This window comes from Poecile atricapillus, chromosome 1 (genome assembly GCF_030490865.1).
Source record: "Poecile atricapillus isolate bPoeAtr1 chromosome 1, bPoeAtr1.hap1, whole genome shotgun sequence".
NCBI lineage: Eukaryota > Metazoa > Chordata > Aves > Passeriformes > Paridae > Poecile > Poecile atricapillus.
In genome coordinates this window covers 164,460,981-164,605,159 of record NC_081249.1, presented here as the reverse complement: position 1 = coordinate 164,605,159, position 144,179 = coordinate 164,460,981, and the positions used below count along the sequence as shown (strand labels likewise).

Genomic DNA, 144,179 nt, shown 5'->3' with positions numbered 1-144,179 from the left:
CCTTTGCTTCCAATGTTGTACCACCACAGAACTTTTATCATTATGATGAAGGCTTGGTAAAATCAAACTTCCAGCAGAACTTCCAGCTTCTCTCCTAAAATTTCAGAATGTTTAGAATGGATCAGTTAATAAATTGTTGCTTGTACTCTCTGGCCACACAGCATGTCACAGTGAAGTAATGGTTAGCACACAATTAACACCCAGTTTTCCCTTTAACATTTCTCACGAGGCCAGACTTGCTAGCATTAGCTACAGTTAGCTCCACAAAGGATTTATATGCCCAAATTACCACAAAAGACCACAGCAGAAAGTCTGAGATGCTAAACACAGCTGCTGCCCAACCCTGGGGGTGCCTAGGGGAAGCTTCATCGTTATGGCCTCAGGGAGAGTCTGCACAAGGAGCTGCATTTTGTCTGAGCACCTGGCTCACACTGTGGGACATTTAGCTGCTGCTCCAGCTGTTTTCCCTGCAGGTGTTCCTGGAGCATACCTGATTGGGCTGGGGATAGAGTGGGCCTGGGAGGAGTAGGACCTCTCAGCTACCCTTCCTCCAAATGTGGCAGAATTTAGCACTTTGAACACATGCTACTAACACTGGTTTGCCTTGGATGTCAGACATCTCTTTTTCTACCTACTCCCAAAAGCTTAAAAAAAAAATCTCTACTCACTGAGGAGATGGTAAGAATAGGCTCTCATAAAAGTTATACAAAATTGAAGTGTTTATGGTGTGCAGATTATGGATATGCTGCTACCACCCTAGATCAAGGTTCCATTCATACCCCAATTAACAATTGTGGCCTTGTTTTAGAACCAGGTACCTGGGCAGATAAGTAGTGATGTTAGTACAGGGTAGGAAACATCCCTAACTAAATGCAAAATAAAATAAATTAAATCCCAGACATCTTCCAGAGTTGGATAGCTGGAATCAAACCACATGACTGGACAATTTCTGGAGGAAATAATGTATCTGCCATCTGGCTTTGTAACATGGCCCACTGCAATCACTCTTTCTTCAGTGCATGGTTTCATTGTACCATTCACACAAATTTTGGAACAAGAGATGACAATGTAACTGCTAGTCAGATTTTCTCTTCTCTTCTGCTATAATTATGGGTCTCTGTTCAGCTCCTTATTACTTAAGGAGTCTTTGGTTTTACATGACTATTAAATTAATCAAATTACTTTCCAATCTTCAGTTTCCCTACTTGTCGCCAGTGTGGGAAACTGTTCAATTACTTTTACAGTACAGAATTCTCTGAAGGTCTGATTATAGATTGGGTTCTCATAAGTGTGTTGCATCTATCACTTGAGGCTCAATCACTTCAATAACCAACAGGAAAATGAAGAATTTCGAATTTAAATGTCATTTTGATCCCAGTTCAACCAAGCACTGGGGAGCTGTGTATTCAACAGCAGGGGTTAAACAGCCTTGCAGGTTGGGCAACTGGGGTGAAAAGCCACGTGGCTGAATGTTCATGCCCCAGCATTCGCTGGTAACCTGCCTGCTCTGTACTAGATGAGCTGTGAAGGAATAACTGTGATGCTTATGTCATAGGAGAAAACCTGGGAATGGAGTCCCAGATGTCCTACCCAACTCTGCAACACTTCCCTTTGGATCAAAGAGGACAGACATATGTTTTCTTCTGAGAGGATGAGAAAATTTTTTTCTTTGGGTTTGTTTGTTTGTTTTTGTGAGTTTTTGTTCTGTTTTTGTTGTATGGTTGGTGGTTTTATGTGGGGTTTTGGGGTGTTTTTTGTTTGTTTGGGTTTTTTGTTTGGTTTTTGGGGTTTTTTTTTGGTGGGCTTGGGGTTTTATTTCTGTCATTAATACAAAGGTCTATAATTTTTTTTTCCCCAGGGAGCTCCTCACTCAACCTTGACAAGAGATGGTGTATCAGTATAGCATTATACTGATCAACTTGTATTTGCTGACTCCAATTCTTCAGATCATGGGTAAATGCTCTATAGAGAAAGACAACAATACTTTTTTTCCCTTTGCTATTCATTAATGGTATGAGTTACCATGGGTATAAAAACAGAACATTAATTGGCATGAAAACCTCTTTAAACATTTAATCTGTGTAATGACCTAGGTCAGTCAGTGATTTCATCCCTTGGGATCTCAGCTTGACCTTTCTTGTGAAATTCTGTCACCTCTAAGGATCAGTGTGCTTGGGAGCCTGTTTCTCCTATGGGGTCCACTGGTGCTTTAAAGATCACAGTAAAATGCAGAAAATATACAATTAACATACTTTATCCTGGGCCAGATCCTACAAGGACACCATATGCTCCCACAGCTTGCTGAGATTCTAATTTTTTAAAACTTTCAACAAAATCATATAACAGCTGCAAATTTAGGGGAAAAAAAAAGTCTTATAATTTGGACTCCACTGTGAGCCTTTTGCAGGTCTTGACTTTACTGGTCTGACTGAACTCCCCTGGTTGGATGAATCAAAGCATCCACATCAAAAAGAGAGAAGCCCTGGCACAGTGCCACTGCCAACGCAGTCAGATGTATTTGAGATTAACTGGTTGAGAGCAAAGTGCTCTGACTTCTGTTTGGTAACAGACAGCACATCAGTGAGGTGAAGGTCCTGCAGATCAAAGCAGGCCCTTCTGGAGGGCTTTTGGTTTTGTCCTGGCACTTCCCAAACTGCCAACATTAAAGTAGCAGCTGCTATGTGAAGAGTTTGTGCATGCCATGCTTCAACAATTAAGCACATTGATTCCTGAGTGAAATGGACTCTGCTATTGAGCCATGCAGTCTTTATTACACGGTTTCTTCCAGAAGAGGCTGCATTTCCTACTCTCTTCAGGTCTATTTATTAGTCTTAAGAATCTCAAAAAGTTTTCAAATTGTCAGGCAAAAGCACAAGAACACATTGGAATGGAGTAGGAGTTAATATATGCTCTCAACAATTATACTAATCTGGGAAGAAAATTTGTAATTGCTTTCAGGTCCATAAATATAGATTAAAAGCCCTTAATGCACAACTGCATTGCATAAATGCTGTTTACCACTGGTGCTTTACTTTTGTACATCTCAATACATCCTACAAAAGTGAGCTACTGCAAACATTTATAGAGGTGGGGAAGTGAATTACAGAGAAGTTACCTTTCCAAATCCCTGCTCAGAACCAGCATCATCCAAGCAAAGTCCAGCTTCATAAATCCATATTCATAATGGATGAAGTACTAATCACACATAGAAAAGCAGCCTAGTTGTGCTCCAAGCCACAGATGCTCCAGCTCAGTTTGAAGCTCACTCTACTGACTTCCCAAGCCTTAGATGCATTGGTGTGTTTGTGTGGGCAGGTGTGCTGGAAGGTGGGGGTTTGCACCTTCCCATTGCTCCTTCCTTCACCGTGGCTCTGGCTCCCACAGAGGCTTCTGGTGAGGTCCTGCTGAGATTCCTGCTGTTCTAAGTGAATAGATTCTTTTCCCCAGTGCTTGGAGTGTGGATAAGAATCCTCCCTTCTGCTGGCAGCAAGCTGTTCAGTCTGAGTGATCTTGACAAGCTGTTCTCAGTCACAAATATGCCTAAATAGAGACCCTTAGAAGAGGGTTCTAAAGATTATAAAATGAGACCTGGTGACTGATTATGTATTTGTTAGAAAAGAATTTTGAACATTTCTGCTTAAAGAACATCCAGTATTATTGGTATTGCAGGAAATAATTGCCCAGACAGGCCCAGTGGTTTGGATCAATGCAACAGCCATTACATCCCTGGGGACATTCTGTAATTATTCTATATTTAAACAGTGAATAGAGTCTCAACTCCCCATCATCCTGATCAAAGCTACCTGTATATAATGAGGTCACTCAAAATCTTCCTTCCCCCACCCTACGTGCTACCAGCAATCCTCGTCATGCCATTTCTCACAAGCCCAAGCACACCTGGCTCTCTTGTCATCCAGCAACAGGATACAGCTGCTGCACTGTGGCCTCTCAAGGGAACCCACAAGGAGCTGGTACTCTCACATCCTTCACCAGTGCTACACCATCCAGCCTGTGCAACCAGCTCCTGCTGCCTCCCACACTGCACCTCACTCTACCAATGTAGACACTGCCCTATGTCACAGGCCAGCTCCATTCCTTGTCTCACACAACACAAGCCTTTGGCACACTGAGGGTTCTCTGAGGAACTGGCTGTGCTGGTACAAGTGATGGATTTCTCCCTCCCTGCACTGACCCTTTCAGCATATGTCACCCTGCTTGTGTCTCAACACAGAGAGCACAGCAGAAGAGGCCATAATGCTGCTGCTGCCATCAGCCTTTCACCTCTCAGGACAGAAGGAAAGAGTAAGAGGCAAAGCAAATACAGCTTTTGCTGTGCTTTACTGAGGAAGCTGTCACCAGTGTAGGGCATTTTGGTATATTCGCCTGAGGACAAGACTCCCTCTTTTTCAAATTGTCATAGAACAAATTGCCTGTACTAAACAAGGAATCATGGAGGCTTTTCTCTGAAGGGGAAGACTTGCTTCTTCCCAAGCACACATAGCTTTTACCTGCATCACCTAATTAACTTCCTGCAATCCAGTCTGCATTGCTTCAGAACCTGATATATCCCATATCCGACAAAGTCATTCCTGTTTCTATGTCATGCTTCAATTGCACCAGTTTGCAGGAAGTATTTTGATGTTAAATTTGATTTAAGCCATTATGTTTCATTTTTATTGAGACTCTTTTACTCACCATTCATTCAGCTGCTTCAGTGGCTTGTATGGTAGGTTTCCCATTGCCAAGGTGTCTGAGAACCTCAACACCAGTTTAAAAAACAGCGGGCTGACTGTCTTTTTACTGGACTTTTAGATTTGGGTTCTTTTTCCCTTTGAACTGAAGATTGATGAGAGGGAGGCTGGTTTTTTCTCTTGTTCGGTCTCAGCTGTTTATTTTTTCTTATCAGCATTACAAGGTACAAGGAGCTATGTGCACTATGATAGAAAAGAGGTAAAATGGCTAACAAAGATCTTCTTCAAGGTCTTTTATATGTCTATTTACCCAATTAACAGGTGCCAACTAAATTATTTTTCTTAGTGACCCAATGACCCAACACCTGTGTGCTGCACTGTGACATTCTCTACCCAATCACTTACTACTACCCAAAAACCCCTAGGAGAAGAACATGAAGAAGAAAGAAGAAGGACAAGACACAACACCCTAAATCCTCCATCTTGTCTTCTGCTCTCTAAACTACTTTTTCATCCAGTGATTTAAGAAACTTTCTAATCTACATTTATACTTTTCCTATCTAACTTTAACATTTGTTTTCATGTATCACCATGAAAACATGCACATGAATTTCATATTATATGAAATTCAGTGTTTCTTTGAATCCTAGAACTAAATATTAAAAACAAGGGCACACAGTCTGTATCTCAGCCTCCAACAGCTGATAAGCCCCAAATCCTGAGAGACTGGGCCAGATTTAACAGGGGATGATTTGTCTTTCAGCTGATAACTTCCAGCTGCTGATATTGGGAGGTTTAGTCCTCTGCATTGATAGCACAAGTGTCTCAGCCAGTCTCAGTCATTTTAGGTGATACAGAGATAACATCTAAACCAGCTGATCCCTGATGTGAAAGGGCCTGCCCCTGTTTATTGGTAATGTCAGGAAGGCTGTGTACTCTCTCTAATGCCACTGACAGCCCTTGACATCACTGAGAACAGAGTAGCGGCTGTGCGCCATTTTCTTCATCCATGGTATCAAGATTAGGAATCAAAATTAAGTGTGAGGGTTCTTGTGATAAAGCAGTATGTCTGGGAGCTGCCCAGAGGAGCATGCATGGTGCGTTCCTCAGAGGTCCTAAGTTAGCAAGTAGGTTGTGGGAGATCCTGGGATTGCTTTCTAATTATCCTGATGACAGTCCCTCTAAAGTCCCTCTCTGCTGAGGCAGAAACATTTCACTAGGCCGTAAAAAGCGTGAACAGCAGACAAGACTTAGGACATATTATGTATGAGCAGTGAAGTTATTTTAGTAGTTACAAACATTGTCAGACACAATAGATAACTGACATTTTCCAAAATTAGGGTATTTTTAAAAGTTGTCATTAGCCTCAGAACAAGGAACTGCAAAGCCAAATGAGATACTTCAGAGAACTTCACAAAGCTTTAATGTTAGCAATGAGCTATTAATGTTAGCTTCACACAGCAATTAATGTCAATTTCAGACAACTATATAAAAACTTTAGATTCTCAGAATGAATGTCCTGTAAGTACCCAGGGCTTGAGGACATATTACACAGGTGTAGTAAACACACAGCCCTTGGGCATGTGGACAACAACCAAGGGCTGCATGGCATGCAGCATCTTCAATAATGTGTGACCCACACTGCTGGCAGAACCTTCATCCAACAAGCTAAGAGCAGTGCAATGTCACAGCCTTGGAAAAGGTAGTGACATCCTTTTTGGGCAATGCTTATGGCAGTCTCCATTAAGTTTTTCTATATCCTGTGAGACTGTACTTAACACTAGCTATAAAGCATACAGGAGCATCAGCACCTAAACTGTCAGACACTCTTGAGGTGTTGCCAAGTGTTTCTGCTGATTCCTGTTCTCTTCACCAGCTGCTGTGATGGCTACACCAAAGCTGCAGCCCTACATGGGGCCATGATGTCAGCTTGAGGCTGTTCCTGCATAGCTTCCCGACCCCACCAAATGACCGAATCAATTAGATTGGAAAAGCCTCTGATATCATCAACCCACAACTGAACGCCACCACGTCAAACAGATGTGGTACTGAGTGGTATTGAGTGCCACATCCAGTCTTTCCTTAAACACTTCCACAGACAGTGACATCACTATCTCCCTGGGCACCCTGTTCCAATATCCTCCTAATGTGCAACCTAAACCTTTCCTGGCATAACTTAAGACTGTGTCCTCTTGCCCTGTCACTGGATGCCTGGCAAAAGAGACTGACCCCCACCTGGCTACACCCTCGTTTCAGGAAGATGTCACAGGACATGCACTCCAGAGCCTTTACCAGCTCTGTTACCCTTCTCTGGACTCAATCCAGCACCTCAATTTTCTTCTTGAATTGACGGCTTCAGAACTGGAAACAGTACTCAACGTTAGACCTCACCAAGTGCCAAGTACCAGGAAACAATCACTGTCCTGGTCCTGCTGGCCACACTATTGCTGACACAGGCCAGGATGCCATTGGCCTTCTTGGTCACCTGGGCACAGCTGGCTCATGTCCAGCTTTTGTCAGCCAGCATCCCCAGGTTCTTTTCCACAAGGCAACTTTCCAGCCGTTCTGCCCCAGCCTGTAGTACTGTGTGAGGTTGTTGTGACCCAGTGGCAGAAGCTGACACAGAACCTCATGCAATTAGTTTTGGCCCATCAATCCAACTTGTCCAGATCCCTTGGCAGACCCTTCCTACTCTCCAGAACAATACTCCCATCCAAATTAAACTTTTAAGACAAGGCTGAAAAATGTGTTGGGGCTGTGTGAGAGAAATTTGCAAACTGGTATTTGCATCTGTGTCTCCCCAACTGGCACTGAGTCCAGACAAGAGGTTGTCCTCTCTTCACGGGGCAACACTCACCATTTCATCCCCAAGAATCAATGCCAAAGAGGAAAAAAAAATGAATAGGGTGCCTGAAGTTCAGGATATGGGTATTATAAGTCACATAAACTTCTTAGCCCAAATGACTATTGATGTACAAATCTGCTGAACTGTATAAATACCTGCATCAATGTTTAACATTATTTGGCCCTCAATTGCCAGCTTAGTGCCAAAACACCAGTTTGTCACAAACTCTGGCTTCTTTCTTGCACCTCTTTTTCATAATTGTATTTAAAATACATAGAAAGAAGATGCTTTAAAACTGTTAACATTACTAATTTAAGCATCATTAATATTAAATTTGTTCATAATAACGAAATAGAGCAGAAACTAATCCTGATTTTGAAAAAAACTAGCTTCTTAACACCTTCAGCTGTGAAGGGAAAAACAATTCTTTCTGTTCTATAACTTTTGAAGGTGTTTTATTCAAAATCCAATTCAATCACAGTTACATCCAGGCATGCAGTTTCTGGCCCCCTCCCAGGAAGGACTGATATAATTGGGCTGCAGGGGAAGGATGTGCTCTTTCTTACATTTGATTCTTTCACTGGCTATCCCTAAGGTAGCAGTATAATTTTTTTTTCCTATGTCTTAGCTCAAAGATACTAAAGGTACCACAGGGAAAAATAATTTTATTGGATGAAAACCAAAAAAGTAGAGTGATTTACTGCCTCTGGACCTGCCTACTTGCCTTCCTTAAATTAACAGCTTCTCACCTGAAATCTCAATACTTCCTAGGGTAAAAACCATTCATCCTGTTTATTTACATCTAGCAGGATGCATAGTTCAGTTAGTAGGCTCAAAAGAAAATCATAAGTACTCTCTGCAGCTGGACAAAGGTTGCCCCAGGGCTCTCTGAAAGTCCTTCCTGTCTCTGTCCTTCTGAGTCACACAGCTGTGCCCGAGGCAGCTGGAAGGTGTCTGGCAGTGGCAGAGCAGACAGGGCAGTGTTCCCTGAGCCAGGAGAGTGAGTCTGCAATTCACTCGTTGTGTGGCCCTGGTCAAGTGCCTCTTGCCCTACCTCATTCATGGGCTGCCTGCTGGTGGGACATAGTGTTTGTGAGAAAGGGCTGGATGCAGCAGAATGAGCAAGGATGCTTCCTGAAACCAGGTCTGCCTTACCTGTCAGAGCTGGAGGTGTCTTTTCCATACCTCAGAGGTGTTCAGTAACCAAACACCAGTTCATGAAGTGAGACTGAGAACCTTCAATGTACTCTAGTCATTAAAGAGCACTGGACCTAAAATTGAGTTAAAAAATCCAAATAGCTTCTCAGAACTGCCAGAACACAGACAATTAACTTATTATTTTTTAGAAATCCTTACACTACTCACTTTAAGGCAGTCTTTCTAAGCTCTGTATTAAGCTACCTTATGATAAAAGTCATGATAAGAATGTCAACAGAAGATTTGACTTTCAAGTTCTTTGCTGTAAGCTCAGTTGATAAAATAGACCTGCTTTGGTATGCACAAGCAGTCAGTCACATTTTGGCTGTATTTGTTAGTGCTTTTATTAGTGTAACTGCATCTCATCTAGGCTGTCCTGTTTACATGTAAGCAAGAAAGTCTGGGATAATATTCTGTTCAGAGAAAATAACACTTATCCTTGGTGTAACTGAAATTATTATTAGGCAACCTGTGAGGAACTTGGGCAAGAGAACATATCTTTGTCCTGATATTCTTTGAATTTTCTTGAGACATATAAAAAACAAACCAGAGAAGGAGCATTACATTGTAAATCCCTCCTTTTTGTGCTTTGGAGTATCTTTCAAAGAAGAATATCTAATGCAAGTTTCATTTAAAAATACATACCTGAATATCTACTGGAGCTGCTAAGCCAAGAATAGAACTGTTAGAAATTCTAGGTTCTCTGGTCGTGATTTTTCCTTAATCAGATGCATTAGGCTACATTTTTTTATTTTATATGAGTATTGAGAGAGTTCAGTAGCCCCAACCAGAGTCCTTTCTTTGCAAATAAAAATCCAAACTTTCCACAAGCATTTAACAAAAGTTTTTATAAAGACAAGCAAAGAACAGGCGCACTTCTCAGCTCCAAGCAGATGAAGCATACCTGCATGGGTATGCTAGCCACAAATAGTAGCTAAGCAATGTAATTCCTCTCTTCATGAGGGACCCTTCTAGCTAAGGGAGAAGAGGTAGAAACCATACAGCTTTGCAAATTTCTGATGCCATCTTTCCACAATATTTTCTCAAGTAATCTAAGGAAAAGTGGCTCAAATTAGACTGCTTGAAAGTGAAACAGAACTGACTGAAAACTTAGAGACATGGTTCACTATCAAAATGTAGGAAAAGAGACTTGGTATAATTCCACATTTTCACCAGTGAAGAGGTCAGAGTTAATACACTGTGTAGTGTTCTGTATACTCTTAATGTTACATGCACAGTCCTTGTGCCATACAAACTTGGCAATTCAAAGCCATACTAGGATACTGTTATATAATCTCCTCTAATTTAAAGATGTTTGAGTAGGTTCTAAACCCCTAAGTTTAGGGAATCCAGTTACATAAAATATTAGCTGTTTTTGAAGCCATGGGGAGAAAAGTTAAGTTATTTTTTTTCCATTTTATCAGTAAGCTACTTGTGAGGCTTTGCAATCAATAACCTGACCTCATCATTCATCTAATTGCTGTAATCACTTCTTACACCTGATACACACATCTTATTGTATTGATAGAAAAGTATAAAATAGTGGTCTTAGAATTATTTCTGAAATGCAGGTCTGTTCTGTTTGAGCAACTGCTACCTTTACTCTCTGCAAGGCAGAAAGCCTCACGGTACTCTTTCCAGAGAACTTGGGATTAGGGAGACACAGCCTGACCCCTCTCAATGCTTCTGCCCTCAGGTTGTGGCTGCTTCTGCCATACACTCCTCAGAAATACTCTGTGACATCTGTAGCACTCCTCCCAGAGTTGCCCTAAACTGCAGAGCTCCTGATTGTGACTGGCAGCAAAGACAGTTTGGGAACCTGTGGTGTAAAATTAAGGAGTACAAGTCCAGAGTAACAGCCTACAACACTGATGATGCTCATTAACACTCCTCACTTATGATTTTGCCTACAGTAAACTATGACATACTGCAAACATGGGACTAAGTTTTAATGAACAAGAGCCAAAAACTCCCCCTTTCCGCATGTTAAAACTGGAAAGCTGAAGTGATAAGCAATGACTATACAGTTGCTGGGGCTCAGGGGAAACATATCACTGTATGTCATTCCCAAGGACTGGCACAGGAGCTTAAATTATTCTCATTTGACTTAACATTAGTCATCTGCCAATTTCATTACCCATGAACAAAACCTGGAACAGCGTGTCTTGTTGGAGTAGTAATAAAAGGACACTTTATAGCACAGAACAAATAATGCTGAACTGCAAATATTTTTACAAAGAACTTTTTAGACCAAGATCCAAAGCTGAGAAAACTTGCTTGAAAACAAATACTGATGGCAGACTGACCCACCACACCAGTGTTGCGAGTGACTGTGCCTGACACAACTTCCAAAGCTGTGATACCTTGGAGTGTCTCACACTTCAGTGTCAGCCCTTCAGCCCCTAGATTACCCACACAGTGTTTATGTGTGCACGCATTTCTGTACTTCTTGACAGTGCTCAAAAGCTACCTATTTTGGTTTTTTATTATTCCAGGGTAACACCAAACAGGACAAAAGAGGTTCTGTAGCAGGTTATACACAGATTGGTCCAAGAGCAATAAATACCTTCACATCCCTCTAAATGGGTCACCTGCACCCTTTTTTTTGTATGTGGAACAACATCCTACTATTAATGTATGGCTGTGCTATACAGCTTTGTAAAGAAAATTTTTAAGAAACTTTCAGCCTGAAGATTTTGCAGGGTCAAGTCCCATTAACCTCAGACTACATGTGACCCTGGGGCTGCTCCTCAGTACACTGTAGGCACTGTTCCCAGCCATAAAGGAGGATCCTTTTTTCTCTTCTCAAATACTGTGGTGGCATTTGTCATCAGGAAACCTGACCAGCGGGAAGTGTATAAACATCAAAATCAAGTTCCAGCTTTTCTTAGCTACTTGCAAGTTTACATCAATCAGTATGTTGAATATATATATATATATATATATATATATATATGAATATATTGAATCTAATGGTTTCATGCCCATCATGCTATTAATTTTAGGCTTAAGGTGGGACAGAACAGGAAGATGAAGAAAAGACTGTTTCAAAGCAATGAACCCATCCTTGGGATGAAGGGTGTGCATCTATTATACTATGAAAAGTCAGAAAGCAATAATTGAAATACACAGGACTGTCAGACACCTTCAAATTAAATTATTAATAATTTAGTTAGGGTTCATAAAACTTCGGTAGTTTTTTTATATGAAGGATGCCTTAGAAGAAGACAGTGAAATATCTTTGTTCTTTTTACTACTGCTGCTATAAATTATTAAGTAGTAACCATATGTCATCTTGTCTTTGTTACCAGCTTGGGAAAGTGTTTAGCTGAAGGGGATATAGGTGTTTACATAGGTGTAATAGAAAAATATTTATTAGAAATATCCTGGTTTTAGGAGCACAGGCCTTATTCTGCACTGTTTTTCTCCTACGTACTCTGTGTGGATGTTTAAAATGTTCCACTTAACCCAAGAAACTCTGATACAAGGTTTACACAGGACAAACTAAAACAGTAACATCCATCTGAATGTGACAATCTGATATTAGTGGGAAATATTCAAAGCAATATACACTGTACTGTTCCTGGAAATAAGCTACTTACTAAGTGAAAGACATTAAAGAGATAGGTCCCAGATATGCAAATTATTTCATAATTTCCGATTAATAGAATTCTGTCACTCTTCTCTAAGGCACCTTGCACTGGTTACTGCCAGACACAGATTTGATACACCATTCATCTGTCTTCCAATATTGTATTCTTCTCTCTCCATAAAGATAAAATAAAGTCCTAGTTGTTTATTCTGGAATTTTTTAGGGGGAGTGACTATATGAAATGAGAGACGGAGTTGGAGAATTTGTGGTTTTTAAGTTTCTGTTTCAAGATGCTCCCTACCACCTCTTTACTTCAAATGCATTAAAGTTATAATAGAAATAGTTTAAGTACACTTCAGGGAATAAAAAAACCCCAACAAACCTATTATCACAACCAAAGAATTTTCGCCATTAAAGGCACTGGAAACTGCATTTTAAGTAGAGCAGAAGAATATAGTGATAAAATTTTCCTATGCAAGTCTTGGCATTCTTTAAAATACAAAAAGGCGTTATTTTAAAAAAGAGACTGACATGACAACATATTTTGAAACCAGACATGCATCTGTTGGAGTTGGATAGGATCATCATGCCCAGGATGCCTTTATACAGCTTAATTGAGTAACAACAGAAGCACAGCTATGACAGGCACCAGCACTAACTGCACAGCCTGCCAGAAAACCTTAACATTAACTCTTGCATCTAGGGCATACCACAATGTTTACACTGAAATTGTCATTCAGTCTCACTTGGCTGAGTGGGAAGGGGGTTGCTACTGTGACCATAATCACAGAACTGCAGCCCTTTAAGCATGATTCCATCGTGTCCAGCAGTGAATGAAAGAAAAGACAAAACACAGACAAAATGTAAATCAGTTTTTTTCGTCTTTCAGTAACTAGCAGAAGAACAATTCACAAAGAAGTGGTGGTTGTGGAAGATCAGAAGCCTGAGATGTCCCATCTGTTGGAGCATCATCTGATTTCCAGAAGGCAGGCTACTCTAGGGTCAACACTTCTTTTATTTCAGCTGTATTAAATCTTAATATTTGTATAGAATATTTGAACAGTCACAATGCAACAGCTTGGCCTCTTAGGCAACTTAGCAGGTGAAATATCAGGTTTTCATATCCCATTTATGGGGAAAAAAGTGACTGTCTATGAAAAATGGGTTAGCAGCAATATACTCCTTGTGAAAAGGAAAAAAATGAATTTGCAATGTGAAGATAGACCTCTTTCAAGAACCATGTATTGCAACCATAGGAACTATAAACCACTGTCAAGGCTAGAAGTAAGAAATTTGGTGGGTTTATTACTTACTTGTAACCATTTAGTGAACATCTTATTTTTATAACTAAAACAAAATAGGTTTTTTTTCCCCTTGTCAATATACTGTTCTGTTAAACATACATTATCTGAGAAGATATTTAAGGGAATAAGTAAATATCATGCCCTAGATCACTGTGACACCGGGAGCTGGCTCTGAGCAGAGGCAGGATTAGGAAGAGCATTTCCAAACAGAAGGAGGTGTGTGGGCAGAGCACAAACACAGCAGCAGAAATGCTCAAGTGGGCAATGAAGCTGGTGGAGTTGAAGGCTATGAATTACAAACATCACCAGCACAACATAAATTAGAGGTGGGAACATGACATTCAAGTCTGGCTTAGCAGCATTAGTTCATAGACGGAAGGGATACAGAAAGGATTTGGAACATGTTGAGATAGCTGTTGAGATACAGCTGGACTAAAGGTCTGCTGCAGGTATGGTCTATAGTTGGCAAGGCCAGGGAAGGTTTGAAATGTTGGCACAAGTATGGAACAATTGAAGGAGATGAGATGGCACACCTCTTGATTGGAATAAACTGAAACTGAAGCAGTCACCTGCTATTGTTTCACCAGTTAGCAGAAAAAAGTGTCTTCAGCTGACATCACAGAAGAAATATTTTTGATCAGTAAATGAGACCTTCAAACTTGTAGTTCCAAGTTTCCTGGGTTAACCGTAGAAGTCTAGCACTCACCACCATAGCTCAGCTGCCTCTATATGAACACACATTTGAAGATCCAGTTACTTAATGGAACATCCGTAAGGAAGAAGCAGCAGTTTCCCTCTGAAGTGTTCATCTGAGGAGCGGAGAATGCAAATAAGTGATTTAGTAAGAGATTAATTTACCATCCTCCCCTTATGAGTTCCATTTTGTGTTTATTAGAGCCAAGGTGCTCTCTGAAGGGTTGTGTATTTTTCTCTAGACTCAGATAATTTTCCCCATGAAAATATTCAGTTGAGCCACTTGAGATTGATGAGAATTTTGAGTCTTTTCAGGAAGAGATGGAGCTGCTATAATTGGTGAACAGAAATTGCAGGGTCTTACTCTGATAAGCAAAGACAGTCCAGGCTGCTGGGGAGAAAAATAATTTCTGTAGCTGATTGGGTTCAATACAGCATTGAGTTTTCCTTGTTTCATGTTCAGAAAAGGTGGCCTGACAAGACCTAGGGATGTTAACCAGTCCCTGTCTTTGCCACAACAATTGCATTAGTACAATGATTAGCACAGAGCCACTTGCCTGTTTCAAGTTCTGATCCTAGGCAACATGACCTTTAATGTCTTAAAAGCGTTTTCCTATTCTCTCTCCACAACTCTACACCTACAGCCTTGCCTAGTATTACCACCCACAGCTCATATTCAGTGTGTCTGCTAGAAATGGAGTTTGATTTAATTTCCCTCAGATGGATCATTTTGTTGGACTGAATGATTCCCTACCAAATAGGACCACAGGTCAATCCAGAGAAACACCATTATGACGCAAATGCATGCATTACTGCCCATGGTTAAATTTGATTCCTCACTCCCTGAGAGGAGTGAGGTAAAGTGGTAAAGATCCAATATTCTCAGAATTCTGACATTCATTCATCAAGATAACACCTAGTGGCAACAAAAGATAAATGTCTTTATTAAAAACACCAGAGAACCACCTGCACTGTGATGCTTTTTAAAGCAGGTGCTAGTCTAAACACTCTTGCAAAACAGCAGAATAACTACAAATAACCTTTCAGCTTTGTGACATATTCTCAGAATATTAGAACTATTATAGATCAAAGCTATTTTAAAAAAATGAGTAGTCAAATTAGTGCTCTGTTAGGGATAATGGTGTACAAAAAGTGTCTGATTATACATATAATGGCCAGATGTCATTCTTTTAACATTCTTTTGGTATTGGAAACTGTATTTGAACTTGGTTTTATATTTTTGCTGCAATTGGAATTGCTCGACTTTGTTCTGTATTGCTAGAGCAGGAGCAAAGTTAACTCTATTGCTGTAGCAAAAGGTAAATCTCAGATGACTGTGACATGCGTGGTGACTAGCACAAAATGGGTGGACATGGATTTTTTTAAAAGCTTACAGGTAAGTGACACTATCATCACTTTTCCTGCTACGGATACTTCTGTTTCTTCTATCTTCAGGACTTGAAATTACAAAGTAATTTTAAGTACTTTTACCATCAAGGTTGTCTGCTACCAAATCATTAAGAGGTAAAGAATTCTCAAAGCTGGGAAGAGAGATACATAGCAGTAAAATCAGTGGATGAGTGAAAAAAAAGATTATGCAGAGTGAACATATTAAAATTTTTTTAGAGTGTATATAAAGTACACATATACATGCAAGATATACAATCATGAAATTTTCAAATGTAGTTCAGTTGAATATGTCTCTGACACATATCTCAACTATTCCTCTTGCACGGTCTGGTCCACAAGCTTATACTGGAGATTTCAGTTCAGCCTCATTTCCTAGAATATGAGAAACCTTATGTAGTGCTGCTGTTTAATCTATTTAGTATTATTCTCTTAAGATTTGGCTACCATCCCAGGAAGAGCACATAGATAAGGGAAACATTTGCAAAATAAAGGTGAAACCTTGGAGGAGTTAATTCTAATGAACTAAACAGGACTATTTTCTGCAGGAATCTTAGAAAATCCAGTTGCATAAATTCAAGGAGCTTTAACATATAGAAATTGTTTTTACTTTAGATATGACAACCACTTGCAAATAAATCCACTGCTAGTTGTTAATTAGCTGTCTGGACAACAATAGCAATGAAAACACAACCCATAAACACATTATCAGATTGCCTGTACATAGGGCAATTTCATAGGCAGAATCCCCAGGCACTTTGTGTTTTGGTTCTTGGCTCACAATAAAACCAAATCTTTATTCTGGTGTTTTCCCTACTGCAGTCATTCCTGAACCTTCTTACCCACACATGCTCCAGATTGCCTCAGTATTGTTCCTTTTATAGTTACTTTCTTCCAGAGGGCAAACAAAAATATTCATAGTTTTGAACAGTGTGCATATAGACTTGCCAAGATGTGCACTCCAAAGTGGCATAGACATTAACTGGCAGCTCCAAAGAAAAGTGCTAAACTTTTGTCTAAGGCAAAAGACTTGAGGAAAAATCCCATAACTCAAAATAACTTCTTCTTGTAGCTGTTCCCAGAGGAGACAGAATAAAGTATTCTCTATTTTCAGCAAATAAAGAATGGAAAGGAGAAACATGTTACCTTATTCTTTTTGAGGTCATTTGTCCCATCTCAAATTCCATTTAAACGGGCTACAAGAACCCTAGTGTAATAATCAGGGAGAAATGGAACCTTCAATCATCTCCAATTCAATCAAACATTTTAATTTGGAAGCAGAAGACTGAAGTACAGGAATATATGGAAACTCATTCTGCTCCTGGATATTAGATAACTAATTCATAAGGGTGCCACATCTGCTATATGCAGTAGGAAAAGGGAGCATCATAAAGGGAGAGGAAACTGCTAGCGTATCAAGTAGCAAATTTCCATGAATGTCCTTAGATTTCTATCAATCTGCATATGTAGACTTCCTCTGAGCACAGCTTCTGATATTCAGATCAAAAATAATGGTCAAGAGAGGTAAATGAGACTACTTGCATTTATTTTCAGCAGCAAGTGGTTTTAAATTATTGGTGTCACAGACATGCTATGAAAACCTCTGAGACAATCAGAAGTAACAGGAAGTAATCAGTAAATTGGGGGAGTCTAAAAAGTAAAAGAGGGGACAACTTTAGCAGGGAGTGTGTGAAAGCACAATTCTCCTCTCAGATGCTCTCAGTGTTGGTATAAAAGGCATCTTATCAAAAATTAGTTTAATCTGACTGCCCCTTGGAGTAGGAATAAGGCTTTCAGGCATGATTAGAGTAACCATACCAATTAGAAAACACATAAACTGAACAAAAAACATCCAAAATTTGCCTCACTACTTCATTAGGACTTTACTAATAAACACTAAGAGAAATCAGTCACCCAATAAATGTCAGAAGCAACACTTTGAACTGAAAAAAATGGCAGAACTTGTGATTTTTGCATCTGAAGACAGATTCTTGGAACTCACAAACTGAAAAAAAAAACCCAGCAAAAGAAGTCGCTGACTACAGGAATATAGGTTAGAATGCAAACAAATGAAGAGTACAAAATCCATAGCATAGCCTCTTTTATTCTCTTCCATTCTCATGGCAGTGCACTGGCCTTGTCTTTTGATCTAATTGCTTGGACAGGCTTTCAATTCTGACCCTTTAGTTGACTGGAATGGATGAAGACCCAGCATCTGGAAGGCTGGATACTAAACTTGACTTCTGAACATACCAAAAGGAGTAAAAAGGCAGAGCATGAGTCTTCAAAACCTGTAGATTCCCAGAAGCTCTTCTATTTTCCTTGGCACTGATATAAAGGAAGGGCAATATCAGGCAGTAACAAGCCAGTGTCCTGTACTCAAAGCTTTTAACATCAAACGAGCCTCAGGGTAAAGTACAACACATTCCTAGCAGAGAACCTGGTGGTTGGTATTGATTGCACTGGAAATTAGGAATAGGGAGTAAAATTAAAATAATATTAAAGGTAATGACGTTTAGTGAGCCAAGAACAAGATTCATGCTGACATTTACATGTGTTTGTCCTGTAAATGGTAAGCTCTGTAAGCTTGGTAAGTACCTAACAGGCCTGCTGTATTATCAGTCCATCATGCCACAGACAGTGTGCTATAGTCAGGATTAAAATGGTGCTTTTTTTTTTTTTCACCTAACACAGAGTCCTTCACCACCCCAGCTATTTACTAAAATACATCACATAGAATTTTAGGCCCTAGAACAAGCTCTCTTTTGGTTAAAAAATTTGCCAAAAAGTACATGGAAGCATCCTTAACAGGCTTTTCTCCCATCAGTTTGCTTAATTTTCCATCCAAATAATTTTATTTTTTTGCTACTTATTAATTGGAGAAATGTTCTATACTATAATTTTTGTAAGATATAACCTAATGAAAGCAGATCATCATCCTATGACTGAGACACTAACCTGGGGTGTAGTAGACTACTCTTTAGAAGAACAAAAACTAAGTCTGATCGTTTGTCTGTTTACACAAAACTGATGCCAGCATTTTCTGGTAGGATTTATCTTATACTAAGCAGGAGGAGAGTAAATCCAGTTACAAAGAATCTGTAAAACAATCCCCAGATTATGCTCCAAGCACAACATTATCATTTACTGCCCATGTGGAACACAAGTTCTCCCCTCATTCACCACTGATAGCGTTTGTCAGGAGCACAAACTCAGACACAAGAATAGCTTTGGAATAAATAGAACTGGAGACATAAAAATTATCTTCATTTTAGTGACTGAGTTTCAGTGAACAGACGCATCTGCCTTTGGGCAGACAGCACACATGGAGCCTATGTGTGGGTGTGATGCCTCACATCAGAAGGGATGAGTGTCTCAATCAGCCATTTGCTGACACCATGGGAGGACTCAGACAAGCTCCTCACACACCCTAAAAAGGTGTTTGGAAGAAACCCCAATGCGTTTCCTAAAGTCTGCTGGATTGTAGTGTTGAGCAGGTGGTCATTTTGGTCATTGTTACCTGAAAAAAGACAATCCACACACATGATAACATCATTGCCTTTTATTGAATAGAAAACTATCAGTATCTTAATTTTTGAGTAATTTACAAACCATCTCTGGGCAAGAAAATAAAGAGATTGCATGTTATTAATACTCTCATAGCTTCTCTGTTTGGTTATGCTTTTATAGGGTCAGATTTTACACTTATGACTTTCAGTATGCTGCACCAATCTTTCTAAAATCTGCCTGATAACTCAATATTTCTCAATGAGAAAATGTTATCAAAGGAATAGGTAATTCAAGAAACAGTGGAAAAATCACTTTGAAATATTTGAATGTCATAAAATGTGAGTTTTGAGTGATATGTTGTCATAGTTGTCTGTCTTTGTGAAACATTAGCCTAATCTCTGATGCTGGTATCAATTCCCAATCTCTGCATAAAACAAATATCCATTAAATCAGAGTAAGATGATGGAAAACAAGATATAAATTCAAACTAAAAGATTCATACAGCTACAAATATTAATCATACTGGTATTAATTTCCTCTTTTAAATGCAAACGTTCTTCTACATTGTTCTACTACTATTCTAACTTCTGCAAGAATCAGAAATGTGGACACTCCAGAAAGCTTGTAGAGAGCAGGACATTATTTTAATGGGAAAGGGCTGGCCTAATATTTAGGCCTCCTAATGTGGCAAAGGCCAAATAATTCTTCAGTGTAAATCTCTAAATCTGCTAGTTTACCCACACCTCAGAAGTCTCTCTGCTTTACCCTTAAACAACTCACAGCATTTAGCAAGGCTGGAAACAACTGTGTCAATTTGCATCTGATTGCAACAAACCTGTTGCTTTTCTAAACATTCATCAGAAGAGTAGAAAACTTTTAATTGTGTGATATGATTGCAATATATAAACATATATTTTACTTTTTCAACAAATATTCTGTTATGGGATCAATACTGCTTTTAGCACAGATATATTCCTAAAGTAAATTTACTTTGCTCGTTTATTTGACCTCGTGTACCTCAGCTCTTTAGTAACATGGGAAAAATATTTGGGATAACTGTAGAGGCTTTGGTTATGAATCCTTAAGTCAAGTCAAGTCAAGTGCTAAAGAGAAAACCTTCTCATGCACTTTTTATTAAAAATTATGTATTGCAGGGAAGGGCAATCTTTTTTAACATTATCTGCCTGGAAGAATGAAAGTCAGCAGCATTATTTTATTACTTATTACTTCTATGGACATTAATTTTAAAAATTCTGCTGCATTTTTACATGATTATTGTACTGCTCTAACTAAACACAGTCTTAAAAGTGTATTTTTTCTTTTTATTTCCCTTTATTTGTTTTTTTAATTTATTTTTTACCCAGTTCAATCCTTTTTAATGTTTTCAGTGAAGATAAGTGGGTTTCAAGATTTATCTGTTCTGTTTCTTTCATTCTACACATGGTAATTTGGTCATTCTGCTGGACACCCTGACCCCTGAGTGAGACATGTGGACCTTACTTCTGTTGTACCAGTACAGGAGGGAATAGCTGCCCTCCTGGCCACCCACTGGAGTTCATGCTGAAGGACTGGTTTTTCTCAGTCATGCCCTCTGCCCCTTGCTTTTCTTCTTCTTTCCAGTCACAGTAAAAGCAAGACTCACAGCTATTTTCCTGTTTCAGATATGGAAATAGTCCTCACTTATTTTCCCATGTATGTGCCTTGGAAGCATTTAAGGATCTCGAATTTGAATGTTTGATGGCTTTTCCTTGGACTTTATTTTTTTTTCCCTTTGTAACTGACTTTTTGTCAAACTACTACAATAACAACCAGGATGACAACATATATTTGAGCTATACAGCATAATAACACATCTTTTTTATACAGTATAACTTGTTACTTCTTTTTCAGCTGTTTTGCACCCTGTGCAGATGTCATCATTCAGCTGCTTTTGGAGATACAGGCCATAGCTTCTTTATTTGCCTCTATAAATATCATTCATCTCATGCAATTTAATGTTTTCCCTTTAAAACAGAATATACTCAAGTAGTTTGTGGTATTACATTTACTAATACTACTGTTTCTGCAGTGTCTCAATGTTTTCTCTTGTTCTAAGAATGTGAAATATTGTTCTTTGTTCAAGTTTTCTACTGACCCTGAAATATTATGATAATCTCTCTTGAAATACTCTGATTCTAATTAGCTTAAAAACTATTTGTCCTGGCAGCTGGACTGAGTCAATTAGATTCCTTTCTGTTCAAAATACCTACTTGAGGCATCAGAGGTATTGTGATACCACTGTAACCATGAGGTTACAGTGTCCTGCTTAAAATTTTTGGTGGCCATGTGTTACCACTGAAGATGAATAGATCACACAGACATAGGTCGAGGTGTGTTGAAAAGAAGAGCAGAGTTTATTTTTCTTCCCAGGATTTACAGGATTTTGACCACGGCCAAGGATTGGATGGTCAGGATAACACTTTCTCACTGCACTGGCCATGAGAGATGCCCATCACAAGACGTGTAACAGAAAGAATGTACACATATCTATGTTTACAGTTACTGTCCTGGGAAAGTCCTTAGAAAACCATGTCAGCAAGCTCAGAAGCTGAGTTTTCAGGGCGACAGCCATGAGTTTGGAATGCAACTGTTTAGGGTCTTTGAGAGCATTTGAACCTCTTGGTTACTTCCAAACACATTAGATACAGGAGTAGAAATCAGAAATATACTCAATTTCTACAAATTTTGTGAAGACAAGTGCCTAGAAGAGAAGTGTGCCTGAGGAAAGGGCAGGACCAGCTGTCACCTGGCCTGTTAGCAGCCTGCCCAGCCACCACCAGCTGAGGATGTGCTGGCCAGGGTGTAGAGGGCAATGCAGGAGTCAGGCATTGAAAATGGGGAAAACAGGATATCACAGCAGGTTTGCTATGCTACAGAAAAGCTAACTATCTGAACGTTGGATATTGGATATCCAGTCTGGTATTTGATTAGGCTGTCATTGTGAATAGGAGGAAGGGGGATGGAGAACCTGCCCCAGGAACATGCAGGAGTCTCAGCACCCAAATTGCTGGCAGGACAGTGAAATCTCTGTCAGACTGGGCAAATGGCCCAAATCACAGTCTTTTCTGCTACCATGGTGGGTGGCTGCATGAGTACTTTGGGGTGTGGTGCCAGGGAAGCCACTGGACAAGTGGCTATCTGGCTGAAAGCCTGCTCTTTGGGAAAGTCAGGGCTGGATAACCGTGAAAACAAGTTGCAAGAGTGGGGAAAACCCTTGCAGCCCTCATGGATGGGCTGGGCATGCCTTGGAAGCCTCCAGGTGTGAAAGGGCCCAAGCTCTCTGTCCAGAGAGGGGAGCATGTGGTGGCTGCATTCCTTTTGAAGGAGGCACTTGGGGTGGCTTGGGTACATTCCCACTTTATGTGGAGCTGTGGTGTAACGGGACTGATCAAAGTCGGCTGCTGTTGGAAACAAAGCTGCTGTTCTAAGGTGACCAATAGAACTTGGCTGAAAATACCTCCATTTTCAAGTTGAAACACCTAAATTATCTAGATATTTTGGAAATTTTATTTGAGAGGAACCTAGTCTGTTTAAGACATTCAAGTCCTTTTCTTCCCTTCAAAAGAATACTCTGTTCCTGTAATAATAACTCAAACACTTTGATTATCATGCATTGTCCAGCTGCAGTTTACCACAACAATAGGATTGTTAGCGTTCAGGAACACATAATCACAGAATGATTATATGAAGGTGCTTTATTGAAGAGCTCTGGGTGTCAGGGGTACACATACCCAAATCTGACCCCACTTTGTTTTGAGCTGAACATACTTTTATACTCTATCGTTATATAATTTACATATTAATTATTAAACTTACATTGTTCTATTGTATACATTGATTCTATCCAAGCATGGATTTCTCGTGATCCCCCCTCAACCCCTAACATGTTGCTCATGATTCTTTAAAAAATAATGATATCTAATCACACCTAACAATTATATCATTTATCATATACTGACTACACAGGTGCAGTTTCACATGATCGTAGCAAGCATAAGGCCTAACATCTCCCAGGGCCTACTTTTAACACTTTTCCCAGGGCTAGCCAAGCCTAACTTTCTTTCTAACTCTCCAAATTTTCTATGATTTTAAAATATTTTACGATCAGGATTACTGTGCATTTACTTATGCATTTCTTAAAAAACAGGCCTAAAAATTCCCACTTTAGCATGCCATCAGAAAGGAGATCAGTGCTTGCCTTCTAAAAGTCCCAATGTGCATCCAGTCTTTGAGATCCAGTGTCACTTCCTAATGGTAGTAAGAAGATGAGGAGTATGTTTAGTCAAATCTCATCACTTTCCTTTCTGTGGTCCTGTTCTACATTGCCCTTGCGGTTATTATTATTATTAGCCTATATTTGCCTCCAGAGGCCTCATTTAGCTCTGTGCTGGAAATTGCTTCCTGCAGTTATTGCTGTTGCCAAACTGTTGTGATAAAACTCCTCTCATGAGCCCATTCAAAGTTTATAAAAATCAAGAGAGTGATGACTTTACTGTACTGACCTATTTCATACAAAGCTGATTTTTTATATTTAATATGTAACTCTCCAGGGTTCAGAGATGGAGGAGCATAACTTCCCTCCAGCATGCCTTAGTTCAGGCCAGCTTTCCTGCAAGAAGGATTTGCTTATGATGGGTACCTGATTGGAAAACAAAATACATTTAACACCTTCTTTTTTCTGCCAGAAGAGCATTTGCTTGGACCATAAGCCAAGATGCCTTAAATTAATAGATAATGAACTCCCTCACATTCAACACATTCCATCCACAAGGTTTGTTTGGGAATTGAAGCAATGAAGTTTCCATCACCTGTTGGTCACACGGCTCTATTCCTGCTGTTCTTAAGGAAATCAGTGCTTGAAAAAGACAGTGAACATCCTGACACATCAAGGGAAGAATGTTCTTGAAAAACCTTTTTGTCACACACACAAAAATAGTTATTTTGTGTTTCAGTATTTGTAGCCAGTAAGGTTAAATATGTCTAGCATAATCCCACTTCAAATAGGATTTGATGTATAACGCTAAATTAAAATAATATTTATGGAAAAATATTCCATGCTGATGTTTGACTTTCTTTTTTTAATGGACTTTAATCAGTAGAACGCAAATACATGCAGTGTTTTACATGTGTTGGGGGATAGGATTTTTCCTTTTGTTTCTTTCTTTCCTGGAATTTTTTCCCATCTGTTGCTAAGAGACAATAACTACCAATATTCAAGAGAGCAAAAGATGTGGCTAGGAGGAAGAGCAGGGGGAAGGTGGAGATGGTTACTTTCTTACCTGGGGGGTTTTCTCTTAGGAAGGGCAAAGATACTGTGAGATTTTGGCTGGGTGGTGGTGGGCTGAGCTTGGCTCCTTTACCTCTCTCGCTTTTGGCATTGGAGGAGGCACAGAGAGTCTGTGGTTGCTGCCCAGAGGATTCACTGCCATTGTGGAGCTTTTGTCATCTCATTGCTTCTCCTGCCATAGGTGAGCCTTTGTTCATTAGAGCAGCTGTTGAACTGGGACCTTACTAACACCCATTCTGACTGGAAGGGACCCTCACCATCCATTCTGGTGCCTCAGGGGAAACACCCGGGACCCCAGAGGATGTGTCTCCCTGGTTGCGCGTGACAGCTGCTATGGAGGAGCCTGGCTGCTGCTGCCAAGCCCCACTGCTTTCTGCTGCTGTCCTGGGCTTTTTCGCTGCACTCTAACACACACTGCCTGCCTGCCAGGACACTCCGTGGCTCTGCTACAGCTGCAGAGTTTCTGATGCATTTCCTTTGTTACTCTGGGGTCTGCTCACCCCGGCCACCTCTCTGCAGTTCCTGCTGCAGCCCCTCTCGCCAGCCAGCCCGCCAGCCATGGCCGCGTGAGGGAGGCCGAGCGTGCGCCACAGCGCCCCCTGCAGGCCCGGGGGAATCACCGCCCCCGCCCTGCCCGGCCCGGAGCCAGCAGCGCCCCTGCCGGCTGTGACCGGAACTGCACCCAAGGGGAAGCACCTGCGGCCAAGAGGAGGCTGCGCTCTGGTTTTGGTTTGGTTTGCTGTTGCTATGGTTGTTGTTGATTTTTTGCCTTGTTATGTACATGCACATACTAGTAAAGAACTGTTATTCTTTTCCTTTCATCTTTGCCTGAGAGCTTCTTAATTTCAAAGTTATAATAATTCAGAGGGAAGAGGGTCATGCTTTTCCATTTCAAGGGAGGTTCCTGCCTTTCTTGGCAGACACTTGTCTTTTAAACCAAGACAATGTGTAAAAGTCAACCCAAGTCATTCCATGTACTGCCAAAGTACTTCTGTATTTTTTAGATTGTATTCTTCCAGGTGACCTTTCTATTAGTTTCATCTATTTCTGTAGCTCTAGGAACACAACCATTTTATAATATGCAACTGTAAAAGAACAGAGCGGAATTTTATGTTGGAGACTTGGCAAATCAAGATTTACTTCTGTATAAATTTAAAATTTAACCATTTTCCATCAACTAATCCGTTGCAACTGATCAGCGTAAATTCCCTTGGGATCTGAAACCTAAATATTTTTTAGCTCATATCCAACAGCCTGGAATAAAAATATTGCAATTGCAGCTTACTTTCATTTACACTTTATGAAACTGACACGAAATCAGTGTAAAATTGATTGGGAAACAGTGTTCAGACAACAGTAGGTACAGACCAACAGTTTTGTTTCAAACAGGAAGAAAGTATTGACTGGGTTTTGCAAAAACACTGGGTCAGTATTTTTATTATTAACTTGGATGATGGAACACAGGACACAGTTTTAGGTGTGAAGATGATTTCAGGCAGTCAGGGTGGCAAAGATGCTGATTGACTAGGATTCAAACCAATATGGATACAGGAAAGAGATCTGAAAAAAAAACCCAGAAAAAATTCAATAACAATCCATGAAAGCTGGTACATCGGAATGATCACCTGCATAATTGGAGGCACTATAGTTTAGGTAACAGTTTGAAAAAAAAAGAATTTGGCATTGATATCATGTGAAAAAATAAAGATGAATCAACAGTATTTTAAACTAGCAAGCACCAGTCCAGAAACAGGATAGTTAGGTAAGATGAAGAAAATAATAGTGCTACTCCACGCTCTATTAACAATATATTTTCTCTGTCACTATATCTCATTTTGAGCACTGTATTTGAAAAGAAAAGTGATCAAGCAATGAAGCACAATCTGGAGCATGGTAGAGCAATGGTAGAAGATGTCACATAAGGAAGGGGATATTTCTAGCCTGAGATAGCAAAGACTGAGATGAGATATTGTAAAAAATACCGTCCTTTCAAAAAGGAATATTCTGTTCTCCATATTCAGCAAGGTTCAAATGCAAACAAATGTGCCTCAGCTGTAGCAAGGGAGAGTTAAATTAAGCGTCCGGGAAAATGTTTAAAATTAAGATGCTCTGCAATAGGTTTGCAATAGGTTGCCTGGGACAACTGTGAAATCTCTAACACTGGAAATTCATTAGAAGCATTACAAAATTCTCCATTTTCTTACCATTATGGGCTGTGGATTTGTGGATTCTAATTCTTGCTATTGCACAAACCTATGACACGGTGCAGAACAAGGACCAAATCTTCTGCAAATAGGGTGAAATATTTCTGTAGTTTTGGTTGTTCATGCACAGAGCCTTAAAGCCTTTGGCATCCAAAGAAGGTAAAAGAGCAAAAGGCAGGGATAGAACCATGAATAAAGAAGTTAAAATCCTGGTAGATTAAAGGGATCTTTTTTTTAAGAGATGCTAAAATATCACAACACTTGCTGTTTACACTTTGCATCTATGTTGCAATCTGAGGAGGTGTAAACTCAGTTTGACACCTTCTCAGCTGATGGGGCATTCAGAACTCTCTGTGCCTTGCTTGCTTTTCCTCCTGACTTGCTTTGTGTGGTATACATACCATGGTATATTTGGCCAACAGAAGAATTTCATGAACCAAGAAAAAAGATAAATGGAAAGAAAAAAAAGAGGAAGAAGGGTCCTGCAGGTGTGGACTGAGGCCAGAAAGCTGAGGGAAAGAACAAGCTGACACAAGCAGTCAGCACAGAACAAAACACCCTTGAAAAACTGCAGGAATTTTCATGGAGAATGTGTTATTTGTTGGACCCTTTTTTTCAGCTGAGGAAATGAATGACTACCAAACAATTCTTAGAGATAATAATCTGGGTACTTTCAATTTTAAATTGGTCTTCTTTAGAAGTAGATTATTATTTTATAGGCTAAAAAATGATTTCTGGGCAATAACTTATTGCAGAACACAGCACTGCATGAGTAGAATTAGCATTTGAACAGTTGGTGGTAAAAGCAAAGCAAAAGGCTAGTCACATTTCTTTGGATTATATTGTAAAGTGAAATTAATTCTTGTGCAAAATGCCAGATAAAGAATCCAGAAGCAAAGTCTCCATTGATTTCAGTAGAGCAGAATCCATTCCTGAGTGAGAATTCAGCCAAATCCAATGTGTAGAGCCAAAGCGTCATGGGTTGCTTTCCAAAAGAGTAATACCCCTGCTTAGGAGGCTAGGACAGATAGATTGACCTTTTCAGTCTCTGCCATCTCAAATAAGCCTGCCAACAATAATGATACCTAGAGATCAAAATACCCATCTGCTATTTTTGAGGCTGAGAAAAGCAGCTGTCTGGATGCTATTTACAAAGAAACATGCTTAACTTAGAGTTAAGTATCTGCCCAAATGCAAAGGTTCAGAGGAAGGCCTATCACTTTCTCTTGCTAGGGAGAACCAATAATGAAGTAATGTTCATTACTTCATGCAAGAAGGGCCCTGTCAGTACATTGTGAACAGAGTGCTGAAGAAACATCACCCAGAACATTACAAATATACACACTGAGATGGGCAAGAACTAGTAGGCCTGCTTTAGAAAAGGGTGACAGGATGGTGTTGCAATCCTTCTCCCCGATGGGACCCCTCTGTCCCACCCCCCGTGGTGCGAGCCTGCTCGTCTGAGGGCACAGGCGGCGGAGGGGGTCCTGCAGTGGATACAACACGGACTCAAAATATCTAGACACAGGAGGCTCAAACTTGCTGAAATAATCCCAGGTTTATTGTCTGTGTTCCATCTGGGGCAAGAGAGACCGAAATACTCTGGGTCTTATCTCTTATACCAGGGGGCAGGGGTGATTAGGGGATGCAGGGAAGTCACAGCCAATGGGAAGGGGGAAGGGAAAGAAGGTTTTTAGGTAGGAACTAACATTACACAAGCCAGAGGTGAGTTTTACCCTTGGGAGGTACCAAGATTTTTAGATGCACTACAACACCATGGCATCCAGAAGCATCTTCTGTAGTAAATTATTCTGTGCCTCTTTGAACTGATGGTTCTGGACAGCATTCCCTCTGTCTAGTTCTGGCCCTAGGCACAAAGTGCAGACCACAGGACACCCAGGGGTTAATGGCCAGCAATTGCTGCTACTGCAGCACTAAGGGCTCTTCTGGACACTACTCAGTGTCTCCCTAACCATTGCAGAGATGAGAACAATGGTGACTCCAGCCTTTTGAATGATAACAAACTTAGAAAAGCAACCACTGCTCAGACCATCAGCTCATTGCTTCATTTAAACAGATGACCAAATACAACTTTAAAGTTCTTTCATTTGAGCTGTGACTACTCACTAATAAGATGAAAACTCGTTGGTGAGCTGCAAAAATTAGTTTGATGTAAACTTGAGTTAGGATAAAGAAGAGGATTTCTGCAGCTCCAAGCAATACATGTAAAGGTTATGTAAGGTCATTTTCATTTTTCTTCATAAGCATCTTTTTCTTCTAAAGATATCAAAAGGTAAGGTTAAGTTTTCTAAGATAAGACAAACAGAAAACACTGACAGTGTTCTATGGCTTTAAAAGGGGGAATAGCTTTGAAATGGTATTTCGAAAGGTAACACTTATGAAAACTGATCCATCTTTCCCCTCTGGGAACTCCTACATGTACCTAATAGGAAATCCATTTGAGTCCAGAAATTGCACCCTTGCTTGGAAAAAGATGATTCTGCCTCTTATCAAACTTCCCCTTTATAGAAAATTACACAGGCTGTGGAAAATAATATTTCACATAAAACATATTTCACTATTTTGCCTCTCAAAATATTTTCAAATTTATGTATATTCTATTATCACAAATATTTCCAAATAATGAAAACTGAAGACACAGAGTGAAACTGTAGAAAACCAAAATAGAAGAGTGTATGTATTCCACAGGATTGTTCTTAGACTTACTTATGCTCTTAAAAGTCTGCAGTGATGTGATTTTTGTCTGGTTTGACATAAAGCAGCTCTATAAACACAGTCTATATCAACAAGCTTCTGACTACTTGGACATGAAGTGTCATTCTTTGTATTCACAGTTTCTCTTAAGTCTAATAAAAAATAAGACAATGTTGGTCCACCTTGATGAGCAATGGCTTTAATTTTCCTAGTGAAATGTGGCCTTTTAAGCAATAAGCAAAGTATTGTGTAGATATTGTTACCAATGGATATTTGGAAATTAAGGAGTAGGGAAGGGATTGTATTCTTATTTCCTGGATTAAGTAAAAATCTACTCTGAACATTCTCAAACAGACACATTGTACTTGTGTATTTGGCAGTATTTTCTGCCCAGAGGAAAGAAAACACTTGGTGATTCTCCACAGTTTGTACATTAAATTAGATAAAATAACTTTTGCTACTTCTTGAAGAATCTAAGAAAGCGCTGTGTTAGCCCAGTGTTAGTAGCCTGAATTAAAATGACAGAAGATTCCAACTGTATTGCTTGGAACTGCTAACCCTTCTCTAAGCTAAGGCTCACTGAGATTCTGTTCCCAGCATGGGGACATCAAGGGGTCACACAAAAGTTCCACTTCCACAGCTGTTGGAGAGGAGTCATCCAAACAACTTCATACCCTCCACCTCCAGAGAAACTTTAGTCAAACATAATGTTAATCAAGAAGCTCTTTTCCCAACCTGACCTCTTTCTCTTGAAAAATTCAGTCAAAGAAATGGAGCTGGTTTATTTTTTATGCCTAGCCCAACCTTTCCTTTGTTCTTCAGTTTGTAAATGTGTCAAATATAATTAAAACTGACAAAGGCCAAGATTAAATCAAACAAAATGTGAACACTCTTTGTGTTATTTGGTTGACGCAAAGCTCTCACCATAAAATGCTTTTAGATAAATTAATTCAGCTATTAGAGTGCTGCAGCACTGAAACTTTGCTCCAACTGTTTGAACTTTTCAGGGACACTGTCAGGTCATCTTAGATTCAAAACCTAATACATGGATGGGGTTCTGAAATCGGCTAAGGGAATCAAGTACCTGACTTCTACTGAATGTCGGTGTGTGGTGGGAAGTAAATTGACTTCCAGCAGGGATTAAATGCCTTTGCAGAGTCTATTCATGTCCTTGCAAAAGAGACCCATGTCCTTCATGGAGATAAATGAATGTAACTGTTTTCACACCCACCTACCAGCAAAGTGCCTGATTCACACATTTTACAAAACCTAAACTAGTAAGAAAACCCTAAGAGCTACCTCTGCTTTTATTTGATTGTATTTTGGTTAGCACTAGATATTTCCTCTCAATGTAAACTAATTATACACAATATATTATATTAAATAATGATATTATTAAGTTGCACAACTATGAGTTTAAATTTCAGCTGATTATTCCATTACAGTCTTTCATTTTCAGCCTGGCAGGCTGCAACCTGCAGTTTAACCCACTGATTTTAGTGGTACTCCTGGCCCTTTAAAGTGCAGATTCAGAATCTCAATGCATCCAAGATTTTCCTCCAAACATTCTTGCTTTAAAAACCTCACCCCCATATCTCAATAGCCACCATGAAAGTTCATGGCAGGCAACAGAGAAACTCAGTAGTTTTGAAAATATGTTTCTGTCTTGTTGATTGAGATCTTAGTGTTAAGCAATACAGCATTAAAATTTACACAGCTTTGAAAATAGATCCCTGGCTATCTCCTTAAATTCCTCATTGCTACTTTAAAAAGTAATGCGAGAAATGTGATGTTATCTGTATTTTTAGTGTAATTTACTTTTCACACTGGATGGGCATTTGTCACTCCCATGTTAAATTCTGATCTTTTTTGGTATGTGTACATTTGTATTTCCACTTGTTTTGTAAATTTAATACCTTGATACTACATTATGAACAGAACTTTTGGGGATTTCTCTCTTCAATGCCTTTAGAAAAACAACTGTAGTAGTACAATGGGACTGTATTCAGAAATTTCTCTCTCTGATCTTAAAAGTCTTATTTATCCACAGATATTCTCTAAGAATTCTACAGTCCCCTTGGCAAAGTCATTCAATGTTGAGTGTGGCTGCCGTAAGGGGAACTCAGTGACAAAGTCAGAGGTCTCTTAGGGACAGAATGACATCATGGTACAAGATGGCACAGGGACAGAATATACTGGTCCTTCATCTCTGTCAATTGACATCTGAATAGAGATGATTAGTGCAGCTATTCCCTTGTTATCTTCAGCAGATATAAAATCCAACCACAAAGCCAGTGATCTTGCACCTGACACCTGGGTCATGAAGAAGGCAGTGCTTGAGTGAGCAGAAGGTCAGGGCTGATCAATGAAAACAGAGCTAGCATACACCAAAGATCCCTCACAGCCTTGTCAAGTCTCTTTGATAAAGACTATTTATTAGTCCCTTGCTTTCATAACCATAGATGTTTTCAGACCTATTGAAAATAGCTGACAAAGATTCCTCTGTGGTGATGAGAAACCAAGGCTGGTTACCAGAAAGAATGGAACAGAGCAACACAACTGTCTCATGTCTTGAAACCATCTGAAGACCCTCTTAGTGATTGCTGAAGCAATGGGTTAAGTCCTATACTATTTCTGATAGCTGGCAGAGGAATACATCGGTAACAATGAGATCCTAGGGTTACAGGCAGTGAACAAAGGTGTTTCTGAATGAATTTGGAAAGAAGGCTTCAGAGCAGTACTTCTCTGTTTTTATAGCCAAGTATTTTTATTCAGTAAGATTGAGACATGGAAGGTCTTGGGATTAAAAGAAAAATAAAGAAAAAAAAAGTGCAACAGTGTAATGGATCTTGGTATTATAATTTTATCTGAAATAGTTCAGTGGCAATTTTTGCTAATACATAAGCTCCCCTCAAAAACAAATAAAACTGCTTTTCTCATAGAAGTTAGAGTTTGGAAGCTGATTCAGATTTTACATGGATGCAAATATGAAGGGATACTGTTAAGACTACTCCATTGCTTCACAGATGAGTTGACAAATTTCAGAATTTGGACTGATAACTTCAGCTTAAAGCTTTCCTTGTAACTAAGAATAGCAAGATTTGGCTTTAAATCAGGATTTTTACCCCTAATAATATCAAAAGAGCTTGCAATTTTTTCACTAGTTAGGTACATTTGTTGAATATCTGGGGTTAGCTTATTATATGAAAGGATTCCAAGCTTTTGTTTTCAAATTCAAATATTGATAAAATGAGTATAAAAATGTTATTCTACAATATTAGAAATGTAAGTAAAAGAACTTTAGGCCAGAATGAAGAAAAAGGCTATGATATGAATTCCTAATACAAATTAAACTGGAGAGGCTATCTGCACTGTTCTTTATGAGAGAACTATATAACGACGTTCTAAATTTCCTAATATTGAAGTATTCTGAAAAGCTTTCCACCTGTGAGAAAACATTTTGTCCTGATGCATACACTATTCTTTCCAGGGGATGGGGTCCTTTGTGACCAATTCTACTTATTTACACTGTAATATATTGTTTCACTTTAATGTGCTGTATGTTTAAAGGAGAATCAGGAATTCAGCCCAGTCGTCCTTACATTTTTGCTAGATTTTATGTTAATTTAATCCCTTATTTCTCTAGCTAACTAATACGAAGTATGATTTCACCGTCATTAAAGATCACTTCTTTTCCTGTTTTCATGATCTTCTTACTGTTATTATTCTTCTCATTGAAATTTCCTTTGTAGTCCTAATGAACACTCAGAGCATTTCATTGAGAAAAACAAGGAGGTAAAACATTTTCTATTTCCTTAATCAAGACCCTGTCATTATTATCACTGCAAGCCAGAGAAACAGATGAAGAATGACAGAGTTACATGAAAGAGAAAAAGGACACTGCCAAAGTGTTTCTGTGATCACAGTCATTTATAATAACACCCTGGATGCTGGCATGACAATCTAATTGCATACTAAAGCCTGTTGTGTAAACTTAAATTACTAGTTGCATTGCACAATGCTGATTCTTCAGTCACAATTGAGGCGAATATGAACAAAAATTTGGAAAGTCTTTGATTGCTATTGTGGAATAATTCGTACCACTCATCAGTAAGTCAACTTTCAATTTAATTTGACATTTTTGAAACAGAAAGCCACAGTGATTGATTCTAGAATAAAAAGTATCCTTGGAAAAGAATCCTATTTTGAAAATGAAGAAAAGGAAACAGAAGTAGGATAAATCTTTATTCTATCACTTCTGACAGTATCCTCTTATAGGAAAGACTAAATAAATTCTAAAGGCAAAATTCTCTCCCCATTCACATTACAATAGCTCCAGAACATACCTACCAACTTTCATACTATTTTCCATTAAATTAGATCTGCAGTATTATAAAGATTGATTCATTTTTTGGTCTCAGATAAGTCACTTCCAGGAAACAGGAATGAGAGTAAGACAGAAAGCTCCAAATAATCTCTGAATTAAGAATGTGTTTAGCAGACACGCTTGGTTTCTTCCCATCCCGCAGATTTCTTATCTTGAAATCTGTATGTCACATAATGGGGAAGAACAGGACATAGAAATTTTATCTGAAGGCTAAATTAAAATCCTCCTGCAGTAACCTGCTTGAGGAGCAGAATTATGGGAAAGAAGGAAGGCCAGGACTGGTACAATGCAAAAATATTAAGAGAAAGCCCCCTAAAAGTCAAGAGGTCTTCCATCAGGAGGTATGCTCTTCACATCATCCCACCCTCTGGTGGTGCTCTCTCCCTAGCTATTTCACTTGATTCCCCTTGTTTCAATACCTGGTTGAAATGGTTCACACTGTTTCACTGCTATTACTGTTACTATTTTATCTATCCACACTTGTCTCTGCCAGTCTGTTATTCATAATTGCTAGGGCTCCAACTCCACCAGAGAATCCATTTTGCTTCGAATTAGAGCTCATTTGCCTTGGATACCCATTAGCAGTTTCTGACAGCTGTTTTTGCATGATGGCCAGTGAGACTTTATTGGAGGCCAGAAAGTCTTTCATGGAGATCATCTCTCCTGACAGACGGCGTCCGTCTGTGTCACTCTCATTGACAACATCAGTCTCGATGGAGATGTTTCTCCGGCTGCGCACGTTTCCTGGCATTACCACATTCCTCCGTGAACGAAATAATCTTCTTTGGCATCTGTGGCAGCACTTGCAGGCCAACTTCTTTAATATCCAGTTTATGGACTGCTTGATGACAATAGAGATCACATTAAATAAGGAATAGATGCAGCACACCCCCATGAGTATGAAGACAAAGTTGCCAAAGCGGTAAAGGCCTTGGCTGTCATACCTGACGTTCTGGCTACTGACCAGATCACCAAAACCAATGGTGCTGAAGGCCACAAAGCAGAAGTAAAGTGAGTCAAAGTAACTCCACCCTTCAATCGGTGTGTACATTGCAGAGGCACAGCAGGAAATTATGAGGGATGCTACACATAAAATCAGCATAACATAGTACACAGAGGGCTTCCAGCCCGCCAGGCTGTCCACCTCAGACGTCCCCGAGCCGCGCCGGCTGTTGTGAGGGAGAACCCCTTTCCTCCTCAGCTGTCTTTCGTGGCAGGACTTCATGACATAAGCTATGACAGTGATCAAGCGCTCCAGGAACAGGTTAAAGAACAAAATGGTCCCTGCACATCCTATAAGGCCGTAAAATATCAGAAAAATTTTGCCTCCAACGGTGGCGGGGGTGGTCATACCAAACCCTGGAAGACAAAAAAAGAACAGTTGATAAAAATAAACCTGTAGGTACCATGTTAGGACTTCCGTCACGTGCAAAGCCGATGAATAGATAGCAAATCCTTGGGCTACAGCTTAGCTTTGATAAAAAATACATTCTCCTCAGATGTTACCCACTTGTGCTGGACTATGTCTGAGCTGTAAGGGCAAGGAACACATGCCAGCATTTCCTCCAGAATTAGAATGAAACAAAAAGCAGAACAAAACGCATGGACAGGAAAAGAGTTTAGAGGAGGTCTGAATTTTGGTCTGGTTGCTAGGTTCACTCTTTCTCTCTTTGTGCTTTGGATTGCTTCCAGGCTTTGAGGTTATCACAGCCACTTTCTTCTGTCTTATGCTTCTCTGGACCATAGCTCTGTCCCAGGGGTGGCTCTTGCCTTCCAGAGATCCATCTGCACCAAATCTTTGTAAGACACGGTGAAATTTCTCTGAGGCTCACTTGACTCCTGGTGTTAGTGTAGGTGGCACATCAGCACTCAGCACCCAGCACTCAGCACCCACTGTAGCCTGGCTGTGGAAGCCCAGGCTGGGAGCACACACCAGATGACATAGCCCCTGACAGGATCATCAGCCTCTCATGAGTGTCCCAGTAGGAATTAAAGATGCCCTGCATCTGACTCAGCTGTCTGTCAGTCATTATCAACCCCTTTTTAAATTACCATTGGTGAAGTTTTCTATTTCTCTATGTCCTACTCCACAGCTCAAGTCTGAATGTGGATCTTGTCAAAGTCTCCTCTGGTCTGATTGCCTGTCATGGGACCTCTCAGGCCAGAGGTGCTTCAGTCTACTCTCAAATATTTCCCATCCTAAAGCCTGAAAATAGTAATTTTGTTTTGGTTAAAGCTGTTGATAAGACAATCTTGCTTTAACAAGATACAACTAAAGAAAAAAAAGATGTCCAGGACATCATTGATCAAATTGGAGTAACACTCATGACAAATCGTTGCTGGTGTTTCATTAGGATTATGAAAGGACTACATAACTGACCTGACCAACTAAACAAAAATTTTTCTGTCCTGTTGACAGGACAGAAAAATCACTGGAGACAATGGATTTTTTTCTTTCTCTTTGTAACTATGAGATGCCAATTATGAAATAAAGACATTAGGCTCTGAGAAAGAAAGGTAAACATAGCCAGTATGATACACTTGTATTTCAAAGACAAGAGCATTGACCAGAGCAAAAAGACCATGTTTTGACCAGTGTCAAACTGCACCCCTCTTCCCTTCGCTGCTGATCTGCTGCCAGCACAGATTCCTCTCTCACTCCTGTGCTTCTGCCTCACAATGTGAAGTGTCAGCCCCCACCTTCACCCCTCCAGCTCGAGCCCCACTAACAACAGTTCCAAGCATGGGCTCTCCAAGGTCACTGCACTTTTGCCTGCATACACAATCAAAGATCAAGTGGTCCTACAGGAGGCTCCAGCCTCCTCATTAAATTTCTGTGTTAGAGAGCTGAACTGCAGCTCTGTGGTGTGGAAACAACACGACACGTGACAAACCACAGACAGAATGTTCTTCACTTCAAGAACTTGTTCCTGTGTTGTCTTTGGCATACAAATATTTTCTCTTGCTTTCTACCCTCCCTTTCTGTTCCATGATTTTATCCCTCTATAATTCCAGTTTTAATGCTTATTCTTGGTGCAGGCTGTCTTATATGCAAGTCATGACCTCCACCCTGTGGACAGATACCAAAAAAACAATGGACAAGAGGAATCTCTCAGCAGCTGGTGAGATCTGCCCAAAGAAGCTGGGGGGAGAGAAGTGAGGGGTTACCATGTCCCTGTCCTGCCCTTCTCCTTGAAGAAGGGAAGCAGCTGTATGGCGGGCAGAGATGGAAAGGTGGGGAGCCCCTGGCACAGGGTGAACAGCATTATGGACTGGTAGGCATCTCCTACAGCATAAAACGAATACTCTGGAAGAAGAAATGCAGTTAAGGCTCACACTCCCAAGGCAGTTTTATGCCTTTGGGCTGTTTCCCACAGGTCTCTCTCAGGATCCTGCCACTGACATCATGGCCAGAGCCTGAACTCCTCAGGTTGCTTCCTTAGCTGAGTGAATTTTGATGCTGGGTGTGTTCTGTCACCCACTAGCAAAGGTTTACAAAGACACTCAATAGGCATTTCAGGGAATCAAGGTTATCATGGTGTTACTCACCCACAGTGAACTGTGAATAAATGACTTGGTGAGAAATTAGAGCACCAATGTGACCCATATAGCACAACAGTGAAAGAGCAAGAAGTTACATTGTAGGCTGGGAAGCAAACACAGAATGAAATTATCAAATTGTATAAAAGAGGAAATAAAAGCAGTGGCTGAGACTTGGAGACTATTTGAAAATACAAAATTGCTACTTGTGATGAAGAAAAAAAGGAAAAGGACACAACTGCAGGAAAAAAATGCCACTGATTTTATGGTATGAGAAACTGAGAAAATGCTGATTAAGTTAAGTGAATTTTATTTTACAAGTTGGGTGACGTTTCTTGAAAGAACTGTTTCAAGTAGCAATTGAGATTATAGTTAATCAAGTGGAAATCAAATCACTCTGGATTGGGAAAATAGAATGTTTTTAAGGTACTAAAAAGTGTTTCAATAAATTTGTTAGACATGTCTGCAGATATGGCATTGGATTATCACCACTGATAGAAATGCATGACAAATACTAACTTTATCAGCCCAGCAATGAAGGCAGCATGCTTATAAATTTCAGGATGCTATTTTGAAATCAGTATAATACTGATTTGCCTGTGTCCCATGATCCATTGACTTTATAAATTAGTGTGATCTTTGTTAATATTCAGCTGAGCTGAGCAAGTACATTCCTTATACTTAAATTTTCCTCCAAATATTGTGTTGGTTTTTTTTTTTCACCTATTGCTTAAGCAAGAATTATGGGGTTTTTTTGTGAATATTCATGTTAATTCTGAATTTCTCTGTAGCAGATCTACTTTTTTGGAAGTTGGAGGAAATTTAAATTCAAAGTGGAGTCACCAAAACTTTTCTAAACACTGCACACCTCCTATGGAAAACAAATTTTTAGATTTTGTTTTGGCAGCAAAATTTTTATTATGAAGTCTGTACTGCAAAGCACTCTAAAGTTCACCTTTATGTTCAGGTTATATTGTGTGGATATTCCAAAAGTACACACTTATATTAAAAAAAAACCAACTAAAAAGGGAAATCACATAGACAGCATAATATAATCATGCTTCATTACTTCTTGAAGTAAGAACTCGGTATAAATGGAGAAAAGCGAGCAGCTGTAATTCTTATCAATAGCCAGTTTGATAAGAAGGACTGAGGTCCAACAGGAAGTTCTCCTAAAGCAAAATCCTCCAACAGCAAACAGTGAATAACATCAAGGAAATATTAATCTCAATCTAACAGTAAAAAGATTATATTGAAATCTAACCAGAGGAAAGAGGCATCAACTGCCTATTCCAGGCTAGTATTGGTAATTTCATCATTTCTGTTGCAAACTGCTCCAGTACTACCAACTGCTGTGTTTCTCATGGGTCAATACCCACATTCATCTCCCTCTGCCTGGTGACACATGGTTTGGCATTTTGTGTTTAATTCTGGATGTCCTAACATTAAGGTTACATTAATTAAAACTTCAGTTTTCATTATTGGTGCACCTGGTGCCATGAAAAAGTATGAGAAATACTTCAGCAGTCCTAATCCCTCATGAACGAAGCCTGGGGCGTCCCATATAGCATGTGTGTAGGGAGACTTGAACAGAGGTATAGATTTCACAGTTAATTTTAGATCACGCAGTTGGGTCTTTTTATTGTTCTGAAAACTATTTCTCTTTTCTGAGAAGCCTCATTTCCTTTCTGAATGTGTGCAGTTTACTGCTCCCGCCCCTCCCACAAAGAGGAAGTAGATAGAAAGAGGGGGCAACACTATAGCAACAATGAGTCATTGTGATGTTAGAAACATAAATATCAACAAAAAACAGCATTCCAGTTTAGCCTACAATGAAAGCTCTTTGTCATGCTCTGTCTGTATTCCTAATGTATTTTATATTTATTTCTTTTTCTCTGTCAGTTTGGTTCAGACACTCATTGGAGAAATTATGAATTTCCAGTGAAATAGACAATGGATAATAATTGAAGTTCATGATAGGTGTGAACCAAACTAGATAGGACAAAGACTTTCAATTGCAGTGAAAAAAAAAAAAATCAAGAAAATAGTAATTAGTAAAGAGAAATACAGGAAGTCTTAGATTCCTGCAAAGATGCTGACCCTCCCTTTTTCAGACACATTCTGTACTGAACTATCTACATAAGGATGTTTTGTACTTCTAAAAGAGACAGAAGAAACAACTCTTAACAGAAGCTGTACTTCAAAGACTTTGTTGAGAAAATGTCCTGTACTTTACACTGTTCCAACAGTGTGCAGGCTCCAATATTTTGGCAAAATTCACTTCTGCCATGATAACTCCTCTGGTGCTCTCTGAGAAGGATAAGTACTCCTAACAAAACTACTTCTGCTGGAGTAATTCTCACCTGTAGACACTCTTGTAGGAACAGCTACAGACTCTCAAATCTTGTCATGTTTCTGCCTTCATGACACTGCTATGTCAGCAAGCTTATAAAAGAGTCCTGTTGCAGAAAGGAAGGAGGACATCAAGTCCTTCTTTCCAAAAAGAAAAGAAAAAGACTCATTTCTGTGAAGACTTCCACTGTATGAGAGGACATATTGATGGATGGTGCTGTCACAACTACCTGACAGCAACAAACATGCACTTAGGTCCAATTTCTGGTATGAAAAAATACCTTTAGTGTTGCTGATTTTGCTAAGTCTACGCACAAAAGCACACACAGACACACACACACACACACACACACACACACGCATGCATGCAGACATCTCTGATTTCCCATCAGTGGAAGATCAGTATCTGAACTGTGTGGCTGTCTGGTGAGATCTACATCCATGCATGTGGTCTTAAACAACAATTTTAATATCTTGAGCTTGTTTCTTATGAGGGAGGGAGAATGAAACCTTCCTTTAATGCAACAATTATTTGACAAAATAATATTTTATTGGGACAGTCTAGGGTGTGGTATCATTTATTTAAATGTTAAGCATTTGTTAAAATGCTGTTTTCTTGTGGAGATGGCTAAGTGGTGGGGAAAGGCTCAGCCTGCCCAGGGAGGCAGGGATACATGGCTATACTAGCATTCCTTTGTGCTCTGTGCTCTTCTGTTTCTGGATTTGTCTGCCCAAGCAACCTCTGCACCTCCTGCTCAGCATCTCCAGCATTCCAGGGCTGTAAAACCTGGAAATGTCTCCAGGGCTATTTGAGCTGAGTCATAGCACACTGCTATGATGAGTGCTCAGCTGCTTGGTGACCTGGGACTTGCCCTGAGGGCTGCTGCTGCTGCTTCCATCTGTGCCAGTGTGCACCTGCTATGTCCTGCACAGGCAGGATGAGAGGGATGTAACCTTGTGCAGACCTCCTGGCAGAGTTCAGTCCATTCGAAAAGGACAAACACTGATGCTGGAACTAACGGTGTAGGATGTCTTGATGAAACAACACATATGAGATCTTTTTCCCTCTCTAACTTGTTTAGAGATTTGTCACGCACTCTTGACACTGTTTCAAGAAGACTGAAGGGCTGGTTAGAGATAATTATTTGAGAATGCATGGATGCCGTGCTCAGTCTGTGCCATCACTGGGACAGAAGACTTGTGTAAAAGAGTGGGCAAAACATTTCTTGCCCTCTGAGGAAAGGCTTCTGTAAACCCAACCCTGTGACAGAGATGTAGGTTAGTGTCACACCAAGTGTGTAAATGGGACTTCAGGGTTAGAAACAGCAAAACCTTGGGCTTTCACTGATTTGTTCCGGAAGGCATACGAAAAACTGGTTTTGTGTTAGTGTGTGAGGCAATGTCTCTATTTAACAAAGCAAAGTTGAGCTCACAGAGTCATTGTTAAACCCTGTCTGGAGAGCTGGATGCATGTTACTGCCCTTCTCTCATTTCACATATGGAAACTGCATGTTCTGCCTTGAACCGAAACCTACCTTAATAAAACCATCCAATGTTAAGGAATCTAAAGGACGTAAGTAGAAGGAATGTTAAAGGGACAACATTAAATGAACAATGTCATCAAAAAATCAGTTTTAATAGACATCTTGAGGGGTCTGTTGACACCTCTGTTATCATGCCTGTGTAGTCCTTAAAGAATACATGACTGTAATTTTCATTATTGCAAGATTTTCACATTGATGGAAACCTTGCCATTCTGTTTTATGTAATTAAGGTTATTTTTTTTTAAAGTTCACACCAGGTCTTCTATAAAAAATATACACAGCCTTATTAAAGCTACTGTGTGACCATAAATTCCATGTATAAATGTTTTATGCCTAACTTCAGGTTTCTGTTTATAATTTTATAATATATATTATATATATTATTTATAGTCTGTTTATAATTTTTATGTAGTTCTAGGTCTAGTGCCTTTCCATCATCTCTAGATAGATTTGTACCTCTGTACAGCTTTTGTGTTACTATAGGGACAGAACAAAGTTCATTTTTGAAACACCTTATTACTATTGTCAAACTAAATAACTTGTTGAACACTCAGTTAAAGGTTTTATTCAGCCTTAAAACATATAAACATTTATCTGGTTAAATAATATACATTGAATAGTAAGTATAGTTTTTTTATTTAATATTCAAACATATTTTCATTTTAGTATGTTATATGAAAAGGCACTTTTCATGTGCCTGGCTCTAAGACAACCTGAAATCCTGTGCTCAAATGTGCCTAACAGCTTCTGCCTTTATATGGGTACAGTAATACTGATGAGTGGTAGTTCTGTGGGCAAGATTTGTACACACACACACACACACACACACACATATATATACATATATATACATATATATACAAAACTGAAAAATATGCAAAATTACATCTGAGTCACATACATATACATATATAGAAATCTTCCTTTTTTAAAATATAAACATTTCTGTTGAATAGTCTACCTTACTAACAAATAGCAGTAACTTCAAACCATAATTAATTTTGGCAGGATAATAGTTTATATGAATCATGAATCTAATTAACACTGTTTCAAGAGTTTATTTGCAGTCATTCAGTCTGTGTAAACATAATAACCCTATCATGGAATAGGAATGAAGTATTGTGTACTCATCAAGCTATAAGTTCATCTACTCTAAAATTTTCCTTTTTAAATCATACAAAGCTGCAAATACTTCAAGAATTTTCAAAGCTTAGTTTAAAATTGCTTATTGTTACTTTATTGCTGGCATGCACAGCTTTTCTCTGGAATAATGCTTCAGCACGTCCTCTCATTTAGTGATAAAACTATGGGAAATAAGGCAAGCTTTTTGCCCCCCTCAGGGGAAAAAAACAAGTGGTGCCTGCTTGAATCCTCTTGGTAATCTGAGTTTGGGGACATACTGTTAGGCACATCTCAGTGGAGGGGATTTGGTAAAATTAAAGTTCTTCTCTGGCTTTATACACCAACAATTTTAAGAAACAATGTCACTTGTGATTCAACTAAAGCAAAAATGTCTCAGCTGTGAGTATTAAGCTCAAAGAAGTAAAGTAAAGAAAAAAAAAAAATCTGCTGTATTACAGAATGTAAGTAAGCTGGACACAGATAAGAACTTATTTTTGGTAAGCTGAAGAAACACTAAATGTTTGTGTGTGATTACATTTTTCCTAGCCAATTTCCAGCCTTATCTGGATGTCAGAGAGGAAGTTTGGTAACCATTGCTTTCAGAAACACCATGTGCCAAGAGCTTCAGCATTCCTATGTCCCAGGAAACAAAAACCTCACCCAGAAAATTAAGTTTGCCTGATGCTTGGATACATCAAACTTAAGGACAGATAAAAAGATCATGTCATAAAATACAGTACAGATACCACTTTAGTTTCTTGGAAACTGACAGAAAGTCACAAAAAAGCTAAGAATAAAAGGAAAAAAAAATCATAGTACTCATACAGGTGCCTCTACAAATATGAAGCAAAGCCTGTGAAGTCAAACCGTATAGAAAAGGCTGTTTGTATTGTGTGTCATAAGGATTTTGAACTATTCCATATATATTTCAAATAAAAGCAGAAGTTTTATATTAATATTGTAATTAAAATTAAAAAAAAAACCTAGCAGATCATGACAAACAACAGTATTAGAGATTACAGTGAATATTCATCACTGGACAACTGGTGATGGAGAAGTGACAGATCTGAGAGTGGTTGTGATGAGCATATGATGATAAACTTTGGTTTTATTAACTTCGAATTTCTTATCTGTTAATCTGTGTCTCAAAAGTCAGAAGTTTGAAGGGGGAAAAGGCTATTTCTCATTTTTTTTACATTTTGAAAGCAATCATTCTGGGGTGGGGGGCATTGATGGATGGACACTTAGTGAAAAAAATCAGAGTTTGTCAAGCAATCATAGAATTCCCCAGGAGTCTGTGTTGGAAGGGGCCTTCTAAGATCATCTCATCAAATCCCCCTTTCATGGGCAGGGACACTTTCTGCTAGAGCAGGTTGCTCAACCTGAATTATGCTGGGCTTCTCCAAAGACTATACTACTTACCAAAAAAACCAATTTTTGGCGCCAGGTGGAAAAATGAAACTTAAGATACCACAACAAAGGGAAAAAAAAGTCAAAGAGATGTGACAACAGTAGAAAGCACAGTAAATTTTGGCTCAGTGAAACGAGTAAGTCATTGCTGAAACCTTGTGCTGGCTTCTATCCACGCAACAGCAAGGTGTGTACCTTTGTTTTTGAAATGTCTGGCTTTTTCAAAATGTGAAAAGACTTGCTAAGCCCCTGGCTCATGGATGTCCTAAATCTACAGCATATGTCCCTTCCTGTGAGACCAGAGATGTTCTTTTAGTGACAGCTCTAGTGGCAAATGTCTTTAAGACAAGCATAAATCCAGTGATCAACTCTACTCACATGATTTTTACAGGTTCAAAGATTCATGTAAAACAGTACCCATTTGTAAAATATGACAGGGAGGTTCAACACTCTGCTACTCGAAATCCTCCACAATAAATTTGGCTTGCTGTCAAAGTGTTGTGCCATTGCAAATGTAAAAACACCCACAACACAATACCTATTTCAAGGGCTGAATCTCTTCTCACCTATCTGGGTGATGATCAGTCCTGCTCTCTGTGCATCAGGCATATTCAAAGTCTCAGCATTTGCCTTACCCACGCAAACAGTTAAACAAGGACAAGACAAGCCTGCAGAGGCGGGGAGAACTGAATGAGATTATAGCAAGATGTTAAGGAGTAGTTAAAAGCTACAGAGCTAGGCATTTTCTGATATAACTGAACAAGTGATGCACTATGGGCATCCCAAAATCAGACAGTGGCTAAGGTTGGAAGGGACCTCTGGAGACTGGCCAGTCCAGCCCCCTTGCTCAGCAGGGCCTCCCTTGCATGATAGGTGCCCAGTTGGATGGGAATTCATCTAGAGGATAACAGAGATCTCCAGCTTTCCAGTCAGATATTTATAGATTTGTGGAAATAAAAATCATACTTTAATGATGTCTGGAAACAGAAATGTCCATATATGAAAAGATAAAACTGCAGTGAATCCTTTCAGAGGTAAAATTTTGAAACGCTTTGTGAAACACTTCTGATTAAAGGTTAAATGGCCATAATAGCTTTTGACATCTTTATTTAAAGATCATTATTTAAATTATTTATTTATTTATTTCAATAAATCTTTCTTTACTTTATCTCTACTATATGAGATTTTTCTCTGCAAGAGGGTTAACTGAATTAACAGGTTGTTTTTTTTTTTTTGTGAGCAATCGCTGCACTGCTGTTGGAAGTATGGCCCATTCTAGAGGATCTCTCCTCTCTGCCCAGTGCTATTTCAACTATTGCAGCTACTATTTCCAACAAAATATTTAAGAGCCTCCAAAGAAAGTGAGCTCTTCTCTGATGACAATCCCTGAATGGAAATGATAAGGCTGAAAAATATAAGAGTAAAAACTTTGTGGGTGAAATGCCTTGTTGAACTTTGAAGAGGTTACATGTACTCTACTGTTAATGCTGATTAGTTAAATAATTAAATTTAATTAAAACTGTTTTTCACATACTGCTTGTGAAAATAGTGAAGCTGAGAAAGCTTTTACTAAATATGTTTATCCAAAAACATAGTAGTATCGCCTGTTTAATTCATTGAGTGTTCTTCCAGAGGAAGAAAGATGCACAATTTACTCCAAATACAATCTACTTGTAAATTTTAAAACCCTTGAAAAAATGATGAAGTAAAGTCCTGGCTCTTTCTAGGAGTTTTGAAGAACCTACCTGTACTAATAATAGGTTTAAAGGCTTCTAACATCATAGTTCAGAGTACTTATTCCTCAGCTGAACAGCACATTTTGCTTTGGAAAAGAAGCACATAAATAATAGGATTTCTTAGGACTCTAAGTGTCCAGAGGCTGTGTGAAAAGAAATCTGAAAGTTTTGAGGCCATTTATCAACTCCTTTCTGCACTAAAATGACTCTGTGCCATCCTTTGTCTGTCTATAATGGCTTTCTGGAAGGCAGGTCCAAAAAAGTTTGCCATACATGAGAAGGCAATAGTGCTTTGATACAGCGTATAATGTACATGCTGAAAAATAGGTACAGAACCCAGAGCCACAAAGGATTCTCTTCTAAAATAAAAAGCCTGTTAGTGAAGTACTTGAAGAGAGGGAGTCTATCAGACTTGTGAAAGAAAGGTTTTCGAGCTACACAGAAAAAAATCACCCAGCCAGGAGCTGAAGAAATTAATGCTTTCAATGTCACAGCAACTTTTCTAACAAGGAGAGAAATAAATCACATTCTCCAAAGAAATTTTAAATGAAGAGGAAAAGATTATGCTTTTATGTGTTTTCAAAAAACTCTCAACATGTATGGTGAAGAATGATGTAGACAGAGAAAAATTAATCCTGTTTCAGCAGCATAGGCAGACCACAGCTGCCAAATTCCCACAAGTGCAAAATATAGAAAAAAACCCTAAAAACAAAACCATACCAGACTGTTGTCAGGAGTATAATATGACTTAAGCATATATTAACATTAGAATGTTGAATGACCAAATTAGTTGGTCCAGTACAAAAGTATTTTATGAAATTACAAAAGGACCAAAAAATTGCCTAGTAATTATTCCAAAGTACTCAGGTTCATCAAGGCTATTGGAGCTCCTGGGGTGCTGATACTTTAATGAAAATTATGGTTGACCTGGTGATGCCATATTTTGCTATGTGTTGTGTTACTGCCTTCCAGGATCTTTGGAAACACATGAAAACCTGTATCACACATACTGGATTTCACAAAACCCACTATTGTCTTTTCTTTCTTGCCTTCTAGAAAATGAAAATTGGCTAAAGTTCTTTTTGCTCAGTGTATTTATAAGTGTGTATATATATATAGATATATAAAATATATTTAAAGATGTGATTTTAAAGTTTGACTTTGAATAAAATTTTGCCTTTAAAGTCCCACAATGAACGCTTTCTAAAAAATGGTTAAAGAAAAACTAGCAAAAAAAATAAAACCAGACACCAGCTGTTTTGCATTCCCAAGAGGGATGTTTTGCTTACAAATATGACAATAACACTTTTTTCCAGATGTATGTCTGGGCTTGCTAAAACATGTTTTTATATAATCTTGACATGTTTATGGCTTTATGGTTTATCTTTTTCAAAATGCATTGCTAATAGTTCTTCTAACAGAAGAACAAGAATGACAAGCTTTAGGTAATTCAAATGACCACTTGAAAGTTGGGTCTGTGCAAACTTCATGGAGTTCAACAAGGCCCAGTGCAAGGTCCTACACACAGGTCAGGGGGATCCCAAGAACAAATACAGCCTGGGCAGAGAATGGATCAAGATTAACCCTGGGAAGAAAGACCTGGTGGTGTTTGTGGATGAAATGCTCAACATGACCCGGTCATGCGTGCTTGCTGTCCAGAAAGGCAACCAGATCCCGGGCTGCATCAAAAAGTGCATAACCAGCAGGTTGAGGGAGGTGCTTCTGCCTCTCTGCTCTTGTGTGACCCCACCTGGAATGCTGTGTCCAGCTCTGTGGTCCCCACACAAGAAAGACATGGACTTGGTGGAATGAGCTCAGAGGAGAGCCATTAAGTTGACCACAGCACCTCTTCTGTGAAGAGATGAGAGAGTTGGGGTGGCTCAGCCTGGAAAAGAGAAGGTTCTGGGAGACCTTACAGCACCTCCCAGTACCTAAAGGGGGCTTACGGGAAAGCTGGAGAGGGACTTTTCAAAAGGGAATATAGGGATAGGACATGGAGGAAAGGCCTCAAACTGAAGGAGAGCAGGTTAATATTAGATATTAGGAGGAAATGCTTCACTATAAGGGTGGTGAGATCCTGGACAGGTTGCCCAGAGAAGTTGTGGACTCCCCATTCCTGGAAGCATTCAAGGCCAGACTGGATGTGGCTTTGAGCAACTTGGTCTAGTGAAAACTGTCCCTGCCCATGGCAGGGGGATTAGAACTAGGTGACCTTTAAGATAATTTCTAACACAAACCATTCACTGATTCTATGAAATGATAAATCCTTCTGGTTAAGAAATAAAGCATCCAATGCTATCCATGATTAAAAAGCACTTAAAGTATCTAGTGCAAAATCAAACATAAAATTCATCCTTGTTTGAACATTTAATGACTGGTAGAGCATGCAGGGAAAGAGGAATGCATCAGGGAAAGAGGAATGCATCAAGGAAAGAGGAATGAAGATGTTTTGATGAGTGAATAGAAAATTAAACCCCATCCATCTCTGTGAATATGTACTGACAGATGAGGATATTAAGATGCCCTGCCACCCCAAAAAAATTTTCTCTTGTGTAAGATCTCTTATTGCCCATATAACATAAATGATAATGTGTCACCAGACAGAAGATCTGAATATACTTGAGCAACCTTTGTCTAGCTATGGCAGCTGTTTCATGTGCATATTATAGCAAATTCATGTTCTCTTCCTTCTATCCTCTAATCTGCAGTTTTCGATATCAGGACTTTTTCAACATCCATTTACAAGACTCACAACTGACAACATAATGTTTAAAGCTGAAGATGTCTTAGCAGACCTTCTACTGAAGACACACCTGATAAAAACCCTGACACCTGGATTCAAGAAGTACCTCAGAAACTAGTCCAGCTGCTTGACCATATGTGAGTCATTACTCCACGCAGTACTTGGCAGTGCAGAAGGTCTAGCAATACCTTTACCTCTTTCTTAAATCCTGGTATGGGTGCAGTCTGTAGCAGATTATTGTGTTTGGTTAGATCTTTACTGAGCAGGTGAGCTTATTGAAAGTCATATTAATTTTTTATTTCCACGTCTAGTAAACTTATCTTGAAAAAGACCTGCTGTTGGACAACGGGTCCACAAGCAGAGAAGATACCTTCTAACATCCACATCTATTGATTGTGGATGCTGAGGGTGTACAAGGAGAATGGACTGATGACTTTAACCAGTCTTGCATCCCCAAATGGCATCACCTCCTGCTGCTGTTGGAATGGCTAGGGGACTAAGGGGACCATTGATCTGGCTTTGCTGGGAATATTTTTAGTTTTTATAGGAACCCTGCTTCCCTGCTTGTTCTGTCAGGATTTGCATGTTATTCCAGTTCTGCTGTACATTCTGTCCTTCCTCCCTCCCATCTTTTCCTTTCATTTTGGGTTAGATGTTAGATTTCTGTTGTGTTCCTTAGCAAAAATTCAAGCTCAGAAAATCCTTTTTACCTTGCTTCATTACTTAATAAAGCATGTATATTAGAAAACAGCTACTATGAAACTTCTTAGAGACATCTCATTATCAGCTTCCAGCATTTCACAGAGATTAAACATGACATACTTACTGACACAATAAAAACCATAGGCATGAGGGAGGTTGGGCTGACATCACGAACATGATTGAATTTTGGGTACCTCCTCCTAAACAAATTTTGATGTGAGAACCAATCTGTTCTCATAAAATTATTAAGGGATATTAGCAAACCAGATTACTTAACTGCATGTCTATTTAAATTTGAGAATAAGATTTTTTGGCTAAAAATATATAGTTTCAATGGCAAATTACTGTATTTTTATATTTTAATAATGTATTTACATTATTAGGGTACATATTTCTCTTCAACACAAAATAATCATGACTACATGTATTTCAGATTTTATTCACAACTCAATTATGAAAACACAGAGTGCTCTGTAGATTACCTCCTACATGTCTTGCCACAGCTGAGGCCTTGGAGCTTGTGGGGAAGAGGATGTGCAGTTCTTCCACTCTTGTCTTTCTACAAAACATTCACAATTTCAGTTTAAGACTTTGCCATTTTTATCTTGAAACCATTACGTCTGATGATTCAGGCAAAGACACCATTTGATTTGCAGCCCATTCAGCACATGGAATTATTTTTTTCAGGGATGTTGCTCACCTCAGGTTTACTAATAACATCAATGCTTATGGTATATTACTTTTGGTACATAAGAAAATGCAACTTTAAGAGACCCCAAACTTCCACTTTTTATATAAAATATAAATATATATATATTTTATAAAAAGCACCCTTTTAAGGAGACTGTACAGTTATGCTTCTTTTAGTACAGCTTAATTTTGCTTCATTTGTTCTACTCAGTAAATTCTGAGGTTTTATTATAGTATCCTCCAATTAATTTTATTTTAAATAGGCTGAAGTGACGGTTTTTAAGCTCAGCAGTGTGAGGGCAGGTAATTCTGCATAGTCACAACTTACTGATGTGAGCAGGTATGAGGAAATGACAGATTTATTCCATTGCTGTACAAGTAAGCCCATGCCAACACAGTCTGTTCAAGGATCAGGTCTTCCTCAACACAATGATATCAACTGATAGAGTATAGATGTCTTCAAAAGAGAAACATGCTTTACTGCTTCGGCTTGTAAAATGCAAATACATAATTTTAAAACTTCTGCATTCCCCATTTTACACAACCCTTTGCAGCAGAGCTCTCTTTGGAGTGAGCCAAAGCATATGGTGCTGCCTGTACTGATCCCCCAGCACTGGGTCAGGCACAGGAACAATTTGACAGGCTGAACAAATTTCAAACTTTAAACCATGGGTTCACTGATTTGAGTAGGAATGTACCTTGTGAGTAAGCTTTTCTACCCACTGCACTAGCTAAGGAAAATCTAGGTTCCCATTACTGTTTCCATAAGCTTCTCTTCTAAGATTTACACACCTGGTGTGTATTTTCCAAGTCTCTCTAAAACCCATGCTCTACATGACCAATAGGAATTCCCATTCAGCTTGAGAGGCTATAATATACTTCTATTTCACCATGCTTATTAGAGATCTGCCAAACACACTTTGTATTTGGTCATGAGAACAGCAATAGCTGTAAGAACAGTAATAATACAACTCCCTCCTATTAGGATAAATTAAGGGTAATGCACACCAAATAAGAAAATGAAGGCATTATTACCATTGATGGAGGGCAGGCTGGAAGATTTTGAAGCCTCAATGTCCGGTTTTGAGCTGCACCACTACTCTTAAGTAAAAATATATCAGCTTCAGCTGTTCTTGATCAGAGGCATTGTCACATTGAGCCTTGTTAATTGCTGTTGCAGTTCTGCTATTTGGTTAAATGGAATTTGTGTAATCTGATGGGTCAAAAGCTATAGATCTATGGTTTCACAAGAATGTGTTGGGGATGAAGGAAGAAAAGAAAGAGAATGCAGAAGGAACTTGGAGTGAGAATAAATGACTTGATGTAGAGTGCAGATCTGAGTCCAAACATCCCAGCAGCAATGTTGAAAGAGACTGGGATTTGAATCTCCAGGAACAGACTTGAGAGATACTAGCTCTGTAACAGCATTGGGCACCTTACACCAAATCCTTTATACTTTCAGAACAGGGCAAATTTGAGTACAGAAATCCAGTGGATCTCACTGTAAGTGGATCCCCCCTACCAAGTTCTGCTTGAGCCCTGTTGCTGCAGTTATGACAGCATCACCACATATATGCAGAAGTTGCAAGGTACACAGATAGAAAATCATAGCTTTCACAATTTACACTGAAATTTAATAAGAATTTCTCGGTGGCATTGGCAGCAGAAGCAGCTCTTGCTGCTTTTGACCCTGGCACTGGCTTTCTTGTGCCAGTGCAGCTGTGGCCTCACGTTGATCCAGAGGTTAAAAATCATAGAATGACTTGGGTTGGAAGGGACCTTAAAGACCACTCCATTCCAACCCCCCTACCATGGCCAGGGACACCTTTCACTTGACTGGGTTACTCAGAGCCTCATCCAACCTGGCCATGAACACTTCCTGGGGTGGGCCATCCACAATCTCTGGGCAATCTGTTCCAGTGCCTCACCACCCTTGCAGTAACAAATTTCTTCCTAATATCTAATCTAAACCTACTCTCTTCCAGTTTAAAGATGAACTTTTTGTCAGAGTATTTTTAACCAGTTCAGTCTTGATCCAGTTAATTGTACAATCCCACAAGAAGCAGGCAGGTATGAGAGAAACGGTTCTGGGAGTGGAAGGGATTTGGACAATGGGGTGCAGCACTGACCCTGAAGAACATCAGGGACAGGGTGTTTCCACCAGACCAATTCCTAGTAGATAAGTGATTAATCAAATGCTTTTGGTGTTGGATATGCTGTCCTCTCATTCTTGGAAACTGGTTTTTTTTGGAGGAATGTTTCCTTCAGTCCTGCTTACCAGGGGAGGCCCAGAGAGCTGAGCTCTGCCAGTGCTCCTGCTGGCATTGTCAGAGCTCCTGTCCTCTCCTCCGGGGGAGATGACAGCACCGGGCCTTTTCAAATGGGTGTTGCTACGGGCAACTGTGTATAGGAGAACGTAGGCAGAGGCTGAGAAACCCAGGGGGATGGAGCACAGTAGAAACAACAGCCCAGCAGGAACAGCTCTCAGAGCAGGCTGTAAATGCTGATAAAACATTATCTCCAGCAGTCTTCAGCAATTCCAAAAAACTACAGCCAATGTGCCAGCAGTCAAAAAGTTCTTTTATTGCTCCTGGAAGTACATGTGAGTTTTCATCCTTCCTAAAATGATGGCGCTAAGGATGGGGAGCAGATGGAGTGTTGCAGAGTCACAGCAAAACAGCCAGCTCCTCACCTTCCTCTGCTGTCTTCTCTCCTCTTGTGAAAAAAAAGGGGAAACTGAACTCTGCTAATGTCAATTACCTTTCTCACATCTAGCAGGACATTTTTTTTTTTAATGTATTTTATTATTTTGTAACCATTAGGGAAATTCACATTTAGGTTCTTTTAGAGAAATTTAGTTTCTCTTGCAGAGGGTGACAGGCAATTTGAAGCCAGTTCAACCTAAACAGTTCAGCTGTCCAGGAAAAGAGCAGGTTCTGTGCAGCCCTCCATTGAAGGAAAATTTTCATTTCTTCCATTACCACAAAAAGTAGCAGAAACAGTTAATATACATCTGAGTTTAAAAGCTGACTTTTATCTCCAGTTCTTTTGCAACTGTATTTAGGAGTGTAAGATGGACAGGTCCATGCATGCCACCATGCCTCAGCTTTGTAACCTTTCCATGACTATAGCAGTGAGCCAGAAAGCTCTGTGAAAGCAAGGTAACAGGTATAAATGTCAATGCTATTGCTGGAAACCTGTGACAGTGTTTTTCCTCTGTGACCTCCAGTTTGCCTTTTCCTGATGTCCTAGTCTCTCCTGTGGACACTAGTGCAGGGGAACCAGGAGTGCAATACTGCCACTTCCATCTCAAAGGCCACCTGGACAATCAGGTAATTGATTTTTCTTATTTTAATACTCCATCCCATTCCTGTTTCATTTCTTTTCCCAGATCTAAGATAAAGCTTAGATTAACTTGCTTGCATGTTCTATTTATCGTTAGGCACTTTACTGACAGAACTCCAGGAAATTCAGGAAGAGGGGGAGGAACTAGGACATTACACAAATAGTCTCCTTTGAGACACACTTGTTCAGATTAGACTCCATCCACCTCTGCTTTATATGATGGCAGTTCAGCTAAATCAACCTTTTTTTCACGTACAGCAAATTACTCACTTTTTAACACAGACCCAAGACTAAACTCTCCTGGGATCTCAGCCAAACCTTATTCATGTGCAGCTTTGAGTTTCATGCTTTATTAATTTATTTCTAAGACAAGAAATTGACTGCAAAGATTAACAAGAACTTATCCTGAAATTTGCAAGGACGTCTTCAATATGATATGATATGATATGATATGATATGATATCGTATAATATCATATCATATAATCTTTTATTCTTTTATTTCCCAGAGGATAGAATAGAGCTCTCTGAGGAAGTTATAGTTAAATAGTCATTGACAGTCTATATTTCATTGCCATTTTTTCAATAAAGGATGGTTTTATCCAAGCCAAACTTCAATAAATTGAACTAAATCATGTTAGGAACTGTCACATCATCAGGTCTCCAAACATTTCCCATCATCATTAAACAGACACAGTATAAGTCTGATAGCAGCTCCTAGAAACCTGACACAGCTTCTAAGTAGATATGATTCTACCAGAAGACAACATTCAGCTCTCCTGCTCCTGTTTTTTCTCTTCTCACATTTAAAACAGGCATAATTTGCTTGAAATCAACAATCTCACATTCTTCACATTTTAAGATTTTCCTCCCTACTATTTATGTGCAGGTAAACTAACTGGAACATTGCAAGGAATAATTACAGCTTTGTACACAAAATACTGAACAGAACAAGATTTCAGTTCAAAGCAGATGCAAAGCACATTCACATCCACAGACAAAGTGCTGTATTTAGCATACTGGATAAAATTCAATATTGACACCAATAATTAATAAATAATTGCTAACATTTCCCACTGTAGAACAAGTGAACAGTTCCATCAATGAAAGCTTGGTCTTGCCAATTTAAAGTAACAAAGTGCAGGAAATTGCCACATTAACTCTTTTTCACACATTCTAAATTTCTCCTTTCTGCCAAAACTTTCTCGTGCCTTCCAGGATGAATCCCACTGAGTGACAACAAGAAATATTTTACTGATATGAAGGGATGCTTAGTTTTTCTTGATGGATAGAAATTAGAGACTTTCAATGGAATATGCACAGATGGTGTGTGACTTATGCCTTGAAAAAAGTGAAGACAGGAAACATGAACTTCAGCTCTTTTAGAAAGAAAAGCAGTTGTTGATGGCGTGTGCAGATAAGAAGCGGGTGTGCAATGTGCGCAGTGAGGCTGAGTCTCAAAGACACAGACTTCCCCTTGAGCTTCTCACCAAAATGTGAATGACTGAAAATATTGCCACCACTTTCAAAAACTTGCATATTTGCTTAGTTTATCCTATGGTGAGAAATTGCAGGCTTGAAGCCATGACAAATTGCAGTGCATGGGTCTTTGCTTCAAGAAATGAATCAACTGATGGATGGCCATTCAATCCCACTGATGATTCTTCACTGCACTTTCAAGTCCAATGGATGGATCTGACATTTTCTTTCAGTGATACAGAAGTCTGATCCTCTGTGCTCTTTATTTTTTTTTAATGGTTTAAACCAATTCTGATAGAGTTATAACCGGTTCTTTCAGAGATAATTTTTTTCTCTAAAATACAAATCAAAACCAACTCAAGCATTTATTTTTCTTCTTCATTGTTAATTACACAGTCATAGACTACTGAAAGTGAGAAAAACAACAAGAAAGCATTTCAGTAATTGCCATCTGTGGCTCTTCGGAGGATTTTTTTAGTTAGTTTGCAGTTAGTCAAAGCAAGTGAATTCTGCTTTTACATCTGGGCAGATTCCTGGGCAGCAGTATACAATGCCATGATATTTTGGCTGCAAACACTACAAAAAAGTGATGATTTAAAAATATTTCCATTAAACGATCACCATGTCTGCTACAATAATGTGTTTATCAGCGGATGCAGTGGTAATTAGAGGCTAGAGTAAAACATTAGACTAACATTCTTTCTATTATTTAGACTTCTATTTTAGAAGCGATAGACAAATACCTGCCACAGAGCATCTTCTCATGTAGTTTGATGCCTAGAATGCAGAGATATATGGGAGAAGTCACTTTTACCCCCTATGTATCACATGAAGTTCAGAAAACATGACAAATAAAAAAGTAAAAACTGTTCATGTCTGGAAGGAAACACATTATGTAAAATGGAAGATTATGTTTAAAGCAACAAAACTATTTAGATTAAGAAAAGTAATAGTAATTTCCTTGGAATTATATCAATGTTCTTCCTGTCAATACTTCTTGACATGGGAAAGTAATGAAATTTTCAGCAGGAAAAAGAACCCTCTTCTTCATAAATTCTAAATTAATGAATCTCTGTCAATGCTGACGGACAAATTCTGCCATAAATCCAACAGCTGAAATGAAAGAAACACTGAAAGTCTAAGCTGGTCAAATGATGCAAACATAACTGCTAGACTAGCAGTATCTAAAATCACTTTTCTGTTTCTCATGCAGGCACTAAAGGATCACAGCTGCCTGCTTTTTCATGAGTTAGAATGACCTCTAGACTTTTCTTAGGAAACAAATCTCATGATACCCTATTATTTTCATGACCTCTTCCTGAAAGTTTTATCTTCTCTCTCTACTCTTTGTATGTAGCTTGAAGCAAGAAAGACAAAGCATAAACTTGATCAAAGAGAGAAACCTGGTCTCTCTAACATACTTCAGATGTCCTATTAAAGAAAAAAAAAAAAGACAAAGTGGAAAAAAACCAAGCAATTAAGCAGGATATTAAAGACAGTGTGCCACAGCAAATGTTTCAGTACCTCCACATTACTTACTCTCAAACCGCTGAGGCACAGAATTTCCAAAATATTTCCTAATAATTTCTAACCTGTATAGGGTAACTTAAAAAACCCATTCCATTGGGTTAAGTGTACAAAACCCCCTGCATCTGGAGTAAAATCTTGGCTTGGCTGAAGTCAGTGACAAAGAAAACTGCAGAAGCTAATCAAATGATGATTCATAAGGCTTTCACACTGGTATTTGCTTGTACTTTTCATAACTCATAAACTCAAATATTATATTCCATTGGAATGGAAATATAATATATATTCCATTGTTATTAAACTGACTCTCACTTCAGTTGTATTAGATAATTGTTTGCCTAATTTGGCAGATGTTTAAAACTAAGACAGAGGGGAAGTGAAGTCTATCAGCTAGTGGCAAAACTTTGACTCCCTTTTCTTTTAACAACTTACAGCACTAATTCCTTGACTAAACAGATATACCAGGAGTATAAAGCAAGTGATTATCAGGAAAGCACACTAAAGTAGTAAAAGCAACAAGAGCACTGCAACACATAGCATCTAAATTGATCCCATTGGCATATGGCATCTGCATGGCTGACCTCTAATTGGCTTTCCATGGACAAGTTACTCTACATGACACTGCGCGTACACTCCCACGGCTAAAGCTGCCCTGTGCTGCTGCTCTGGGGGCAGAAAGGATGCACTGCACCAGGCCATGAACAGAAACAGCCTCACATCTTCCTGGTCTTTCCCACATTTCCAGCCTCCCTAACAAGGCAGCGTGTTAGCCCTGCAGCCCAGTCCAGGCTTGTTGGCCGCTCTCAGCAGCTGCCCCACCCTTGTGTGGGTAACAAGGCTGTTCCCCATGTTAGCACCACCCAAGTACTTCTGCACTTCTACAAGAGGCCCAGGCACTGACAGTCAGACACTCTGCCTGCTACACAATCCAAGGCAATATGCTCAGCATGGGCCCCACGGCACCAGCTGGAAAAAATTGTAAATGGCATGAAATAAAGGCAAAAGCATGTTTTTAGATTTATGTTCACTTCACTACTCCAGTGTTACTGTTTGGTTTCCCACAAAATATAGATATGGTGTTATGGTGTTTGCATGACCAACATGGTGTTTCCCACCTCTGACAATAACCAGGTAACTAGTCTTTGTAAAGGGAAGGACTGTTGCTGATGCCTCTAAAGGGGGGAAATGATGCCTTAAGTTTTAGCTTTCATATTTTTCATATTCTGTGCTGCCTCGATGTGTAGTTTTGAGCTTCATATTAAGTGTTAGTGAGCTCTCTTCACAGAGTGGGTAGACAAAATAATTCCTTTTCTAGCTTGATACCAAAGACAATCGTTACAAGTTTCAGGCCCAAAAGCATAAACAATGGTGGACTGAAGAGAGAAGACAAGAAAGCTGGGACTTCATAACCTGATATGCAGATGGACCAAAACCTATAAAAATGTGAGACCTTGTGACCATCCATTTTGTGACCATTTTTAGGTTCATCTTGGGTGTAGCCTTGGCAAAGCTCTTGTACAACCCAAGGTGTATCCTTTAAGGCCTTTCAATAAATACCTACTTTATTCTTAACTCTGTCTAGCCTCTGTTCTAGGTCAGCCTTCTCAAGGCACCACTGACAGTTGCCTAAAAGGCAATATGCCTACATCAATTAGAGAGCAGTTTAGTCCCCAAAGCATAGCTATTTACATAGCTTATAAAATTATTAACTCTGTTTGTATATATTCTCATCTGCTGTGCACAGATGTTCACAGAGGAAAATTTTACACTAGCCAAAGAGTTTCTCTATTCTATGTCATCTCTTTCTTATGCCTTTGTAATTCCATTACAAAAAATCTGTTTACACTGGGGAAACACAATGATGAGTCAGACACCAAGATAGAAAATTCAGTGACATATAAATGTGCTGTCAACAACAGATGCAAAACTTTGCACAAATGACTCAGTATCTAGAAAACAAAATAAATATTATCTCATAAGGTTGACAAAAATTGGGGGAAAACACCAAAATCCCCAAATAATTTCAATAACCTAGTTGAGTAATAATCTACATAGTATTTCAGCTATGTTACTTTTATATTACATACAAAAAATATGAAAAGATTTAATATTCTGAAAGCTGCTTGTTGGACATAGCTTTTCTGTTAAAATAAAGTTATATGGTATTCCTGAATTTAAAGTAGGATCCTTGTTATATCAAGTTTTCTAACTCACTGAAGTTATTAAATTGGCTAAAATGTAACATGCAGTAGGCTCTGCATAACATCTAACAAAATACCCCTCACTGACTCATAACATTATCAAAAATCTTTTTCCTGTGCATCTTTCTAGAAGAGATGTTACATAGATGCCTCTTCTGCTTATGACTGAGCATGTCAATTCTCTCAGCATCTGCAATTGTAGTCCATCCCACACTCTACTTGGCACAATTAAATACTTGTAAGGAAATAATAGGAAAATATTCACAAAAATTTTAATTGACTTGCACAGAACCTAACAGACAATCCATGTAGCTGGGTCACTTAACACTAAGCATCTTCTAGACCACTGCTGATTCAAAACAACAATCTAATATATAATGATTAATAAAATTTCCAATTTTTTCCCAGATATTTATCTTATACTTTTTCTTGATTAATATTAGCCCATTACTAATCATCATACTTTTTTTATCTTAACCAAATCCACTCCTCCCATAAGATTATGTTTTCAAATACCTGTAGATTGTCGCCAGTTTATCTTGTACTATTAAATATTTACATGCTGTTACATAACGGACTCTTACCATGCAATTATTATTTGTCTTTTTAAAATCCTGTCATCTATTCACACCTCGACCTGCTGGAAATCAGTGTAGCTCTCCCTTAAACTCTCTATATTTGGCAATAATTTTGTTTACAATAGGAAAAATAAATAGTCAAAAAGCTCTGTGTGCTTACCCAGATGAAGTCGTGAGAAAGCACCTCAGGGCCCCAAAAGCCTCCTCCACTTTGGCCAGGTGTGTGAGGAACTGGTTGGGGCTGGTTGAGGTGGGGAGCTGCCCAGGTCATTGCCCACACTCTGGCACTCTCTGCCTGGCTCTGGATAGGGATGGTGGCAGATGATCTGTTTGCTCCACTGCCAAACCCTGTACAGCCCTCTGGTATCTGAACAAGCTTCTAGGAAGCTTCAAGAGGCATGAGCCTAAGAGTTTTCTAGAGAGGCTGAGTGCTAGAGAGGCAGCACAAGAACTAGCACTACCCCGCTAACCAAATGAGGGAGGCAGAGCTACGGACATCTACAGAGCAAGGAGAATGGTATCTTTCCTCTACTTCCTTGTCACCTTCACAAAACTCAGAGAACTGACTAAGCAATAACTGAGTTTTCTGGTTTCTAGAAGTGCAGTGGAAATACATGACTTGACTCGCAAAAACCAATTGTATTTTCCTTGCCACTAAAGCATTTATGAGGACATGCCATTAGTGCTTCTAGTGATTGTGACTCAGAGAGGGAAGAGAACTGTTGGGTTCTATTTAAAAGAAAATACTTTCTTAGAAAAGTGTGGGCTTATTTTTAGAAGTCTGCAAAAGTCACTTTGACTCCTCAGAGTTCTTTCAAAATTATGGGAATGTGTGATGTATTCATACCTACAATAATTGCATGAAGGTATTTGTTAGGAAACTCATGCTTAATAAATAGTGTTATTTGCTCTAAAACTCAATTTCCGTTAATGTTCATGTTCTGAACAAAGATCTATTAGAGTTAAATCAGGGCAGCTCTAATGAGCACTTAGGAGAAAAGTCTGTATGTAGGTCCCTGTTAAAGCTTGTGGTGACTCTCCAAAATCCAGAGTTTCAGTGGTAAACAGATAGCAGTAAATGTATCCCTCCAAATAGCCTTTGTTATAGATTAAATTGAATTTTTAAGGGTATTTTTCTGATGAAGACAGACTAAATTAAAACTTTATTTCTAAGCATCTATTTCAAATCACCATATTTATCTGCGACAATGACTAACTAACAAGGGCTACTTAGACTGTAGCCTTTCTGATTTCATTATATATTCTGGCCATGGGTAAAATTAAAAGGCATACCAAGTGCTAAAATGGCAATAATACAAAGTATAGAGAGGCTGAGTTAATTTTATCACTAACAATTTTGCTGTTACTATGGCAAGTGTGAAATCATTCCCATTATTTAAGGCAGGACTCTGCAGTGCTGCAAGTCCCCATCTCAGAGATACTTAAGTCCTTTTTTCATATATGAATTACTTCTACTATCCACATTTGACTTTTGCCTTGTGGAAAAACAATGAGCCCATGGCCTCATTGGTTGTAGGTTTCAAGACAGTTTCAACACAGCATTTGGATCTGATTCTGTCTAAAGCTGCATACATGAACTGGCTCTGCTCCTGAATTTATCCTTGGCCAGGGAGACCACAACTGGATCTTGAATTTTGCCTAGACAATAGGTGAGTAAAGAGTCTCCCTGAAGAAAGAAAAATCATCAGACTGTGGGGGAAAAAGGAAAATATATATGGAAGAAGCAGCATAAACTATAATAAAAAAAGCCCTATTTTAATACATCAGTGTATGTATGTCTCTTAACTAGCAAATGATCTCTTCAGCAAACTATGCCCAGCCATTCCCTGAGAATTGAAGTCAAGCTCCATGCTTTGTCTCCCAGGAGAACAATCACAAAATTGTTTCCTGCTAATTTTCTGGCACACTTGCTCATTTTCAGTGGACAACTTCACACTTCTTCTGTCTTTCTGTTGTCTTTAGTTTCCAAGTGATTCAGTGGTTAATCCCTAAAAAGCAAGCAGCAAAGCCATCACAGCAGGTAAGAAGCAAACTTCCTAATGCTCCAATTTGTCTTCTTACCTGTTGTTTAAGGATGTACAGTGAAAAAAAAGTTTCATCCTTGCATGGGAAGATGTGGGATGACAACCTCATGAGGGTGAGCACTTTTCTTCTGATTTCTTTTTGCCTTGGCTGGGTATCACAAATGATTTCTATTTGTTAGAGAGCTTCTCAGGAAAGCAGGGAAAAGTAACACCACCAAACCATTAATCCTACTGCAGTAAAGGCTGGGGGCTCAAATCAACAGCATTTATGCATGTTGCAAAACATGAACAAAGTGTGTATAATGTCTTGATCTCTCACAAATACATCATAAACACTATATACACATACGTATGTATACTATCTTATATATCTCTAATCTATTATGCCTTAAAATCATACAAGCATTTTACTCCTACTACATTTCTGTAAGGCTAGAAAGAAATAAATGCTTCTCCTCATGCTGAGACTTTAAGCCAGTGTTTCTTCTATTCATGCATTGTTGCTGTGGAATTGGGATGTAAAGTTCCCATAGCATTTAAAAGGTGTGGGGAAGTCCTGCTGCCCTACCTATATCCCCACCTTCCTGTTTGCCAAGGCACTCACAGTTTTCATTCTGAGAAGGGTATACCCCAAATATCACTGTGGTATGAGATCAAATTTGGAAATACAGGAAGACCTGCAGGAAAACATCACTTCAGACATAACTAAACTTTGATTTTCAGTAGCTGACAAATCATTCCTGACTTATATAAATTGGAACTCTAAGGTGACTGAAACTGAGATTATAGCATAGTCCATTTTAATGCTCAAGACCATCTATGACAAATTGACAGCAACACCCTGGCTACCACATCTGCTTAAGTGTGAAAATTAATTTCAGGGTCTAGTCTCTTGCACTGAGATAATCAAGTCCATATAGTCCAAAAGGGAAATTTCATTCTAATTTTCTACTTAAAATACCTTGCTAAGGGAGGCATCTTTGCAAGATGACACTGTGTGCATTACTGTAAAAACTTTGATCAAGTCCCCCACTTTGAGCAATATTTGGCAAGTGTAGCTTGCTGATTTCTTGGCATGTTTCCCATTTCAAAGCACTGAGCCAATCTTAAAATATTTCAGGACTAAATAAAATACTAAATTACAACAACTAACACAACTGTATGCATCAGCATGAAAATATTAAGTTACCCATTCCTGAAATACATGTTTTTCATTCCAGATACATGTTTATTTTTAAGAACAAAACACCACTTCTCAAGGAATATATCCAGTAATGCAGAGTTTGGGATAAAGAAAAAATACATGATCCAAACTCATGTAGGCGAGAAACTGAGATGTTTCCTTTTCTGCCTATTATAAACTAACTAGCAAGAAGTAAAAGCGTTGCTGAGTTCTCAAAAGCAGGACTTTCTAGGCATAGGTAATTACCATCAGGCTCTAATCTAAGAAAATAGACTTGTGACTCAAAACACACTTAGTTCCCAGCAACGATCAGTGGCACTGCCAATATAAGAGAAGAACTAAAATCACCATTAACAGCAAATTTCATATCCTAATGTGCTAAGCAAAAACATTATCATTGTAAAAGGTGCAATCACCATTTTTTCCCTAATGGCAGAGCAACTAATTTCATTGCAATTTGGCTCCTGAAGTGAAGACAGAAGTCTTAGGATAATTTGCATTTCAATATGGAAACAAGAACCCGAGAGCTGCAAACTCAGCTTCACACACTCATATTATTAGCACTGCATTAGCAGTGATTTTTTCCTAGCAACTGACAAAATTACAAGGACAGCAGGCTTTCTTGCCTATGCCTGCAATACTGCTCTTTCTAGCTGGTATGTTACGTTGGTTCTAAATGGTGGTTCCATATTTTTAAAACTATAAATACTTGGGTGAATTGGTGTATTTTTCCCATTCTTTACATTTCAGGGTTTATTATTTGTCCTGGATTTTCCATACTGGGTTCTGAAAGCTCTGATAATTTATGAGCCCAAGGTTTATACTGGGGGATGAAGAGTGAAAATCTCCCCCACAGATTTTCCCTCAACTGACTCAAAGGCTGCTTTCTCTGGTAACTCTTTTTTTACAACTGCTGAGGAAGATCCATCGTGCTCTTGATTTTCATTAAATGTGATCATGAGCAATGTGAAAGAGTGAAAGATGATTCACTGGATTTTATGGAGGTGAGAAACACAGCTGTTCCATTTTTACACATCAAGATTTTTCATAGTTCCATAACAATGAGGAGAAATGGAATATTTCAGCAGAAAAAACTATGAAGATGACATACTAGTTTCTAAAAATTAAAGTGAAGTTTCATCTCAGTCATTTTTATAAAAGATTTCAGTTAAGTCTTACCCATTTCCACTTCCAGCTCAGAAGTTGCTCAAGTTTTAATGCAAGTATGTGTGAATATGCAGTCTGTATCCTTCCTTCTTATCCTTTATATTCTAGTGATAATTATTTACAAAGCAAAACCATTTTCAGACAAAGACCATGGTTTCCCTGCCTAATTATGTCATGAGAAGCCCTCTTTAATTCTGTTGAACCTATGTGTGTACATTTACATAGTACACTTGAATGCAAAACTATTCTTTTCATGGTTAGCTTTGTATTAGAAAAAGTAATTACACCCACAAATATATTGTGAAGCTCAAAGCTTTCAGAAATCTAAAGAAAAACTTGGCATAGGAAAATCCAGTACTGATGGCATCTAAAAAAAAAGGCATATCTGTAGTATTACTTGGGCTTTGCTATAAAATGGAGCTTATGTGCCCACTTGCCCCCATCTCTCTGATTATCTGTCAGTCATACTCTGCTTCTGTCATTTTTGGAGTTGTTGATCAGTCTCTGTCAAATCTCCAAGATAATTATGATCCTACACATTTTCTGACAATATGAGTTTAGGTGACAGACAGAGATGCTAATTCATATCCTTCTAAAACAAGAGCAGTCTGATAAAACTTCTGTATATTATGTTTGTTAGAGATCAGCTTATTCACATTGCCTAGCTTTTAGCAATGTAACTTCATAAGACACAGCATGTGCTGACTTTTGTGAAATGAAGGGGATCAGAAGATACTTAACAGTTTCTGTAGAGTGGCTTGGCTGAAGGAATTAAAGGAACAAATCAAAGGAAACTCTGTTCAAGTAAAAATTAAATAAAAAAAGAAATCTGATAAAACTAATACAATCTTAATCAAGTTTCACTAGATCCTCAAAAACACCAGGCCATTTGGGATGTTAACACATCCACAGTTCAGTTGAAATGTAAGTTACAATCCTGCTTTCTTTCCTGAGGTTATTACCAAATGTGTGAGCACATCAGGTTCAAATAGAACTAAAATCACCCCGAAACTCAGCTCCTCTACATGGACTTGACAGTCATTGCTGATCTCTGTATGACTTTGATCAAGTGCACACATTTTGATGTTCAATACAGGGTATTACTCCTGCATTTTGATTGCTTAACACAGAAGTCAGCTATATGATGTATATGGTATATGTATAAACAACTAAACTGAAAACACGAAAATCTCATATCAAGTACTGATAAATTTGAGGAAAAATTTGCAGGTTTGGTTCATTTTTATGTATTATTTCACTGTTTTTTGTGTAGGTGTGTAAATTAATGCAGGTCTTCTACAGCATGGCATGTGGCAAATACACATTCACACAGAGGTGTCACAACAGCCTGGGCAGCCCTTCTCTGTAACTTCAGCAAGGAAGCAATCTGCAAGATTAGAAATCTTAATTTCTTAGTGCTGATGCACTGAAAAATGTAGTTTTTGCCCAAGACTAAGCCAATCACAGCCCTGCACCTGCAGATCAGTACAGTCTGCAGGCATGGTGGCCTTGGCACTTTGGCCCCTGGTGACAAATTCAGGCACCGTTGGCACTGCATTGTCTCGTGACATAAGAGCAGAAAGGCTCCCAATTTAGGCTTCACACCTCAGGCATAGACTTTGACTAGTGACCATGAAACTGTTATTGCCATGGTTCATTGTGTTATGTCAAAGCGGACAATGACAGTTTTTTCCAATAAAATGCTCTTAATTTAATGAAACTAAACTGGTATCAGTTGCAATCCAGAAAGGTTCAAAAGAGATAATAATCTCTCAAATGCTGCAGGATTGTTGTTTTAATTGCTAATTTGTGCATGTTTTGACTGTAATCACTGAACCCTGTGATGGTCCCAGAGGTTGCCATGGTGCTGCTATAAGCTTTGGCAGATTCTGCAGTCCTCAGATCAACACTAGGAGGATTTACTCAAAAGCATATACTGGGGTTTTTCCTTTACTTCACACATCAGAACTTCAAGCCTATATATTTTTGTCACAATATTTTGAAAATTTTAAACATAAAATTAAATGGACACTTAAGACTTGAAATCTAATAAATCTACAAAAATAGCTACTATTTCTCCTGAGTCTGAGGTTTTACAGAACACTTCACTTCTGTTTCACCTTGCTGTAAAAAAGGCCAGTATGAAGAAAGTGAGTGATACTTCATTGTCTTTGAATAAATTAATGGAGAAAAAAAGGCAAAAAAGAAATTTTATCTACATTTATGTTTTGCATGTAATTGCAGAAGGAAAAACTAAAACTTATTTCTGCAGAGACTTGTTTATATTTTTTACTTACCCGAAGTAAAAAAAACAAGTAGTTCTGTTACTTCAGAGTCATTAGTAAGATTAAGTATAAACCTAAGATTAAACATTTGCATAAATTTGGACTGTATTTCAGACTGTATTTCATTGTTCCTCCATAAAGTACCCATAGGTCCTAAATAGCAGTTGCTGTGAATAAGCTAGAGCAATCCAGCCAGACTATCCAAATCTTTCATGCTAGGAGTCGAGAGATGGCCAAATTCTCTTTGTATCCTTGACCTATATTTGTTGACTTTACTAGGCACTGGCAATTACAGATTCTGTTCAAAACCACTAGTGATGTTGCCTGAAGTAACCAAACACCTGGGAAGTCAGAAGCTTCAACTCTAAGTCCTGCTTGACCACAGGGAGGCTTCAGGCATTGCTTTCATTCCCCAGAGAAGTACCTAAACCAACCAACTCAAACACAATACTGGGACTGAGCCTTGTCTGTGTCTTCTTAGGGAACCTGTGCCATGGTGCCAACTTAACAGGAGACATGGAGCATGGACACAGAGCTGCCAGGGAGTGTAACGATTGTGTTGCTTCCTCTTTCATTTTACCAGTATAGTGAAGTTTTGCCACTGACACTAACCACTTACAAATGCTGTTAAGGGGTCACCTTTCCCCCCTGCCCTAGGAAAATTAGGTTCTTCACATGAATCTGCTTCTGGAAAACCCATTCCTGTCAGCCCCCTAGCTTATTCCACAAGACAGCTGTCTCAGGTAAAAGCTTGAGGGAGCTTCTCCAGACCTCTGCCCTAGAAAAGCATTCTTCAGGGAAGCCAAGATCCAGTTCAACACAACCTCAAATCCTCAGTCATGCCTGTGTTGTCATCAGGAGCAAGGTAATGGTTAGGAAAAAATGGACAAGAAAACAAAGGTGGGGGAAGAAAAAAAGATTGAGTGCAAAGTCTGTGGTTGTGGAAAGCAATTTCATATAAAGTGGAAAAAACCATTCATAGCAGCATCTGTTGAACTTCTGCTGACTTCAGACCCCACAGTTTTACTGAGTCCTGAAACAAAAAACAAGACCCAAGAAAGCTCTGAGAGGGATGTGTTTCTCCGAACAAACTAATGGCAAACACAACGTTCTCCATTTTAGAAATCAATTTTGAAATAAAAAACCCTATTGCTATTGCTGCTATTTGACACAAAACTGAATTTCATGATTATAGAAAACAAAACTTAACCAGCTCATGTTATTTCTGAGTCTAATCCAGTGTTTGATTTTGCATCTACTCTGCTGAGTATCTTTTTGTTCTACATTGCTTAGTTCTGTGGTGTCTTGCATAAATTTCCTTTTTTGGATTTCCTCTGAAAGGGCAAGTGCTGAAGACAGTACACAGCTATAAAATCAGTAGTCATATGCTTCAAAAGTATTTGTCATTCTTTTGATATGGATGTTATTCCCATTACTTAAAAGATGTCTTTGATGTAATTGAAGCTTTTACTCCTCTCTATCTATAGGACTTTTGATCACCTCCTAATTAATGAAGCAATGCCAACCAATTACATTTGACTCTAACACAAAGCATATTGTTAAAACTTTGTCATTACCGCTTTCTTTTCTTGCATGCTAACACAATGCTGTAACCTTAACATTTTCTGCCTCACTGCTGCAGGGAGCATTAATCAGTAAAGTTATTCATTCCATTTTAACATTTTTATTAACTGGCAATTATACATGAAGAGATGAAATGTCTGCATAACTCATGACTCTCATGATGCTTCTTTCAAGCCAAGTAAAGTTATTTCTTCCATTTTAACATTTTTATTAACTGACAATTATATATGAAGAGATGAAATGTCTGCATAGCTCATGACTCCCAGGATACTTCTTACAGCCAAGTTTACAAAATACTTAAAATGTATCAGGATCCTCCTGTTTTGCTCTGGACAAAGCCCGATTAAAGCTATGGAAGGGAGCTACACACCCTGCAGGTCTACATTCACATTTTATCACTTGTTTGAATTATCTAGTCTGAGGGAGAGCTCTGCAAAAGCACAAGAAACAGTGGGGAAGGCTGACTTCACTTTCTTATATTTGTGTTGATCAGCACTGTTGGGTTTTTTGCCAAGGAGAATTTGAATTTGGTTCTGTATTTAAGGCAGAGTTTTCTGACATCCTCTGTGAAACAAAAAAAGTATCTTTGCTTTCTTTGGATTTAAGTAGGATTCTGTTGGCCACCATAGATGTACTTCACCAGGCAGAATAAACTGACTTTTTACCAAGTCCCATAATAGTTACTTGATGTGAAGAAAAGCCCATGTTGCCAGAGGCTTGATTAATTTCTAATTTTAAAAATAGAGCATCTTTGAAAAATTAAAAACAATATGGGAACAAACAAAGAAAGTTACTTATACTAGAATTGTTTCTGTGTAGTAGAATCAACTAGGAATTTTCTAACAAAACATTTTTTCATGGGATATAACAAAGCTTCAAACCCAAGCAATTCACAGAAACATTTTGGTTTTGACATATTTTTCCCAAAACAGAAACAGTTCTGACAGTTGTCAGAAACATTCTGACAACTGAGCAGCCATCATCCTTAGTGGTCTGCTAAAGATCCCTGGTTTCCTTGTGTGTGGCTCAGGCACAGCCCCATTCTGGTTTGTCCAGTCACAAGTAACTCATAACCCCAAAATGAGTTTGTCACAGAGCCAAAGGTTCAAGACAGCTCAGCTGTGCTGACAGTCTCACACAGCACCTCTCAGCCTCCCTTTGGCATGGGGAGAAACTATCCTTATTCCAGGAAAAGGTCCCAAACTACCACAATACCAGAAAGGTTCCAGAAACTACTCTTTTTTAGATTCGGCAAGTGAAGTCCTTGGAGCATTCAGCAGTGTGCAGAATCCCTGGCATTACATATCTCTCTGCTCCACGCTGCTTTGAAAAATGAGAAAAATATATATATATTCCTGCAGATAACCTTTTGTGTATGATCTGTAGAAACTTTTGGATTCTCTGTGTGAATAGTATATTGAGACTGAACTATCTCCATGAGGTCACCTCCTCCCTGTGACTCCTTTGAAGACAGCACTATTGCAAACTGTCCTGTGACACTCTGAGCACCAGCACTGTGCCCTGGAACAGTTGCAGAGTTGAGGACTTTACTGGGCCAGTTACCAATTACCAGCCAGCTCCTTCCTCAGTAACTTGATTGTCTGCTTTGTAAACAATTCTGTTAAGAAACAGTTCCATTTGATATCTTGTATTATATGGTAGCACTTCAGAAATGAAGGCACAAATATTTTGCAGCCTAATTTACCATTGAAGGGTAGACAAAATGATGACAAAATTTTTGGGTTTACAAGAGATAAAAAGTAATACTCTTTATTCCAGGTCAGAAGATTAAGTTCAGCTCGTGTCAGGAGGAGATTACCCCCTAATACCCATCTCTTTGTAGCTGGCTTCCCGCATCCATGATTTTGGCTTTATAGTGGAACAAAGGGCCAGGGCCCACTAGGTATTACATGGAAAATAAGACTTGCAGAACAGAACTGAAGAATAAGGAAGAAAATATTTTTGCTAAAACCAAGTCCTTCTTCTGCTACAAGAGGTACAAACCTGAAGTAGTGGGGGAATAGTGGGCTGGATACTGAGAGCCAGTAAGAAAGGTCCCATATCCCTGATTACAGAAGACTTACAGTATTAGATAAATACTTCTACATACGGCTTTGCTGACAGCAGCTTCCATCTCACAACTCCCGGGCATCAATCAAGGCATGAGGATTCAGTTTTTCAAGTTATACAGTTTGTATACCAGTTAGTAGATAGGATGAAACAGCAGAGGGTGGGGAGAGAGAAAAGCAACTGCATTTCCAATCAAGATGCTATTTAACATGAAAGGTAAATAAATGATGTGATTTTAATGCTTCAGCCCAATCAGCGAAGTCTCCCCTGCTGTGGACACTCACTGTTTTCCTGAAAATTTATAGCCCTTTACATTTATTCCTTTCTTCCACAGCTATTTTACCTTACAGCTTAGTCACCCAATCTTTCTAATATCATAGCAAGGCAAAATCTGGCTTCTGACCCTCAGATCCACCTCCTTCCACCTGAGAGCTGTACCTCAGACCACTGGCCTGCACTTGGAGCATGTCCTGAGAAGTGCTTATGGAAGTCAGAGCAGCACTTCTACTCACCCATATTTCTTGTTTTCATTTCTCTTCATGCTAATTATCTCTCAACTCAAAAATATCTCAAACTAATACTTAAAGGTAGTTCACACTTTTCTTTTTAATTACTCATTATGTCAGGAGTTGATATGATTTTGTCAGGATTGCAAACACTTGTCAATGCTCCCCTTTTAATCTGCTGAGGAGGTAATTCTAGGTATGAGACTGTTGTAACTCACAGCTCCAGCAGCAAATAAACACAGAATAATGAGCTGTTATTTTTGTGTATTTTTGAGATGCTAGATTTGGACTACTCCCTATTACTTTGTTCTTGTGAAACATACTCTGTCATGGAAAAAAATGATCTGTTTGCAATTAAAGTGCTGCTGATATTGCCCAGGAAAAGAAAAAAAATATGAAGAAGCACTACTTTAAGTAAATGATTCTAACCAGCACTTGACTTACCCTAGTATGGACAGTTACACCCCAGATGGTCAGAGAGATTGCTCAACTGCAAGGCAAATTTCTCCTGAACAGCTGAGTGGGGTGTGGGCATGAGTGTGTACAGTGTGTGTGAATGACAGCAGGATCACCCCAGTGACCCCACTGAATCAGAGCAGTTTTGAAATCCAGCTAGGATTGCACAGGAGACCGACAAAAGATGCCCCAAAAGTATGCAGAATCAGTGATAGTTAGCACACTTGTGCCCTGTCTTCATCAGCTTTTTAACTGCTTAAATATCAATCTGGCTGTCTCAGAGTAAAGTGACTCCTTAGCCGAGAGGAGAATTTTCTGGGGTGGATATTGTGTCAAGATAGATCCCACCAGCGGCACTCATGGTGTAGCTGTAGCAATGTGAGCTGGTTTTCTGCAACAAGGATTATGCAGAAATCTGCATAATTTTCTACATCCTTAGGAAGGTTCCCAGCATGTTTGGGACAGCACAGGAGAAGATTCTGAGCAGGAATGACAAGCTGAAGTTGAGACAAGAGGGAACTTATATATATAGAGTGAGCATTTTCACCCTAAATATACGTTCCTGGATCACATTAGTTCCTTGTTCAAGAAATTCTTACAGTGGCCATAGGATGGGTCTCTCCCCTATCCATACCTGTAGATGAAGTTTCAAGTTCAGAGCTCTTGTTTACAATGAGATTATGCCAATTTTAAGCCTTTGCTACAGTCAAAGAAAACGAGCTGCATCTACTCCAAGTGATGGTATTTTCTGCAAATGTTCTAAGGAATTAAAATGATTCCCACTGAAATGGTGAGAAGAAAAACAGGCATTTCCTGTGTGAAATAAAGGGACAGACATCATCAATGAATGGATCCTTTCATTATGTTAAAGGTCTTTTCCTCTTTAGGAAGTTAGCAACAAAGCCTCAAGATCAAGGTCATTAATAAAGAAATTAAATGTTGTAGGACCAAGCATCTGTGCAATGCCCTATTGTCATTTACAAGGGACAAAATCTATCTTAGGACTGATTATAGAATCACAGAATAATTTTGGTTGGAAAAGACCTTCAAGATCATTGAGTCTAATTGTTAACCAAACACTGCCAAGGGCACCACTAAACCATTAAAGCAAATAGTCCAGGAATACACAAGGCAGAAGGTTTCGGAGCATAGCTTCGTTATTGAAAGACAAGTGTCCACATTGAACATGCTCTTTATCCAGGCCTATGTCTTCAAAATACCTGAAGCACCTTTGAATGAGGGACAGACATTTAACCTGGATAATATTCAGTGGCACTAAAAGACAGCTAGATCACTTCAGTTTGAGCAAGGGGTAGTGAGTACCTGTGCTGCTGCTGTAGCTCAGCAGGTGACTCTAAGCTTGTGATCCTCATCCTTAACACCCGCCTGCCTACTGGCCCCATTACAGGGAGGTCCTTTCTGACTGCAGTTGCCTTGATTGCCTCTACTGGTCCTTCCCTCCTAATTTCTGCCAGTTTGCTGCCCAGGCATCTCCTTTAAAAAGTGATGATATCCAGCTTACTGCAGTTCTGCCTTTAACATGGATAGAAGATTGAAAGTAGGATTAACATATTATTTTATGATGGGATGTTTAGGCTGATGAGCCTCAGTGATAATGGGAAAGAATTTTAGGAAAAGCAAATACATGAACTAGTATTGTTGAATGACATTGGATTTTTATTTAATGGGAACTAAATTAAAAGTATAAGTTTGTTATAAAACACAATTGTAAAATCACCTAGTAAGCAAAGCAGATCTGTATGTATTTTGAGCTATATTAATGTCTTCTTCAGGATGAGAAGGCTCTTGAGACATATTGTATGAAACAGTATCTATCCCTTTGAATGCTGGTAAGATTAAAAAAATCTTAAAATTATATGCAACAACCTCAGTGCAACAGTGTTCCAAGATAAGACATAGACTTGAAGACTAAATAAAATCTTACTTCCAAATTCAGTATTTTGTCCTTGATTTGAGTAGTAAAATGCTTTACAATCCATATAGAAGTACAGTGCAATAGATGGCTTTTATGTGATTGAAAGTGATTGAAAGCTCACCCACTTTGTTATTTACAAGCTCAATTTTAAACACATCAAGAAAATGGTTCAAAAGTTTCTACAATAGGACCTCATCCAGTTAATTTATTTTTCCAGTACTCTCTTGAATCAGTTCTTGAGGCAGGAGATAACTCATTCTAGGAGAGCAAGAGAAAAGCCATCTTTAGTAGGAACTTTTCTCCTTATAAAAGGACAATTTGAAAAGCTTTTTGAAATGCAGCTTCAGCTGCAAAAAATTACAAAATATTTAGTACTTTGTTAGGACAAGCCTATTACCTGCTACCTTCTATTGTTCTGCTCTTTCAGATTCCAGACAAAGAAATTGGAAGGAACAAATTGGTAGGAGCGTTGAAACCATCACTAATGGCCCTCAAGAGTAACTAAGGACACCCATGAGCAAATATTTATTTTTGCATTAATACTTTAATACTATAACTTCTGAAAGTGTCAGAGAACAGCCAGAATACAGCATCCAGCAAAAACATGGCGAAAATTCCTTTAATGTACCTTTACCTGGAGGATCAAAATTAAACTATGGGCAAGGCTGAAGTTTTACAGAGGGTGCCAGGACTCTTCTAATGTTGCAGGGTTGTGGTTTACAGCTTGTCTTAAAGATAGCATTTCCTTCAGCACAAGGATGTTTAAATTTGTGGTGAAAGAGGAAGGAATGGCCAGTACTGCTCCTTGGAGCATGTGGACAGTCTTAAGAACCTTCTCATTGAGCCACAATCCAAACTTGGACCTGCTGAATTGATAAACTAGGAATATTGCAGCCTCAGAGGGATGAGGCAGACTCTAGCTCTTTAAGCAGATGAGAATTTCTATTTAAAGCATTATACATGAAAAATGAAAGGAAGAAAAGCAGCCTGTATAACAAAATTAACTCCTACTTAGAAAAATAAGAGAAACTGGCCATTACAAAATATTTTTCTTAGAACAAACAGCAAAACAGTGCCAGTGTATAGCATAGACAGAATGGAAAAAAGATGTGATGTAGGAAGGAAACAAAAGGAAGATATATTATAAAAATAAATTATTCTGCAACATGAAAGAAAAGTTGCATATATGGAGAAGATTTTACCCTAGCAGTACTATCCTATTTATATCTTTATGGAAATAATTTCAGAAAAAAATATTTCTGCCTCTAATTGGAATATAATATTTATTTATTTTCCATGCTATTAATGGAACAGGCTTGTTTTGCTCTAACTAAGTTGTTTAAATTTTTTTAGCTTAACTATATTAATAACTTTTAAACAGAATTCAGTATTGTACCTGTTTGGTAGGCATTATCCTCTACCAGAGAGAATCAACAAAGCTCAGCTGCCCTTATAGGCAGGCATGAAAGAATCACTAGCACAGATGTGCACGAGGAACAGTCTATTTTAGCAAGAAGGCTGGACAACTGTTGCTGTGAAGTTTTGACCAATTACCACGAAGAGCCTTGCGGAAAAGTACAAAATGGATGCAAATACATGCTTAAAATAGGAAACTGGGGTTTTTTAAGTCTGCGCCTGCCTTTACTACTTTTAATTCAATGTTTTGCTACTCACTTTGGAGTTTTTCTACTGTGTTACATTTTCACACTAAGGAATGTATACTTTCCAGTTCTTTAGTTTTCTAATAACTGGTAACTATCATTTTCAGCAGAACTACTTTCTATTAAAACAGTCATGCTTAAAATAGGCATATTAGATCTGTGTGAATAAAATCACATTTAGGGTCTTATTCTCACTGTGAGAACAAAACCACCTCAAACTCAAAACTAGTTTGAGGTTGCAAAAGCCTGGGCTATATTTGCAATCAACAGCACCTACTGTTATATTGAATTTTCTCTTGTCAAGAAGTCTGAAACACTTCCATGAGCCATATTCTGCCTTCGGGGATAGCAGTGTGAAATCAATGGAACACTGAAGTCTCACAAATGCTATAAAAATCTCCATGTTACGATACTAAATATTTTTCCTGGCAATTTAAATTATAGAATAATATTTCACTATTTAGCTACAAAACTTTTTTTTTTTCATTTTTAATATTGAAACAATTCTGGTTTTAAGTATTCTTAATGTGCTGAAAAAGCTTTAATATATGAACTGCTGGTATACCACTCACCTGAACTTTTAACATTGGAAATAATTCCATTGGACAAAAGTACTATCCATGAGTAAACACAAATAGCAACACAGTCTTTATCTTCAGTATTTTATATCCTGACCAAATTATTTTAAAACTCAGTTAAGACAGTCATCTAATACTAGGATTTAAGTTTACAAGCCTTCCCCCAACATTTGTGATATAATTTAGAAGAAATTTCTCCCTCTTTGTAAATGTGGGTTAATCCAAGTCAAAATAATTATTTTATATTAATTACTATAATATATATCATTACATGAACTGCCTAGTTTGTTTAAATAAGTGTTTTTCTTTTCTCCATCAAACTTATCCCACTTCATGGCATGTCAAATCTTCTCAGCCCTGATTAGGCCCCTGCTTTCAACTAAAAGAGCAAGTTTTCCTCCAGGAAATAGGAAAATTGTGTCACCACTCTAGTCAGAAAACCCTCATATGCTGAGTGCTACAGTCCACAGAACTCATCAGCTCAGCCTGCAGAAAGCTCCTCAAGAAACTTCTGACTTGGAAAATTAGAGATACCTTAGAAGCAAGTATTAGGTAAAAGTAGTAGGATTATAGCAGGGCTATCAGTTCATGAGATGAGTAGGCTGGAGAGTGGCCTGGCTGGGGAATGGATGCATTCTCCAGTTGACCCATCTGGAGGAAGGCAACACCTCCTGGAGCTTTCCTTGGCCTGATGTTTGTATGCCAGGGGGCTGCAAAGGCTCTGGTCTCCTCCCCTTTCTGCCAAGGGCTGCAGTGCAGCAGCCTGGGAATGGAGGCTCCTTCTCATGCTCACCCAGAGGACTGGCAACGCTCAGTTCATACACACAGGGCTCCTATGTGGTCCCTGCTGCATGTCACCTGAAGGCCTACACTCAATTTACAGCAGTGTTTTGTGCAAAAAATGGACAATAACAGTGCTTTCCTCGTGCTCTTTGTCTCCAAGTCATAACAGTATATCAAACACAAGCAGAAGGAGGTACAGCTGCCAGAACAGAGACAAACTGTACTTAACTCTTTGCATGACCAAGTTCTTCAAAGTAATATGTTCTGTTTATTTTTAGCTGGTATTCTTCATGATTATTTTCTCATTTAGGTTTGGTTTTTTTGGTTGGTGTTTTTTTTTCATCCCAGCAGCAGTAAACATATTGTTATATCTAATTTCACTGTTTTAATTAAGTAAGTACTTCTCAGTCCATGATCAGTTCTATTTTGGGCTTGTTTAAAGTTTATTTAATTTGAGACGTATACCAAGCAGGGCAGCATAATTGCACATCTCAAGGCCTGCTTGATCCTAATATTAAAAAGTTCTTTTATTTCCTGAAGGTTTAAAAAAAATCTAAGAAGCTCAGTGTAAATTATTTTTATCTGCATTCTAAAAATACAAGTAAAAATGGCAACAGAACAAGAGTCTATATGCAGTGTGATTAACGCCTTGCTTTTTTTTTTTATTTTTTGGAGGATAACAGGAATAATGAACACATACTATCACAGAACTATACACAGAATCCGGGGGAAAAAGCCCTGGCATAGGCAGAAGAAGGTCATCTCATCCATCATCCATTCACTGCACAATGATGGAATTAAGGATTCTGCATAATTCTTGTGGGGTGTCTGGTTAACCTGACTGTAAAGGAGTCTGGTGATGAAGTCTCCATGTCATTCCTAGGCAGACTGCAGACTTGCTTCACTTCATTTAGAAAACTTTTTCTCATATACAATCTGAATCTTCTTTGTTGCAATTTAAGCCCATTCTTTTTTATTTCTTCCTGCCATCATTCCTTTTTAAAAACTGGCAAAATGTTTGTAATTTTAACTTGCCTGGAATTTCAAATTTTTCTATGAGTTGCCAAAGTGCTCATTATTGCTTTAGTAATTTCTTTGAACATTCTAGAATGCAGTTATCTTAAAAGATACTTAAAAAGATACTTAAAAGATCTGACAGATTTAGGGATTCTAACCTGTTCTTTTACTTTCCCTTTCTTACAAGTGTTAATTGTACCACACACCAGTTCAGAGTTGACCTTTTCAGAAGACTGATACAGAAAAAGCCATTACACATTTCAGCCTTCTTGGAATCATTTGCTGAGAGATTTTCTCTTTTCTATACAGCAGACCGATGTTTTTCTTAGTCTTTCTCATCACTATTGTTCTGATGAATCAGTTTACATCACCCATGACACCCCTTGCTAATAGCATAATTTTGTATCTGTTCCTGTGATTCCATTTTATTCCTTTTATTTATCTTCACTGAACTAATTTTCTATCCATTTTCTGTATGCTTCCGTCTCATGACAGAAATTAACTTAATTTTTTTATGTTTGTGTTTTCCTATAGTTCCTGTCCTCCTATATTTCCCATTTGGATCCCTTGAGCCAGCATCATTCATATCTTTTGTCCAGGAAACTGATAGTCCCCCTTAAATAATTTTTCTTTAGTTTTGATTTATCTTAGATTCCAAACTGTGGATCTGTATTTAAAGTTTTGCCCTCAAAATCCCCTGGTTTTCTGTACTTCTTCCTTTCCTTCTAAAGAATAATGAACTCTTCCACTCCATGGTCACAGAAGTTGCCTTCTACACTTACTGGGTTAAAGTCAAATCCAGAAAGGTTTTCTCTTAAGTTGCTTGTATGTTTCAAAAACTTACTAGGGAATTTGTGCTCAGCTCCCAGCATATTCACCTGGAAACAAGTAAAACCCCATATTATTATAAAGTCATGCCTTGGAAAATGCCAATTCCTCACACAAAACCTAATCCAAATGTTAATAAGAGAGTGTAACTGATAATGTGATTTCCTTTACAGAGTCTGAGTGCTTTTAACTACTTACTGATCTCATTTAAATGAGAGAGAGAGAGAGAGAGGGACCCTGTGGCAGAGAAGTTACAGTCAGTATTGCCAACAGTGGCAGGTTGATCTGGTTCTGCTGCTGCCTGGGTCTCCATCTGTAGATTGATAGAGTGAGATTAATCCCACCAAAATTTCAACACTAATAGTAGAAGTATGAACCTTTGCACTTGACACATCAGCTATCTTATTCTAGTCAGGAAACAGGCGCATTAAGACATATAAATTCATGTGATTTATTTTAGATATCTTCTGTAAAACTGGATAACTGGCATTAACAAAAGTAAGAAAATTTACATGTGAGACAGGACCTGGCCTTTCCCCTAACCTTGTGGATTACAATCATATGGTTTAACTTTTATTTTAACCAGTGCCCAAGAGAAAACGTTATAGGCTATCACACGTGTACGTTTTTTAGATCTTGCTTATAAACTCAAGATTCCAGGTTGCTTTAATTTTATACTTTCTTTCTACTACATGATTTGTTTAAAGTTTTTTACATAGTTCTGCATGTAGCAGAGACTGGTGACAATCCCATCATTATAACCAATGTTCTCCTTTTCACATTTTCTCTATATCTGTATTTTATACAGATCTATCATATATCATAGAAAGCTTTTGGTAAAGTTAAAGTAAACCATCCACTTGAGCATGTCTTTCAAAAGCAGGTAACGTTCTAGTTTAACAGATGCAATCCAAGGCTGGTGGCAATTACAACTTCAGTGAGTTGACAACTTCATGGTATTCTCTGTAAGGCAAGAAAATGGCCTCAGTTTATCTGCAGTTTCCCTAAAAAGCCTTTTGTTCTAAAGATGCCTTTCTTGCTCTGCCTATGGCTCAATGACTAAAGCAGGCCATTTTGAATTATTAGAGCTGTTTGCAGCTTGTGTGCAGTTTAGGGCACCACAATACGTGCAGTGTCAGGAGTTGGACATGATGATCCTTGTGGATCCTTTTCAACACAGGACAGTCTACAATTCTATGATTCGAAATAATTCAGGCATGGTACTGTTAGGTAAGGGCAGATTGTTTGGTCTCTGTGACACCAGGAGCAAGCTTGGCCACGGCCACAGGTGGAGCATTTAGTGTGGCTGCCACTCTTCGCTCAGTCTATACACAGGAAAGACAGGGTGACCTCAAGGCTACAAGCAGTAGTCCAGCTCTCTGGGCTTAATGACCTTGGTGGTCTGCTGGGTATTATCACACACCCTTTTCTTTTGCACAGCTGTAACTCCACTTAGCAGGAACTGCACTGACAGTGAAAATGAGGAAACAGGCACCTTCTAACACTTTTCAGAACTCTTTCCTTCACTCCATGACATGGCTGTAACATGGACACTGCGGTTGTTTCACCCTATACAGACTTTCCCATTAGCAAACAACACTTCCATGAGCAACCCTTTCTGAGAGGCTGCTTAAAGAAGATGCTATGACTCCTTCTATCCCTTCTGTACAATACACCATGTGGATGTTCATTGCTGTCTATGGTAAAAATCCCAGCCTTCACTCCAAGCAATTTTACCGTTTGGGCCTCAGGTAATGTATCAGTTGACAAATTTATTTTCTCACCTTGTTCCAAAACTTTACACCTTCAGCCCAATTTGCTGCAACTTTTTCCAGAGAGATGCAAATTTCGACAATTTATCCAGAAAATATATCTCATTTTGCGAAGATGGTATAATTTCCTTCTTCGCCTCACTGCCCACACAGTTCACACAGAGAAGACAGGTACAAATTGAAATACAGAAAATTCCATTTGAATAGGAGAAAAAGACCCTCTTTTAATGTGAAGTTGGTCAAACACTGGCACAAGTTGTCCTGAGAGATTGGAGTCTCCACCAAGAGAGATACCCAAACTCCAACAAGGATGCAGCCCTGAGCTGCTGGCTGTCACTGACCCTGCTTGGAGTGTGGGGATTGGACCAGACAACCTCCAGAGATCCCCTCCAACTTCCAGCGGCCTGTGAAAAGGGCAGGAATATCATAAGTCAGTTTGAAAAGTTGCTTCATGCTATGTGTTTTTAAGAAGATACATTTTATTCCAGCTCCCTACTTCTTGGAGGCACTACTGTGCCAAGGTACCACAGTAGTCCTTGGACATCAGAGCACTTGATGATGACTGTGACTCTACAGTCTAATGCTGCTGAACACCCAGAGCCTTCCTAATGCTGTATGTCTCTGTATAAAACACATAAACATTCATTGAAGTGTTAATTGGGACTTATATCTTGTTTTATTTTCTGGCCCGCAGATATTTTATTAATCTATGCAAAGTGGAATAGTTTCAACAGAGAACATTAAGAGTCCCACCTTGAAATTAATACCCAGACTGGTGGGCAGGGCACTTGGATGACACACAGGAATTACTTTAAGTCCTGACTGAGAAAGAGGTTGCTCTGATCTCTCACATCCTGAGATATTACTACTACCACTTGATTTCTAGGCAAAAGGGACACTATCATTATGTGACAAAAGGTTGATTGAAAGCAAAGTGAGCTTTTAGAAGAGCCCACTAAACATGTGTAGATTAGCTGGAAACCTGCCTTAATGGGATTGACAGGCCTTGACACCATCTAATTCCTTGGGATCACTTCCTGGACAGTCTAGGTTGTCTCCTAATTGGGCACTCCTAATTAGGAATGTAACCTATTTGTGGTTACATTCTTTCATTCCTAATGTTTCCACTTAGTGCAAAGGAGACCATAGTACTAGGTCACACTGGATATCACTGCACAAAAGATGCTTCCAGATTAGGGGTTACAGGCTGAGGACTGATAGGAATAAACACTTTTATAGATCAAACCCTTAAATTACTAACCTGAGAAATTAATTATTTTTCACTATTCAGCTGTTTAGCTTTGTATTTTCCTGACAAATGCAAATAGGCTGGTTATATTTAATTTTGACCTCTTGACTTGATGCACTGATACCATGTTCCAAAATTCATATGACAAACATTTTAGGCAAATCTTAATTAAAAAGACAAGATTATTCCCTTAGTTACTGCAAAACTCTCTACTTTCCTCTGAAATATGTGATGGTACTTCTTTCTAGCTAAAGTACAGGACGTAGTTGAAACTACAAGTAATGTGTGAGTGATGTTTTAGCAGTAAATCAAAATGGCTAGGTTCACCTTATTTACTGTGGAAGAAATAAATTTATTCTGGCAGAGTAGCAAAATAATTCCTATTATGCAAAAGATTTTTTAAAAAATGACATAAAATCTACAAAATAAATAAAACTATTGTTTTTACAGCAACTTACCTCCTAAATATAAAGCTTCTATACCAGAATGTAGTACTGAGTGTAGAAGGTGAACTTCTACATATTAAGAATATGTCATAAGCACCTATTCCTAAAAAACTGGTGAAGACACCAAATTTTGTTTAGCTGTAGGAATGTACACAGCCACCAGAAGTATAAACTGAAAAACATGTGAAATAAGCCTTCCTACTTTCCTCAGAACTAGCAAGACTGCAGCTAGAGTAACACATTAATATTGGGGCACTGCACTAGGACATGAAAAAAGACATGGACCATTTGGAAAGGGCTGAGAAGAGAGACAAAATATTGATTTTAGAGGTGTAAAACAAAATCTATTGTTAGGATGCCAATGTGGTTGATACAAATGTGCATGTGGTTGCAGAGCCTGCAGGAGAACACTCTGGAGCAGCACATCTGAGGAGACCCGGTCTAAGCACAATCCTGAGAATGCCTGGAGAGCCCAGCCTGCAGCACAAGCTGAGTTAAAGGATTTGAATGCACAATAAGTCCCACAAAGCAGAAGTGCTACTGAGAAGATTTAAAAAGAGACATGCCATCGATATGATGAAAGAGTGCAATGCCGCTGACTAGATTAAGAAAGAATGACACAATTCATAAAACACACTGAGAAAGTGCCCTCACTGATAAGACTGAAAAAAGCAATGCCAGGTCAAATGAAGGGACAGGATGTAAACTGCCAAAGTCTACAGACCACACACAGTCTGAAAGAAAATGGAGTCTTGAGGACATTTCTGCAGAAATATTAAGGGAACTTGAAAACATGGGCGACAGAAATCAGTAGGTCATAGGACTTGCCAAAAAGTGTGAGTGGATAAGTGGATACTTGTGTTTGTGATCATCTGTAGTTAACAGGATCACAGATACACTTCTCTCCTTAACAGTTTTATTTATATAAGACCTACATTATTCTAGAAACACTGGCATCAGTTAACACCTGTGAGAAGTAACTGTATCACTGCAGAAGGGGTTACAACACAGTGGTTTTCTGAGTAGAGAGAAGGCTGAAGTGACACCTTGACAATGGTCTTTGAGTACCTAAGAGGCCATTCTTTGAGTACAAAGGATGGCTAGACAAAAATAATGTAAGTCACTGAACTGCTGACACCAGGAAAAACTCAGGGTAATAATGCACAAGGCTGGATTCCTTGTTAAAGCTGTGGAATCTCCAACAGTGCAGGTTTGAAATGGCATCTTGGAAAAACATCACGAAAAAAAAGTCCCATATAACTGACCCCCTCTAGGAATTGAGGCAAAGAAGGTGAACTTGAGATCTGGTCCAATCTATCTGATCTTTTTACTACAATTTTATGGCTGTAGCAAATGTTAGCATAAACTGCTTATTTATTTTGATTGTACAAGAAGCACACTTCAAGGGAGATGTTATAATGGCAAACGATCTACAGCAATCCTCAGAAACGGGCTTAACAATGTTATAAATTACTTTAAATTACCAGTTCAGCAGAACACTAAAGCACAGTTCTTGGGTCTTAAAGACTTTAAGTCTAAGGACACAAACCACTCAAATCAGGGCTTGAAGCCGTGAGGAAATACAAAACCAGCCCAATGACACTTTTAACAATAGAATAACCCCAGACTTAACAAAACTTAAGAGAGGGGTGTGCTGCAGGACAGGGCAAACTCTTATACATCCCACATAAAGCAAGACATCGCTAATCTCTTCTTCAGAAAAAAAAAAAACCCGAATTAAATAGCCATACCTCAATGTACATTTCATTCGTGGAGAGAGACTGATGTGAATTTGCTATACCATTACTAAGATTTAGTGATCCCATTTGTCACAGTGATAACTGCATACAGATTGCCTGTCTTTAACTAAAGAAAGCTCCCTTCCTCCAAGGCTTATAGCTGCCTGCAGATGCCTAAATGAAGCCTTTCTGTTGACACCCATGGGCTCCCCGGGGTGCTTATGTCAGTTCCTGGTGCTATCCCTTTTCATCTTAATGTACACCTGTCAGCCTGCTTGGAATTTCTATTCAGTATCACCTTCCCCTGAAGGCTCCTTCAGCCTGAATAAACTTGGGTTTACTCACAAGTGAAATAAGCTGTGCCCACCGACTTGATGGCTCTGCCTTGAAAAGCCTGAAGGAGCCAAATGCCGAGTGGTTTGAAACCCAATCTTTTCCAAGTTGTACACTTCGCAGCTGGACAACACAAAATCTATTTAATTGTTCTTGCTAGGACCAGACGATCCTCAGAAAGGGCCCTTCTGAGCGTACAGCCTATGAAACCGCCAGATCTAAGATTTTCTACAACATTTCCCATAATTTAAAGACATACGGGATCGTTTAAAGCTTTTGGCTTTGGATGTGACTGATCTCTCACAAAGTCTACCACCGTATGCCGAGCACAAGTTGATCCGCGCGGGCAAATGACCCCCGCGAAGAGCATCCTTGTGTGCAGTGCCCTGCCTGCCCGGAGCTCGGCCCCTAGCGCCGTCGGGCTGCCCGGTGCTTCTGGGGCGCTCCCCGAGCTGAGCGCTTCCCGCGAGAGGCGCGCCCGCGGCAGCGGCTCTTTGACACGGAGAAAGCAAAAAAAAAGCAGCAGCGAAGAGACAGGACCATGCCCGGGCACCGACAGGAGCCCTCTGTGAGCCCGCGGGGAGGAGAGGAACGACCCATACCCGAGCCCCTAGCCCGGGCCCCGCCGCCGCCCCTGTGCCCGCCGTCCCGCCGCTCACCGATAGTAGAAACGACGGTGCCCACGAAGTAGAAAGCGCCGGTGAAATCCCATCGGGGTCGGATGTCATCGACACGGATGCCGGCCACGCTCGCCTCCTCGTATTCCCGGAGGAAGTGCCGGAGCTCGGCACGGCTGAGGTTGTGGCGCCGGGTGAAGTTCTCCAGGCGTTCCTCCCAGCGCTCCTTAGCCTCCCGCTCCGTGGGCAGCTCGATGGCCGAGAAGACGGCGGCGCCGCACAGCATGTACAGCACGATCAGCACCGCCAGCAGGAGGAACCGCGCGTTGTCCGCGTTGAGGCGACCCGCGCTGGAGCAGCAGCAGGCGCCGCGACACGCCATCCTCCGCCCGCGGGACCGGGCTGCCGCGCCGCCACGCTACGTCGGGGCCCTGCTGCCGCCGCCGGGCATCACGGCGCCGCCCGCCAGCCGTACGCGGGGCCGCGGGGCTCAGGGCGCCGCGGAGCCCGGCGGCGGCGAGCGGCGCTCCCGGGAACCGGCCGGCACCTGCCCGGGGGCAGGGCGCGGCCCCGGCACGGCCCCGCGGCGGACGCGCTTCGGGCTGCCGAGCATCCTGTGGGCGAGGGAACCCGCTCGGCCCGTCCCGTCTGGCAGAGCCCCTCAGCCCCTGCGCCCGCCGCGCGGGGCTCCCGTCCTCGCCAGTTTCATATCCCCTTCCTGCCCCCGCCCCGAGCACGTCGGAGCGGGGCGCAGGGACAGGCACCGCCAGGCGCCTCCTGCCTGCCGGGGGGGGCGAGGCGGGACCGGCGGACGCTCGCCCCCGCCCTCCCCCTTTGCCGCGGGCTCCGCCGCCCGGTCCGCCGGGCTGTCCGCACCATGGCCTCGGGGAGCCGCGGGCCGGGCCGGGCAGGCCGCGCCCCCGGGGGCAGCTCCCCTCAGCAGAGGCGCGGCGGCCGCCCCCGAAGCGCAGCGCTGGCCGCGGGCAGGGCGGGCTGGCAGAGGGCGGCTGCCCCGCGGCCTCCAGCCCTCAGAGGGGCGGGGGCCGTCCCCCTTCCCGCCCTCAGGTACCCGCCCCGGGCTGTGGGGCCGAGGAGCGCCCGAGGCAACGGGGCCTCTTAGAGAGATCGGGCATGAAACCCCTCAGTCGATGATACGCCTCCCCATCAAAGCCATAAAAATGAGCGCCCTTTGCCAAAAGAGGGCACCTCCTTCTCCACAGGTCTGGTTACCCACCGCCTTCCCGACAAGATGTTACATCTCTTTCCTCAAACGCATGGTAGTAGAAGGGAAATTGTGTAGGGGAGACAGAAGGAGCCTCTCCAGCTGCAATGTGGTTTTCAAATGCGTTATTTGCAGGTTCAAAGAGCAGAGCTCTTGATCCAAATCTTCTGGAAATATCAATCTCACTATAAGAAGGAAAAGCTAAACTCAGCAACATCTGGTAGCTGCTACAGTGCTGAATTCTATGGAATTCAATTATGAAATATTTGGGAGCTGGAATTCAGGCGTGCTAAACATAATAGTATACAAGCACATTCTTTCCAGGGAAGGACAACCTACATACATAGTTTTTTAGAAAGCAAGTTAACGAACTATAACATCCACTTCCCTTCCCCCCTCCCCCCCCCCCCCCAATTTTCTAGTACTTGTGTTGCAGTCAAAATGCAATGGGAATGAACACTAAGATCTTAGAAGTCTCCCTTAATGGCAGAAAACTGTACACTCCGTGTAAGAGCCAATGATTGTCTCATTCTGAGGTCTGAGCACCAAGGGTGCACCATGGCAGTTTCAATGCCAGCGTCTCAGAAAGGATCACCACCTGTGTGGCAACAACTGCTAGGACAGTAGGCCCAGGGAAAAATAAGTCATTTTCTTATGTTGCACAGTAAACCAGCAGCCAGGGAAGAATGGAAGTCATGTTTAATCTTCTCCTATTTGTTGTTATTCATAGGTGATACATCATGCTGCAGGTTTTTATTCCCTCTTAATTAGTCTTTAGCATAGACTTTAGCATGGAAATTAAAATCAGCAGCAATACTGGAAGACATTAAATAGCCAAAAACAGAAAGATGAGATGCCAGCCAAACTAACCAGACTGTGCCAAGTGCTAAAGGTAACCACATGCTTCCATAAAAACATGCTGGTGTATCTTTAAAATTATTGGCAGTTCCTGTTAGAGGAAAAAAAAAACCCCAACCCCCAACCTATACTTCCCTGCTTTGTCAGTCTTCATCAGTCAGAAGGAAGACAGAACTCAGTCAATGCACTCTCAACCAGCAAAGGCAGCAGAATTGAGTGAGCATCCTCTGTCCACACCAATGGCTCCATCCATCAAACCTGTTCAAGGGTGACTTGGATTAGCACAGTGGGAAAAAGAGCCCTTAGCTGCTTGCAACCATGACATCAATGTGATCGCCCAAAGAAATATGAACAACAATAAAAACATTCAAAGGAATATCCAAGGCAAATTATTCAAGGTTATTGAGTTCCTCCTTATTTACATATGATTTTGTTAGCATGGAATAGTCATTTTTGTGTTTGTCTTGGGCACAGAGGTAGCTATTGATTAATTAATAATCAATATTAATTAAAATTAATACCTGCATTAATGCAGGTAAGATCATCTGGCACAGTTTTTAAAGACACATGTACTACTGTCATTGATCATCAAAAATTGCAAATTCCCTTAATTTGTCAACTTTGATCTTGGCCAGGGATTTAATAATCTCTTCAGAAGGTGGCTTTTTAAGGATGTGGTCCCTGTTAAAGGATAGAACAAGAGCAACTTGATATTGACTGGAATATTGAAAAAGAAAATGAAAATACAGCTTATTCTAAAGAATACTTCCTTGTAAAACAGGTCACCGTTCCCGTTGCTCTTGGGTAGATAGCTGGAAAAACTGGAGTATATGGAGAGCACAAAGAGTAATCAGTCAGCCATCCATAACATTTAAGCAAGGTGGAATAAAGAAATGCAGGTTCACTGGCATAAGGGAAAAAAAAAAAAAAAAAAAAAAAAGTAATGTTTAGTTTCAGGTAAAAAAAAAGTGGTTAAACGTGCTGCTGACATTTAAATTAACCCCAAATCAAAGTGAACATCTTGTGAGCCTGAGCTCTGAGCACAATGCCATTACCCTCAGTACAGTCACTTGTTCCTCACTATCAGAAAACATGCTGTTTTCCCTGCCTCTCAGCACACAGCTCCCTAGTGTCTGTGTGTGCAGGCATTTAGTGACAACAGATTGGTGGCAGTGAGGCTTAGCACAATTGTAAAATAATAGGAAAGAAAAATCAATACATTTACCATTTCTGTTGATAATATTGACTAACAACCCTGTAATTAAGAAAGCTAACAGTACTATCACTGAATACCCCAATAATGATTACTAGTAAGTGTCTGGTCAGAGTAGAATTATTATTAATGCATCATCAAATTACTTGGAAGACTCATGCAGAGGTTTAGTTACTCTCATTGACAGTGTCAGTACTTTCTAATTAAAGGTCTCCTTTGGAAGTGGTGAGCTGGTACACTTAACCAAAACTCACTGCTTTCCTTTGGTGAAGCTATGGAATGGCAGCAATGTACTCCTGAGCCAATTTTATGCATAATGAAATATTCTGACAGAGAAGCAAATAAACCAGCCCTCCATTACCTTTGATAGTGAACAAAAATTTCTCAGAAACATAATTGAGGAAGATAATTTCCTTGACACTAACAAACTAATTTGAAAAAAAAAAAATACAAAACTTCATGAAGATGTGAAACTGGGCATCTAGAGTAGGCTAAACTTTTCAACATCCCTATTGCTTTGCTAGGAGTTTCAAAGAGATTGCAGCTTTGAGAGAATCCTTCTGAATGTGAAGTAGGGAATCATAGAAGTATTTACTGTCTCCAGTTCTGGGTCCCTCAGTTTAGGAAGGATGTTGAGACGCTTGAGTGCACGCAGAGGGCAACAAGGCTGGTGAGGGGCTTGGCACGCAAGCCCTGTCAGGAACAGCTAAAGGAGCTGGGGTTGTTTAGCCTGGAGAAAAGGAGACTCAGAGGTGATCTTGTCACTCTCTACAACTTCCTGAAAAGTGGTTGTAGTCAGGTGGGGGGTTGGTCTGTTTCTCCAGTCAGCAACTGACAGAGTGAGAGGACACAAGCTTAACGAGTCTTAAGCTGTGCCAAGGGAAATATAAGTTGGATGTTAGGAGAAAGTTTTTTACAGAAAGAGTGATAACGTACTGGAATGGTCTGCCCAGGGAGGTGGTGGAGTCACCAACACTGGATGCATTTTAAAAAAAACTGGATGTGGCACTCGGTGCCATGGTTTAGTTGAGGTGTTAGGGCATGGGTTGGACTCAATGATCTTGAAGGTCTCTTCCAACCTAGTGATTCTGTGATTTAAGATAATTTAGTCCAAATATTACCAAGTCTACCCATATCACTAAGTGTTACATCCACACATCTTTTAATACATCCACCACATCCCTGGGCAGTCTGTTCCAATGCCTGTCAACCCTCAGCAAAGAATTTTTCCCTAATATCCAATCTAAACCTTCCCTGGTGAAACTTAAAGCTCCTCTTGTCCCCTCACTTGTTACCTGGGAGAAGAGGCTGATTCCCACCTGGCTACAATCTCCTTGCTGGTAATTGTAGAGAGCAGTAAGATCTCTATTGAGACTCCTTTTCTCCATACTAAACATTCCTAGCTCTTCCAGTTACTCCTCAGACAACTTGTGCTCCAGACCCTCCACCAGCTCCATCCACTGCCCTACTCAGGACATGTTCCAGCCCCTCAATGTCTTTCTTGTCGTGAGGGGCCCAAAGCTGGACACAGCACTCAAGGTGTGGCTTCACAAGTGCTGAGTATGGGGGAACAATCACTGCCCTGGTCCTGCTGGCCACACTATTTTTGATACAAGTAATGTGTTCCATTAATAGAATGCCACTGATTTTACAGAACACCTGGTAGTAGACTTGCAAGATACAAGTCCGAACCCAATCTGAAATGTACACATTTAGAAGACAGAACAAAGGATATATTAACAAGATTGCCTTTATTTTTATTTGAATTTTACATATAACAACTTTTATTCCAATTACTGGAATAACTGGAAGAAGTTACTGGAAGAACTGACAGTCTCACAGAACAGTAATTTTTAAATTAATTACAACTAAAAATGCAGAGAGACTCTCTGAGAACAGTTCTCATCTTGAAAACCATATTAGGAACCACAGTAAAGAAAAAGCATATAAAAAGGTATTCAAAAAAGCAGGTGCACTTGTAATAATATGGTTATAGATTCTCCGAGAATCTCTCCCTTATTAACATTTTAATGTTTCAACTACAAATTAGCCAATATAGCAGACATTACAGCTTACAGAACAGAAACAAGGAGTTTTTGCAAGTAGCATGGCAGGCTCAGTGTCAGCAAGTGGAACATCACAGAGTACTGGAAATATTTATGATGGAACCCACATATTTCCATGTGTATCAGGGGCATCAGTATGAGGAATATTCCAAATCCACGGCTGATCTGTAAATCAAAACAAAAACATACTCATGACAAATTAATTTATCAAATGCAAAATTTGGTTCTCTTCCTCTTTTTCCTTTGGAAGAAGCACAAAGTCAAAATTCCCACTGATTTTCAGATAATATTATGTACAATTTCAGTTTAGTGGAAATTTTTGTTCAATTTTTTTTTAACTGTAAGATACAGAGTTTTCAAAAGGCTTTGCTTTCCCCCCAGATATTTTAAATATAGTTATAACCCAACATGCTCACCAGCTGTATAAGAATTGCATTTCAGACAATACACAAGTACAGTAATGCAGCCAAATTTGGTTTGTCTAGTGCCAGCAAGTTTTGTGCTGCATCTCTCTTAACTCAATGGAATTATAAATAAGCACTGTAACATATTAATATTTTCCACAGAGACAGTAAGAATTCAGTACTTAAGAAAGACACCTCAGTTCTTCAAATGTTACACCTTCAGATGAGCAACAGGTTTGCACCACAGCTCCCTCCCACTTCTCAGAATACAGAAGCTCTTTCCAATCTTGGGGAAGAGGAAAGGCAACACACCAGGAGTTAGCTGCTAGCGCTGCAACCTGCTCTGTGCTCTTCCTCCTACCTACATGTGGCAGAAATGAATCTGTTCTATGAATCCAAGGTATTATTCTACTTCTTGCAGGCTACTCCTACTGAAAAGGTGAAAATTCCTTTAACCGTTTTTTCAATGAGTTTTCTCAATTAAGAAATTGATATAAATCTAGCCTGCTTCTTTCTCCATGTAGAAAATGAGCCCTGAAGGAATACAGTGACATTGATCTGTAATATATATATAGATTAAACTAAATTGTACCAAGGATGACAGGAATAGCTACTGATTGAGGTTACTTTTATCCAATATTAAATTTACAGGATCCAATGACAACTCTGACAATACAGGAAGTGAGAACAACTGTAGCAAGGAGAGTAAGAAAGAAAATGAAAGGTTATATAAATTACACAACAGCACACTGTGACAAGTACCACAGCAATTAAACGTGGGGCAGAGGGACCGTTGCTGCTAAGTACTCATTACTCGCTTCTAGCGTGTCCTTAATTCTCATACTGCAGTTCTGTACATTGCAGTAAAACATATCCCAGCTATGCAAATGTTCTAAGATGTGTCTGTTTACAGAAGGAAGAGAGCAGTTGGGTAGTTGGCTCATTTTTTGTTAGAGTGGACAGCTGATTTCAAAGCATATAAAAAATAAAAGGCATCAGAAACCAGAAGAAACGGCAGCACTTAACTTTCTGGCTCAACTGCAAGATATCTAGAGTTTAAGTCATCTCTTAAAAAGAAAAAAAAAGTAGCACCATTATTTCCCTAAGTTTGTTTTATCAGTCCCCTGCTGGAGACCCATGTGTACTTTTTGTATTTTAGGTGAATTCCTTACCAGATAGTAAGCATTAACAGTTAAAAAAAATGGGTACAGAATAAAGCAAACGTTGGGAAAAGCACTGAGGATTTCAAAAATACATTCAGATTTGAACACTGACCTCTATCTGTGACATCAGAATAAATCCAATCCCACTCAAGCACTGGAATCTGTCACTCAAGACTACATTATGCAGCTTAGACCTATCCATCTTCCCTACTTCCCTACCATCTGGCAGTTACTCTGCTTAATTCAGCAAAACATGCGGGCAAAACTTAAGATGTACAGAAATAACTTCAGTCACCCCCTTAAAGCATGCTGAGAGGCCTCAATATCTAATTTAGTTCTTTCTAATTGTAGCTATCTAAATAAAATTTGCTCAAGGTAGCTATTATTGTACTTTGGACTATTGTATTTGAACTTTGTTCCATTAATGGGATACTGTTAATTTTATAGTACAGCTGACAGTATTACAGTAAGTCATGTGTAGAACTACTACTGATACAAATTATAATTCAGTTATTTATAAAATGTCAGGTTCAATTTAAAATTATTCATCACTTTTAACAGGATCTGTATCAGCAAGACAAAGACAACGACTGTGTACATGTACCATATGACGGTAGCTGCTTGTTGTTGCACATGAAAATGACTGCCAAGCTTCTCAAAGTTAATTCCTTTGATCTTCTCAGGGGGGAGGAAACAAAAGCCCCATTAAATAATTTTTAAAGTGTCCTTTACATACTTACCTTCCACACATTTCAAGATCAGTGCTTCATTTCTGATATGCCAACTTTGTCTCAACTGCACCTCACTGGAGTTAGTGTTATCTGCCAGGCCAGTACCACAGCTTCACTCTCGCCTCATTTACAACCAGCAGAACTCTAGCAGTAGACTCAGCAATCAGTAAAATAAATAGGGCCATTCCAATCCTACTGCTACTTAAACACTACATGAAAGCTCAGGTGGAGCACTATTTCAGTTATATTCAGATTTTTGAACATTCTCTCACAACTGAATAGACTATTACATTTTACTTAAAGGTACAGAGGTTCTGGAGAACAAGACAAGTTCTTTTTGAGTAACACCTGAGTATCACTCAAAGAATCCATGCTGGCAGGCCAGCTCAAGCCTTCATGTTCTCATAAATATGACAGATGGCAGTACAGTCAAAACCAGGAACATGCAACTGAATAGTGAAGTATAAAACATAATGAAAGCACCTTTGTGATCCTCTTCCTATGGGTGTCTTTTGCACTGAGTGGAGATCTGGATGAGAGAATTCCTGGTTGACTCTAAACCCAGAGACTGGATTCTTACTTCTACTTAATTGAAAAAGGTAGCTTCAAAGCAGTAAATATTCACATATATAGAAAGGTTACAAATAACCAGACTTCTTCAAGTCATTCTACATATCCATAGCAAACTCACTCCCTGCTGCATGAATCTGGAAAGTTCTTCCTTAAATGTTTGCAAAAAGCGCACACTTCAGTCTCTCTTGTCTCCTCCCTCTGGATGAGCATGGCATTTGAAAAGGAACTAATCTTGTTCTTCTCAATGCAAAAATCATAAAGAGCTCAAGAAGGAGGAAAGGCAGATGGGGAATAGATGTGGGATCTGTATGAATATTCACAAAGTGACAATTTCTGAAGGCCAGGACAATGACCACTAGTTTGGGAAAAAAAAAAGCACAACCCAGAACTACAGTTTCAAACACTGGATTTACTTTGTTTCTCAAAGTGCTGAGGGGAAAAAAAAAAAAAAAAGATTTTGCACTTTTCTGAAACCTCCCCCAAATTGTTATAAAAACACCCTTGATATACTTGTGAATTAGAAGTTTCAAGTTCCCTCCACACAACAGATGATTTTCTCAGTCAGTAAACTGTGTAATATCTAAATCACAAATGAAGAGAGATTCCTCAACTACAGCAAGCAACTTGTATTGGTAAGAGAGATAATAGCAATATTGCAACCGAGATGTGATGACGGGAGCTCAATGAGAAGATACTGTTATACAACAAAAATGTTATACAACAACGTCACAGTACTCATTAAAAAGATTTGATAAGAAAATAAAAATCTGAGCACTATTAAAGACAAAAGAAATTTTATTTATAATGATATCTTGCTAAGGAAGACAGGCTATTGTGTGCATGATTCCCAAATACCAGACTAGATAATTTTCAGCTTCCCTTTCAAGGAACTCTCAAATCGTACTGCTGGTCTATAGGTTTTATTTATCTTTGTATCATTGATACATTGAGCTTTGTGATAGTCTTTTTTATTATGACAGACTGAATCTGCTGGTTAACTACAGTGGCCTTCAAGAGATCGATGTATCTATATGATTTATTTATCTAGATACTGAGTAGTACTGTCAGCTACTAGAATTATTTTTTTTTTTAATTCTTTAAATGCTTTGCCCTAAAGATGTGCTGCCCACAAATGGCCTTCTGCTGTTCAGCTAATGGAGATTATCAACTGCAATTGCTCAAAACAGCAATGTGAAAAGAGTTAATAATGTACATGTTGCATGCAACAGATGTTGTCTACTAAAAATTAATGAGGTCCTTTGTCACATCAGAATAGCAATGATCTTATTCTTTATTTTAAAACTGCCAGATGTAAAATATTCATGTTATTCTCTGCAGCCAGGAAACATGCAAGCAATGTATATAATGCATAATATAACTCCTTTGTGCTAGTAATTTAAAGCATTTGTGAAGAAATATTCTGAAGGAAAAATGCCCAGGTAAAAGTCCTCTGTGCAAACTTAAGTCTGATCTGTCAGGATGTCATACTGTTAATTTCCTCAGACTTCAACTACAAATCTTGCACTCTGCACAAGATGGCTCAAATCACATAAGTTCCAAAACTAGACTGGGCATCATACATCTGCCCTGAAAAAGAATACCCAAGCCAAACTGCATTTTAAAATTCTTGAATTGACCAACTGTTGAAGCAAAATACCGACCATCTGGTGAATTTGCCATCATATGAGAGTGCTCTCACCTAATAATCTGAAGCAGGTCTCCCTTAGCCAAGCATAAGCTTTGAGCTCAAAGAAGTATCATGTGGCAAATCAGACAATCAAGTGGTTCCTTCTCATCTTCAAGTCTTCAATCCGATCACAACATTACACAAAACTAAATAGTGACTCTGGAACTTGAGTTCCTTCTCATGCAAAATGTTCATTTCTTCACAATCATTATAAGCAGCTGGGAGAACAAGTGTACTCAAATGTTACACTTGGACTCTGGGAGGTACTCTGAGGCAGTGTCTGATGTCAAGCTGCATTATGAGAGCTTCAGTCTCAAAGTGCAGGTTTACCAGTAAATAATAATGCTTTTGGTTCTGCCAAGGAACGAAACTGAGATGAATGAAATCGGTTCCAACTCTGGCTTCCTCACTCTGGGCTATGATTTACAACGACAGTATAAACTTGTTGCTTGAAAATTTGAAAACTAAACTTCTAAACATACTCTGATTTATATTTATCATTGCTCTGAATGTTAAATAAGTGAAATATTTTCTGTTCAATGTATTAAAAATCACTAGAAACTGGACTAGCTTCTAGTTGTCATCTACTAAGAAGAAAGGCTATTTTCTTAGACTTTGTACTATATTAGGCACCATATTGAAGTTCTCTAAAAATTCAAACAGGACGTTCCTAGTCTAGTTCTTTCAAACCCTAGAAAGTATACAGGTTTCAAGCAGTTATGCAACACTAATTAGAAAAAAAAAGGTGGTTACTGAGAAATATTACTTTCCCGGAAGTCTTCTATCTTAATTTCTTTAAAAATATGTCAACTACTTGACAGAGAAAGTAGTTGAGCATTCTAGAACATAGAACAAGAAATAAAGGCGAGAGAAAGGTAGAGAGCACATACAGTGACATTTTCGCAGAACTTGTATGACCTCCTGAGGATACAGCAGGTCCCTGTGAGGGAGCTCAGAGTAACAAGGAATTCCTACAGCTCTGCTGGACAAAACACTGATCCCTAGGTTTAAGCACTGTGCCACTAGAACAAAGCAGGATAAATGAAAATTCTTTCAACTCTTTAGGTAACAGGTTAAACACAAATACCTCAGCCTACCAGAGCTGGAGGCAAATATATGCCATAAAGTCTTTCTTCCTTTTATCCAGCACAACACACTAGATGTAATAAATGAGATGCAGTGTTACTATAGTTTCCTGAACTCATTATAAATATTTACCAAATGTAATTTCACCATACTCCCAATTCCCACTCATTGAAAATCAGACAAAATAACAAGCACTGAATATCCAAAGTTACAAGAAGAAGATCAATTTGCTTTTCCATGTAAGTGTGGCAATGGAACATTGAACAGTGAGCAGGGCCCTTCACAAGGGAGAGCGAGCTGTTCTTGTGAGCAATGTTAAAGATCCTTATATGCATCCTTAACGAAATCGCAGCTGTCAGAGGTTGAAAACTTCAGCTAGAGAACTAATGAATTAAGTGGACTGTCAATTTCTGCACAATGCCTGAACTTGTATTAAAGATAATTTTCATCTCATTTCCCCACCATTTTTTCCAGCCTCCTCACCATTTTTCCAGCATGAGATTTGACAGCTTTAGCCCCCAGTTACCAAGGGTAAAATAGATTTTCCCACAGGAACATAATGAAATGCATCTTAATACATTTTTATAAGTTTTGGGAATTGTTCAGAAAAGAAATCTTCGATGAAGGGCAAAACAACTAAGGTAATTCATGTAATTAGCATGTACAAAGACTAATTTATAAATTAGACTAATATATAGCTTCACTCTAGATTGATCTCAACTGAGCTGGAACCTGTCTTATTTTCTTGCATACACATTTATGTTCTATATACTACTAATCAACTAATAATTTCTTTCTTTGATCTCAATATATATACACTTAAGAGAAAATTAAATGAGAAACAACTTGATTATTAGAACTCATTAACCCCACTATTTTATAGGGTTCTCTTCTAGAGGGTTTAAGAAGTTTCAGAGCATTTTTAACTAAGAGCTCAGAAAAACCTTTTATAAATTCCTGCTTATAACCCAGTCATAGCTCAAAGAACTGCTGATAGATATATTTTTAGTTCATCCCCTTTTCAATAGCACTTAAAAGTTCTGCAACAAGTACACCTGATTACATGATTTTAGATTATTACCTGATAATAAATCTAAAATCTGACAGAATAATAATGCAGAAAAATGTTTCACTTGCTGAAGTCTCCGTAACAAAGGGGCAAGCCAATTAAACATAAATCTCATCACTTATCTATAACTAGAAACTCACTAGGAAAAACACCAAATGAAGCCCAAAATAGTGCACTATACTACAATAATGTATTTTACAATACATACAAGCCATAGATTCACTATTCATTGAGCTAACTGATTATATAATCATTTTCTAGCTATTTTTAGGTCCAAACATACTTTTCTAAGCATTATAGTGTTTGTGGGTAGCTTGATTTTTTTTTTAATCATCCTATGTAGTAAAAATAAGCTACTTAAAATATTTCTGGTTTTATTTCTCTCACAGATTAAATCTTACAAACTCCCCACTGGAACTTCAGGTTCCTATACTACTACCAGCTCTGGTTTGAGACTCAGGTAAATTCTACTCTTCATCTGCTTCAGGGATATCAAATAACTCGGGCTGGCAGAAGTAGGTAGAGTTTACCTGTTCACGTATTGTACAATATGTCTCCGTGTAAGTCTGAAACACAGATGGAAACTAAATGAAAGTAATGGCAGAATTCTAAATATGCATCATATTATAACTTCCCTACTGGTGACATCTTAACACCAATGAGCCCTTCAGTGAGTGCAGGTAAGCCAATGACTGTGTTTCAGTGAGGGACAATCCATCTCTAGGAGAGAAAACCAATACAAATCCAGTAAGTTATCTATCTCAATGATCTCAACTTACACTCCTTAGAAATCTTTGGAAGAAAACCAGGAAGAAAATTTTTATGGCTTTTTCTCCAAGTGATCCTATTTTTCTGTTTTGAGTTTTAGAATGAAACCCACTGAATAATGAGGCAAAGCAGGCAAGGTAGGATAAGACCTTTTAATCTTTTTTCTCCCTGTTATATTGGTGCAAGAAAAGTAGGACAGAGGCCAAATTATTTTATTACTATTGAACTTAATGACTTTAAAAGGTTGTGGATCAACCTCATGAATTATTATGGCTAAGAAAAGTTACTTACATCATTTACTGCTAAGTTTATAATCGTACGTCCTGAGATCTATTTTATTACTTTTCAATATGCCTTTATTTCACGGTAACCATTTTCATGCTGAAGTCCTTTTCAATATGATAAAAAGCAATCAGTATGACAGAAAGCCTTTGTGACAGAATGACAAAGAATCTCTGCAATTAAATTATTTCCACAAATGAGGAAACCACTTCTCTTTCATTTTGTTACATTATATAATAATAGAATCCTCTAAGCATATCTGATCCATTATTAAAATTTGTACAAGTACAGGAAAAAACAGTATATTTTTTTAAATTTTGGAATCTTCCAAGTAGAACTTTATGACAAATGCATGGCCCTACTCCTGACCATCTCTTTACTATTCTGCCCACTACTCCTTCCTCCTGCCCCTAACAGGATTTTTCTGATTATATGAAAGCGTACTTTGTTTTCCCATGGTTAGAGAATCTGAGCTCATGGAAAATCCCCCAGAGCCTTTTCTCCTTCAATTATAAGGATCAGTCAATATGGTTTCTTTGGGGAAAGGATAATTACTTGCATTTTTGCTTCTCAAGATTTTATTAAAATAAATCTATTTATATCACACTCCAGAGAGTTTGGGAGTTGACAACTGTATTGTTAAGGACAGATTATTTTATGAGTCCATCCCTCAACATGGGAATTCTTTCAACATCTTTTCCACCAGGAGGCTGACAAACTGAAACAGAATATTCAGGAAAGATATATGAAACAGCATGGGCATCTGACTTCATTTCCACTGCCAAAGCCTAGACAACCTGAATTCTGTGCATATCACCAGAGAAAGTCAAACCGGTTCTCTAGAGAAGTAAGTTTTCCATGCAAAAAGTGAAAAAACTTATTTGGAAAAAAATCTTTACATTTAGTTAAAATATGCATAAAATTCACTGACAAAACAGGCTAAATGTTGGAATTAAACCAAGGACAATATCAACTATACAAGTACATTTATGCAAAAGGAAGACAGTATATGAAATATTTGAGAACACACATGGATTCTGTTAATCTTTGTTTTAAAATCTCCAAAATTTTAAGTATGACCTCTCAGAAAAGTCTTCCTAAACCCATCAGTTTGAGCACTGGTTAACAAGCAGACAGTGCATACATATCCCAGAGCACAACAGCCAGTTGATGTAGCTGTAGTATATTCCTACTCTGTCCTTAGCTCATAAGCCCAGCACAATCCCTGCCTCCACTCCCTGACATGACAGTAACAGTAGTCAGCCAGTGTGTTTTATACTGAATCAAACAGCAGAAGAGTTTGCATTATCATTTCTATATTGGACCAGTATTTTTCTCTGGGAAAACTGAAACCACTTAAGAGGTCTTTTAGGTAAGTAGTAAGCTCTTGGAGCAGAACAATCCATCCTTTCAGAAGCTACAGAACATGCATAATACTGAGGAGGTAAATGCCTGACAGTGTAGTTGTATTTAAGGTGTGGACTTGTATGACCATGGGTCTAATGGTGAGAAGCCAGGCTTGTTAGAAGCTGAAGAGATTCACCTGTGTAAGTGGGTCATGTGCCTCTTTGACAAAAAGCTGGCCAGAAATTCAAGTAAGGGCTTTAGTCTAGATGTAGTAGCAGAAGAAGATGGAGTTTTGAGCAACACATAGGAGCCAAGGGCTGCTGCTGCTGCTGCATTAGGAACCAACAGGAAAATACCTGTGAAATGCTGCAAAGCACTTAGGGCCTGTTCCTCTAAAAAACAACAGCCTAGCTGTCATGGCTTTACACCAATGCACGCTGCATGGATAGCAAAAAGGAGCTAGGAGCCACTGTACAGCTAGAAAGATTTAATCAGTATCATTGAGACTCGGTGGCCTGTATCACATGATACATCAATCAATAGCTACAAACTGTCCAGAAGGAAGGAAGATGGGAGGCTTTCCAACATATAGAAAAATGTGGATCAACTGCACAGAGTTGTGTTTGAAAAGCAGTGATGAGTGAAAGTGTACAGGTAAAAAAACAGAGCTCAAGCCAACAGAGGAAGCCTCATGGCTGGTGTTTACTATAGGTCACCTAATGTAGAATATGCTGGTGAAACCATCTTACTTCAACTACAGGAAGAAGCATCAAGCTCACAGTCTGATCCTACAGCAGAGCTTCAATCACCCTATGCCTTCACTTTTATTTACTATGTAAGACTCTACTATAAAGTCTATTGAACTTCTAAGTTTTTATATGTTCTTTCTCCCCATATCATTCATTAGTTCAAAGATTTATTGAAATATTTTAGTTTCCTTAAACGATCTGTGTTACTCCTAGTTCAAGCTCTGTTCTAGATGCTGTCTTTCTTAGATCAGGGCTTCTCAAAAAGGAAGTTAGTTACAATCTTTTGACATTAGCTTTAAGGACAAAAAGATAAAAATTTCCTCTTCCCAAATATTGCAGGTTGCACATCAATGTTATCCTCTATATTTTTATATTTTTCAGCCATCACCCCACAGCCACACTCACTTATCACTTTCCTGATTTGCATGTTCTAGAGACAATCTCAGAAGCTGAGACAGCTGAGATTTTGTATACCTCTTCAAGTATTATGAAATATAACCTATGAAACACAGAATGGAGCAAAACCACTTTTCCTTCTGATTTACAGCAATTCTTTCACATTTCCACTAGAGTATTTGTTTCACATTCCACTTCCAGAGGGCTGTTTTTAGCTCATGACTGCTCTCTTCCAAATATTCCCTTTTCAACACTCCCTCCCCTATTAGTTCTGCGAAAAAACATTTTGATTCCACAAAGAGTATCTATTTTCTTAATGCATAAATGAATCACAAAAGAGGAATAAAAACTAGCATTGAAGTTACTGATCCAAAACTTAAATAATAAAGAAAAATATTAGAATAAAGAACCTTATAGTTGCTTTGTTTGAAGTCACAAGCAGAACATAGAACTGATACCAAATCACATACAATCACATCACGAAAATGTTAAAATAAATCTTTGGAACACAGCAGTATTTAACTGACTCAGAGTTACTCAATTAGCTTGCTTCATGTAGAATGTATTTTTCTTCCAAAGTTACACCTTACCTTTGCTTCCATACTGTTCTGGTGGCAAGTCATAAGGTACAGGAAAATATGCTGCTGAATCTTTCCCTTCTGCCAGCTTTTTCTGTCCTACATGAAAGTAACCTTTGTCCAATCCCTATGAAAGAAGGGAAAAATACAGAAGATTTATTAGTTTCTGAGGAAAAAGACAAACTTAATCTACAATAGATGCTTTCTCGGTGAGCTATTTTAATGAACAAAACTTTTTGCCTCCTTTACTGAGATTAGATACTTCATGAAGCACCTTCATGTCTTAAAAACTCACCTTCTCTTACTTCTACTATTTCAGCTTTTCTCTTTTTATTGCATCCATTGGCTTGGCCTCACATGTGGGTCCATATTGGATATATTCTGCCTTCTCATGCCCTTACACATATACCAATGTATTTTCATGTTCACTAGGTGAATTCCTTCAGTGTTTAATATTTAACTGAAGTGAAAAGCTTATAAAAATTTCTCTTTGCTGCTTAGTTTCATTCTGACCACATTAATTAGATGCTCAGTATGTTTCACGGACTACACTAGAAATCACTGTGTTATAGAAGCAAGTCTTCAAATCTGTGCTTTTCAGACATCTTGGGTAACATCATTCACAGATACAAAAAAAATTGATGAAGATTTGAAACTGCTTGCACAAAAACTTCAAAGACAACACTTATATTAGAATGACAGCATTACTGTCAAACAAGGTTAAGGACTACAAAAAGAAAAAATGCAATACAGTACAAAGGCAGAGAGATTTAAAGCAATTCAAGTAACTTGGGCAGATGGTATTGCTTAGCTACTTCTCCAGAGGAATTGGATCCAAACTGTAGAGAGTTAGACAAAAGCAAAATCTCTTAGTTCTGAGATTTCAAATAACTTACCGTCAATCAAATAGAGTTTGATTAGAACAGACTAGAAATGTAAAGGTTATCAAGATTTTTTGTTTATTTATAAGATAGTACTAACAACTATTTTTCTTTCTAAAAATCATAGAATAGTTTGAGTTGGAATGGATCTTCAAAGGTCATCTAGTTCAATCCCTGTACACTGGGCAGGGACATCTTCCATTAGTAGCAGGTTGCTCAGAGCCTCATCTAGCCTGATCCTGAATGTTCCCAGTGATGGAGTATCTATCACCTCTCAGGGCAACCTGTGCCAATGTTTCACTACCTTCACAGTAAAGAATTTCTTCCTCACATCTAGTCTAAATGTACCCTCTTCCAGTTTAGAACCACTGCCCCTTGTCCTGTCCCTACAGCTCCTATATAAAAATTCTGTCCCCATCATTCTTATAAACCCACAATAAAATTTCCTTGGAGCCTTCTCTTCTCCGGGCTGAAGTGCCCCAAGTTCTCTCTGTCTTTCCTCATAGGAGAGGTGCTCCAGCTCTGACCATTTCTATGTCTCTTCTCTGGACTCAGTTCAACAGGTCCTTCCTGTGCTGGGACCCCAGAGCTGGATGCAGCACTGCAGGTGGGATCTCACCAGGGCAGAGCAGAGGGGCAGAATCCCCTCCCTTTCCCTGCTGGCCGCACTGCTTTGGATGCAGCCCAGGACACAACCGGCTTTCCAGGCTGCGAATACACATCATCAGCTCATGTCCAAACACTAATTTACACTTCATTCAAGCTCTATGGTCCAGCAGTCTGAGTTTTACAGCATTATTTTTTGTGACAGTACAAGCAAGTATCCTAGTTACCACTAAATATTATGTGGTATTCAAACACACACACTGTCTGAATGGAGAGTCCCATCTATATAAAATACTGCAAGTCTTTCTTCACTGAAGTTTTACACCATGTTACCATTTAAGTTGGAGACAGCAACATCCACATGACCAAACAAAGCATGGGAATCAGGGCAGCCTTGTGCCTTTTTCTTCAATATTCAAGAAGAATAGCAACCTAGACAATTAAGAGCTGCCAAAGACAGTGTCAGACAGCAGTTCCAGCAAGTCCGTTCAAGAATCTCCTTTGGAATATAGATGCATCTTTTGTCTCATGACCCAAAGTAAGAGCAATATCTAAATAACTATAGGTTATGATTTAAGAAACACTAAGTAAGACTAGGCAAAAGCCATTGCCTTTTAAATGAAAGAACAAACAAATGCTAAAGGACTGTGTGAAAGAAAATCCACTTTAAACTTCCCTTTCTTATACCATTTAAGTAAGCTATTTTGACAAGTCTTCATTAAAACCAGGCTACAGCATTTTCTGGAGCTTAGCCTTGAGGTAACAAGTGCTATGTTCAAAACAAACCAATGTAAATATGCAAGATTATTTTTTAAAGCTCATAAACATCTAAGGGTTTGAAAATGACGGGAAAAAATTCATATTTACTTAGACAAAATGCAACAATCAAGTTGTATAGTCTTACTTCCAATGAATCACTCAGGTACTGGTAGAAATTTAATGTAAAAATGCAAATAACCATTTGTAGTGGAAAGAACATGAAATATTCCAGGGATTCAATAGCTCACAAACAATAGGTACTCTGTAAGTGGTGATGAGATTTTTTCATAACTCACAGCAGTCAGGTTGCAGCTGGTGGGAGGGTCTGAGTGATGTGTATTCCTAGATACTACTCACAAAATGACATTTGAATTGTCAGCATGTATGTGACATATATGAGGTCTGATTGCCCAGACATCCTGTGAGCTCTCGTCTTCTATATCACCTAAGGAAGAAATGTGGAACAGCAGAGAAGGTTTGTCTGCTGTATTGTGAGATGGTTCTTATGCTACAATAAACTTCATATGCCTCATCAATACCACCAAAATTACAAAGCTGCTGCCTGGCACCATCTGAGTCGGGCATTTGTGAAACCCTTGCTATCACAAAGCCCAGTGTAAAACACAAACTACTTCAGCCTCGACCTACAAAGCAAGGACATTTTTCATCTGTTCCCCCCCAGCCCCCCTTGTTATCCATCGTTTTCTTCAACCTAGCGATATTTTTGTTTCTGCTTACTATCTTCTACACTCCATGCTCTGTTATTTCTTCAGCATCTTTCTTTTCAGGCACTTTGCTGCCTTCTCTTGTTCTATAACTTTGCTTTTCTTTGTCTTGTTCTTCCTCAGTACTAAGCAATTATATTCTCCTCTCCTCTGAAAGACCCTGATGCTGTCCACCAATGCTGCTTGACTCCACCAGTTTGTCCCAAAACTGGTTTATTTGTCTGGCAGAATTTAACCTATAGAGATCTTCCATTCAGGAAATACTCATCTAAGAAAAGACATTTAGTTTTCCTCAAAACACCCTGGAGCAACCATCTAGTTTGTTGAATACATTCTTTAACAAGGCTCTCTGAGGAGATTCACATGCCTTTAAAAATAACTCATCTGTCGATCTTCACACAGAAATTGAAGTAAGTCACACACTTTGTTTTGTGCATTTCCTGATTGTTGACAGCTCTCATTGCTATTTCCAAAAAACAAAACAGCAGGATCTTGCCTAAAATAATTTTGTCTGACTTTTAAGTTTTCCTCAGCCATATTCTATTCTTTCAGAATTTTTCCCTCTGCAGCTTTATTTTGGTCTTTGACTGATGCTTACAGCAATACATTTTGAAATGTTAATAAATACGTATCTCAATTGGGAAAGAATTTTTTTGTACTTATGAAACTTTAGGTGCCGATATAGCTTCTATTAGTGCCTTCACATCATACATCATTGATAAAACAGTCATTGAGAAGAATGGGGAAAGGAAATTTAACAGCTTTTAAAATACTGCCTTCCAGTTTTTGAGGGTTTTTGCCCCAAGCACAAAGCAGACTATAAAAAAAAAAATCCTATAAGATAAGGGTAAGAATTGCTAGCCCTATTAAAGTGGGAATTAAAACTGATACCATTACAGTATTTTGATCCTACTGAAGTAACTTTTAACAGGAGACACCTGATTATCCCACTGGATGATTATGGGACTACTGTTTCCAACTCCAGTAAACAGAAAAATAGTCCTCTTTGGCAAAACTACTCAAAAACTTCCTAGTTGGGGCAGCAGAGAATTAAGGATGCATATGAACTTTACAGTGGCCAGCAGAATACACAGCAAAATCCTTCCTCAACACTGGGTGCAGTTATTCAAAAGAGTGCTTTATTTAACTGTATCAGAAGGTTTTTTTTTTTTTTAGGAAGCACACAGTGATAGACCCAGGTATCTGAACCCAAAGTTTTTTGGTTTGGAAAGTATGTATCTGGGCATCTTTAACACTGGAATTTGAAAACCTTGCAGCAGTTCTGTGAACACTTAAAGCAACACTTAACATCCTGAAGTCGACATATAAAATCTTAGTTTACTTACATTGTATTAGCTTTCACACTATATTTTACATGGGATCAAAGACTTCATATAAAGCTAGAGAAACCAAAGAAGAAAGTGGTACTACATTGCCTTGGATGTTATGTTACAGTCAAAGAGCTTAACTGACTTGATTTTGGATCTGCTCTAAGGTGAGCTATGACTGAAGGTGCCTGGCTCAGTTATTTGAATGCAGCAAAAATTAAAGCAGTTCACTTCTGAAAATCACATGCAATAGTGCCTGCCTGCTCTCTAATCCAGATTCAGTTCATACATCCAGCCTCAGAGTCAACTACAAACAGTACTTCACTCCAGAGAGTATTCACCATCAAATACAGCACTTCAGAATCTGAAATACTGCTGTTAGTTGCCTGAGTTTGATTATCTAGATATAATTGCAGGAATTGATAGCATTAGGTAGGAAACTATGGGTAAGTTTTCAGTTTAATATAATCTATTATATTTCTCTAAGCTTGTATTTCTAAAAGCTGACTGAGACAGTATCATATTCAACAAGCCTCTAAAAAGATCAAAGTATTTCACAAATTTTTATACTATTGTACAGGTCAAGCTCAATTTATCTTAGCATCTTATCAGACACAGAAGCTGTGAGGAAGAACCATTTAGTTAAAAGTCTTTCCATTAGTTACTTCCAAGATTTTTCTAACAAACTAATTACTGGAACATGCTTCCCAGAACTCTATGCTTCTTGGTCATTGTGTTCTCACTACATGTTTTACCTGTTAAAGATGTACTTTATCTCAGCCTCTGGAAAGGAATCCCCAGCAGCTGAAAGAGCAAGTTGAAAAAGAGAGAGTGTAGATGTAGGAGGTGAGAAAAAGAGATGGAAAGGGAAATGTAGTTCAAACACAGGACAATCTCTCTCATGAACATTATCTTTTACTCAGTAGAAGCTTGTGATCTAATGCCAGCATCAGCTGATTTTTCCCTAAACACTGAACTGTAAATGATAACAGCTGCTGCTGTATTGAGAACAACCATTCAACATAATTCTGAGAGTCTGTATTAGCACACCAGGCCAAGACCCAACCTCAAAGCATAATTCTGAAAGCATTTTTTAAAAAAGACAAAAACTGGCAGTCAGCTGACAGCAAGTGAGGAACGATCCACTTCCAAATTTGTATTCAGCAGAAAATAGAAGGCACAAACTGTAGAGATAGAGGAGTTCTTAAGATAAGTGACATTAAGTGTGTGCTATGCAAATACACCAGGGTAGTGTGGGCAAGTAGTCCCAGATGCTGGATTAAGGCTCCAATCTCTTCTGGGACATGGGTTCAACTTTCATCACTGCCAGGGGTATTTTAATGGTTGGATTATATGATTTTAAACATTTTTTTCCAGCCTAAATGATTCTGTGATTCTATGATGCTAAGTCTTAACTTCTACCAGAATACGTGTCATGAACTTTGTGATAAAACTGCATGAAATAACCTAAAGAAACAGAACTATCAGAAACTGGCAGTATTAAATCAGCATTTTGATAGCTAGGGCATGGTGAGTCCCTTGTGGCTTAGGAAAGCTCAGTTATATTTCAAAGCACTTCATGTAGTTTATACTTTGCATCATTTTAGCTGTAAACAAACTTTTCTGTTTCTAAAAAAATTTAGTCTATTCCCAGTTCTCTGTTACCTTCACTTAAAGCTACTCTGCCACATAGCATTCTAAAACCACAATGAACTAGTGTGACAAGCAGATTAAGTTATCAAAGAAGCACTTTTCATGTAGAGTTCACTGCAGGGCATATGCATAAGAAATTCATAAATTAAGCACTGCAACTTGAATATCAGATGACTGCATGTACGTAAGCCCAGTATCAGTATTGTCTGACTACCTCCTTGTTACCAAGAGTCTCTGTAGGCACTTCTCAGTGAAGAAAGAAAAGCAGCTGCAGTGTTTCTCCCTGCTTTGCTCCCACGTACATCATCTCATGTGACTAAGGTGACTTGTTCTCTTCTGGTTGCCAGTCCTCACAATTAATTATCAGTATGTAGGAAACTGGGAGAATTCCCCTCTAGGAAAAACTGAGCAGGATAAGAACTCTTGAGTCTAGACAAAGATAAAGGTGTCTGGAAATAGAGGTATGAAAAGGATGATTAGGGATCACATGGTTCTTGCATCTTTCAATGCAAGAAGAAAAAACCTTCAAATGAGTAACTTTCAGAACACTACTTCATGTGACATTATTACATGTGACATTATTACATTGTGAAACTCAGCCAAAGCAGATTGTGACTGCCAAAAGCCTACAGACATTTAAGAGAAGACATGAGATGCTCACAGAATAGGCTTTTAAGTCATGAAATACGCAGGGACAAACTACTACATAAATGCCTGGCATTTATACTTTTCCACAAGTGTCTGCTTTTGACCACTGAGTTTTGAGCGCTCCTTTGATATGATACAGTAAAGCCTTCTACTCCCCCAACAATGGCTACTTTAAAGTAACCAGAGTGACAAAAAGGGAAAGCTCTGGAAGCTGGTTGGTTCTACTTCATACTGCACATTATGCTTTTCTTACCCAGATCTTCACTCTTTCTTCCTATTTTCTATCCAAAACTTCATGGACCATCATTCTTCACAAGCTCTGGTTCCAAAACCAGGCCAAAAGAAGGTTACCTCAATATGATCTCCCCATTCACATTTCTGCCCCTTGAATTCATCCTTCCTACCTCTTCCTTGCATTAGCCCTCACCTGACCATGTTGAGCTGGTTCATGGAATGACTTTGGAAACCTGTCCTGTTTTGTTTTGGCCAGTCTGAGCTGGTTTAATAGAAAAGGAATGCACTGAGCACTGATGCCAGTACAACTAAGGGAGTGAAGACAGCCAGAAAGTTGTGGTCAGTGGCTCTATATCCAAGTAGAGGCTGGTGACAAGTGACGTCCCTCAGTGCTGTCTTGGGAGTGGTGCTCTTCAGCATCTTTAGCAATAACACAGACTGCAGAACTGAGTGCTCCCTCAGCAAGCTTGTCTATGACAGCAAGCTTAGTGGTGCAGCTGAAACATCTGAAGGACGGAATGCCATCCACAGGAAGCTGGACAAGCTCAAGAAATGGGCCCACAAGAACCTCATTAGCTTCAACAAAATCAAGAGCAAGGCGCTGTACCTGGGTCAGGGCAATCCCAGACAGGAGAGCAGACTGAGAGAAGTCACTGAGAGTAGCCCTGTGGAGGAGGACTTGGGGTACAGGTCAGACACAACCTGGCAATGTGCACTTGAAGCCCAGAAAGCCAATTGTGTCCTGGGCTGCATCCAAAGCAATGTGACCAGCTGGGCAAGGGAGGGGATTTTGCTCCACTGCTCTGAGACCTCACCTGCAGTGCTGCATCCAGCTCTGGGGTCCCCAGCACAGACCTGTTAGAGCAAGTCCACAGAAGGGCCATAAAGATCATTATAGGGCTGGAGCACCTCTCCCACAAAGACATGCTGAGAAAGTTGGGATTGTTAAGCCTGGAAAACAGAAGGCTTCTCATTTCAGCCTTCCAGTACTTAAAAGGAGTTTATAAAAATGCAGATAGAGAGAATTCTGTGTAGAATGCAAGATTCACGATAGAATGCAAGCCAAATGTTTCTCACAAGGGTTTGGAGGAGAGGGGAGTAGTGGGAGGGGTTTTTGTTGTTTCAATGAGTTTTTTAAGTGAAAAGTTTGCAGATTAGCAAGATCTAAAACAGGTATGGTCATTCTTGGAAAAAAGACTATCTCAAATATTCCTAGTTTTCTACCCATTTGATGTATGCACAGAAAAGCCAGGGTTAGAACAAGAGCACCCAAATTACGTTAAATGACTGCGTCATTTGGAGATCAGCTGTGTTTATATAAAACCCATCATTTACTAGGTACAAATATACCAGTACAAATATACAAATTCTTTGCTTGGCAACACTTGGAGTTAGCTAGCTGGAAGTTGGAGTAGCCAACTTCCAATAACATTAATTTATCCCTTTCAGGTAAACTGCTGTTGAAAGCCAAATTTCTGTACAACTTTGTTTGCCCAACGGTTCATTATTCTGTTATTAATAGTTGTTCACACAAATGGTTATTTCATTATTTTAGAGCTCATTGATATAAAAAACAATGCTTCCTACTATAAGAAGCTGTAGGAGTTTTCTTGTTTTGCTCTCTGATAAACATGTTTTCTTCCACATAAACCATGCTAGAGAAAAAACATCTCTAAGGTTCATGATATCAGAGACCTCACCACTATGCAAACTCATTATAAATGCCAAGAGTGAGACACAGGAGTTATTTAGCTGCAGTCAGAAACCATCAGTCTTAATATGCAATCTCAGGAGACTACAATTATCCAGTTAGGGTAGGCAAACATTTTTACAATGTCATAATATTAGTAAATATTCATTTGGGACTACATTACTAATCAGTAGAAATGACAGAACATTATGTGATCATCTGTGAACGTTATCTAGGAAATAAATACTCTTCATCAGCAAAATATTTCTAAGGACTTTTAGCATACAAATACTTTTTCAGAGTAACTTGCAGTTTCTTCCCTGACAAGAAGAAATTTCACATAGGAAGAAGTTTGAATGGTTTGTAATCATAGACTAACTGCTGTTGAGAACATTTTGGTACTACCAGACCACCAGAGAGTAGAAGGAATCAGCCATGCAACAAAAAAACTTGCATCTCCCCCATCAGGTAATAAGACAAAACCCAACCTAAACAAAGAAGGGAAGTTTTTTTCTTAAATACAATGTACAATTAAGGACTTTCTATCACAAGACTTTGTAGAGGTCTAAAAACCAGCAAGTGTAGTCCAATAGGGAACCTGATGTTAAGAGACAGTCACACGACTGCAAATGCATTTCAGAGAATGAGCAAGAACACGGACTGGTGCAACATTAGGATTTGTTTCTCAAGTTACAATGCACGCAGCTTAGCTCAGTGTGAATATGCATTCACAGCCTAGTTTTAAAAAGCACAAAAGAAGAGATTTGGCCATCCTTTCCAGTAACATTTAGAGTATATGTTACAATTTTAAAATTGTATTTTAAAATATTACTTGTCAGTAAGAAAGTAATTACTTGTCAGTAAGAAAGAAGTCACAGCAATACCAAATCCATACCTACTGTGCAGGAAAACAATACCCTATGAATACCTCACAAATTCCATTTCCTATTAATTTTCTAATCTGGAAATACAAAACCTACTGATTGGATTATTCAGTTATGCTTGTATTCATAAATATTTGCAGATTTTTTTCATATACCAGGATTTGTGCTTGAACTATGAACTTACAAATGCTGAAGGCAAGAAAAGAACTCCAAGTTCATAAGAACGGATCATCAGTTGGCTGCCATTTTTCTCCAGAGCTCCCCAGGCTGCTTTAGATAGATTGGCACTGCAAAGAGAAACAAAGCATATTAGTGGGGCACAATCTTCAGGGCAGAAAACACTTAAATAACAGTGTAGCAACATCCTTCTAGCAGGAGAACTTAAATTCAATCAGAATAGTCTTCTCACAAAAAGTGACTTGGTTGTTATTCCTTATTGCTATTTTTATAGCACAGTGGGAGCAACAGAGACAATATGTAGAAAGACATTCATACAACACATGTGGATAATTATACAAGCCTATTTCTGTCACACAAATCTACGAGACAAATTCAGCCTTTTGAATCTTCTCTGCACATTTCAAAAAGGAATTTGGTAATGGTAAATAGCTTCAATTTGATGACCTAAGAAAATTAAAGGCTAGTTCAATTATGACTAGTTACAATACATTTAGTACAGAGTGAGTTTGCATTTTACATTTTAGTACAGTGTTAAAACAGCATCTTTTGCTCTTGGCATTTTGTTTTTTGATCTATTTATGAAAACAAATACTTACTAAAGAGGTTTGTTTCAATTTGCTATTCAGCACCATGCTGTACTTAATCTTTCATCAGCATCTACTACAAAGTAGACCAATTTGGAAATCAAAAAATATATGCAATTCTGTTGTGAAAACCTACTTCTATAGCACAATACAAAATTTACACACTAGGTTTTGAACTGATGGACATACTGGATGCTGTTTGGTAACAGCAAATGGTGGAACAGAAGAAACAGGAGAAGAAAACAAAGCAACCATTATTTTCTGTATTAGGTGGAATGAGCATCACATGTAAATGACTTAAAACCTTTTTAAGAACACATTAATCACTACCACTCTTGCAGGCAACCGTATCAATGAGTGATGAAATTTAAAGAGACCAAATATAAAGAAAAAAAATATTAAAGTAACTGAGCATTTAAGAGTAAGGACAGATCATAATCTGTAAAATATAGGGTAGCATAAAAATCAGTTTGGGCAAAACTGAAACATATCTGTATTTTTAATTCACAACAAGACAGACTCTTTTCAATTCTAGAAATTTCTTGCTTCCTCTTTTGGCTTCTTTAACAACAGAAATATAAAGCTTATACTTCAAGGCAGACTGCTAAACAACTCAATTGACAAAAGATCAGATTCCTAATTCCAGGTATCTGTATTTTTATAACAGCAGGGCAGCCCAAGGATAACTTCAGCTAACCCAAACTCTATTTTGTAGAAACCAACACATTCATACCATACACCAGCATAACTTTAAGAAACTTAACCCAAGATTTTAAAATATTTATCATTTTAGTTGGTGTTGAACCCCAAAACTGGCAGTCACAACTCAGACAAGATTTTAGTGTGATTACCAACAGTTGCTGACATAATAATTTCAATCTGCAGCCTCAAAAAGGGCAATGCAATGGAGAAACATTAAATATGGACAAAAATTCCTATCACTAATTGAAGTATTATGAGGGCTATGGAAGTAACTTCCCTGGGCCAGCAGCTGACAAAAAAACCCCATATATAAAGTTCTTAACTGAGAGCTCTACTGGTTAGATGTTTACCTTGTTACCAGGAACCATGCAATCTTCTGGAAGTCAGGAGAGAGTCTCATGTACGTCTTAATGTGAGGTATAGCGTGAGTTCGACCTGTGACTTCTGCGGACCATTTGCTAGAAGAGCAAAAGGAATTCTTTTCATATATGGTTTTATTTTGAGGTCTAAAAAACACTCACCATATTACAGTGCCATGATTTCAGGAACACTACTTATACTTGCCACACTCAAAACTTATTTCTCCTAGAGAAAAATCTTAAAATACTACATTTAACTCAACTGTTAACAATTCTGCTAGCAGTCAGAAGGGCAGGGCTTTTTTTCCTTACAACCAATCCAGAGAGATATTCTCCTCAGTGTGTCAGGTTCTCCTAACAAGTTTTTTCCATTCCTCTGTTCCAGTTAGCACTCAAGGAACTAAGTCTAGATTTCTGGCCAGTATATCTTCTTTGAAGACTATCAATGGTTATGACTTTACACAACTGAGTTTAGCACCAAACTAAACCTCACAGAATTCCCCCAGTTTATTACAATTTACCCTCCACGACATAAAGGCAGGAAGCAACTGCTAGGTTCCTGTCGCTACTTTTCCCCTTTCTGTGCCTCTACGCCACTGAGAAATTTGAGGGTTTAAGAGAATAGAGATCATATCTACGTGTATACAAAAAAACTAGTTTAAAATAACAAGTCATTGCATCAATGTTACACAACTAAATTGTAAGGAAGCAGTAAACATATGTACATAACTGAAGGTATGTAGTCACGGCACTAAGAAGCACTTTCTGTTCACAGCTGCTAGCCCTCACCTCAATTCAGGAAGAAAGCTTCTTAGCACACCTTCCTTCACCCAGAGACATGTCTTTCCCCAGATTTGAAGGAGGAGTGGTTTCAGGTGTCACAATCCTGTTTCCCTAACTTGGCATTCTCTTCAAATAGGCAAATTAAAAAGAAACAGTTAAGTCTGAAAAACTTAAGTGCACTGTGTTCCTCTAAAAGCCTGAGTAGACTGACTTGGAAGGGCTGGAATTATTTACCTATGTTAACTTTCAGGACTAACATTTATATACAGTGCAATTAAAACTAAGAGGCTTTGTATTTCATAGGTGAGGACCTAGTTACTTTAACAACCCTATCTCCCTTGATGAATGAAAAAAAACAATCTGAGAACTGGTCCTGTATTCTTAAAGGGCAAGAGCTGAAACACTGCGCATTTGATGAAAACTACACTGCTTTATATTTTAATGCAAGCCGTATCAAAGTCTGTTTCTATAGGACAGATTAATATATATATATAATACAGAATTATCTGACTAAACTCGTCTTTCCCTACAAAATCCATACTTTCCATACATAGAGATTTTAAAGCTGAATCATGACTCAGCCACCCTGGTTAATAGCTTTTCTCTCACTAAACTGACAGTTAAGGCAAGCATCTTTAAATTTGTGGGACAAAAGTAATCAGGTCACACCAACAAAATGATAAAAATGAAAAACAGGAAAAATAGTAGAACTGGGAATTTAAAATTGATCTTCTTTACATTTACCTCAGTGCTTTATTTCAGGACAAATTTTTCCCCTCACCACTAATTGCAGTTATTCTGAGATACTATCTCAGTCTACTGCTTTTTTGCCTCCTTATCTTATGACAGATACAAGTAATGTGCCTTAACAAGAGTAATACCACTTCTATCTATTACCTATATTGATTTAATCAAAAGTGATTGAAACTCCTATTTTAGAAAGTAAAAATCACAAAGGGGAACATGTATTTTGGCCATGTTTTCCCTAGTAGGGCAGCACAAACATATAGGGATTAAAAGGGGAAAATGCACTCCAGTTTTGGCTGGGATAGAGTTAATTTTCTTCATACTGGCTACTACAGGGCTATTGTCTGGATTTGTGCTGGAAACAGCACAAACACAGAGATATTTCAGCTATCACTTACACACAGCCTTTTCTGCCTCTCACACCACTCAGCCAGCAAATAGGCTATGAGGGGACACAGGCAGGACAGCTGACTCCGGCTGACCAAAGGAATATTCCAGACCATTATACTCAGCCCATGAAGTTGAGGGAAGAAGGGGGTGATGGCCTTTATCTTCCTAAGTAACAATTAGGCACAATAGAGCACTACTTTCCTGGGGATGACTGAACACCTGTCTGCCCATGGAGCATGGTGAACAGACTAATTTTGCTTTGCTTGTATGAGCAGCTTTTGCTTTATTAATAACCTGTCTTTATTTCAACCCAAAAGTTTTCCCAATTTACTCTTAGGATTCTCTCCCCTATCCCACTAGGGGGGTGGGAAGGAGGGTGGGAGAGCCCAAGTAAGTGGCTTTGTGGTGCTGAGCTGCAGGCCAGGACTAAACCATCAAAAAGTCCTTGAAATTTAACTGTACAGACATACCCAACTCAGCAACATAACTAATTTTCCATACCACCACCTCTTTCAGCATTTAGTTCTCTTACTTCAAGTCTACCTTAAGATACTGGCAACAAGGCTTGAGCAGCATTAGAACAACTCATAGCCTTAGTTTCAACCTAAGAGAATACTGTGTTCTCTGTACAGATGCTCTCTCATCTTTTATGATTTTAGGGGGAACAACACTGTACTTCTGCAAACTGAGAAGAAAACTCCAAAGTTATTAAAAACTTTATCAATGTAAAGAACACACAAAGCTCTACTACAATAATCATTATGGACTTGTCAGGCATGTATCAAACAAACTCTTGTCAAACCAACTTCTTCCACTCTTTGAAAATAAAAATTTGACAAAGTAACTGCACAAACATAAGGCATACGGTATTAAAAACCAATCGATTAAAAGGAACATTAAAATACAATACTTTATCTACTATTAAAGCTGATCGAATGTTTTGAAAGCAGCAATTAGCAAAAATTATTAATCATTGCAAATCTGTCCTCATAAATTAATAATACTGGAAGGAAAACCAAGCAATAACACTAGAGAGAAAACTGCAAATGGCTGTTTACACAGTGGTTAATCTAACAAAGTAGTATAGTAATCATTTGCTACAACTAGAAAAGTAAAAACAATATTAAGTTTAGTCAAACTTTTTTTGAAAAATTACAGTTCAGAGCTGCATTATAGGTTAAACACACTCAGCTGGCAGAAGAGAGAAAAACAGCCCATAGACATTATAAAAGTTACATGCCTGGGGCAGACATCCTGCCTCTTCAGTTGAGAGGCTACAGGGCACCATTCTCCAAGTCTATTAATTTCTCCCTACTTGCAAAAAGGAGTTATTCATTCTCCTTTACTGTAAGCATAAATTATTTGGTTTTTTTTCCCTTGCAGCTCTGGTATAATCCCTAGTTTCCTGCTGCTTTTCCAGTAAGAAGAGGAATTTTCTAAATTCCTATAATCACCCCCACCGGCCAAAGACTTGCATTATAGCAAGTCTTCCAAACAGCTAATCTTGTGTTTATTGAATCTATTCTACATCTATTGAAACCTGCTGTTTTCTGCGTGTCCCAGGTCCCATGGATAAAAAGCTGCTGTCTCTTGCCCTATGCTAACAGTTTATATACAGGCTCTCCTCAATGACTACTGTCCTGCATTATTGCAGGGTAAGAGCCTGTATCTGGGCAGTCACTACAGAGCAATTATGCAGGGCCACTGCCATCTGTAGCCAATTCGACAGATGAACTTGAAACAGCCCTTTTGCTGCCAGAGCAGGTCCCTGTATGCAAGGAGACAGGGATGTGGATATTTTCTCATTGAAAAGGAATAAATAAATGAATTATTTCATTATTAAGTCATGTTCTGTGTACTAAATAAGAGACTAACTGAAAAAGGTTCTATCTTTTTTCTAGTAAGATTCTCTTGAGGTATGACTACAGAAACTGAATTAAGACTGCACAAACACCCCCAGATTTATGATTTTTTCGCTTTTTGAATCACGACTGAACAATCTTGAACACTTCAAGTTGATTGCAGCTTTCCTCCTTTGCTGAATGTGTTCAGAGAACACAGTTTAAAGACCCGAGACAAAGCCTCACACACTTTCTGCCTGTGTTCCATTCCTTAGACACTGACCAGCAGGGTTCACAACAGCAGTCACCTTCAATCTAGAATGGAGGATGCTCTCTGCCACTAGCAATTTGATTTCACTCCTCTGAATATACACCCAACTGAACACAATCTTATTTAGTAAATTCTCTTAATAGAGCAACTTCTGCCCAGAAGAGTTAAAAGTTTCTGATGAAAGGAATGGGAAGTTGTGGTCTTGTAAGAGGTTACAAGTTCTATTATTTTATTTTTTTTTTTATCTTTGCAAAACAACTTTTTCCATTGTTCTCTAAACATGCATAAGTTTTTAACAATTCAGCCTGAGGGAGACATCTGGCATGGAATGTAAGACTGTAAGAATTCAGCACAACTAGTAGCACATGGAAATAGAAATTCTTAATAGAAAATGTCAGGCATCTTTAACAAAAGATATTGCCATAAGGGACTGAGAATTTTTGCAGCAGAACTGCTGCACTTAAAAGAAAAAAATTAAGCAACCAACAAAAAAAGCCTTCCTAGTCCTGTTGTGGCTCAGTTGAAAACCCATTAATAAAGAGGCACAAGTGGGGAAAGTGAAATACAACTAGAACTTAAAAAAAGAAAGGAGTAATGTTATTCCCGTTCAGAGAAAACGTTAGATAGAAGTTTACAGAAACCTAAATCCAGTAGCAACATTATCTCATAATCTTTATAGGAAAACAGCATGTTTTCTACAAACTGTTGGAGATAAGGCCTAGAAGATAAGGAACTAAAGGCCTTTATCTTAAGAAGCTGAAGAATATCATACTTGTAACCATTTCCACTTACTTGCTTTTAACGCTCAAATATTACAGCACTGTAACTTTAAACATACAGTCTGAAAAAAAAACCTCAAAGAATTGAGTTCTACTTACTGAAAATAGGAATGCAACCACAGCTGTTTCTGGGCTGTCTGTATACTGTACGGAAGTGAGCCACCAGCTTAAGGAAAAAAATAGAACATGTACATTTATTTTTTGAAAGACATTCTAAAAGCAGCAAGCATCTTGGGAAATAAGCTATCTGCCCTACCTTCATGAGTTACTTTCAGGAAATTGTTAAATGCTCCAGTAGTATAAAATGGTATATACTTGCTTGGTTTTTTTCCATTTTCTTATAATTTAGCAAGCTCCTAAACACTACATAGCACATTTAGACTAGGAAAACCAGAACATGTATATAGGGAGAACTATGGGTATTTGTTTAATATTCTACTTGATAGCAAGAGATTGGAATCACTACCAATACAAACTAGAGGAAATAAACCAAGCAGCTTTCAGAAGAAATAAACCTTCCAAATCCCAAACAACATTTTTTAAAAAGCAAGAACTTCCATGATGAAATTATATTTGTATTGATTTGGCCTTTGGCTAATGCACATTGTGATTTCTTGAAATGGATTTAAGAAGAATCAGCCAGGCATACTGAATTACATTAGTACTGTGTAGTGAAAGCATGATGCAAAGCCTACTGTATTCAACATGTCCTAAAAGACACCATAAGAACCTATTACAAAAGCTTTACTACTCTCAGAAATGTACTAACTGCAGGGCTCCACAGAACTCTTCAGAATTTACAGTAAGAAGTCACTGGGCTGTAGATAACAAGTTGTATTTAAAGACACCATAACTTAATTCTGGGAACCACAGGTGTCTATAAATTCTCTGGCTGCAATTTCTACGTATGTCCAAACACTAACCAGAGGAAAGACAAAAATTTCTGAAAACATTCATGTTCAAAATCCACCAGCTGCTAGAATTCAAAAGCTCCTCTTGTCTGGCATAGGAGCATAGGTATCCAGCTTGGAACAGGAACACTTTTAATGCCAAAATCGTTGAAGTTGAAAGCACCCTCTGGAGATCATCCAGAACAACTCCATGCTCAAAGCAGGGTTGAACAGAGCACACTGTTCAGTACTATGTCCTATTAGGTTTTGAGCGTCCTCAAAAACAGACTCTACAGCCTCTATGAGAAATCTATTTCATTTAAACATCAGAAAACTATTTTGCTGTAAGGATAAATTGAGATACAGGAGATTCTCATATACATACACTGCCTTTTCTTCTTTCCCTAGTCATCATGCAAAACACCTGCCTCTACTTTGCATCTTCCCATAATTTATATTTATATACACTGATAGGATTTCCCGGGAAAGCATTTTTCTCCAAATTCCAAGAACTATCCAGCCCTCTCAACCTCTCCTTCTATGACAGATGCTCCAAATCCCTTATTCATCTTTGTGGCTTTCTGCAGTACTTTGGTTGAGTATGTCCATATCTGTATTGCACTGCAAAGACAACAACTGGACACAGCACTCCAGAAGTGGTATCACCAGTGCCAAACAGAGGATAGATCACTTCCTGGCAATGTACCTCCTAACACAGCCCAGGATTCTGCTTGCCTTCTTGCTACAAGGGTGCATTGCTGGCTCATCTTCAGCTTAGTGACCATCAGCAGGTGCTGGTCTTTTTCTGCTAAGCTGTTCACCTCTGGTTAACCCCCAGGGCACACTCGTGCCTGGGGTTACTCTGGCCCCAGCTCAGTGCTTTGCACTGCCCGAGGTTGCACTGCAAGAGGCTGCTGTCTGCCCACTTCTCCAGCCTGCACAGCTCCTCTGACTGACTGCACAATCATCCAATATATCAACCACTCCTCCCCAGTCTTGGAAACTCCCTACAGGTGTACTCCGCCCCACCATCCAGGTCTCTGATGAAGACACTAACGCATGACCCCAGTACCAGTGCTTGGCACGTGCCACCACTAGTGGCTGACCTGCTGGCCTTTGTGCCAACACTCACAGTCTCTGAGGCCTGGCAGCTCAGCCAGCTACCAATCTGCCTCACTTTCCACTTATCCTGCCTGTACTTAATCACATCATTGTAATGATGTTAGAGAAGACAGCGGTTAAAGGCAAAGGTAAGCTAAACAATGTCTAGGGACACTCCTCATTCATCAAGCCACTTATAGAATGACATCAGTTTAATTAGGCATAATTTCTCCTTTAAAAATCTATGTTGACTACTCTGGGCCACCTTTTTTCCATCATATGTCTGGAAAGATTTCCAGGATTCCTTGGTGGCTGTCAGGCCTATGGGTCCCCAGATCCTTCTTCTTATCCTTCCTACAGACAGGAAAGAATTCTTTTCTTTCAGTCCTCAAGAATTTCTTCCAGTTGCCTTGATCTTTTCAAGACTTGTTTTTAAGTAACAGAAGCTTCCTTGTATGAGAATACTGCAGTACCCATTGCTGTTTCAGGTTGGCTGGGGCTATGCTTTTACAAATATGACTTAATGAAAATAAACATGGGAATAATGAACACAACAGTTGTGTATTACCAATAACACCCTAGTCTCCATTGTATCTGATGTGCAGAATGACATTACAATGGAAACAGAAGGAAAACTTGACACACTCAAACCTGAATTTTCTGCCAAAACGTATCTGGAGTAAGAGCAGTGGGCAAGAGCTGTTGTTTTCTTATACAGTGACATATGAACATGGCTAGGACAGACAAACATTACATATCAATGCCCACAAAATCTTTTCTATTCAATCACAACAGGAGAGCTGGAGTCAGAGCTCCAGCAAAAGATTCTACTGCCACCTATTCTATCACATTCTCAGCAAGATGAGAACTTCATGTCCATTTAACATCAACCACTGAACTGATTTTGCAGGACATTATGACCACAAAAAGCAAATAAATGGTATCCATCAGCTTACCAGGATAGCCTTCTAGACTTTGCCTCACATTGTCCACAGTAGGATAAACCTTCATGGAGGTAGAACAAAAAGTAACTTTAATAACACACGTCTAAATAGACAAGCTGTCAATTTTCAAACAAGCACCTTAAAGAAAACTTAAGAAAAAATAAATATTAAAAGCTTCATTTTCAGAATTAATAAATTTACACTGCAGCTTACAACTCCAATTGTGCCAGTAACACAGACAGTCTACCATTTTTACTCTTACAGATTTAACCAAAATTAGCTAGCAAGTCTTAACTAATACTGCTTCAGCCACTTCCACAGCAGCCAAAGCTAGCTCTTAACACTATTTTACAAGATTAGTCTCATACCTCAAATATAAGATATAAATATATAGGGGCAATTAGCACATGATAAAGGCATGGTTTGGCCATCACTTTCCCTTGACTTAACAAGCTCCTGCCACAAACTTTTCTGCTCCTCCCCTTAATTGTGCTAATAACCAAAGGTATTAGTGAGTAAGGATTCGGTTACATCTCAGTAGGAAAAACAGCTGCATCTACAAAACCCAATGGAAGACAAGCTATAGAATGAGAAGAAAATTTTGATAAGATGATACATAATCCAGTGTCATGAAGATGAAAATTATGGTACATTTTTATAGCAAACCATACACAATTAAATGGCATTAAGTGGCATATATATAAAATTTCATGATGAAAACTCCATTACTGTCTTCCAAAAGTTAAAAGCAAACCAAAGACTAAGATTTCCAAAACAAATGAGTAAGTGTTAAGTAAAGGTCACCAGCATCTAAAAGACATACCAAATGAATTGGGACATCACATTTGCGGAAAGTTGTCACACCGCTGCCTGCAGCCACCAGGCTCTCCTGGAACTCCGAGCACAGCCATTTGGACCCATCAGCTCCCATTGAACCGATGCTTGAGAACTGTCCAACAAGAGGCCAAGATTCCTGTGCTGGAATTGACAAAGCATGCTCCTTCAAAAGCTGGTGAGGGGAATTAAAACACTGTTAGATTTCAACACCTAAAGAACACCTTAATCAGTTTGATATCACTTTTGGTATGATAAATCCTTTATAATTCACTTCTGATAATGAAGGAGATTAACATTCATACTACATATTTAACTCTGCAATAAAAAAAATCATCAGGCTTTCCAAATTAACTCACTTCAAGAGAAGATTAAACATCACAAGTTTTATCCAAAAGCACCAAAGCCAACCATTAAATAGTGGGTGAAAAGAATGTTAGCAGCTCTTTCTAAAGACATGAAACATTAACTTTGGAAGTCACAATAAATAAACCAACTAAATATTTCTTATATTTGGTGTTTGTTTGCCATAAAATTCCTCTTGTATCCTAAAAGCCACGACACCCAGCTACAATAGAGCCTACAATAATAGGGGTAATAAAGAACAATTAAAGAGAAAACTGAAGTGATCCTTTTAGAGGAGTCCTTCAGCTGTGACTGGAATTTAAAGTCACATTAAAAACAGATGGATATAGACAGATATTAAATTGTATGTAGTTGCCACCTTTACCCCAGCCTAGAGAAAACACACAATCTAATGGCTTCAGTCATCAATGCAGTATCATCAGGTCTATCTGCATTGTCACTAAAAACCTTTTTAAATTACAGAGACATCTGCCACAAGATCATCTTTCTCCCTTACAAACTTTTTCTGTTTTATTTTTTCTTCATTCTATGTCTAAGTAGGCAAAAACTATCAGACAACGTGTACCAGAAAGGACAAGCTCTCAATGAGCAAAGGGATGTCTGTTAAGAGTCATCTCGTGTTGAAAAACAATGTGATACAAATATTCTGTATGTCACATAAGTTTGCCACAGACAGCATTAGAATTTCATATAAAATTCATGACAGTAATAATAATAATAATAAAATAATGCCACTTCAGCAGGAGGTACAGGTTAAAATTTCTCCAATTATGAGAAACATTTAATGACATGAAATATGATGATGACATGAAATACCTCATCAAATTCTGAAAAAAAAAAAGAAAAAAAAAAAAGGTCCAAACCAAACAAGCAAACAAGAAGGGTCCCTACAAACTTCATATATGTAATCTTGAAGATTTACCATAATGGCTTACCAAAATAAACATAAGACCTTTAAAGGCAAGAGACTTGAACTATTAACATACTACTGTCATATTCACCCCATACCATATCCCTAGGTCTCACACCTACACATCTGTTAAATTTCTTCAAGGATGGTGACTCCACCACTTCCCCGGGCAGCCTGTTCTCATACCTGACAGACTTTAAAGGAATTTTTCTTAATATCCAAACTGTACCTCCCATGGCACAGCTTGAGGCGATTTCCTCCTGTCCCATCACTTGTTACTGGGAGAAGAAACCAATCCCCACTCAGCTATAACCTCCTTTCAAGCAGCTGTAGAGAGCAATAAAGTCTTCCTGAGCCCTTTTTTCTCCAGGCTGAACACCTCAAAGTCCCCAAACTGCTTCTCATCAGAACCATGCTCCAGACCCTTTGTCAGCTCTGCTGCTCTCCTCTGGACACACTCCAGCACCTCAATGTCTTTTTTATCACAAGGGGCCCAAAACTACGCACAACACTTGAGGTGTGGCCTCACCAGTGCTGAGTACAGGGGGAAAATCACTGCCCTGGTCCTACTGGCCATGCTACTGCTGACACTGGCCAGGATGCCATTGGCCCTCTTGGGGCCACATGTCCTCACAACACACTGCCTCATGTCCAGCTGTTTTCAACCAGCACCTCCAGGTCCTTTTCCACCAGGCAGCTTTCCAGCCACTCTGCCCCCAGCCTGTAGTGCTGCATGGGGTTGCTGTGGTTCAAACGTAGCACCTGGCACATGGTCTTGTTGAATCTCACACAGCTGGTCTCCACTCATTGATCCAACGTGCCCATATCCCTCTGTAGAACCTTCCTACCCTCCAGCAGGCCAACACTCTCCTCCAACCTGATGGGCTCAATAAGGAGCCCTGGGGAGCACCACTTGTGACTGTCTGTCAGCTGAATGTAACTCCATCCACCACTCTGAGATCAGCCATCCAGCCAATTTTCTACCCAGCAATGAGTGCACCCATCCAGACCAGGAGCTGCCAGTTTCTCCAGGAGAATTCTGTACGGAACTGTCCAAAGTTTTACTAATGTTCAGGTAGACAACATTGACATCCTTTCCCTCACCCACTAGCCTGTCACAGAAGGAGATCAGGTTAGCCAAGCAGGACCTGCCTTTCATACTCATACTGATTTGGCCTAATGACCTGGGTATCCAGTCAACTGGGACCTCCCCAGTCAGTCAGAACACCTGATAGATAACTGAAAATGGCTCAGTGAGCACTTCTGCCATCTCCCTCAGTGGCTCCCATTTGGTCCCATGGACTTGTGTACCACATTTCAGTGTTGTAGCAGGTTGTTGACTGGCTCCCCTTGGGTTACGGGGATTTCATTCTGCTCTCTGTCCCTGTCTTCCAGCATGGGGAGCTGGATAGATGGAGAACAGGTCCTGCTGTTAAAGACAGAGGCAAAGAAGGCATCAAGAACCTCAGCCTTTATTTCATCCTTTGTCACTATGTCTCCCCCTGCATCCAATAAATGGAGATTCTTGTTGGTCTCCTTCTACTCTTAATGTACTTATAAAAACATTTATATTGCCCTTTTCATCAGTAGACAGGTTAAGCTCTAAGTTGCAAAGCTTATACATGCTATTGCTAACTATAGATGTAATAATGACTGATGTTAACAGTTGGAATTATTGGAAGGATCTGAAGAATTCTCTCCAAAATACTTTTTACATTTTAAAGGATATTAACAAAAAAGTTTACAGTTTTGGTACCTTTCTGAGCCTAAGATGGCCCCATTTTTCTTTATCACTGCCTTGATATCGTCCAGGGGTAGAACCAAGCAGATACACTCTAAAAAAAGAAGAAAAACAACAGATTTTTGTAGATCTTGAGTGCTGTGGTTTGTAAAGTAGCAAGGTATTTAATAAAACTTGCAAGCAAGATTGAACACTCCAGTGCAACCAGAAATATTTAATGCCTCTCATGGGATTTATAATACAAAGAAAAGTGAATTTTCAGCTGTACAATTTATTATCAGCATTCTATATGGCTGTCATCCATCACTAGGCTATTCTACAGCAGAGACAAGAACTACATCTTTTTCAGTGTATTAAAGTGCAGAAGATAGATAGTGTTACCACAAATACACACAAATTGCACCTAACTGGGCACGTAATTTTGAGTAAAGCCAATCTACTGCTCCATCCAAATCAGCAGATTCAGGTGTGAGTTTTCATTTGGGCGCCTAATAGTTCAGATGCAAAGTACAGCTTTTTCAACACTTCCTAATAATGGGTTTAGTAGCCTGACTTTGCCCTGTAAACAGGGAAGAGACCTGCCTACAGTTACAATGAACAGATGCTTTAAGAAGCCGCTCCCTACTGCATACATCTCATGTCTAACTTTATCCACAGCTGAATGGCCCCTACAGCACATAAAATTGCAATCCTTATCTTAACAAGTGACTCTTAGCTGATATATAAACTCCTATCAACTAGGGCTCAACTCATCTGTTTAAACTCATGCTGATGATCAATGCCAATCAGAGCAGCTGTTAGCTCACCTGATTATAAAGTACATTTTCACTTTACCCTCTTCAATCTTTTAAGACTCCTTGTTAAGATAAAAGCACTTTAATGTCTAAACTAGACACAGTTTCAGTCTCTATTTCCACCACAGTATACGAACATTTTCAGCTCTTCTTTTCAAGAATTTTTGTTCAGATTATAAAACAGCAATTAAGTTGCCAGGGAGATTTATACTTTCTGAATTAAATGCTCATATTTAAGTGGAACTAGTTATTAGAAGTTAATTAAGCAGCCTGAATTATTTTTAAGTAATATCAGCAATGTGATATTAGAGGAGACTATTCCAAAACCAGTTAGACACAACATTGCCCACCAAAACCAATCCATGCCTGTTATAGGCAAAATTCTACAGATATGTATGTGGATTGAACTCTGCCTTACAAACAGGAGCCTATTCTGACTAAAATCCCCATTCTAGTAATGTTTGCTTATACGATCATTCTTACATGACAAACCCTATACAACACAGTTTTTTCCCACTAGTAATACTACTGGAGTAAATACTTGAGACAGATTGGCTGAAATGAAACCAAGACCTTATTACTTTATAGCAACCTTCTGTAAAGTTGCTGCTGGTGCATCCTTCTTTCTTCTTTTAAAATGCATGCTTATAAAACTGGAGTTGGTCAATTTGACATAATCTACATAAGAAATTATGTCAAATTTTTTTAAACTTTTTTTTAAAACCACATAGAGTCATGTTTGAACACTCAAGCCTGAAACAAGATTACCTTACAAAATAAGCACAAGATCTAACAGAGCCTAAACCAGATATTTAATTTTTGGAAAAAAAATGAAAAAACCCACATGTGCAAGTTACAAAAAACTTAAGATTATGCATACCTTGTTTCTGATAAATCATGTTCTTGAATCAGATCTATCCATTCCTTGAGTGCAGGAGAATTGTAAGCTGTCAAGTAACTTATTAGATCAGATTTAAAATTAGTTGCAGATTCACCAGCAGAACCAGATGCACCCTTAGGTAGCATTGGATATAAAGGGCTTAGCCATATTCTTAAAAGAAAAAAAAGAAAAAAAATCAGCCACCTAAACAAGCACACTACACATTAGTAACTCATGGGTTTAGTAAGTAAATAAGTAAAGCACATCTGAAGGTCCCAAACAAATATTTGACAGATCCATTGTGATACTAAATACAGATGTCTTGTCTTTACATCTACAGAATCAGCTCATATTTGAAATCATAAAACTAATACTTTCAAATGAAAACAACAGTCTCATAATTTATCCACAAATACATTTCGCCACTGTTAAACTGGTCAGGCTCAGACTTAGCAACCATCAGTCATTTCATCAACATTTTCTACAGGACCATAACTCTGAAATGTGTTCTGCTAAACTACTGGTTTATGCAACTGCATAGAAAACCACCAATTAAAGCATCTGAAAGGTTTACAGTTAGAAGAGTAGCCCACAATAATAGGTTGCCTCTTAGGAACCCCCATCTAAGTAAAATAAAAATAGGATGGGCACCATGCAGGGAAAACATTTAGCATTTATTTCCAGTCACACATTATTGCAGCCATGGGAACCAAAGATTCTGTATTATCAACTTTACAATGTGTTGATACTCTCCTTTGAAATTCAGAACCACCATATTGTGATACTGCATAACACTGCAGTATGTAAAAGCTAAAAAAGAAAACTATTTCTCATATTTGACAAGTAGGGGAACTTGCTTAGTACCCCAATAGGTATTTTCACACCTTTCTGAAAAGCTAACTGCCCTAAGATACTAAAGCCACCCATAAGATTTAAAGGCAAAAAAAATCAGTGGCTATTTTTGCCACTTGAAGAGCTTGTATCAGACAAGTAAAGTCTCAAAACCCTGCCATATTTAATGGCAGCAAAATGGATGTCAAAGTGATAGCAACTTCTGAAAAACAATTTTCCATTACTATGAAGAAATTTTATACCCTGATTTATTGTGGTCATCTAACTAAAATAAATGGTCCCATAAAAATAGCCAAGAAACTGAAGAGGTTGAGGATCCTTATATTAACATGCTACTTAATCCTGTTTTTCATGTTCTCTACAAAACTATGTCCCAAGATGATCATTAAATTTAAAAACTTCTATGAAGGAAAAAAATTCCTTCCCAGGAAAGGATACAGATCAAATACTAGGTCATCTACTGTATTACAGGACCAATAACACCCAACATTTATCAGACTACATTCTAGATACAGTCACAACAAAACCAGAACATTTGCACATCCATATTATTCTTGCAGTATTAAGATAATTTTTAAATAGTGGCTTCAGATCTATATAAATGGTACTTTATAGCTACAAAATTTTTTCATAAAGAGACTGTACAGCATAATAAATTTTTGTATCAGTAAGACTGATTTTAAGCTATCAGCCAACTGGAACATATTTTTTTTACAGGAGAAAACAAGTAGAGTTCAGACTTAGACAGCTACCAGCACTCTAAGCCAAATTTTTATAATTTTATTTCAGAATAGCTCTATCTAAAGAGCTAAAGGCTTGCAACACTAGATCACCTAATATCACATCTCTAGCAGTAGGAAATACCTATGGAAAGTATTAAACATTCACCTGCTAGGGATTGTTGCTTACCCCTGAGTTTTCTGGTGCCAATCTTCAGCAATAAGGTTGGATGTATGTATCACAACTCGAAGACCTTCTTCATACAGCAACAACATCATTTTCCTTTAAACAAAGATATATAACTCTCTATTTCAAGTGTACTGAGAGTAGGATATAAATTAGCAAGTCATTAAAAAGCTCCAAGATAATTATTGTCGAAAATTTGTTCTGCACCATGTAAGCACTTAGACTTCAATCCATGTGCATGCCAAGCTCACATGGCAGTCATTAGACTAATGCCATATATATTATTCCAGAGTACAGCTTAACAGCTCATGCAACTAAATTACCCACAAAAAAGTGAATACTTGCAGAACACTTCCTATATTTCCACAGTTCTTCAGATAAACTTATCTCTTTGCAGATAGTCAGAAAAAGAACTAAGGAACACTGAAAAGCCTTTTCTTACAGCTGAATTTATTAAAACCTAGTTACTTCCTCTCAAACTGACTTTTACTTTAAAAGAAGGTATGTATATAGCTAACCATTGCAATGGCAAAAAAGCTATTTATCATAACTCTTAACACAAGCTACAGCACAAAGGAATTTTAAAACTAGTAACTGAGATAAACACACATCTGTATTTTTTGTAAAAAAAATTACTCAAATTTTCATATCCAAGTTTTCATTAGCTGCGTAAAGACAGCATACTCACATGATCCCAAAGGATGAGATCTGAAACCCAAACTGAACCCAAAAGATTTTGCTAAAACAGATCTGTTCTTATCTCTAGATTTCTATCTACAAAATTCACTTTGTCACACTTCTATTATATCCAATTCAAGTTTTTCTTTGAGAAGAGCCCCAGATTCGCTAGCTATTTCCAGATCCTCCGTATGAACTGAAAACCACGATCAGTAAATCAGTGTTGTGTCAGTCCTGTCTATAACTGATCAGGTTTTCATTACAGTTTTGGTATTAAGACATGAGTTAAGAGCCAGGACCCGCAGTCCACCTGTCTTAAACCAGTTCAGCTTCAACTGTTTAACTTGCACATCTCGTATCTACTCAATAGCTAATTTGTCTCATTAAACTAGAACTGTCATCTCTAAATAGAAGATATTTATGGAAGCTTTAAGACTCAACAATTTCTATGAAACCCATTTTTGCTGAAGACCTTTCTGCATCATAGTGTTACTTACGTATGGTGAGTTCCAAATGCAATATCCAGTTTAGCCTACAAAATTAAAGGTTTATCATTAAAATTGCTATTGTGCATTTCTTCTTATTTTGTTTAATTTCACTGCTCTCTAGTGGACAGATCACAAAATACATTACCTTTCTTCTCAATTATCCTAATGTAACCTCTGCTTTCTACAAGCTAGATTTTAAATGGTAATGCAACTCTTGCTGGAACTGTTCCATAATTTGTGCTTCTCTCACTAGCAGCATTTTCAGAAACAGGCAGCGGAAAGTAACTCAAAGCTCCTGCCGGTCACGAAGCTGAACAGAAGCCAGCAATGCACCCTTGCATGAAAGATGATTACAGGGTCCTGGCCTGCATTAGAAGGCCAGCAGGTCAAGGGAGGGAATGCTTCCCCACTGTTGAACACCAGTGAGGACACACCTGCAGTACTGGGTCCACATTCAACAGGAAACTCAGGATTACCAGACTGTTTCAGAGAGAACAAAATACCAAGATCATTCTCCTCCTAACAAAGAGCACAGTGTCCCCATGATAATATACTTCACCTGGCAAAATCTTGGAACACTGGCAAGTTGCCATAGCCACACCCTCCCTCAGGATGAAGCCAATGGCTTCACCACTTAGGGACAACAAAACAATGAACATAATGTCCTGGGGTGACATATAAAATCAGAGATAAATGGCATGGGCTGGGAAGCATGCTCACAGTAATTTTAACAGTATTACAGAGATTGTTTGTATCAGTACTTTCTTGTGTAAAACATATTTGGAAAATAATAACTCTTTGATGAGATATAAGATTATAGTGATACTAGGACTAAGTTCTGTGCTGTACACAAGAATAATGCTTCCTTTTCAGCCATTATAAGAACTTGAGTGTAACATGTTAGTGGAGAAGGTGAGCAGCTCTTCTGTGAGCCCTGTGACATTTCTGTGGGCAGCTGCTCTGTTTTTGTAGGTGAAGCCTACCATAATCACATCTGACCGGCATCACTGTTACCATGTTCCTGTGCTCCTGGTATAGATATTCCTCAAATTGTAACAAAAAACTTCACACATAAGGGGTATCTTCATCAGTAACAGGACTTTGAGTGCAAGAGATGGCTTAACTTCAACCAAAGGATGATACAAATGTTACTTACCTGACAAAAGCTAATATTCTCATAAGGCCGTGCTTGTGCAATTAATTCAGCTTTGGATTCTCTCTTCTCGCCATGAACTATTAGCAATGGCTTCTTCCTTAAACAAAAGGAGATTACGATTAAAACATCAAGTGAATCAGCAATTAGCCTAAACCATTCCTTCACGTATCTATGACATCTGCCCCTAAATCTGACAGTCCAGTAAAAAGATAGCACTGAAATCAATATGCCTTATTAACTAACTCAAAATAGCAGTAACTACAATAGAACCTCTAAAGAATAAGACACTGGAAAATTGTAACAGTAAAAAAAGAGAAACGGGAAGTGTGGAGTAAAGCAGACACCAAAATAAAAACTCTTAATACAAGATCATAGAAAAAATGGTTGTCTCTATAGCTGGAAAGAGGCGAATGTACGGCCTCAAAAGAACCAATATATACAATGCAGATCCAAGGCAATTTATGAATTATTACCTTACAGAGAAAGATGGAAGATTGCTAGGGAAAAGGAGAGGGACTATTTTGGCAGTAATTTGGTGTTCACTTCCTGAAACTAAATTTCTAGTCCTGCCAACCACATCTGATCTGTAGGAAAGTGTGTTGCCTCCCCAAAGTTCAGGTAAGAGACACCACCAAAATTCCCAGCCTGGCTCAGCCCACTGATTATTATGGGTTTTTCAAGGGAGTACCAACAAAGTCCCAACAAGACTGCAGACAAGCAAGAGGGACCTCAGGGCCTTGGGACAGCTGGTGAAGACATCTGGAGCACAAGCTATGGTCTCTTTTCTCCTGCCAGTTACAGGGAATGATGGGACAGTGTGGGAACTGACAGTGGTCAAATAAGAGATTTTCAGGCTTCAGGCACTAGCTTGAGCCTGTGGGAAAGTCAAGTACACAACTTTCTCACTCTGGCCTGAGAAATCATAAGGAAGAATCCAAACAATCCTTGGAAGGAGAAAAACCATTACCAGGTGATATTTTTCTAACTTGTTATTTATTTGGATATAACAGTCAAGGGATGCTATTCTAAATGACCAATCATATTCATTGTACCAAAGTGCTGTATAAAAAGAGTGTATTTCTAATAAAGCTTCGCTATATGCCCTCTGATGTAGGCTCAGAGACTTGTACCATTATTTTGCTGTCCCGAATAGTAACGATGGGACAGGACAGAGATAACTGCAGAGAGCACAAGCAGCCAAATACATAACCACAAGACAGCACTATGGGGCATCCCTTTGCACCCCCACTGGGATACTAGCACACTCAAATACTTCTATGAAGTACCTGCGTATCATAGTACAGGGAATACTATATATCTCCTGTACTATGCAATACATAGTACAGGAGATCTGTGTGCAGTCACAGGGCTTTGATCTCATTGCAATTTCACAGACATGGTGGGAGAGCTCACACAACTGGAATATCGTCATGAAGGGCTACATGCTGTTTGGGTAAGACAGGAAGGCGCAGTAGCGGAGTTGCCCTCTACATGAGGCACCAATCAAGATGTTATGGGTTAGGATAAAAGAGCAGATGAATAAGAGTGACACTGCTGTAGGTGTTTGCTGCCTGCCATCTGATCAGCAGGACTAAGTGGATGAGGCCTTCTACAGCAGCAGTATGAGTAGCTTCATACCCTGATTCTTCTGGGGGACTAACTACCCTGACATGTGCTGGAGAAGCAAGACAGCAAAGCACAAACAGTACAGGAAGTTCCTTGAAAGCACTGATGGCAGCTGACACATGTAGCAGAGGATCCCAGAAGGAATAGTGTGCTACTCAATCCCATGTGGTCCCTTCCAACCTGACCCACTCTGTGATTCTGTGAACTCTGGTTCTACTACACTTCCAGCAAAATGAAAAAAAAAAGGCACATTATAGGTTCACTTCATCTGCAGGATTTTCAGATGACATTTGCAATTATCAGAAAGGAATTTCAAGCAAACAAGAATTGCTTTTATCACAATACCCATGAACTTAGTATACCATATCCATCAAATCATCCCGATCCTTTTCACACTGTTTTCTTGTACCCTTCCTACATTCTCTGCTTTCTCTTGGCCATCTAGCTCAACTCAGTATACTGTATGGCAAAATGTGTCTTGTTCTATATTTACAGGTCATCTACTGTAGATGATGTGGCCTACAATGGGACCTCCTCAGTGTTAACTAATGAAAATCAGAAACCAGGTATCCCAAACTCTGACCATTTACCAGTCTTGAAAAGAATCAAGAAATCAGAGAACTACAACTGTGGAATAAGAGTAAAAAGAAAATTAAGAGACTACACATATCCAATTGGTAACAAGCATCTGCACTGCAAAGAAGTGTTTATCACTCACTTATAATGAGACCTTGTATGAACAGAAATGAAAATGAATAGAAATTTCATCACATCACCTTTGTAAAATGAACATACCTGAATTCCTGCGGGTACTGTCTTACAAGCCATCCTACATCTATACAGTAGTTAAACTTGTATGTAAGAAAAAGAAAACAGACTCATTAAAAAGAAAAAGCAGCTAGATCAATGAACTACAGCAAAAAAGCTTTCTATGTAAGGTCATCATACATTACTACTTACATCATATATAGCATATTCTAAAAACAGGTGTATTTTTGACTTTCACATCCTTTCTTTCATCTCTCTTTAATAACTAAAGAATGAATTTAAGTTTCTCAAAAGTGTGCATTAGTGCTCATAAAATTTACCATCCAGGAAAAGAAAGAATCACATGCAAATAATGTAAAGCTTAGGTTCAAGGATCATCTCTCTGCCATGTGTTTATCATGAATGATAGGGAAAGCTTCTAGGTATAACAAATATATCATTCCTAGATTGCAAGGCGTTATTTCTTTCAAAAAACCTCATTTTTATGAGCATGAATACATGCTTCTCACTTGCCCATTCCTTAAAAACAGGAGAAAGTAGTTTTATAACTGCCTGAATTCTACAGCAGAACATAGGATGGTGTTTGTATTTCAATAAATAGTTCCACAGTTGAAAACATTTAGAATTCTCTCCGTATTTTAACAAGGTTCCCTGCTAATATCAGCTACATGGCACAAGCATAGATTATCAAGTTTAAGATTAATGAAGTGAAACAAGTACGTGAAATCAGTTTGGCAAACAGAATGGAAACTCACCTGGGCAGAAGATATGAGAGTTCCAAAAACAGGAGACAAAATATCTATTAAAAATATTAAAGCAAAAATAAATAAAAAAGACTTCAAGTAAACATTTTGCATCTTGAACAGTTTGATAACTACCACAGCACAAGGGCCAGATCGTTCATAGTCCTGGTGTAACAGAAGCATTCACAAGTTTACTTGAATACAAGTCATTGACTATTCTGTGAATCACTTAGGATCATATGCTTATAAAAATTAATAATCCTCTCAAAGCAGAAAACAAGTTTTAAAAGCTGATTAGGAAAAAGTGTCCAACATCATATTGATAAAGGGAGATTAAACTACTCTCTCCCCTACTGAGTGGGCTTGAAGAACTGTGGCAGGGTAGCAGCAATAAGGACATAGTTAATGCTCATTCATCTGCTGCAGACTGATTGTGGGACACATGTATCCATATTTCAATCACAGTAACACAGGAACGTAATCCATCTGGGGATTTATAACCTCAACAACTGAAGCACAGCACCAACTTGAAAACACACCCTACAAGTAATTTCCAGGATGTGCAAATTATTTAATGCCCTACCTCTACAGAAATCTGGTTTAGCAGCTTAAACAAACAAAGAATACTGCCTGTCCACCAGCTTAACCAATGACCTAGCAGGACTCCCAAGAGAGGACAGGCCGAGAGTCACAAATTCACAAAGCATATGAAATCATCCCGCAGTAAAGCAACTAAAATCTCTGACACCTGCTTGTACTAATAGGCATGAGGTTAAGTTACAAACCATTTATATAGATCTTGAGTAATTTCTTCTTCCCCAAATGACCACAATTTTTTTTTTGCCTTATTTTGTTGTATTTCTGAACACAATTCTCTTATTAGTACTTGCTTCTAATCCTGTCTTGTGATTTGTAAGATATTATTTCTAACTACAGGGATGTTTACAGGTGCACAAAGCTCTTCCACCTTACATCAAAGGACAACTAACAGAGGATTCCTGAAGCATCAGTAGTGTGCACCAAAGACTCCACTACACCCTGACTGATAGACAGCTGTCTCCCAGCTGAATTTAAACGTATCCATCAACCCCAAACACAGAACTTCACAAGTACTGCATCTAGTAATAGTGAATTACTAGGTCCAAACCACTCAGCAGCACGAAGGCAAGTGCAAACAACTACTCAGGGAGTTATCCACCCAAGAAAGTTTAAGTGCCACAAAAACAACTGGTTTTCCCCAGATTAGATCACAGGGAAGGCAGCAATAAGAAGCAGCACTACTTGCCTTGGCTAAATACAATTAGATTTCTGCAGCTTAACTCAAGTTACAACAAAGTATCAGCAAATAATGCTTCACACACTACACTTCTAAAAGAGAAAAGTCCAGATAACAGAACCACTTTCTACAAAACTGCACATTTAGAATATGAAACCTCAGTGACACAAAGATATACAAGCATTTAAAAATACCCACAAACTAAAAATAAGCATTTTCTTGCTTTCTCCCAAAAGCCCTCTTCTAGTAGAAGTCACTTGTTCACCTTTTATGTGCAGGGCTCCAGAATTATAGTTCTGTTCAATTCCACTGACTTTGGTGAGAAAAAATCTGAAAGGATTGCCTCCAGTCACCAAATCCCAGGTATCTTGGGATTCACTGGCACTATACTCCTCTTTCAGATTCTCTGAGAGTTTGTCATCTTTGCAAAGATTCAAAGGATCTTCTTTGGGCACATCATATTTTTCTTCTTTCACCGTTTCTTTGTAGGCATGTTTTTGCTGATCTTCAGGCTCTTCATCACTACTAGAAAGAGACCAACCTGAACCTTCATGGCTTGGTCTCTGTTTTACTGCTGGAGGTGTTTCTGCGGAAAGACTTTTATCACTGAGCTTCAGGGGAGAAGCTTTTCTCTTGTGAGCAGCCTTCCTAGCATCAGAGCACGGATATTGTGGTCCACTCGTTCTACCACATGCGGCATCCGGTAGTGAAGATGTACATGGCTTTTCACTGTCCGAATTTTCCGCGGCACTTTCATCGCTGCTAGATACTGTCCATTTACCGTGTGCGCCTTCCTGAAGCATGTTCCTAGGGATGAAAAAACACCGAACAAAAATTGTACGTTTTTATTACGCTCAAGTCTGTCTCCCTTCCTAGTTCCCATTTGTTTATTACTAAAAAACTGTGCTTTGGTAGTTGGCAGAATCTCCGGGAAATTTCATAGCGTAAAAGGCTTGCTTCTGTGCCCGGAAAACAAAGAAACACGCGTAGAGGGGGGCAAACCATCAAATGGGAAGCAGCAAATGTGAAAACCTGCACAAGAACGTGCCAAGATAGGCACCTGTGGGAAAGCATTCTAAAAATCAGAAGTGCGAGTTGCAGGATACAGATATTTCCCCACGGCTGAGCGATCCAGCGTGCTCTGCTGAGCGGATTCAGGAGCGCGGGGCCGAGCCGGAGCGGCGCTTTCCGGCAGCCTCCGCGGGAACCCTCCGGGACCGCGGCCTCCCTCCGCCACCCCCGGCGAGCTCCTCCGCCGCGCCTCCCCCGTAAACCGCGGCGGCAGAACCCGCCCATCGCCGTCCCCACCGCCGCCGAGGGCCGTGCGGCCGCGGTTCCCGCCGCCGCCCCACAGAGAACGCAGCGCCCGCGGCCGGGAGTGGCGCCGCGCGGGCCACGGCACCAAAGAGCCCCGGCAGCCGCTCCGGCCCGGTAGCTACAGCCCACCGTGCCGCCCGCCGTGCCCACCGCGCTCCGCGGCCGCCACCACACACTCACGAACCCGGCGGCCGCGCGGTGCCCCAGCAGCGCCCGCGATGGGCAGCGAGAGCAGGCCCGGGCCCGCCCCCTCCGGAGCGGCCCCGCCTCCCGAGCCGGTGGCGCGCGGCCGCCGTGAGGGGGTCGGGCGGCCTCTGGAGCCAGGAGCTGCGCGGCGCGGCTGGCGCGTCTCAGTGAGCGGAATTATTCTAACGAGCCGTCATTTGACCTTCGTGTTAGTTATGGGCAGGTGCGGAATTTGCATAATGGTTCCTTCGGCGCGGTGTTAATTACTGTGTCTGAAGTGCCCCGCTAATGAGATAACTGCGTGAGGACTTCGGGAAGGAGTGGGAGCAAAGCAGGTGTAAAATTAATCAAAGGAGGAGCGCGGCCCGCATCAAAGCACACTTTGGCTGCTGCAGTGAACTGAGCGCTCGGTTCTCGTTACTCTAATTTGTTGTAAGCTTGTGGCTGCAGTTAACAAATTCTGGAAGTGCGAGCAGCACGCGATGAAACCGGCAGGCTACTTTTAGAAAAGCTTTCCTGAAAATGTAGCGGGTTTGTGTAATTCTCTTAGTGCTTGTCCGCGGAGTTGTGTATAGCGCTTTTTCCTGAAGTGCTCCGTGGATAAACCCTTTGCTACCGTATGATACGATACTGTATTATCAACTCTTGCTGAAGGTGTTCTGTGGGAACAAATCACTCTTAGCAACCTTGGATGGTTGTTATGTCTGTAGTCTCTTTTCTAAGTGTAGGCTCTGGAAACGCTTTTTTGTTTTCTACAAGTACTTCAGAAAATTTGATGGCTTCTGACTACACTTTCATCACACCCTCCTCTCATAGTTCTTGTCTATGTGGTGACTTAACTGAGAATTACAGCTATCTGGCGTTTTTCAAGAAAAAAATTACGGTCTGGTAGAAGCAAATGTCATGTGATTTGTTTCCTAGAAGTCTGTACTATATATTCTAAGTTTTCAGAAAGCTTTTTCATCATAAGCATGTAAAATGTAGCAGTATGAAAAATTTTATTTTAACCTAAAAATCCTAAAGTGGATGGTCTCTGCCCATTTTCAATTTTACTGGAACAGAGTAGATGAATAGAGGTGATCCAACAAGTGCCTCTTTTATTTTTCTTGTAACAGTTACACAAAGTAAAAAATCCTAGGTTAGATTTATTAGCAAATCACTATTTCTGTGGGTTTTTGTAATGTGCAATGAAGATAGCCGAGGCTATTTAAACAGAGAAGGCCCTACAGTTACTCTAGTAATATTTTTTTGCTAGAAACCCTGAAAGGTATATAGTTTTTCATTTATGTTCTGAAGATCCAGCTTGTAGATGTTTCACTTTTGAGAGCACTCTGTACTGACTGGGATAACTAATTAGAGTGGATTGCTGTAGGTGTGGTAAACAGAAACACCTACAAATCCTGAAAGTAATTTTCTAAACTTCAAGTATTTATTTCAAAAGAAAATAATCAAACCCCTGAAGACTGTGATGAGCAGAAGGCTGTATTATATTTCATATGGGTACAAGACATATAAAGTAAATTACTTTGCTGAGCTTGTCATTGGTTTTTATTAGTGATACATTCAATTTCTCTTTTCAGTGGTTTCAGTAAATATGAAACTGCTGCATGTCCCAATAATAAATGTGTATTCTCAAAAATATATTTGGTTTTAGTTCAAGTAATAGTTGGACATTTTTAGCCATGAATCCTCAAATGTAAATCTACAGCTCTACAGAAATATTAAGAAAAGAATGTTTGAGAGAAATAATCTGTTTCCATACTTAGAGGAAAATACAAAATACGTTGTATAGCTTGATGTGGTTTTGAAGTCATATTTTTACTCAAGTACAAATGAATTGAAAAAAGGGTGTGAAGAACACAGAAGATTTCACTGTACACAGTATGTCTGTGAGTCTTTCTAATGGCAAGTCAATAAATGAGACCAATCTACTATAAAGTGTATTTATTATATAAAGTTTAGAAAGGATGAACATCTTTCTTCTCCAGCTTGAGCGATCTTCTTCCCCAATGACCACTTGCAACTAAGTGTTTTTTTTAATTAAATATATATTTTGCAAAAGCTATTTTGACAAGGTTGTAAACAAAATTGTGTCTGTGATAATTTAGAGTAAAACCTACAAAAATGTTTTAATAAACTATGAAAGTAGTAATTTCTGATGGATTTCAGCTGTGGGTAAACATTTTCTCAATGAACTATGACCAGATGTAAAAATGCTGAAGGCTTCTAACATGAGTCTTAACTGCTGAATTATAAATCTCAAAATGCTTAACTTCTTATCTATGTTCTCCTAGCTGCTTTTACCATATAAAAATTAAGTGTTCTGTCAAATTCCCTGGATGTTTCTTCCAGCAGGAGTACTCAAAACATGCTTAAGGCATTTAAACATGAGCAGGCTCTGTGCATGAGTCACTGATGGCATCTCCTCTGAAAGAAAATAGGAGTAGAGGACCCCTGGGAAGACAGGAGATGCAGGTTTAGTTATTTCTTCCTGAAAAGGTGCCAAGTCACACCTGCTGTGGCTTTAGGCACTACCGTGACCACCTGTTAGACCATTTTGTCTGTGCAGCTGCACAAGAATTAATTAAGAAGCCTTTGTTCTAGGGCTAATTCTGTCATCAAGTGGTTTTGCTAGCTCCTTAAGAGGGCCCAATTCCAGCAACTGTTGCCCTTTACCCAATTGCTGCTTATTGTGAAGATCCCTAAAAGGTCCCTGGGGAAGCAGATACTTTTTTTTGTGTGGCTTCTGCTAGTGTGCATTAAGTAAGGTTTGTAGTGCAGCCACATGTTTTGCTTTTGCTGATGACTAGTCCTGCGTGCATTCCTTTCAACCTGTGTGCAGTTTTTAATCGGGTTCTGAGTAACACAACTTTCTCTGTGCACCAGAGAGGAACCAAAGGCAGATGCTGCAAACCTAAATGTTGATTGTTAAGATCCAGTTCTTGAGAGTGTTATTGTGTATATAATTTTGTTGTCAAAATTCACAAAATCCTAGGCTGTGGGAACACCCCTACTATTTTTTTTGAAACTATAAAGAGCAGCCCTGGCAATGAGAGTCCTTTCAATTGCTTTTGCCAGACATGGGGAATAGTGTGCACACATTATTTCTCAAGGTGAAACTGGATTACAACTGCACTACACACTAACATTTTTTTTTCAGGAGAAATGGCAGTTTCTTTGCATCATCAACTGCAATCAAGACACTGAATTTTTAGTAAATTGTTACTGCATTTTTTTTGGTCATGTTTGAATTTATTCTATAAATTAAAAGTAATACTAACTTTACCCACTAGATGTCATAAATGAACTCTTCATTGGAAAAGGTAAGCACTAAGAATTTGAATCACATTCCTACTCCACTTGATTTTTTCTAAATAATTTGTTATAACAATGCTATATTGTTAGTAAAATATTATTTTAGTGTAGTTATTAATATAAGTTTTGAACTTTATGCAATTTTAATGTTTAAAATTAAACCTTCTGAGGCAAATAACTGGCAAAAATGTAAACAGATTAAATTCATTGTTGAACTGATACTGTGTGTACATTTGCAGATAAATACTGTCATTTCTGGGAACTTTTGTGACATTTTTTTCTTTCTCTGTCAGTTTGGTTCAGTGATCCTCTTTTCCCAAAATTATTTCAAGTCATCTAAAATGCTCTTATATTTCAGCAACCATTCATCTAACTAGCTGCTAGCGTTTCATCTTCCAAATGAAAAGGGGACTGAAGGAATTGTAGTCATTAAAATGTCATTTCCCAAGCTGAAGTTTCCTTCCTGGTACTGCTACATTTAGATCTGACTAAAAGCACTGTCTACACTGCTCCTAGGAGGCCAGGCTCCCAATGTGCAGTGTTTTCCTTGACCCAACACTGTACCTTCACAGGAGGACACCAGCAAACTGACAGCTGCTGCTGAAAAAGTTGCCACTAGTAGGGCATGCAGGGTAGAGAAGGGCAGTCTGAGCTCAAGGCTGCTTTCAGCTGCTCTCCTGGCACATCTTATCAAAGCTTTCTAAACAGGACTCTCTAGTCTGTTTATGTACCTGATATGGTCGTGGGGAAAGTGTGGCAGCCCAGGTGGAACTTACAGCCTTAGCTTAATGGTCTCATCATGTTTGGCTTGTCCTTTCTACAGAGTGGAATAAGCTCTGGAATCTGCTCACGTGTGGACTCCTCTCAGGTGGCTGTCTCAGTGCTGCAGCTATGTGCAGTCTTGTGCTCTGATAACACAGTTGTAAGAGTTTAGACTCATGAGCACTCAGTTGTGTCAGAAAACTATATAAATATAGGTCGAAGTGGACCTCTTTGCTTTACTTGGCTATATACTCCCTTTTCCTTACATTGTTCAAAGATATTTTGCAGGGATCTCTTGGTCACCTCTTAAATCAGTTCTGAAAAATCTTTTTATTTTTTTGTTTTCTTCATGTAATTTAGTTTGTTGCTTTTGTACTATTAATGAATCCTGGTACCACACTAATATAGTGAATCTTGGAAATTTGCTAATCAACATGTGTCACGCCAGTGTTCCTGTCAGACAAAGTTGTGAGGTAAGAACCTGCTGAAAGATGCTAAAGGAAATATATAGTACATAAAGTAAGATGGGTTTCAGAAAAGCTGTAGAAACCTTAATGATGCAAATATTTTTTTGCATTTCCTCCCTATTTTTTCTATATTTTTATTCAGGTTTTTATTTTAGATGATTTACCAAATTAATTTTGATCCAGCTAGTCTTCAGTAAATATGGTTTCCAATCTGAATATTAAACCAGAAATTTCCTCAATTTAGAGAAAACAACAAATTTGGGTGCTGATGCTACAGAAGTTAGATTTGAATATTATGGTTCCTGTGTGGATAAAGAACTCAAATTCCTTTAAAGTTAAGCATCTTTGTTTAAACATACTGAGTTTGAGATTTTGATACTGATTAGGACTCTATTGGACTACATATATGATTATTTTTTGGATAAAAGGGTGGTTTTATTTTAATTAGAATAAAATATTTTCTTACTTAAATGCCATAGTTGCTACTGTTGTATAATACGTACAGATCGCAAAGCTGGTGAAGGGTTTGGAGAGTCAGCCATAGGAGGAACATCTGAGGGAACTGGGGTTGGTTAGCCTGGAGAAGAAGCAGCTCAGGGGAAACCTTATTCTCTACAACCACCAGAAAGGAGACTGTAGCCATCTGTAGGAGGTCAGTCTCTTCTCCCAGCAACCATCAGGAGTCCAGGAGGAAATGGCCTCAAGTTGCGCCAGAGGAGTTTTAGACTGGATATTAGGAAAAATTCCTTCAGCAGAAGGTCTGTGAAGCATTGGGACAGGCTGCCTGGGAAAGTGGTGGAGATTCTGAAGATACGTAGCATACCTGTAGTTGTGGTACTTAGGGACATGGTTTAGTGTTGAACTAGGCAGTGCTGGGTTAACAGTTGGCCTAAAAGATCTTAAGGGCTTTTCCAACCTAAGTGGTGCTATGATTCTCATCTTTGATTCTATAAATGAGCTGACCATGGGTATTAAAGAGGCTTCACATAGTTTTGTAATACTTTTAGTGCTTTTATGTTACATTTGGCTTGAACTTATTCTTGCCACTCAAAGTGGCATTTCTTAATAGCAACATTATATTGATAAATGGCAGAGAAAAGTATTTAATAATTGTTAGTGTTCAATCTGGTAAGTGATGAAAATTTCTATGAGTTTTTTGATAATGACACTGTATTAACTTGGGAGTCCTGTACCATAATTCAATAAATAAGCTTCTCATTTATATAGTCCTACTTGGGTTTTGTTGTCCTTGACGTTGCCAATTACACTCAAGCTTCTGTTTGTGGGGTCATGTGGCAAGTCTTATTGGCTAAATTATTCAAATAAAAAAGAAAACGGCAAAAAGCTAAGGTTACTTTTATCAATAAATTCCATCCTCCCTTTTGCCACATGGCTTGACAGGTATTTTTATCAATATATTTGTAAGGCATTATGGAAGCTGATTCTGTTTATTCTAGTGTTGATGCTAAAACACATGCTCATTAATCCACATCCTTACTTGTAAATCTTTAATTTCGGCAACAAATACAAAATAAAGATTGTTTGGTTTGGGGTTTTTTTCTGAAAGAAAAAACACATGAATATCTGAACCAGAAACAGTGAACTAAGATATAAAGATAGATCATGGATTTTTTAATATCTAATGGTTTTTATAATTTTTAAGATGTCCTTTTTGTGTGTTGACATAGCTTTACAGTCTGTTCTAGTAGCACATGGTTCGGCAGCTCTCCAAATCAATGACTAGGCGGGACTCTATTATAGGAGTCATTCTATAAAAGGAAAATTGTATACTATAATTTTCTGGGCTCTTCTGTTACTCTGAAAGAGAAGGAATAAATGGATGGAAAGCTTATACTGCTTTTTATCGTTTCACTTCCATAGTTATCCAATTGAATGGAAAGCTGCTCATGCAGACAAGTTCAGCATGTTTGGGCAACCTCTGTTATTATAGAAATGGTGCATGTACAAAACCTAGCAGTTGAAAGCAGCAAGACTGTGTAATCCTGGAAATTGAGATGGTAATAGTTCTTAATATATGATTTTCCAAGAAGAAGCAAGCCAAGAGGCTGGAAATCTGTACACTGGTACACAGATTGGAACTGAGACAGCAGGTGGAGCTGAAGGAGTTGTGCTTTTGAACCACTGCAGAAAGAAGAGAATATGAATGAATCAAAAGAAAAAGAAGTGCAGAGCTTTTGTTATGTTATTAGATAAAGGAAAAATTCCTGTAGGATACAGTCATCTTGCCTTCTGAAGAAAATTAATTTCTTTAAAATGAACATAGGTCATATGTCAGAAATTATGAGAGAAGAGTATTCATCTGTGTTTATATATTGAGCTGAAGTGGGATCCCTTTTCCAAAAAAACCATGCGTCTGCTGAATTTCTGTATCAGGATTTTTGCATGTTTTATGGAGATGCCTTAACTTTTGGGGGTCAGATTTTTGTTTCTTAATTTTTGTTTGATTTTAGAAGAAATGGTCAATTAAGAGTTTACAAACTAGATTTTCATTTTAATTTTTTTTTATTTTCTGTTCATTAGAAAGGTAAGATAAATGTACAAGTAAAGACTTTCATATAGCATACAGAAGGAATTCAGTTTTACACTCAATTTTATTACGAGTTTCACAGGAATCTGTAGGTGGGGTTATGCATTATTTCAGACTGCATCTGGGAATGATGCCAGATAGATTGTTTATGCAGTGTGGATCTTTATCCATGGCATGCAAATTCTATTGGCTTGGAGAAGTTCAGGTTTCTCCCCAGTGTAAAGAAACATGAGATGGCAGGTAACAAGAAAAAAGTAGAGGTAAACAGAAGTATTATACTCAAGTTTAGAAAATACGTGAGAAAAATTAAACTATATTGAAATATTTTCATGATTATGCTCTAACTTTGAAGGTTATTATTTCAGTTTTATTTTTATTTATATAATTAAAACTATTCATAATCAGTAGACCTTAGTCATACATATTTTTAAATAAAAAAATGAAGCTGGCTGGTTGTTTGGTTTTTTTTTTTGCCAGGGAGATTTATTTAATTTTACATTTTTCTAGGTCCATTATTTGAAAAGTTTGTTAAATCTTATGAACTCAAAGAAGGTTGCACAGTAATGAAACAAGTAAATATTTACAGCTCTTGATATGCAACATAAGGATTTTTTCTACTTAATATTTGAAATATTAATTTAGTTCTGAAGCAATTAAGCAGAACAGGACATCTGAAGAAAATAAAAATATATGATGCAGCAAAGTTAAATAAAGCAATGTTAGACTAATAACGATGGTGATGGTGTGACTAAATAAAGTCAGGATCAGTGGACTGCGCCGTTCTAGACTGTAGCTCTGTCTGTGGTAGTAGGAGCTCCTCCAGCTGTTAAAGGAAATCTATGGCTATTAACCCCACCTATTTATTGTTACTGCCTCTCATTACATCTCTATGACTCATATTTCCCCACTCATTTTTGCCACAGGTTTTACCAATTTCCTTGGTTGTGGCTATAGGTCTTACCTACTTCTCATAACAGACCAAGGAAGGGAAACTAAAGCAACAATTATTTTTTTTCCTCATTTTCTTTGGGAAGTAGGTGTGGAGGTTCTTTCTCATTCCTCTTAAAAAGCAGAGGATGTCCTATCACCAAACTGAAAAAAGGGAAAACTTTATCAGGAACCTCTGAGCTGATGGATTTTGAGATCCTCTGCCTTTTTCTTCTTGATCTCAGACAGGACTATGGTCCTTGAAAAGAGGGAAAGCAAAACATATGGCAGATCAGATGCTGGGATGATCTGATAAGCATGCATTCAGCTTTTTGCTGTGAACTAAAAGTAGCTTTTCAAGCGTTATTTTTAGTGAGTTATTTCAAAGGACTTAACTGTTTCAAGTACTGTGCTTTTGTTTGACTTGCTGTCTGCTGCACACAGTCTACAGTAGCCTTATTTGAGATGCTTTATTTTCCAGATAACTCTGGAAGTGAATTCATAACCTAAATGATTGGTCAGCTGATATTGCTCTGATATAATGCATTCATCAAGATTAAACTGAACTACTAATTTGAATAAGTGGATGGTAAAATTTGTGAAAAAAATGTTGAAACACAATGTTCAAAATACCTAAGTTGTCAATGAAAAGGGTAGATTTGAAAAGTAATATTGAATATCTTATAATCTATATTTTTAAAGCTTTGTAAATTTGAAATTTTCAATTTGTTCAAGTTTTCAAAGTGTCTACTTTTAAAACGAAAACTTAAGAGTTGTAGTTGTAGGCTCATTACCTTTGAACAGTTAACAGTGGCAAAAGGGAATAGTCAGCATAAAATCTGTTTTAGATTGTTCATCTTGGTATTGTACCCTTTCTAAAACATTTTGCTACTGCAGTAACTTAGAGTGTCTTCATTTCAGAACTGGGAATTGATTAGCTTACATGCAAACATTGTATTAGTTTCAAAAGACACCATAATTTACATTCTTTTTCTCTTACCTAATCTTGATTTAAAAGATTGAGAATTTTTGGCTTTTGATGACTTCAAGAGAGCTTTCCGTTTCTCCTAAGTTGTCTGAAAAAACAATGTTTGAAGCCACCAGGTAAGATTAACAAATTGATCCATATTCCTGAATAGCAGTCTTTTTGTTGTTTCAGTTAATTGAAATTATTAGATTCTATCATGCAACTGAAGATAAAAGCTTCAGCACCATTACTGTTTCAGTGCCTTTATTAACAAAGATTATACACAAATGTGTAAATAATGTAATAAGTAATACATATTTTATAAATAGAATTTTAAAAAGTAATAACTAAATAAACATAAACAGGTACAGAAAGTAACTTGTTGCCTGTACTGTTTCTTAAGAAGCTTAAAATTACTTGCTTTTACATTTTCCAACTCTAATCAGGAAATCCATGTTCAAGAGCTGTCTAGAAAAGATTTCGTTAAACAGGAGTGCATACTGCAAGGTAGTAGTGGTGAGATTTCTTGTAAGGTGAGATTGGCTCAAAAATATGGATGTTGAACTATATTTAGAGAAACACAGCTAAGACTTTTGTCCTAAATTGATCTGTATAATTGGATTAAGATTGTATGAAAGGAAAGCCATCAGAAATATTTTGGACACAGATATTTGTCAGAATTTTCATATATTTGTCACACAGAATCTATATTACAGTAGATTGTTGTAACAAATGAAGCATATATATTTTCATATTTGTAGATAAGTTTCTTGTGCTTCCCTTTTTTTACCAAAGAGATTAAAATAAAGTTTTGGGAGTGGACATAATTTAAAAAGACTTATGTAAGGGAAAATAATGTACAATACTTATGAGATCTTTAGAGTTTTTAAATGTGATGACTGATCAAATGTGGGTTCTAAAATTATCTGTGTATTAACAATTAATACAACACACAGGGATCAGGTCTGTAGCACAAGAAGTTTATGATGAGGACCCAATATCTATATTGAGGGGGTTACTCAGCCTAATTCTAGTCTGGTCAACAGACTGAATGATCCCTAGAATGAGTCCTTTGGGTGTATGCCAGCAGCATATCCTTCATTTTTATTTCATCTGGAATAAATGCAGTTTGTATACTGTGAGCACTGGGATGTTCCCCGTAGTACAGTGATGAAGACTAGGAAAATAAACTTAAAAAAACATTCCAAGTCTCAATTAAAACATAGGTAAATAATGAAACAAGGGGAAAAAGCTAAATTTGTATATTTTATAGGTCTGTGATATTGTTAAATGAAAAGTGGTTTTTATGTTTATTTATTAAATTTTTTCTTTGGTGGAAATGCTGTTTTCAGACCTTGTCAGCTAGTTCATTTAATTTGGAATGCATTGTTGCATGCATTATTTTCT

The 144,179-nt window shown here is 38.8% G+C and overlaps 2 protein-coding genes across 7 annotated transcripts; both read right to left on the bottom strand.

The window, feature by feature from the left end:
* Positions 1-25,925: 25,925 nt before the first annotated feature.
* KCNK13 (potassium two pore domain channel subfamily K member 13) lies at positions 25,926-83,629 on the bottom strand. 2 transcript variants are annotated; one of them, XM_058829716.1, is made up of 3 exons: positions 83,137-83,629; positions 34,291-35,230; positions 25,926-26,125 (listed from the first exon to the last, which is right to left on the bottom strand). In XM_058829716.1, the coding sequence occupies exons 1-2, from the start codon at positions 83,474-83,476 to the stop codon at positions 34,338-34,340; spliced, it is 1,233 nt and encodes a 410-aa protein (XP_058685699.1). In that variant the 5' UTR covers positions 83,477-83,629; the 3' UTR covers positions 25,926-26,125; positions 34,291-34,337. The 2 variants fall into 2 exon arrangements, with proteins under 2 accessions (XP_058685699.1, XP_058685698.1); XM_058829715.1 differs by lacking the exon at positions 25,926-26,125 and having other exon boundaries at positions 33,595-35,230.
* A 4,505-nt stretch (positions 83,630-88,134) lies between these two features.
* On the bottom strand, positions 88,135-133,893 carry TDP1 (tyrosyl-DNA phosphodiesterase 1). Of its 5 annotated transcripts, none has more exons than XM_058829429.1 (16): positions 133,785-133,893; positions 132,549-133,090; positions 131,020-131,063; positions 130,292-130,347; positions 127,871-127,967; positions 126,724-126,758; positions 125,552-125,644; positions 123,791-123,961; positions 122,132-122,210; positions 119,089-119,274; positions 118,278-118,326; positions 115,430-115,496; positions 110,511-110,618; positions 108,879-108,981; positions 99,299-99,413; positions 88,135-88,618 (listed from the first exon to the last, which is right to left on the bottom strand). In XM_058829429.1, the coding sequence occupies exons 2-16, from the start codon at positions 133,084-133,086 to the stop codon at positions 88,545-88,547; spliced, it is 1,815 nt and encodes a 604-aa protein (XP_058685412.1). In that variant the 5' UTR covers positions 133,087-133,090; positions 133,785-133,893; the 3' UTR covers positions 88,135-88,544. The 5 variants fall into 5 exon arrangements, with proteins under 5 accessions (XP_058685412.1, XP_058685413.1, XP_058685410.1 ...); XM_058829430.1 differs by having other exon boundaries at positions 133,751-133,840; XM_058829427.1 differs by having other exon boundaries at positions 133,730-133,817.
* Between the last annotated feature and the right edge of the window lie 10,286 nt (positions 133,894-144,179).

Coding starts and splice junctions, on each gene's coding strand:
- KCNK13 (XM_058829716.1), bottom strand. CDS start 83,476: ATGGCGTGTCGCGGCGCCTGCTGCTGCTCCAGCGCGGGTCGCCTCAAC. Junction 35,231..83,136: donor CACCGTCGTTTCTACTATCG/GTGAGCGGCGGG, acceptor TTTGTCTTCCAG/GGTTTGGTATGACCACCCCC.
- TDP1 (XM_058829426.1), bottom strand. CDS start 133,579: ATGGGCGGGTTCTGCCGCCGCGGTTTACGGGGGAGGCGCGGCGGAGGA. Junction 131,064..132,548: donor TGGAGCCCTGCACATAAAAG/GTGAACAAGTGA, acceptor TATTTTTAATAG/ATATTTTGTCTCCTGTTTTT. Junction 123,962..125,551: donor TGGCACCAGAAAACTCAGGG/GTAAGCAACAAT, acceptor TTTTCTTTTAAG/AATATGGCTAAGCCCTTTAT.